Source organism: Coenobita brevimanus, chromosome 79, assembly GCF_032717465.1.
Source record: "Coenobita brevimanus isolate Jiangsu-jjx chromosome 79, ASM3271746v2, whole genome shotgun sequence".
In the NCBI taxonomy this organism is placed as follows: Eukaryota; Metazoa; Arthropoda; class Malacostraca; order Decapoda; family Coenobitidae; genus Coenobita; species Coenobita brevimanus.
In genome coordinates, this window is record NC_137032.1 from 13,176,490 (window position 1) to 13,320,668 (window position 144,179).

A 144,179-nucleotide genomic window follows, 5' to 3' on the forward strand; every position below is an offset into this window, starting at 1 on the left:
CTGGCACGACAACACTATTCCCATGGTTGTCCGACACCAACTGACTAATGTAAACAAAGCCAGGAGAGATGGGGGGGCTCAACTCAATGGTCAGAGAGCATTGCATGGGAACGACAACTACACAAAAATTTTTGCTCAGTGAAATGCACTGCCTATACAGAAAGACAGTCACTTATGAAAACAATGGCAAGGGTTATGAAAACTCATTACGATGTGAATGCAAAAGCATGGCAGTTAACGGACTGAGCGAAAGTTTACGCATTTCAATATTTTTCAGGCGTTCCCTTTATAATACTAATACAATGTCGCGAATTAATTCGTGACATCCTCCTCGAGAAGGGAGTAAGCCAATGTTTTACTCATCGTGTGTCTCTCCTTGTGTGTGTGTGTGTGTGTGTGTTTCGACAAAATCACTTAGGAGTTTTAATCCGATTTAACCCGCGGCGTCCCGTCGACGTACTTCCACGTCCTCACGTTATGTCACAGCTAATCCCGTCGACGTACTTCAACGTCCTGAAATTGCAAGGTTCATAATTTCCACAATTTTCAAAATTTGCGCGAGATTTTCGATTCGCCCACGTACCCAAGCCTCCCCTACCTGCCGCCAGGAGGGCAGCGTCCTAGTCCCCGCGTGACCCGTGCTCGCCCTTGTCTCGGTCACTCACCTGCTAGCAGTGACCCAGGTCAGACATGGCGCAGAAAGGTCTCTCAGACGAGGAAATTGCATCTGCCCTGGAAGCCTTCACTGGAGATAGTGATTCTCCACTCAACGATGATGTGGTAGATCGCGATTACGTCCAGCCAGAAGAAGAAATAAGTGGCAGTGATGAGGAGGTCCCTTCGCCCCGAAAAACGTGGTATGTGACATACCGTAAGGCAAGGGAAGGCCAGCCTGCTCCCCAAGCACGTGCACGGCTATCTCTCCATCCCGAATCTGATGAGGACGAGGATGAGGACGATGAGGATGACGGCGGCTTAGGACGTGATATCGCCGCGTGGTTGGCAAAAGAAAAAATATCACCACGAGGATCAGAATGTGGGGCGAGACGACATATACGGTATGGTGAAAGTACTTTGTCTGGGAAAGTGGCAAGTGGTGTGGTGGGATTGCTGGGGGAAAGGGAAAGTGTTGTGGCGGCAGCGCGGGGTGAAAGTGAGAGTGGTGTGGGGGTAGTGCGGGGTGAAGGGGCAAGTCAGTGGCTCAATCGGTAGAGAGTTGGCCTGCAGTCCTGACGGACCCGGGTTCAAATCCCGCTGAGGCAGGGAACAGTTTAATGGATTTGAATTTCATAAAATCAGACTTTACTGATCTACCAGAAGGCCCGCCGACATGTCGTTAAAATACCCCCGCTAATACCAATACACCAGTCCTGTATGAGACAGCCCTAGCATGTATTCAATATGGACGGTGGGTGTTAGCGCCGAAGTGGTGACATGTAGAGGTGTGCGGTACGTAGGAGGACTACTGGGCCTTGAAAGCAGGCTGTGAAGCCTATGCCCAGAGTCGGTCACATAAAAAAAAAAAAAAAAAGTGGTGTGAGGGAGGCAGCACGAGCACGTGGTGCACGTAGGCCTAGGGGAGAGGAGGTGGAGTCACTCCCCAGCACTTCTTTCATCCCAGAATATTCCCAAACTTCCTCCCCACAGCCCCAGGATGTGGGGAAAGGAAAGAAAGGGAAGGGAAAGGGTAAAGGAAAAGGGAGAGGGAAGAGAAGTGTGAGTGATGAGAGGCGCCACTCTCCACCTCCCCAACCTCCCCCACCACCCTCACCTCCCCACCCTGACGAAGGGGACGATGGGGACGTGGCTGGAGACGGTGGTGTCATGTGGAACTGGGAAGATGGGAGTAATTTTACTCCCATCATTCACCCTTTCACTGAGGAGTGGTGGTCTGGTTGCACGGCTCCAGGTGTGAATGCAGGTTCGTCTAGGGTGGATTTTTTCCACTTGTTCTTTGGTGAGGCGTTTGTGGGGCGCATAGTTGAACAAACTAATATCTTTTCACAATCACAGCGCCGTGAAAGTGAATGTTTGGGAACCATGAGCAGGCATTCCCAACAGTATGACTATCCCATTACAATTTCAGAGATGTTCCTATTTTTGGCCCTGGTTCTCTTGATGGGTGTGGTAAGGAAAAACCAAATTCCTGCCTACTGGACAACTGACCCAATCATCCTCACACCTTTCTTTGGAAAGGTGATGAGTCGTAACCGATTTCAGTATATTCTCGGCCGCCTCCACTTTTTTGATGCAGAAGATCCAGCCAGTGCAAATAACACCGATAAAATGAGGAGAATTAGGCTGGTATTTGATCATTTACGGGAAATGTTCCGCTCCTCATTTTATCCCTACAGAGACCTCGTCATAGACGAGAGTCTTGTGTTGTGGAGAGGCAATATTTCCTTTAGGCAGTACATACCCAGCAAGAGACACCGTTTCGGGTTCAAGATCTTTGTTATGTGTGACTGTAAGACTGGTTATGTGCAAGACATAGTCTTGTACACAGGAGCACAGACAGATATAACAGAAGATCGGAGTATAGGACTCTCTGGGGCCGTGGTGAAGACAATGATAGAAGAGTACCTTCATCGTGGTCATGTGTTGTACCTGGACAACTGGTACACTAGCCCTCTTCTCGCTAGGTTCCTCCACCAACACGACACTGGAGTCTGTAGTACAGTCAAGAGAAACCATCGCCATATAGTCAAGATAGGGAGGAAACTTGACAAGAACGAGGTGGTTTTCTTCCAGGCCAATAACATCCTTGCCACCCTGTGGAACCACAACAGGGAAGTTTGCCTCCTATCAACTGTTCACAACCCCCTGATGCACCGCACAGACTCCGTGGATCACCGTAGTGAGAGGAGGCGCAACGTATGGAAACCCGAGTCTGTACTGGCCTATAATCTGAACATGAGGCAAGTTGATCAGTCAGACTCGATGATTTCAAGTGTTGACTGTGCCAGGACCACGATGAAGTGGTACAAGAAACTCTTTTTCCACTTGCTCGACATCACGGTCCTGAACGCCCACTACCTGCACGCAATGACCACCGGAGTATCCGAGACCTTTGAGGGGTTTGTGAGGGAGCTGGCACGTGAAATAATCGCCAAGCTTGCCCAGGACAGACCCACACACCACACCCGCACCCCCATGGCTGCTCAGACTCCCCTACGTCTTGCAGGACGCCACTATCCCAGCGCAATCCCTTCCGACCCAAACCGTCGTAAACCCCAGCGTCGCTGCCATGTATGTAAGCACTCGACAGTCAGACCATCCACTCAGAGAAAAGACACAAGGTACGAGTGTGTCGAGTGCAATGTTGCGTTGTGCCTTCAGCCTTGTTTCAAGGAGTATCATAATTTTCTACACTACTGAAACTGTGTGGGAAGGCGAAATGACGCTCATTATAATGGTAAGGCCAGTCAGTAGGTGCTAAGTCAAATATAAAGTTGAAACGGGTGTTATTTTTTCAGAAAAGTAATGTATAAGTTGAGAATTAGTGTAAGTTGAAAGAATTGATATCAAAACTACACCCACTGTGTAAATCTGGTCAGTAAATATGTGATAGCAAGGAAATAAAGTGGAAACGGGTGTAATGTTAGCATGAATAAAAGGTATAAGTTGAACAATAGTGTAAGTTGTAATAATTGATGTCACGAGTACACCCACATTCTGGTCAGTAAGTATGTGACAGGAATTATATAAAGTGGAATTTGTTGTAATGTTAGTAGTAAGGTATTTTATAAGTTGAATACTAGTGTAAGATGAAACAAATGATATCGCGATAACACTCCCTGTGTAAGTACGCGCAAATATGACGCTCAGTTCCATCGTAAGTTCTGAAATTATGTGATATCAATTATATCAAGTGTAAACATGTGCAATGTTAGTGGAGAATTATTATATAAGTACAAAAATAGGTTGTAAGTCGAAATAGTTGTCATAGCGACTTCACCGTGTGTGTTATTATGCGCTATTATTACGCTATATATTTACGTAAGGCCTGAAATAATCTCAAAACAGTTCTATAAAGTTGAAAAGTATATAATAATATTAGAAAAGTATTATGGAAGTATAAAAAACACAATACGAGTTGAAACAACAGTCACAGCGAGTTCACTCACTACGTAAATAAGCGCTAACATTACGCTAAATGTTATCAAAAGGCCTGTGAATACGTAAAAACAGTTCAATAAAATGTAAAATGGTATAATATTATTGTAGAAGTATTATTTAAGTAAAAAAAATGATATGTAGTGTATCATGATTTTAGAATGTTAGCGATTCATCGTGACCAAGTTGCCCGATTTTGCTCGTTTCGCACGATGGTACAATGCTTATTTCTGCTCTATTTTTGTATAAAATCTAATATACTCTTTTATCACATGTTTTTATGTTTGTAATAAATACATATCTACTTACTTTCATTGGTTTCCCAGACTTATAATACCATAGAAAACGTTAGAGGCTCAGACCGCCTACAGAGAACACGGGGCCAGGTGGGACCAAGGCATACCTGGTTAGGGTAATTAGAGACCCCGGGGACCAATTTCTTTGCCACTGACCATTGTTTCTGACCAAAAGCGAAAGTTTAAGCAAAAAAAAAAAAAAAGGGTCGAAAAATGGTCGGGATTGGGGGGTACCAGTGGTCAAAAAGTGGTCAGGACGGGGCGGGTTAATAAACTTGGTGGAAGGATTACGGGCTGTCCCTGACTGACTGTTTTGGAGTACTATATGTTATAGGGCTGCGTCTCATTGCTAAGCCAAATTTTAGTTAGTAACGTCAGTTTTAAAAAGGTTTCATCGGACATACAACACACTTAATGGAACATTTGCGAGTAAGGTAAGAACGAAGGGATTCTGTTTTTTGGAAGAATCAAAAGTCAAGGTCTAAGAGGAATGTCACAGTCTAACCCGTGTGCTTGTATGAGCACTATAACTAAAGCAGTTTTGATATGCTTTGACCGAACTTGATGGAAGGGTTCAGGGTTAGACAAATGGTTGACTTACACTTTGAGAATCATAATTATAGGTCACAGGAAATTAAATTTTATTTAATTTATATTTCTTATATTTTAGACCAAGCATGGTGCGAGGGTCCGTGGTAAGACAAGGTTAAAGGGATTCGATTTTATGAAAGTATCAGTCAGAGGTCAAAGTCTCATAGAAAGATTAAACTTCAGATCATCTGCCAAGGCAATCTCAAACGGCTTGACTCTACTGAGACCAATGTTGGTGGAAACGATGAGAGGAAAGTGAATTTATTTTAGCTGACAGAGCAGTTCGTCGATGGTCAGTGTCTCAGGACTAAGTCAATTGTTCGGCCCTCCAAATGTAGGGCGCAGTGGTTTCACTCTCTGAAAGGAACTTCATTTATATTTTCAATATTGTTGCAAACTCCATGCGATTTTATTAAACTTCGACATCATTATATACCAGTGAAAGAATTAATGTGAGCTAACAAAAAAAGTATTAGGCGGGTGGTTACTATCATCCTGAGAGGTACTACCATGGGAGTGGCTTGGGGAGGCCCGTAGCTGGCCTTACACAACATTCCCAGACGGGGAACCCAACCACATTTACCATGTAGTCAATGTCGAAACTGAGACGACTACTACTCATCCATAGCTCCTACACACAGCTCATCCTCTTTGGAGCTATGCCACCCTTTTTTCCCTGCACCTCACTGTGTGGAAGGACTCTGTCCCGACCCTGGAGCGTTTATGTTTTCCACAGTAAGGTGGCTGCTTGTTATGGTCATCTCTTCCAGAACCACCACCTCCCCATCCTTGGCAAGTTTTCACACTCAGACATAAGCAAGACATAAACAAAACAGATTTTAACTTTACCTGCTTCTAAATCCTTCAGTTCATTAGATGCCCCTTAAGCTGAAGAAAACTACTTGGCGGCGGCAAGAATACATCTTGAATGTGTGTCATCCTTCTGAGGGTGAGAGGACTGATTTTCCTTTCATAGCATTCATTTTTCCAATTAATTTAATATTTTTCAATCACTTAACCTAAAGCCAAACTAGTTTACTTTGAAGTAATAAGATGTATCGTCGTATGTGGCAAATTTTCCTTAACGTTTTGCGCAAACATATATATTTCCCTTGCTATTTTTCTTGTTTTTCCTTCTCAGTCACCAATACATAGTGCTAGCTCTAGGGGCGACAGTCTTATTATGAAAAGTATACGTACACTTACCTTACAAATATGAGGCTCGGGGTTAGATTCATGGTTCGCTGGAAGGATTTCGTTTGTCTTACGGCTGTATTCTTAAACATTTCCTTCCCTTGTAGAGGCATGGGAAGGAAATCTTTAGCTGAATTTTATTCTTTAAAAATTCCTTCCCTTCCTGAGCCGCTCGAGGGGAAAGATTTTTCTTCTGGGCAGCAGAAATTATTGGAACTTGAAGGAATTCCTTGACCCGTCTCTTCAGAAATTCCCTCATAAGTTTTGTGCTTTCTGTTGTGATTCAGTGTCATACATATATTTAAAATGTTGACGGAAGATACTGTATAATTTTATTGATGCAGTTTACAACGCTGTACTAATGTTTAAGCGCTATTTGTGTCTCTTTAGAAGTGTTACCCATGTCGGCTGAGATAATTAGCCAGGCATAAACAGAGCAGACGGCGTACTGCCTTTGATATTCATCCAGTCTTATACGATCTGACACTGACAAATCTTATACATTATGGCCAGAGTCACACGAGGATTCTTTTCAAGAAACATTTTGGTTGTTAATTTGCCCGAAAAAGGAGAATCTGCCGTCAAGGTCTGGTTCGGCTCATGTCTTCCAGCTGAAAAAAAAAAAAAAAATAAAAAGTGAGCGCCGCCTTGCGAGTACACAAGACTGACGTTAACAAGTGATTCTTACGCTTACTAATAACAACATTAAGCATAATAATATTCCTCGAATATAATTTATTATCAAAATATTGTCTTGAAGGGTGAACACCGCTGCGGTGTTGGCCAGAATGGCATTTATGGTTGAATATAAACCAACAGAATGGATGTGGTGGCGACCTCCCATATCTCAAATGTGTTGTGCTTTCATTATCCAGCACGAGATATGCGTGTTTTGATGTATTAGTTTATAAATATAACGCTCCACCATACCAAATATCAGCAGGATGTGTCATTTTAGTTTAACAGGACTACCAACCTGAACATTTTTCCTTCCCTTCCAAGGAAATCTTTAATCATACCAAAGGGAAAGAAAAATCCTTCAAAGGGAATGAAAAGTTTAGGGAAGGAATTATTTTTAAGAATATGGCCGTTAGTCTCTTCGTAACTAGAAGTGAAATAGAGACCTGGATGTTAAGGGAGAGTTGCACTGACAGTCTTCCCTGGTGAGACTTTTTTTTTTTTTTTTTTCAGGAAAACTTATGTGTTTGTGATTGTCTTTTACTCACAAAATACTGACCGCATACTGCCCGCCTATTTTGGCCTGGCAGTATTATGTTCCTTCAACTAAACTTTGTTTCTCACCCGCCTCGTTCTTCTGCTGTCCCTAGTTTCCCTTCTGATTTGGTCGTAAGTTCCACAGCATTTTGGTGATTTCCTTCTTAGTGACACACACACACACACACACACACACACACACACAAACACGCACACACACACACACACACGGAGGGATTCAATCTAGGCGGACGTGTGACACCGGCGCTCCGTACCAAATCATCACGGCCAGTGGCATTACCTAAATAGTATCTTTGTATGAGTCAAGCTCATTACCAGGTTATACTAAATGATTGTTCATTATTAAAAGGAAAAAAATAAGTTTAAACAAGACTTGTACAAACAGGAAATAGAACCAAGACGAAAGAATACGCTGAGTCATCTCTGAGGTTTGTTTAGGCTACAACAACACGGAGATTGTAAGTACATGCTTTGCACTTTAAGTATTGCAAAATGGATACATACTTCAGTAAAACAAATTTGGAAAAGAAAAGGGATAAAGGTAAAAAGCAAAATGATGATTTCTACCAAGAACTGGTTGAAGTAGAGACCCACAATAGACTAGTTGAACGTGTAAACAAACTAGAAATGGCTTTCAAAAATGAAATTGATGAAATAAAGAAGCAGATGCACTTGCAAAAGGAAGAAATAGAAAAACTAGGAAGAGAGGCCAATAAGAAAGACACAACCATCAGTGAACTAACAGTGGAATTGAGTACACTTAGGAAGAAAATGAGTGAAATGGCAAGTACAGTAGTCAATCACGAGAGTGTTATGGAAGAGTTCAAAAATGACACAGAGACAATTAGGCAAGTTAGCAGTCTTATTGACCAGAGCAGAGATATTGAGGAGAAGATAACACAAGTGAATGAAGCTGTGCAAAGCTACAAAAATGATGTAGAAACCACGTATGCTGAAACGGTGAAAGTAAAGAAAGACTTAGAAACAAGGGTGGAGGAAAAAAGCATTAAAAAGGAGGTGAAAAGAATAATCCAAAACAATCCAAAGTTAGTCAGAGATTCAGTAGAGATAAACAAATCAATAGTAATCACTGGTATAGAAGAGGAAGAAGTTAAAAACAAGATCACAAGAGACAAAAAGGAGATGGCAAATGTAATGAGCTTACTGAAAGAAATATCAGAGGAAATCTGTAGTAAAGACATAGAGAAACACAAAAGGTTAGGGAAATACGAGAAAAGCAAGGCAAGACCTCTAAAGGTGACTTTCCAGAGTGTAAACACTTTGGAAGAGATACTAAAAAATGCAAAGAATCTTAAGGAAAAAGAGGAGTTCAAAAATGTATGGATAAAAAGATGCCTAACACAAGAGGAACTGGAATTACCGAAAGAGAAAAGGGAGGTAGCAATAACAAAAAATGAGGGAAGATCAGAAGAGGAGAAGAAATTTTTTTTACAAAGTAATAGGATTGTAGGTACGAAAGTGGTACACAAACAGGATGGAAGAAAAAGGAGGAAGGTAGTAGAACCATGTCATGACAAGTATATAAACAAGATGATAAAATTGATGTACTAAAATGTGGATGGAATGGTATCTAAATTACTAGAGATGAATGATTATGTCAGAGAAAATGAACCACAAATAATATGCCTAACTGAAACAAAATTAATACCAAGGATATCAAATGACATACTAAACTTAGAGGAATACAATATATGGAGAAGAGACAGATATTTAAAAAAAGGAGGAGGAATTATAATATTAACTGAGAAAAATCTAAAAGTCAAGGAAATCAAACTAGATATACCATCACAAGTAGAACTGATTGCAGTAGAGATCGACACATCTGAAGGTAAAGTAATTGTAGCCAATTTGTACATGCCACCCAGATCAAACACATGGGAAAGAGACGAATATGAGGACCTGGCAGAGAGTACAATTCAGAGTGTAAGATCATTGCTACATAAAATGGAAGAGAAATCGGAAAGAATTATACCTACTGGGGACTTCAATACAAATATAAATTGGAATACTCTAGATATAAATAGCCAAGAAAGCTGTTGGGACCAAAAGCTCCTGGATCTCGTACAAGAGTTTTTTTTTAACGCAACATGTGAGGGAAACCACCAGAAAAAGAGGACTTGATGTACCTTCAGTGCTAGATCTAATATTTACAAGGCAAAAAAATGATATTGACAGTTTAATATATCACCCTTCACTCGGCAAAAGCGATCATGCAGTACTAAATTATAACTTCAGGATAGCATATGACATAGTAAACAGCAATGATAGTTACAAAAAGAGCCTAAACTATAAAAAGGGAAATTATCAAGACCTAAAGAAGAATTTCTTAGAAGTTGATTGTGAAAATGAGCTTAGAGGACAAGATTTAAATGCTGTATATAAAAAGTTTTGTGAATTTTATGAAATAGGAGTCCAGAAGTACATCCCACAGCACAAAGCAGCAGATAAGAAAATACAGAAATGGTTCAATACAGAATGTAAAAAATCAAAAGAAAGAAGAGATTTGTTGTGGAATAGATACAGAAGACACAATAGTGAAAGGGCGTATAATAATTACAAACAGGCAAGAAACGACTATACAAGAATAAGGAGGGAAGCCCAAAAACAGTTTGAGGAGGATATAATAAATAAAAGTAGTGATCAACCAAAGCTGTTTTACAGCTATATCAGAAACAAAACTAAAGTAAAAGATATAATACAATCCATTACGGACGAGGGAATCACTTATACACAAGAGAAAGATATTTGTGAAGCACTAAATATGAATTTCGAATTAGTTTTTACAGAATAAAAAAATTTTGAGAGGGACTATGTGGAACACGCATGTCCACACATACTACCAGATATACAAATAGTAGAAAAAGTAATACAGGAGGAGTTAAGTAGATTAGACAGAGGAAAAGCAAGTGGTCCTGATGAAATTTCATGTTGGGTATTACGAGAATGTGCAAAGGAGTTAAGTAAACCATTATTTTTAATTTTCAAGAAATCCTTGAGTCAAGGTAAACCACCTGATATTTGGAAAAAAGCAAATATTGTCCCCTTATTCAAGAAAGGAAATAGACAAAATCCACTCAACTACCGACCAGTATCACTGACCAGTGTTGTAAGCAAGGTATTAGAAAAACTTATAAGAAAAGCTTGGGTAAATCATCTAGAAGAACACAGTATGATAACAGAAAGACAGTTTGGTTTCAGAAAAGGAAAATCATGTGTTACTAATCTGTTGAGCTACTATGACAGAGTAACAAACACAATACAGGAAAGGGAAGGATGGGTGGACAGTATCTATTTAGATTTCAAGAAAGCTTTTGACACAGTACCACACCAAAGACTTTTATGGAAACTGTACCATCAAGGAGGAATTCGAGGCAAACTGTTTTGTTGGATGCAAGACTTTCTCATAAAAAGAGAAATGAGGACAGTACTAAGAGGAAACTACTCATCATGGAAAGAAGTGACTAGTGGAGTACCACAGGGTTCAGTGCTGGCACCAATCATGTTTTTAGTGTATATAAATGATATAAACAGTAACACTGGAAATGAGAGCTATCTGAATATGTTTGCAGATGATGCAAAAATACAAAGGAGAATTATTAACACAGACTCTTGTAAAGAGCTACAAGAAGAATTAAATAAACTTCATGAATGGAGTAGTACATAGCAAATGGAATTCACTGTGGACAAGTGTCATGTAATCAAGTTTGGTAAAAGTGGAAAAAGACCTGATTGGGATTATAAGTTAGGAAATAAAACCCTATACACATCAGAAAGAGAGAAAGACCTAGGTGTGATTATCAATAACAGACTATCTCCGGCTGACCACATCAGCGAGAAGGTATGGAACATGTATACACTGCTTGCAAATATGAGAATAGCATTCACATACATAAATGAAGACATGCTAAGAAGGATAATAGCATCATTCATTAGACCAACCCTGGAATATGCATCAGTAGTCTGGAGTCCTCATCTCAAAAAGCATATAGACAAGATTGAAAAAGTTCAAAGGGCCGCTACAAGATGGATACCAAGCTTAAGGGACCTAAGCTACGAAGAAAGACTAAATAAACTGAATCTACCAACACTACAGGAGAGAAGGAAAAGAGGTGACATGATAATGCTATATAAATGCATATCAGGAAAGGAGAAAATAGACATAAATGATTACTTAACATATGGAGAAGCATCAGCAAGAGGACACTGCAAAAAATTGCATAAGAAGAGAGGTGATAAAGACGTAAGGAAATTCAGTTTCCCAAACAGAGCAATTGATCAATGGAATGCACTACCGAATGAAATAGTGTGTGCCAAAACAATTCACAAATTTAAGGATATGTACGATAAATATGGTTTAAGACACGGCACAGTACGAGCTTCACTCATTCCTGTAAAGATACAATTAGGTAAGAACAATTAGGTAAGAACACACACACACACACACACACACACACACACACACACACTTGTAAACTCCAGAAGATTGAACGTTAGGTTTTTGCAACTGAAGTACAGTAGTTAAATAACTTATACCTAAGGTCGCGATTCATCCACCTGACGTCACACATTCAGGTTGCATTTCTTGGACTCTATTGAGTTACTAAGTGACGAGTATCCATCTGTTGTGAGAACTGTGTTAGTATCATGAATTCGCCAAATTATGTGTTTATACAAATTCATGACACTGTATTTTTACGTGAACTCAAGATGCATTAGTGAAAAAAAAAAAAAAAAAAAAAACGGAAATATTCACTCAGCTAACCTTCCTGAAAGTGTTGCAATTGGGATTATTCTCAAAACGTTCATTATTGTATCACTAGTGACCGTTTTTACGCAAGCCCATGGCGCATTACTGAGTGATACTTTTGTGTATTTATCGTTCCTAAGCCCTGCCTTTTAAGCCGTTAAGCTAAGCCACACTTTCCGGTGATCATATACTACTTTGTGGCTGCCGTCAGTGGTGTGAGAACATCAATCAGTTTGTGAAGTGCTGCTACGGTAGGAGAATCTCAAAAACAGTGCTGAGCAGTTAAGACCCTCCCCCCCCCCATCTTGCGGCTTATCACCCAGGCTCTAGCAGCTCTACGACCTCCGCATCTCCCCACCGTATTGGTGATCGGCAATAGTGAACGTCAGCAGTGTGCAGCACGGTGGCCTAAGTAGCAGTGCCGCCCAGTCTCTTCGCAGTCACGACTCCATTTTCTCCACTGACCAGTATTTTCTTTTGTATTCTAGGCTAAAGAGTATTAGCTAGTTGTCTGATTAAGTTATTACTCGTTTGAGTTATCTTGTCACGTAAGAATTCATTTCGTCACTAATAGTTTTTTTTTTTTTCTTTGAGCTTGAGTAAATGTAAGAATCGTGTTTCATTTCTCCAGATTGTGCTTACTTTAGTCTGCTACTCCCAGTTTGCACGCATTTCTTATGTTAATCACGACCGGTAGTTAAGCCAGCTCCCTTTCATATTAATTTATAACTCTGCATCAGCCAGGAGTTAGCACCAGCAATTATCTGTTTTTATTAGTATTTATTATCGATTGTCAGGGGTGAGGACACTGTCTCAGAGACCAAGAGTATCAATAGTTCAGCATTCGTGAGTGTTTAGTGTCCGCTGTGTACTGTTGAGAAAGTTTATGAAATTCTCGTCGAGAATCGGCGAAGTAAGCCGGAATATAGTGAAAAATTACTACTTTACTTCGTAAGTCTATAGCCCTTGTGTCAGTGGTGACTTCCCTGTTTCTCTCATTAGTAGTGGAAACATAATATAATTTTTTTCTCACCTTGACAACTGACGACTTATTTGCAGTTCATTCTTATTTCACTTCCTCCCTTGACAGTGAATGCCGCAATACTGACTGTGTTGTAAGTGTTTTAGCCACTATGATCTTGTGTTACCAGATTTCTAGTGTAGTGCGGTCGTAAAGTGCTTTGAAATGAAGAAAGTATGTGCTTAGTGGTGGTTATATTATTTGTGCTGAGACCTAGTTCGTGAATTTTAACGCGTGTGAAGTTGTGTGAGAGGCCTTCCACACTTGAGCTAAATGCTTCAACTGCAAGTGCTGAGAGTAGTTATCATAATTTAAAGCAAGAGATTCTCAAATTAAAAAAGGAGATAGAGTCCATGATAAGAGAATATTTAGTTACGAGAGTCAGTAGAAAACTTGCTAGAGGTGAGGGATGAGAAGAAGGCTGAAGAAAGGAAACCTTTGTGTGCAAGAAATTCACTTATAAAATGCAAGAGAATGTGAATTGCAAAAATGCATTCATCTCGTTGTGTGACGAATGCGAGGGTAGGACGTAAATGAGGTGCAGTGTGAGGGGTCCAGTGATAGTCTGGGTGGTGCCAGAACGTCCCGACTGGCCACTGGAGCTACAGGAATGAAAAATAATAAAAATAATGGTTTACTTGGAGACTCTCAGGTCATATATTTAGACAGAGATCATTCTTCTCTTAGGAACACGGGCGTCTTCTTAAGGCCAGAGTATTTATGTGTATTGGGTAAGATTGACAACTTGAAAGATGGTGCTGGTAATCAGTGTTGGAGGCAATGATGTTGGTAGGTGTAAGAATGAGGTACAGTACTGTGGCAGCAGTATAAAGAGATGGAAGACAGTTATGAGGAAGGGCGGGAGCCCTGTTGTTCTTGGAGTTCTGTCGAGAAGGAAGTTAGTAGAAGTGGATGTCTAGAGCATTAGGACTTATTTGTCACTTGGACAAGAATTGCAAGGATCATTTCTGTCGAGAAGGAAGTTAGTAGAAGTGGATGTCCAGAGCATTAGGACTTATTTGTCACTTGGACAAGAATTGCAAGGATCATTCATATCCTTCGTTGAAATTTGGGACAGGTTATAGGGTTACAACTCCAAGTTCAACAGGGATGGGATACATCATTGTAGTAAGAGGGTTTCTACTTTAGCTTGATCAGTAGATGAGGAGTTGGATGGATTATAATTCTGATGACTTTTATCACCAGATTTACAGTAGATGGATACAACGGAACATACAGATAAAAAAAAAGAAAATGCAAACAGTAGTATAGATTCATCCACTCAAGCACCAAAGAGACAAACAGGTGATGATGGCAGAGGCGTAAGTCATTGCTTAGAAAATAGTTGTTTCTTTTTAATAAAGAAAATAGTTCTATTAGTAGAGGAAATAGACTCAAGGTTAAGGAACGTAAAATATCCCAAAGTAATGACTTAAGTACTATTAATGTTTTCTTAGTGTTATACCAATAGTAAGAGTTTTATTATGAAAATGAATGAAATGAATGCTATAAAAGTAAGGGGAAAATAGATTTTGCCATTATTAGGGAAACATATGAATACAGAGACTTGCGAATTCCTGGCGGATTATGAGATTCCTGGGTAAAATATTTTTCAGTAAAACCGTTTTGGAAAAAAGTGGGGCGCTGTAGCTATTTCAATAAAATATTCATTAAACTGTTACCGTACGATAAATATTAAAGTCAACAGGGATCCTGAAAGTGTTTCGGTTGAAATTAGTATTATCCTCCTCCTGCTCATCATCATCAGCATTATCATGTGGGGGTAAATGCAGGGCACATAGCCTCACTCATCCTTCAGCTTAATCACGAGGAGTCCCTTCATCACCTTAGAATCATCCAGGTAGTGACTCTCCCGTCTTTAAGCATCTCTCGACAGGAATGATCGACCTACTCCAATCATATAATCCGTGGTCTTCTCTTGGACTCCTCCACTCCGGGTTAACTTTGTCAGTGAGCACGAACACACACACACACACACACACACACACACACACACACACACACACACACACAGAATGGACAGAGAGAGAGAGAGAGAGAGAGATCGTTTGCTACTTTCATTATAACGTGCAGTGCTCCACTCGTGCTACTGATGTTCCTGCCGTGTTACCTGGAAGGCCCCCACGGCTGCCGGTTGTACCCAACAATTAAAGAGTAGTTGCACAAGGCGGCTGAGATACTGCCGGCCTTAAACACACCTGTACCTGCCGCCTGAGCCGGCCTTCACCTCATATAATGCTTAACATTCAGTGCAGTAGGTTCTGCAGTCGTATGAAATCTTTGCTGACCATGTGTAAATAAGGTGCAGCTCACTAACGTAAACATTGAATTTATGTCAACAAAATTGCCAGTCCCATTGCAGGAGATAACTTGATTTCGGAACTGAGCCATCTGTACAACACTTCAGAAAGTGTATATATTAACTGCACTGCTAATGTCAGCATAGGAAGATGGAAACCGGCTGACGGAGGGAATTTTGATCCCCCTCCTCTCACAGAAAACAGTGTAGCTGATCATAACCAATATCATCCGAATATCATTATAAGCACCTAGATGATTCCGTCAAACAAGTCCTCGATAAGATGGATGGCTTAGCTTGAGCGTCTAAGTGGTGACACGGAAATGTATTTTTTTTAATGCAGGGAAGAAGGAACCAAAGGCCAGAAGCCAGCAATTACCTTTCCTACCAAGAAAAGAAATAACAATATTTAAGGAGCCAAATTTAAGATTTGTTCATTTCGAAATGCCTGAACATATTGCATTTGAAAGACTGGAGATAATAGGAAGTTGGAAATACAGACAGAGGGAGACAGTTCCAGAGATGACCTGTTGCATAAATGAAGGACTGGGAGCAACGGTTAACTCTTAAATTGGAGAGCTGGACAGAAATGGGATGAGAGTTTGTTGCTAGACGGGTGCTACGTGTCCTTTGTAGTGGTGGAGGAGTGCAAGCAGATAGTTCAGAGGAGCAGTGACCATTGAAGTAGTGATAGAAAAGAGATAAAGATGCAACAGAGCGGCGAAGAGACAGAGGTTGAACAAAGCCAGTAAGAGGAGTTAATGAGACGAAAAGCCTTTGACTCTACCTTCATAAGAAAAGCTGTATGTGGGGTGCCTCCCCACACTTGAGAGTTGTGCTCTACACAGGGGCGAACAAAACCCGTGCATAAAGTCAACAACTGTGCAGGGGTAAAGAAGGTACGGAGTTGGCTTAGCACACGTAAGCTCTTGGAAGCAGACTTTACGAGGTGTAATATGATCTTCGCAAGACAACTTCCAAGAGAATGAAACCTGAAGTGTGTTTGAAGATGATGCAGGATTTAACTGAAAATTATGAAACATTAGTGGGAACTCTTGTGGAAGATTTTGACGGGTTGCTAGGTGTAAGAACTGAGTTTTTGATGCACTAACCCGCTGCATGCCAGCTATTTTTAGCCCTATGGGTCGCCTCAGTGCCGGCTATTTTATCAACCATTTTTTTATTAGCTATAATGATAGGTTTTGATGTGAAAACATAGAATTTCACCATTGAAATGCAAGCCGAAGCCCGGAAATGGGTTTTATTGAGTCCTGCATACTCGTATACAGGTATATCCATTCTCTCAATATCACCACATAGGTGAGAGAAAGCCGTTTTCTGTGCAAGGTATACTCAGGTATTTATGCTGGGAAGGTATAGCAATGTTCAGTACACTTTTCTGATTAATTACTACTTCAACATCTATCACAATTTGCGTGTGTCTTTCTCACTGTGAATGCATTATCTTTCACTGACTTGAAGCCAGGTACAACCTGACTCATTATGTACTGTCCTGGCCCTTACAAGAAAATATTTACAACTTGACTTCACTATATAGTCCTTACACTAACAAGAAAATGTTTACAACTTACACTTACGTGAAAATATTAACAAAATGCCTTCACTATGTACAGCACTGGGTGAGGCACACAGGCAGAGTGAGTCAGAGCAAGAATGAGGGGGGGAGTGAGTGAGTGTATGGCCCTGACTGCCTGGGGGATAGTAGGGGAACAGTTACCATACATGCCTGCCAATTTTTACCCGCGAATCTTGAAAAATGCAATCACGGTGATTTTTTTTATTTTAAACCATTTTAAAACGGCACTGGTACTGGCCACGGAATTATGTCAGACCGTTTTAAAACAGCACTGGCATGTGGAGGGTTAAAAACAAGATTACTTTTACCCCAGAAAGGGATAGAGCCAAGTCAGACATTAGGTGTGCATTGCTTCATCCCTTGTTTGTTAAAATAACTGCTGAGACGGACGCTGTGAGAAGCGAATGGAAAGGTGAAGGGTGGAATCATCATCGTATGAGTGGATAGGGTTAGATGTACGGCTTAGAAGGTCATTGATGAATAAAAGGAAGAGAGCTGGTGATAGGACAGAGCCCTAAGGAGCACAACTACTGACAGATGCAGGAGATGAACGATGGCCGTCTACAACAACAGCTATAGAACGACCAGAATGGAAACTAGAGATGAGGGCACAGATAGGATACAAACCGTTACAGAGCAGTTTAAAAATTAAAGATTTATGACAGGCTCAATCGAAAGCCTTTGAGATGTCAAGTGCAATGCCAAACATTTTGCCAAAGCCTGAAAAGGAGGCTTACCAGGAGTCTGAGAGATAGGTGAGAAGATCGCCATTGGAGCATCCCTTGCGGAACCCATACTGACGATCAGAAGCAAGTTTTTTTTTAATGCAAGAAAGAAGGAACCAAAGGCCGGAGACCGCAAACCGTTCCTTCCAAGAAAAAACAAAAACAATACAAAAGAGAGTCAAAATCAAGTTCCGTTCATTTCGAGATGCTTGGACACACTGCGTTTGAGAAACTGGAGATCATAGGAAGTAGGAAATACAGACAGAGGGAGACAACTCCAGAGTTGACCTGTTGCATAAATGAAGGACTGGGAGTAACGGTTAACTCTTGCATTAGAGAGCTGGACAGAAAAGGGATGAGAGTTTGTTGCCAGACGTAGAGATGGAGGGATGCAAGCAGACAGTTCAGAGGAGCAATGAGCATGGAAGTAACGATAGAAAAGAGATAAAGATGCAACAGTGCGGCAAAGAGACAGAGGTTGAAGGGAGCCAGTAAGTGGAGGAGAGTTGATGAGACAAAAAACCTTTGACTCCACCCTATTGAGAAGAGCTGTATGTGGAGAACCTCCCCATATTATGTAAACAAAAGTAAAGTTATGGTGTTTGAGAGGAATGAAGTCACAGAACGTACAGTGAGGTTGGATGGTGAGGATATGGAGAATGTGAGTGCATTCAAGTACTTGGGTAGTGTGATGAGTAATGATGGAACTTTGGGGGATGAAGTGCGTGAAATTGTACAGCAGGAAAGAAAGGTTGTTGGTTTACTGAAAGCAGTGATGAGAAATAGGGAGGTGAGTATGGAGGTTAAGAAGTCACTGCATGATAGTATTGTGATCCCTACCCTGATGTATGGAAGCGAGGCGTGGACCTTGCAAGAGGGGAACAAGTCAAGAGTGAGAGCAGTGGAAATGAGTTACTTGAGAGGAGCATGTGGAGTGACATGGAGGGACAGGTTGACGAATGAAGAAGTGAAGGAACGTTGTGGGGTGGATGTGGATGTGGTTGAGAAGATTAGGAGAAATACACTGAGGTGGTTTGGACATGTGTAGAGAATGGAGAATGAAAGACTGACTAAGAGGGTGTATGCAGGTGAGGTGGAGGGAGGGAGAGGGAGGGGTAGACCGAGGATGAGGTGGAAGGATGGAGTTGAGAGGTATATGAGGGAGGCGGGGTGAATTGGGGGGAGGGTAGTCAAATGGTGGGTGACAGAGTGACTTGGAGGCGTTTTGTCTGTGGCCACCCTTTGCGGGATTAGGGCGTTGGGCAACAGATAGATAGAGACTAAAAGGTCTGCCGGGGATGGGTTTGCTATGCCTTGGCACCGCTTCTTGTTCACCAGGTGAAAGGAGAGGAGAACCAAAGGTGTTTGTGAACACTGGAATCACCTAAAACAGAGATTTCAGAGAAAGGAGAAATTGGTAGGAAGTGATCCATCTTTGAAATAAGATAGTAAAAGAATTTGTTTGTGGCCACCCTAAACGGGATTGAGGCGTCTGGCAAAAGATAGATAGATAGTATAACATGAGAATATTGAACACATTCTTTCACCAAAGAACAGAGAGAAAATGAACTAGGGAAGTCCAAATCGAGTGGTAGAGAATGAAGTCTACTTCATTATTGCAGATAAGAATAACACGATCATAACTGCCACAGTTAATAACAAAGTAAATACAGGAAGTGACCACAGGATTGTGGGTTACACAGGCAGATTAAATTTCGGAAGTGAAAGAAACAAGCTGCTTGAAAGTAAAAAGATATGCCCAGTAAAAGTAAGAGACAACAAAGCAGCCTTTAACTTAGTAATAACGAACAGATGTCAGATTCTAAGTTAAGCAGAGTGTGACAATGATGAGTTGAACGACTGAGTAACAAAAGTGCTAAGAAAATCAGAGGAGGTAGTAGGGAAAGCTAATACAACCGAAGCCAACGGGTATTAAAAAAAAAAATAATAATAATAAAAAAAAAATAAAGCTCATGAAAGGAAGAAACTAGGTGAAAGTAAAAACAAACGAAAATGAAGTAGAAAAAACAGAATTATATAAGAAAATCAGCCAGAGACAGAGTGAGAGAAAAAAGAGAAATATGCATCAGATCAAAGAAACAATCAAAAAAGGGAAAAGACTGAAACAGATGCAAAATAAAATGACACTAAGAAAGCAGCAAAGTATATATCTGAAAGACAACAACTGGGAAGCCATTAAATGCAGAGATAGGGAGGTCAACAGAGTTGACAAATTTTTCACAGAGCTGTATGCATCAACAGCAATCGTATGAATAGCTAGTTTTTCAGTTGACACAAGTGAAATACCTGAGGTAACAAGACAAAGTAAACATTTGTCTTAAAAGTATGAAAAGAAGGAGACCCCAAGAGAAGATGGAATAGTAGCAGATTGACTGTCGGATGCAGGAGTATAAGAACAAAACAGGGTCGCCCACTAATTTACTCACTGTATAATGAAGGAGAAAATTCCCAAACATGGTGTAATACAAAAGTTATTTTGCTTTTCAAAAAAAAGGCGACTCACAAGATCTTAGTTACTCTCGGCCCATTAACTTGTTACCAGTTACTTTCAAGCTTATCATTAAAGTCCCTCCAAGCAGAATAATGAATTTGGAAGAAAACCAACCTCGTGAACATGCACGATTCTGAGGCGGATATTCGACTACTGATCATCTACACATAATGAGTCAACGAATTAAGAAAACTACAGAATATAATAAACCACCGTGATTATGTTTTGTTGATTACGAAAAGGCTTTTGACCCATTGGAGCACATAGGAATTATGCATTCATTGCAGGAGCAGTGGGGAATTGAAAACATTGTAAAACTGCCCAAAAACATATCATATAAAGGTGGAACTACTGCAGTTAAATTACATAAATATTCGGAATAAAATAATAAGGTTAAGCAAGGCGTGAATCAGAGAGATACAATTTCACCAAACTCATTTACAGCATGACTGGGAAGTACCTTCATAAAGCTAGACTGGGAGAACATAGAAGTAAACATAGTTGGAGATAAACTATATAAGATTTGCATATTTTATTGACCTAATCCGAAAAACAGCACAGAAATTGAAAAAAAAAAAAAATGTTGATTGACCTAAACAGAGAGTCTCAAGGCAGGGGTAAAGATGAATCAAAGTAAAATTAATGTTTAACCCATTAGAATATGCGACGAAATTCCTGAAGAAATCAATGAGTACAATTACTTGAGGAGCAGACTGTAGCACCAGTCGAGCAGGGCAGTACTCCCAAGGTGGATGGAAAGCTGATGACAGGGAGAGCTGAAGCTCCTGTTTCATCAACCCTCGGGACTAGTTCCTGACCATCCCCCTTTGCTGAACTTTTTTAGTGTTTCAGTAACACAGAGAGTAGGCCAGCATGCTCTCCAATACATGTTCCTCTAACTGTCAACACCAGACTACATGCACAGTACACACTACACTTCTTTTTCAAAATTAAATAAGAAACATGGCTGTAGTAAAACAGGGGACCATAAATTCCCCCACCATCCACCCCTCTCCCGGTGACTACTCAGAGAGAAGCCTGGAACCACTGTCTGACTCACTTCTTCATTTCTGCAACATTCGTGGCCTTTCATCTAATTTTCTCTCTGTCGAACACCACCTCTCCTCCTCTAAACCTCACCTTCTCTTCTTGACAAAGACTCAGCTGTCTGAGGCAACTGACAGCAAATTATTTTCTGTTTCATCCTATTTTCTCTGTGCTCATTTCAAAGTCAAAGGTGGCTGTTGTGTATCGTGTATGCAATGATTTATCTTGCTCTCGTGTTCCTGAACTCGATTCTTCTGAATTCTGTACTCTCTGGATTCGGCTTTCTTGTCATTCTCTGACTAAATATATCTGCACTGTTTATCTCCAAATTCCACCGACTATGAAAAATTCTTCGACTATCTTACTTCTATGATGGAACACATTCTATCCGTTTCTCCTTTCTCTGAAATCTCCATTCTAGGAGATTTCAATGTTCACCACCACCTCTGTCTCTCCTCTTCTTTCACTGATCCACCTGGTGAACAAGCCTACATCTTTTCTATCCTTAATGACCTAGACCAGCTTGTACAGCACCCTACCTGTATCCCTGACCGTCCTTGGACAGAGCTCCAACATACTTGACCTCTTCCTACCAATTAATCCTTCTGCTAACACTGTTAATCGTTCCTCTCCATTGGGCTCCTCTGATCACAACCTTACTACCTTAACTTGTCCTATCACTCTGGTACGGCCTGTGGACCCTCCAAAGAAACGTCGTCTGTGGCACTTTGGAGCTGCAGATTGGGAGGCCCTCAGGCAGTACTTCTTTGATTTTCCATGGAATGAATATTGCTTCTATGTCTGGGAGCCATCTGAGTGTGCCTTGCGCATTACGGAGGTTATTCTCTCGGGCATGGAAGCATACATTCCTTTCTCATATCCTTTGACAAATGCAAGAAAGCCTTGGTTTAACCACGCTTGTTCTAATGCTGGCAGCAGCAAGGAGAGGGCATATAAAAGATACAAGAGCCAACCCACCCCTGAATCACATCTTGTTTATGTTTCTGCCCAGAATCATGCTAAGTCTGTTCTTCGCTCTGCTATAAATAATTTCATCAGTACTAAATGCTCTCAACTCTCCAACTCGAATTCTTCCCGCTCCTTCTGGTACCTTGCCGAAAAAACTTTATAACAACGGTACCTCATCATCCTTCCCTCCTCTTTTCTATTCTGATGGCTCTGTAGCTGTTTTTTCTACTGATAAAGCAAATCTCTTCACTCAGACTTTCTCCTCCAATTCCGGTGCTGTTCCTCCATCATTTCCCCTCCTCTGTCTTCCTCATGGCTGACATTAAAATTTCTTCAGTTGATGTATTTTCTGTCATCACTGGCCTCAATACTAACAAGGCATATGGGCCTGATGGAGTCCCTTCTCTTGTTCTCAAGAACTGTGCTTCAGTGCTTACACCCTGCCTAGGCAAACTCTTTTGCCTTTATCTGTCAACTTGTATCTTTCCTTCTTGCTGGAAGTCTGCTCTCATTCAGCCAGTCCCAAAGAAGGGTGACCATTCCCAACCCACTAACTATCGTCCAGTTGCTTTATCATCCTGTATCTCAATAGTTTTCAAGTAAATTCTTAACAGAAAAATTTTAATGCATCTTTCCTATCACAACCTTCTTTCTGATCATCAGTATGGGTTCCGTTAGGGATGCTCCACTGGCGATCTCCTCACCTACCTTCCAGACTCCTGGTCATCCTCCTTTCGGGACTTTGGCGAAAGCTTCACCATTGCACTTGACATCTCAAAGGCTTTCGATCGAGTTTGGCATAAATCTTTGATTTCCAAACTGCCCTCCTACGGTTTCTATCCTTGTATCTGTGCCTTTATCAATAGCTTCCTTTCTGGTTGTTCTATAACCGCTGTTGTAGACGGCCATCGTTCTTCTCCTAGATCTATCAACAGTGGTGTTCCTCAGGGGTCTGTCCTATCACCAACTCTCTTCCTTTTATTCGTCAATGAGCTTCTAAGCTGTACATCTAACCCTATCCACTCATACACTGATGATCCCACACTTCACCTTTCCATTCGGTTCCCGCAACGTCCATCGCAGCAGTTACTTCAACAAACAAGGGATGAGGCTATGGCACACCTAATGTCTGACTTGGCACATATCTCTGACTGGGGTAAAAATAATCATGTTGTTTTTAATGCATCAAAAACTCAGTTTTTACACCTATCAACTTGACACAATCTTCCACAGGAATACCCATCAATGTTTAATAATATCCAGCTCAATCCTGCATCATCGTTGAACATGCTCAGGGTTTCATTCACTCGGGACTTATCTTGGAAAGATCATATTGTATCTGTTGTAAAATCTGCTTCCAAGAAATTAGGTGTGCTAAGCCGACTCCGTACCTACTTTACCCCTGCACAGTTGTTGACTTTATACGCGGGTTTTATTCGCCCCTGATTAGAGTACAACTCTCACGTTTGGGGAGGCTCCCCACATACAGCTCTTCTCTATAAGGTGGAGTCATTGGCTTTTCGTCTCATTAACTCTCCTCCTCTTACTGGCTCCCTTCAACCTCTGTCTCTTCATCGCACTGTTGCATCTTTATCTCTTTTCTATCGCTACTTCATTGGTCGCTGCTCCTCTGAACTGTCTGCATCTCTCCACCTCTTCGACGGGTGCGTAGCACACGTCTAGCAACAAAGTTTCATCCCTTTTCTGTCCAACTCTCTAATTCAAGAGTTAACCGTTACTCCCAGTCCTTCATTTATGCAACAGGTCATCTCTGGAACTGTCTCCCTCTGTCTGTATTTCCTTCTTCCTATGATCTCCAGTCTTTGAAACGCAGTGTGTTCAGGCATTTCGAAATGAACGGCTTTTGAATTTGACTCTCTTTTTTTTTTCTTTTTTTTTGTTGGAGGGGAAGGTTGCGGGCTCCTGGCCTTTGGTTCCTTCTTTCTTGTATAAAAAATATAATAAACCTAACGACAGACCATGATAGCGAAATAAAAAGACGCATTAGAATTGCATGGAAAGCTTTCAGTAAAGATAGAGACATCATGAAAAGTAGATTGCTAGTATGTAGGAAACGAAAACTATATAAGGAATGTAGAAACCCAACTACGAACTACGGTTGTGAGAACTGGAAAGGGACAAAATCGATGGAAAATCAACTCATTCATTCTCTAAGAGCAATGGAGAGGTCAGTGTTGGGAAAATCTTTAACAGACAAGAAAAGATCAACTAGGGTGAGAAAGCAGACTAAAGGCAAAGGAGTTATAGAAGTTATAAATAACAGAAGTGGAGGTGGGTAGATTATATAGCATGAAAAAGGGAAAACCGAAGGAGCAAGAGGCTGACTGACTGGGCTACAAGAGACTGTAAGCAAACAGAAAAAGGTCATGTAGGAAGTGGAGAGATGAGATACAGGAGTTTGCAGGGAAAACGTGGTAGAGATGGGCTCAGTCAAGGAATTCATGTAAATGGTTAAGGGAGGCCTTTGCCCAGTAGTGGACTTGCAATCAGAATGTTGATGACAGATACATATACTGTAGTGGTAGATAAACCGATAGGCAGGTAGACAGATGCAGACGGAGATATATATATATATATATATATATATATATATATATATATATATATATATATATATATATATATATATATATATATATACAGGGTGTAACGCGACGTATGACAAAAACTTACACCAATGATTTATCATGTAATTCTGAGTATATTTTGTTCTATAAACATATGCTCTCTGCGACCCCAGTTCAGTACCCAGCATTCGGCTGTTTTGTGAAAAAGCTCGTCTCTTGCATGTGCCATTGGGTGAGCGCTTCGCAGGGCGACGGGAGACGAGTATTATTAGCTTATACTTTACTATACATAAAAATCCCATATCCTATTAGTACACACGAGTTTTAAGAAGAAACTTTACGTAGTCTATTGATTCTTTAACATCAAGTCATGCATTCATGCAATTCTTTTGCACATATCGACTGTAATTAAGGATTATATTCAAATTTTATGGCTTGCAAGGGAGTAGGGAGGGAGGGAGGACAGGCTGGTGTGTTGTGCCAGTTATGTAATATTTGGTTTGTAGGATGTTGCTACCAGCATTATCATAACACCCACAGCTCATTCAGTGAAAGAACATTACCATACTAAGTGACTAGCCTCACTTTAAGTCAGGAGTAATATTATTATTCATAACAATTTCTCTGCTGCAAGTAAACGTGGCACCATAATTTTCATATGCTGACGTGAGAACAATGATACAGGATTGCCAATGTAACGACTATGTTGCTAGACCTATTTTCTTGCTTCTACTTGCGGCACTAACATCTGGCAACATGATATCTAGCTCCATTCTGGATATTTTTGCCATTTTTAGGTGATATTCTAGAGATTTTATCGTATTTTCTAGCGATGTTTTGCAGTGTTTATTATCTAGCGACATTCTAGCAAGTTTTCAGGACCAAACTAGCGAGACTGATGATAAGGACTTGGCAATCCTGTGTCCAGTGTCATTTGAACGGGAACATTTGCAGGGGAGGCACATACTTTAAATATTGTTCTCCGCGTTCTGTTGTTCACCGGGTTCAGCTTCACATGTTCATGAAACAGCATGCCACGTACGTACAGCAGTGAAGAATATGCAGATATCGTGTATTTTTTTACGGATTCTGCGATGATGTGCAGCAGAGAGGAACACAGGTGGAGATACCCAATGGCGCCACGTTTACTTGCAGCAGAAAAATTGTGATTAATAAAATTCTTCCTGACTTAAAGTGAGGCTAATCTCCCTTTAGAATAAGTTTTTTTTTCACTAAATGAGCTGTGGGTGTTATGATAATGCTGGCAGCAACATCCTACAAACCATTTATTACATAACTGGCAACAACACACCAGCCTGTCCTCCCTCCCTCCCTACTCCCTTGCAAGCCATAAAATTTGAATTTAATCCTTAATTACAGTCGATATGTGCAAAAGAATTGCATGAATGCATGACTTGATGTTAAAGAATCAATAGACTACGTAAAGTTTCTTCTTAAAACTCATGTGTACTGATAGGATATGGGATTTTTATGTATAGTACAGTATAAGCTAATAATACTCGTCTCCCGTCGCCCTGCGAAGCTCTCACCCAATGGCACATGCAAGAGACGAAGCTTTTACACAAAACAGCCGAATGCTGGGTACTGAACTGGGGTCGCAGAGAGCATATGTTTATAGAACAAAATATACTCAGAATTACATGATAGATCATTGGTGTAAGTTTTTGTCATACGTCGCGTTACACCCTGTATATATATATATATATATATATATATATATATATATATATATATATAATATATATATATACAGGTATATAATTAATTTCCTGTGTCACCCCACGGGATGCATAGGGCCTCGATGAACTCTCTCCACCAATATTTGTCTCTTGCCATCTCCTTCAGGTCCCACCAACATTCCTCTCCTGCTTATCTTTTCATTGTCCTCAACAAGGTTTCCCTTGGCCTACCTCTACCTCTTCTTTCTCTAGCAGTCCACTCTGGCACATCCTGTATTAAAATGCCTTCTTTTCTGTACATGTGCCCCAGCCACTCCCAGCCAGACAGTCTCACATATTCATTAACTGGTTCCTCACTCGAAATATCCCTTACTCTTTCATTTGTAACTCTGTCTTGCCACTTTACCCGAAGAATCCTTCTCAGTATTTTATTCTCAAATCCCAATACTTTCTGATCTGTTGCAAATGTACTGTACCATAACTCATGCCCATAAATTAAAACTGTTCTTACCATGGACTTGTAAATTTTCACTTTAGTATGTACCGAAAGCATATTATTATTCCAAACAGATTTCAAGATTCCAACAGCTCGCCAAGCCTCTCTAATCCTCTCCTCAATTTCACTGTTTAATGATCCATTAGATGATACAATCGTTCCCAGATATTTAAAGTTTTCTACACTCTTCACCACATTATTCCCAAAAACACAATCGATTTGGTTCTCCACGTTCATGTTAACAGTTTCAGTCTTTCCGCAAGTTATTACCAATCCCACTTTTTCTCCTTCCTCCACCAGACAATCAAGCACCCTCTGCATCTCTTAAATACTTCTGCAAATCAGTACAATATCATCAGCATAGTCCAAATCCATCAGCTTCTTATTTTCTTTCCAGTTAATTCCTGCACCTGTTCTCCTTACAACCTTTATCATAACATCCATAACCAAAACAAACAGCAATGGTGAAAGAACTCCTCCTTGAATTACGCCTGACCTAACTTCAAATGGATCACTCAAAGAACCACCCACCATTAGCTTACAAAATGTACCTTCATGCAGACTTCTAATAATGTTTACAAACTATTCTGGTATACCACAGAATATCATAATTTTCAACATAGCTCCACGTGAAACACTATCAAACGCCTTTTCAAAATCCACAAAACACATATAAGTGGCATTTTCATCTCATTAGCTTGTTGCGTTAGATGCCTTACAATAAAAATCTGATCATTACAACCTCGACCCTTGCTAAATTCCGCTTGTTATTCTCATAAAATTTTATCAATTACTGGCTCTATTCTGTTCAACAAGATTTTGGAAAAGGTTTTTGCAACTACAGATGTCAAAGTTTTCCCCCGCCAATTGCCACACACACTTAAATCTCCCTTTTTTGGTATTTTTATAATCACTCCATTTTTCCACTCTTCTGGAATTCCATCATTATCCCAAGCCACATTAAAAAGTTTCAAAAGCGCATTCATCAACTCATCATTTTCCACCTTAAGCATTTCAGGAAATATTCCATCCTCTCCTGGGGCCTTAAAATTCTTTAACTCTTTTATAGATTTTGCTACCTCTTCCAGGGTTAGGACTATATCCCTTGTTTCTATCTGCAAATCTCTCTCGGCTGGCAACATGTCCCTTCAGCTGGGATTGGTCTATTTAGAACAGATTCAAAGTGCTCTTTCCACCTTCCTTTTATATTCAAATCCTTAGTCATCAAATTACCATTTCTATAACGTACAGGTATTTCCTTCCTTCTCTTTTCAGTCCTACTAATACATTCATATATATATATATATATATATATATATATATATATATATATATATATATATATATATATATATATATATATATATATAATGCACGACATTACACAACAGTGGATTCATTAGAATCAAGGTAAATCTTGGTGATTTTATTGTGATGATAATTCTTGCCTTTAGCTCTCTTTACTAGGATAACTAGTGCAGGTGAGGGACGCCTTTGAGCTATGGTACTGATTTACCCTGGGAGTTTCGCCGAAAAGCCTCATATCTTCCTCCCTGTCCCCTGAAAGAGGGAATGCGGACTACCAGATGGGGAGGCAACGTCAGCCTGCATTCCATTGGGTTCACATTGAGATGAACCTGGAGTTGCAGAAAGAACAACAACAACAACAACATCAACTACTACTACTACTACTACTTCTACTACTACTATTACTACTACTATACTACTACTACTGCTACTACTACTACTACTACTATTACTACTACTACTACTACTACTACTACTTCTACTACTGTTGCTCCTGCTGCTGCTGCTGCTGCTACCACTACTATTGCTACCACTGCTGCAGCTGCTGCGATTATTTGTTTTCCTTTCACTTAGGTTAAGTATTAGTAATACTATTCACTTTAGAAAAACCGAAGTAGAGAGGAAACATATCTTCATCATTACCCCATTCAACGCTGCTGGGCTCTGCTTAAGTTGATTGATATGGTGTGAAAGTAAGAGGAATAAATTAAAATGAAGCGCCGTCACACTAAAGGGGTTAAAGGATTTTATGACGCACAATAAATACAGCTCCCGAGGGATTCGTTTGCGGAAGAGAGATTTTATATATATATATATATATATATATATATATATATATATATATATATATATATATATATATATTGTTACGGAACAGAGAAAGATAATGTACACTTTAAGTGAGAATACGAAGAGTCACTACTGTCCCGTAAAGTTCCAGGTTCAAAACAAAAGAGTTAGGTAAAATTACAAGTTAAAGTTTAATGCTTAAACTAACGACAAAACATTCAGGACTCATAAGGATAATGTAATGGCAAATAAACAGGTTAAATATATGGTTAACTGCAATAGCCTCTATTAACACGAAATTAGCAAGAGTAAATTTATCTAAGTCAGCCCTGATAAAATGAGATACCAGATAATACTCAGTGAATGCAAGATAAATTATTACAGATACAAAATAATAATAAAACTGATGGACATAAAGATCCCTACAGGAATTACAAAAACTTCACTAGGCCTACAAATTAAACTTATGCTATACAGTACAAGAAAAAATGCAATAACAGTAATACTCAAATTACACACAGCTGCTAGATGTTTGGAGATTTCTTGAGCACTCACAATAATAATATCTGTACAGGGGAGGACAGAGATGTGAACAAAATGAGGAGCAGATCTAAGTGGCAATGATGCAGAGACTGAGCTCATTATATAGGGGCCGGCAGAGCTTGATACAACTTGTAATAAGGACGCGCAAATGAAGCCATGGGGACAAAGAGATGACAATCCCGCACTGAATAACAGAAATGTCGACTTACTCTACTATAACGGTAGAAGGGGGGGACTGAGGCAGAACACGCTCGTGATCAAACATGCAGCAACTGTGCGTCAAAATTACACAAAGGATGATGAAATCATAGGCTATGTAACACCTCCCCACAAAGAAAAAGAAATTTACAAAGGAAATTTCTTATTACTCTAAAACAATCTGTCTAAAGTCTAGATAAGCAATCTGCAATAACATTTTCTTTCCCCTTGACATGTTGTATGTCTAATGAATACTCCTGAAGAAGTAGACTCCATCTTGTCAATCTCTGATTTTTATCTTTAAACTTACTATGGAATTTCAGTGGGTTATGATCGGTATAAATGACTATGGGGTCAAAACCAGAACACAAATAAAATGAAAAATGCTGTAAACCCAAAATCAAGGCCAAAAGCTCTTTCTCAATAGTTGAGTAGTTTTTTTGAGGTGGAGTGAACTTCTTACTGTAATAAGATACAGGATGTTCAATACCCTGATCATCCTCTTGCAGCAAAACAGCCCCAGCTCCTGTATCACTTGCATCAACAGCCATCTCAAAAGGCTTAGCAAAATTTGGAGTAGCGAGCACTGGCTGACTTAATAGAATAGCTTTAAGTTTGTTGAAAGAGGATTCACAGTTATCGGTCCAGACAAATTTAACTCCCTTTTTCAGTAGGCCTGTAAGTGGTGATACAAGAATAGAAAAGTTAAGAACAAATCTCCTGTAATAACCTACCATTCCCAAAAATCTTTGTAGCTCCTTCCTACTTTTAGGTCTGGGAAGATCACTTATAACCTGACCCTTAGCTCCTGGTGGTGCAACATGTCCATCACCAATTACATACCCAAGGTACTGAACTTTAGCTTGACCAAACTCACACTTTGATAAATTAGCTACAAGATTAGCATGAACCAAACGGTCAAGAAATTTACTGACATGGCATAGGTGATCTTTCCAGTTGTCACTGAAGATTAATACATCATCAATATAAACAACACACCCTGCCAAACCCTCTGTTACAACATTCATGAGCTTCTGAAATGTGGCTGGTGCATTTTTCATACCATATGGCATTACCGAACATGCAAAAGCCTTTCCTAGTGTTACAAAACATGAGATCTCCCTAGCACGTTCAGTCATAGGTACTTGCCAGTATCCCTTTAACAAATCAAACTTACTTATGTACCTAGCCTTTCCGATCTTGTCTATGCAATCTTCCACGCGAGGGAGAGGGTAAGTGTCTGTTTTGGTTATCTGATTAACACGTCTGTAGTCAATGCAAAGCCGCTGTGACCCACCTGGCTTAGGGACCAGAGTGACAGGAGAACTCCATTCGCTCTGACAGGGCTCAATCATCTTGTGGTCCAACAGGTAGCCAAGCTCCTTCTGGATGAGAGGAACTTTCACTGGGTTCACACGGTAAGGAGGCAATTTAATTGGCTTTGCGTCTCCAACATCGACATCATGCATCAACACAGTGGTTCTTCCTGGAGTAGCACGGAACACTTGCGGGTACTCCTGCAGTAATGCCGAAAACTCCTGCCTTTCCTTGGGAGGTAGATGAGAAAGCTTAGTCTGGAGATCATTCATGATATCAGGATTCTTCCCCAAACTATCACTCAGGCTCATACTGCATGGGAGAGCTTCACTTGCAGACTCGGGTGGAACAGCTACAGTGCAGACTGGATTATTTTCGTCCCGCCTGTGATATAACTTTAGCATGTTGATGTGACATAGTTGCTTGCTCTTTCTACAGTTGACATCACTGAGTTTCTTCTCCACGAAATAAGGGCCACTAAACTTGGCTTGAAGAGGTTGCCCATGAACTGGTAGCAGAAGCAAAACCTGATCTCCTGGCTGAAAGTGGCGTAACCTGGACTTCTTATCATACCAAGTCTTCATCTTCTCCTGAGCAGCTCCTAAATTCTCTCTCGCTAGCTGTAAAGCAGTGGACAGCCGTTCTTTGAACTTCATCACATACTCCAGCAGGTTGACGTCATCTTCCTCCGACAGCCAGCATTCCTTGAGTAGCTTAAGGGGTCCTCTTACTTCATGGCCAAACAGTAGTTCATAAGGTGAGAAGCCCAGTGATTCATTTGGAGATTCTCTTGCGGCAAATACGACGAATGGAAGACCTTTATCCCAATCTTTCTGATGTTCCAAACAGTATTTCTTGAGCATCGATTTGAATGTTTGATGATATCTCTCCAACGCTCCTTGGGTCTGGGGATGGTAAGCTGAAGACGTGATCTGGGAGATGCCCAACTCTTTCAGAGACTGCTTGAAAACATTTGACATGAAATTACTTCCTCGGTCTGACTGTACCTCTTTGGGCAGACCAAACTTTGTGAAGAACCCTAGCATTTCCTTAACCACGTTCTTTGCTGAGATGTTTCTAAGTGGAATGGCTTCAGGATAACGAGTAGCCATATCAATCAGGGTCAACACATAAGAAAATCCTGAAGAAGTCTTAGGAAGAGGGCCCACAATATCCACCAACACACGGGTGAAAGGCGCCTCAAAAGGAGGAATAGAACTAGAGGTGCAACCTTTTCGGTCTGATTACACTTCCCCACAACTTGACAGGTGTGACAAGACTTACAATACCAGGAAACATCCCTGAAGATACCTGGCCAGTAGAAGTGTTTCAAAATGCTTGCCACAGTCTTCCTCACTCCAAGGTGTCCTGCCAAACTGGAATCATGAGCCACTCTAATGATATCCTGCCTACAAACACGAGGGATGACAACTTGATGTACAACCTCCCATTCACAGTCGGCTGATGCTGTTGGGGGTCTCCACTTCCTCATAAGTACTCCTGACTTTACATAATAACAAGTAGAAGCACCGGCTGACTCTTCTTCACTGTAAGCAGAGTTAGCTAGACCTTTCAACTCAGGGTCAGCAACCTGCAACTCAACCAACTCTTGACGAGACAAATTATCAACACTACGGGGTACTGCCTCATCTGGTGAGTGGTCCAAATTAGCAAGAAAAGTGTCAGCTAGGATAACATCATCATCATCATTATCCTCTAAATCACCAGTAACTTTAGACTTAGCCCTAGTGACAGCACATGCAGGGAACACATCAGGGACATCACAATCCTGGGACACAGCCACTGGCTCACTAGACAACTGAGGAGCTGGACACACTTGACTTCCACCAATATCATTTCCAAGTAAGAAAGTTACACCTGACATTGGGAGTGTCTCAACCAACCCAACCATAACGGAACCATTAACAAAACCAGACTTTAAATTCACTCTGCACAGAGGGACAGAGAAGTAATTATTCCTACCCCTTGTAAAATTACAGTTTCATCAAAGGAATTAACATTAGAGCCTAGAACACTGGTCAGCATAAGGGATTGGCAAGCACCTGTATCACGATATATTTTAACTGATTTCCTGTCATTACTGTCCAGAGGACTGACAAAACCATCAGACAGGAAATTAGCACATGAACTTTTGAGAGTGTCGCCCACGTTACTGCTCAAAAGAGGAGCTTCATCATGAGAATTTAATTTACCCCTCAAAGCAGGTTCAGTTAACTCAGTTAAAGAATTCTGGGAACTCTCAAGAGTGGACACTAGACCAATTGACTGAATATTTAAAGACTCCTTTTTGTTCACATCACGCTGTCTCCTGAAACATCTCTCCGTAGTATGACCAAGCTTACTACAATAAGTACATTTACTTTTCTGAAATCTAGAGGTGAAGCTGGTATTTACTTCCTGAGAAACATCCTCTTTATTCTCTTTCCTGTTACCTGTACTCTGAGTAGAGGCAACGTACTTACTCTCAGCTTTCCCTTTTTCTCTAGAATATCTCTTGTGAGTGAGAACATACTCATCAGCTAAAACTGCAGCATCAGACAAATTATCTATTCTTTTCTCATCAAGATATAGGCTTACATCTTTACTAATACACCTTTTGAAGTCCTCCAGCAAAATCATCTGCTTAAATTTGTCAAAATCAGAATCCACATTCTTAGAATTTAACCACTGCTCTAACAGATCTTCTTTGATTTTTGCATACTCAACATGGGATTGCTTATCTTGCTTGTAAGTTGTCCTAAATTTTACTCTATAAGCTTCAGGAACAAGCTCATAGGCCTTAAGAATCAAGCTCTTAACTACATCATAATTATCAGACTGATTCTGAGGCAAAGATGCATAAGTTACTTGAGCTTTACCGGTGAGAACAGTTTGAAAATACTTTGTTAAATCAGATTCATTAAAAGGAGGGACAAGTTTAACATTTTTAGCCACATCAAAATCATCAGAGCTAGATGATCCAGTTCCACCTTGTTTCATGCGATACTCATGGTCTGCCTGAATCCTGGCAAGTTCAATTTGTGCCTGAGCCTGTACCTGTGCCTCTTCAATACGAGCATTTGCCTCATTAACACGAGCCTCCTGCAGGGCTAGCTGTAACTTAGCTAATTCAATCTGTGTTTGCTCATTTGGAGGAGTTACATTAAACAAGCTTTCATTAATCATGGCAACAATTTGATCTTTAGACTGATGAGAGCGAACAACAAATCCCAGTTGTTGAGCAACAATCTTAAGTTCATTCTTTGTTCTGTTTTCTATATCACACACTGTTTGCACATTTGACAAAAAGTCCTTGGCTTCATCAAGTGTAGTAATAGTAGACATAATTAATAAGAAACAGTCACAAAATATCAAGCAATATCCTTATGATAATATCCTGAATATCCTGATATGAGGTCGCCAAATTTATGTTACGGAACAGAGAAAGATAATGTACACTTTAAGTGAGAATACGAAGAGTCACTACTGTCCCGTAAAGTTCCAGGTTCAAAACAAAAGAGTTAGGTAAAATTACAAGTTAAAGTTTAATGCTTAAACTAACAACAAAACATTCAGGACTCATAAGGATAATGTAATGGCAAATAAACAGGTTAAATATATGGTTAACTGCAATAGCCTCTATTAACACGAAATTAGCAAGAGTAAATTTATCTAAGTCAGCCCTGATAAAATGAGATACCAGATAATACTCAGTGAATGCAAGATAAATTATTACAGATACAAAATAATAATAAAACTGATGGACATAAAGATCCCTACAGGAATTACAAAAACTTCACTAGGCCTACAAATTAAACTTATGCTATAAAGTTCAAGAAAAAATGCAATAACAGTAATACTCAAATTACACACAGCTGCTAGATGTTTGGAGATTTCTTGAGCACTCACAATAATAATATCTGTACAGGGGAGGACAGAGATGTGAACAAAATGAGGAGCAGATCTAAGTGGCAATGATGCAGAGACTGAGCTCATTATATAGGGGCCGGCAGAGCTTGATACAACTTGTAAGAAGGACGCGCAAATGAAGCCGTGGGGACAAAGAGATGACAATCCCGCACTGAATAACAGAAATGTCGACTTACTCTACTATAACGGTAGAAGGGGGGGACTGAGGCAGAACACGCTCGTGATCAAACATGCAGCAACTGTGCGTCAAAATTACACAAAGGATGATGAAATCATAGGCTATGTAACAATATATATATATATAAAATCGCTATGTATTTTTGTTCCTCCAATACATGCCTTTCATTCTCACAGGAAAACACGCAATCCATTCATGTGGTTATCATGGTACAGTATGTTTTCGTGGGAAAATATAAGCTTAGTAGCCATCAAGTATCGAAATTTTATTTATATTATCCATATCTAATGCAGATTCAAATTTTCCCCTGTTTGTATCTCTCTCTCTCTCTCTCTCTCTCTCTCTCTCTCTCTCTCTCTCTCCATGATATATATATATATATATATATATATATATATATATATATAGATAGATAGATATAGATAGATAGATAAACAGATAGGTAGATTGATAGACCAATAGATATAGATATTGATATAGACATATAAACATATATAGATAGATAGATAGATAGATAGATATAGATAGATAGATAAACAGATAGGTAGATTGATAGACCAATAGATATAGATATTGATATAGACATATAAACAGATGGACAGACAGCTGTCTGTCCACCGATGAGTTTATCTGCTAGTCTGTATTGGCATATTTCATTGTGTTTGTCAACTAGTACCTGTTCTCTCACATCACACTGACTCAAGAAGGCGGCCCTTTGCTGTGGTCGACGTGTTTGCTTGGCCAGACAGACGGGGAAGAGCAACAACAGCAGCAACAACTCCATTTATTCCTTTCTCATCATGAAATAATATTACCGCGACGGTCTGATAAATCCAACACATATCAGCGCATTTTCGAATGCAGATGTCTTAATGACCTATTGGACTACACTGCTTGCAGCCGATGAGCGAAAACAACGTATGATGAACGTTATTTACGAGTCAGTTAAAGCAATAATGAAGGCATGGAAAGATTTAGCCATAAAGACACGCTGTTGAAAGTTCGCCTTTTCAAATTAAATCGGGTCTGTAAAACCATGCAAAGAAGCACGCACCGTCTTGATGTCTGATTGAGTTCATTGGTGTGCTATTAAGAGTCAATAAACTGGACTCAAAAATCATAAGTTCTGTCACAGCCAAGTCACGGGAAGAGTGATCAAAAATTGAGTAATCATGGTCTTGTGTTCTTAATTTTTTTTTTTTTTTTTTTAAAGACAAAAAAACTGTTACCACATATTCAGCTGAGGTTGGGCCATATGAGGCTAGATGTGTCAGTACTGTCACCATTGACCCTTTCATGATCCAGACAACTCTAGTTTTCTACAGAGCCTATCGACTGAGAATTTGTTCAAGTCAGGAGAGAGAGAGGGACGGAAGTGCTGACAAATTTTACTGGAATATCGATATGCAGAGGGATAATTCTATAGGACATGCACACAGTTATTATCTCTCTGGAAATAGAAGTGGCCAATACATATAAATAATAATAATGATGTATAATGTTTAAAAGCAGGACGTCTTACGAATTATCCAGAGCCACCAAAAATAGGGCACTAAGTGAATGTGATGGTTTGGGGCATCAAGTTGATCACCATTTTTTGCGACGGCTTCGACGTTGCATAAATGGTTGTTAAGGCAATCCCTCAAGGGGCATAAATTTGGACTTAACACGCAACGTAAGCTAATGGACATCAACTTGCTACCTGTGCAAAGTTTCCCTGAAAACGATCCACAGACTTTACATACATACATACATACATGCAAGCTCAACATCAGTACTGTTTTAGTAATAGAGAGCTTTCTTAGCATGAGACCGGACGAAAGTGAAAGATAATTACCGCAGTAAAATAAGGCAGAAGTGTATGCGGGCAATTGACATTTTTTTGTCGTGAGTGACAGCCTGGAGATAAAAGGAAAAGGCTGAATGTAAAGAACATGGTGAGATGGGATGTGGAGAGTTACTGAAGTTGCAGAGAACAGTCCAGCAGTCAATTTGTCAGAGCGAAGAAAAGCTGATGACTCTGATAAGTGAAGATAATGGTAGTGATATATCAAGAATGATTAAGATCTATTTCATTTGCAGAATTAAATGTGCAATCCAGAAAGAAAAAAATTTGGTCACCCTCGGGCTGCAGGGGTTAAAGAGGTCATTTGGGATAAGAGGCTGAGGGCACAGCAAAGTAAGTTATTGTTCAGATTCCACACACACACACACACACACACACACACACACACACACACACACACACACACACACACACACACATCCTTTACATTGCTTAATATTCCCCTGCTGGTGTGAGTGCAACAAGGGAAAACTTAATGTGCACCTCGTAAACAACCAAGAAGCACTACTTGCCTGCAAGTTGTGCTGCACTGCTGCAGAGTTAAGAGATTCTATATCTTTCCAAATATGTATAGAAACTGGTCTAGTTGGCTATGGAGGCTTGTGTACGTATAACCATTTCATTTAAATTTAATTTAGCAGTTCTGATCAGACGTCGCAGAAACACACTTTTTTAACATTCCGGATTGCTGACTGAAGTACTATCCCAGTAAATAAGAGAAAAAAAAAATTAGATCACTAACCATACGTAGAACTGTTACCGATATACCCAAGTTTCATCATGCTGGAACTTTGTGATTTGATACAGAAGTTCATAATGATATGTTGTTCCACGTTTCTACGCACCAGATGCTGGCTTAAATATCGCTCACATTCTGATTAAACTTCCTGATTAAGGCTGCATTTAGGCGCTTGACAGAGTTGACTGTTTCATACTTAGTACCAACACATACCAGTGGCAACTACACGCCAGACCATGATCAACTGTAACCATTAAGCCATGTAAGGTTAAAATAGTCAACCTGTACTCTTGTGGTATCTGACCACAAGTACCTCTAGATACTATGGTCAGCCTTTTTCTTACTGCCCCGCAATTAACCCTTCAATCTCTTTCCTGCTGCCCAATAATTAACCCTTCTATTTTTTTTCCTGCTGCCCCTTATTTAACTTTTTAAGTTCAGCATCTGTTTGTTTTACCTGATGGAAATGTGTCACTCGGACAGGTTGAGTACTAAGTCTTGCTATTAAACTCGATAAGTCTATGAGATAAAGATGAGTCTCCAATCCTCCTCAGGTAGACCTTTGTGCACCCTTTCGCCTCAGGTAGACCTGGGTCTACCAGACCCAGGTCAGAAACAATGTCAGAAAACACACTTTTGTTTTATTTATGACAGATTCAAACATGGTATGACATTCTTCAATGTATATGCAATACAGCCATGTAAATAAACTTAATATTTTAATTCATTATATATTTCTACCAATTTAAAACAAAAAACTTAAAAAAAAAAAAAGTTCCTTTTTTAAATATTCAGGGAAAAAATGAAAACAAAATCTGATTGTAACTTTGTGTGGTGCAACTGGCAGTAGCATCATGGAGCTTCATGGTGTGATGTTGGGGTGCCTGAAGCTGCAACCTTATTTGCAATGAGGGAACAAAATAAAGCACACAAAAAAGGTAGAGGTGGGTCTCACGGACCCCCCCCCCCTACACCGGAAACGGAGAAGAGCTCGAAATTGCCCTTTCACCCCTTACGTGGGTACAAAAAGGCAGGCAGCAATTGGGGGGTACAGGGTTCCCGGGTGTTTAGAAGGTAGTTTATCTAACAAACTGGGGGGGGGGGAGTCTCAGAGACCTGGCTCTACCTGAGCAGGGTTTGTTTGCCAAATTTACCCTCAGATCTTAATATCACTTGAGCTTCAGCTGAACAGAAATGGCTTAGGAATCTTAAGGTAAGAAAAAAAAAAAAGTTGATCCATGGTTTCACCTAGTCAATCAGATCAAGTCGTTGGAGCAAAAATAAGATTTAAAGATGCTTCGTACCTGAGCGATTAATATAGTATGATATGTCTTTCATAAACATAATATACTCTAGGTATTTAGAATAATATTTAAAAAAGACAAAGCCCTTTTCATTGATATCAACTGCCTCATTATATCATTTATGTCTTCAATAAAACGATTTTTTTGTTATTATTACTAGCTGGGGTATCTGGCGTCGCGACATTTTCCTTTTGTGAGAAACCACGAACTATTAGTGGAAAACTCACTGTGTATCGTTCAGTCAACCGTTTCTCTCTCCATTTCGATGGTATACTTTTTTCAAAACATTCGTCACTGTTTCAAAAGTGACCGATCTAATGCACGTCATTAAGTGCTCTACTGAGTGATATTATTGCTTCTTTATTGTTCGCCCCTGCTTGCCTAAACTGTTGGCCACGTCTTCTCGGCTGGCCTGTACGTCCTACCACATGCATCATATTTGAATTGGGCAGTCAAGTGTCTGTCGCGACGGAGTGAGGTTCTGTGCTCCAGTAGTGAGAGGTCATCTAGCACCCAGACTCCACTAGACTACAGTTCTCCAGGCTCCCACCCTTCTTTGGTGATACGCTACATTGACCAGTATTTTCTTTTCGTTTTCCTCGACTTAAGAGTTTAGTTAAGGTGCTTTTCTTAGGTTTAAGAATTTAGCTTTTGAGTGAGTGAGTGAGTGCGCTCTCTTTGTTTTGAATTCATTTGAAATTTAACGTTAAATTTATTTCTTTGTAATTAATAAATTTAACAGTTCTTTTTCTTGAGCTTAATGTAATGTAAACTCGTGATTCATTTCTCCACAATTAAGCTTATTTCTCTTATAGCTCCTAGCTTGCATAAACGTTTTGCTATTCATAACTGGTACTTAGGCCAGTCTTGTTGTATTAAGCTTAAAATCCGTTGTGCCTTCTAGGAGTTACGCATCAGCAAGAACCTGATATTATTAATTGTATTAGTTATTTATTGTCAGGGGTGAAGTCACTTTCTCCAGAGGCTAACAGTACAAGTAAACAGCGATTGTGAGTAATTAGTCTCTGCTGTGTACTGTTGAGAAAGTTTATAAATTCTCGTTCTGAGAGATTCGGCGAAGCAGGCCGGTATAAAGTAATCATTGCTTGATTTAGCAAGACAATTCATTGTCCCTGCTCTCCAGTAATATTGAGAATTATCATTTAATAATTGCATTTATTGTAAAAACCCCATGACAGAGACAAAAAGTCGAACACTCTGATGCTATTTGTTCTAGTTCAAGTTTTCTTGCTACTTGAGAAAGACCATGTACCTCTTACGCTTTTGAAAAGTGCTTATAACAGGTCCAGGAACTTTCTGTTTCAGCTTTACAGACTAATGCACCATATTTGTGCGCACTTGTTTACTATTACTGATGACCTCAAATGACCTCCGACCGATGACCTCAAATGACCTCCGACCGATGACCTCAAATGACCTCGGAGGTCAACCTCACATAGCCTATGTCCGAACTGGAGGTCATGTGAGTCTCCATGACATAAATTGGGCTACTGGGTCCAGCCGTTCGAGCGTGTATTACCGGTGACCTCAAATGACATTGGAGGTCAACCTCACACAGCCTATGTCCGAAGTGGAAGTCATGTGAGTGTCAGTGACAAAAATTGGGCGGCAGGGGTACCCGGCGTTGCCCGGGTAAAAAAAAAAAAAGGCGAACGCTCTACTGGTGACCTCAAATGACACAGATAAAAATCTTGATCCTCCTAAAACCATCCTTGGGTCACCCTGTTTCAGAATATATATGGGTCTGGAGGTCTCTGGCCTCAGGTTTGGGCATTATTGAAGGGCAAACAAACAATCAAACAACTCAGCTCTTTTATATAAATAGATTATTGATTTTAACTCTCAAATTTGTCTATTTAGGATAGGATAAGAATGAACTACTGAAGGGGTTGATCTCCATTAACCCCTTGAATGCACCGTTTGTATAATTCTCGCACACACACACACACACACACACACACACACACACACACACACACACACACACACACACACACACACACACACACGTGTGTGTGTGTGTGTGTGTGTGTGTGTGTGTGTTAGCAGGGGTACCCGGTGTTGCCGTGCCAAAAAGGCGAACACTCAAATCCTATTTGATCTAGTTCAATCCTTCTTTCTTTCTACTCATGAAAGACCATGTACCGTTGCGGACATACCAAACAGAAACACCCCGTCCACCAGCGAGGTGGTGTAGTGCTCTCCGCATCTGGTAACACGGATTGGCATGGAACTTCACCAGGTTTCGTTCGGTCGCTAGGACGAACCGAACGCGGTGATCATTGCTGCTGTGCGCAGTTATTGGTGGTAATATATGAGCAAAGCTCCGTCAGAAAATATACTGATGACAGTAAGTTTTTTAATATCGTCACACAATACACCCTCAACATACTGGCAGTTATTATGAATGACAAGGGTTTCATGAGTGGTTTAGTTTCGAGTCATGATCCTTGCAACAGTTAATAATTCATATGTCATAATTATCAGCTTCCATACAGCTACCAATGAACAGAAAATTATCGTGACGTCCACTCTCCCTACCGTGAACCTGACATTGGTAGACTCTGAAATCAAAGCAAATTCACTACATACAGGAGGTGGCGCCACAGGGGGCAGCAGGGTGGGGGTGGGGGACCTAGGAGACAGGAGGAGAGAGATGGGTGAGGAAGGGGCCAATAGTGTTCAAATTGGGAGCTAGATGAGAGGAATGATGGGGTACGGGAAGGTGGACTTTTGTAGACAAGAGCTACAGTGGGAGGGACAGATTACAAGGTGATGACTGGGCCAAATCAGTGTTTCTTGGAGAATATGGAATTTTACAGTCAGACCATGAAACATTATGTTGACGTTGCCAAGTGTTGTTATTGACAGTCATGGTTTGTAACAGTTCACGACACACTTTCCGCTGGATGGCTCAGTACCCCTGTATTATGAGTGTGGTGACAATTTGCTAATGTGCAAATATATTACACGTCCCTACAGTTTGTCAGATGTTGCAGATATTGTCATAGTGACTGGGAATTACTCTTGTGGCCTATTATGTGGTATCATCATGGATGACGACTGATATTACAAACAGAGTAGGGATAGGCCTATGTAGATTTTCCTTTATCACCAGTAAATATGAACAGTGACGGTAATGATGGTTCCTATGGTTCTCATTAATATCTGTATGGCACCAATGTAAAATAAAGGTAGATTTACTTAACACAGGTGTATGTTACCGTTTTTTGTATGCCGTGTTTGGCTTTTGATCTAGGAGATTGCCAATGATTATTACTTATACTTAGGTTCATACTGAGCAACTTTCGTATGCCGTAAGCATTCCTTCACAAACCCTTGAGCCAACAATGGTGGAACAAGGTTGTAATGTCTGCAGTTATCCAGTCTGAGTACGTGCATATTACATCAACTGTGCCATCATTCACAGAAATAGCTTTTATTAAATGGAAAAACAATTTATCTGCAGTGTGTTTTGTTATGCTAAACAACCGAGTGGAGTTCACACTGTACGAAACAGACAGGATAAATATAAATACAAGGACCATTGCTCTGGTCACGGAGAGCAACTACAGAGGCACACATCTCAGTAGTGTCCGAACATGGAGCCATTGCCCTGGCTGAGTAACGGTGTATATTGCAATCCACTAAGGAAAACAGGTGAACCACTGTCGTTGATGTATAAACATGTAATCCGCGGTTAATGGTCGAGAAGTCATAATGGCCATCTCCCCTCCCCGTCAGTACCCGTCTGAGTGCAAGCAGTTGTCGGGGAGAGGGAAGGGGGGACAGTAAACTGGATACTGAGGTTGTGAATCAGACTGTTTAACAGTTACACGTCATTCGTACCACAATTTACTCTATCAGTGTAGGGTTAACAGTAATCTGATATAAAGATCATGTATTAAAGTTGATAAGGCATCATTCTACCCACCTGTTAGCCAGTATCGCCACCTATGTCCGGGGACCCAGTCCGTCCCCCCCCCCCCCGCCTAGTATATCACGTGTTAGTTTACACCGGTGCCATACAGATATTAACGAGAACTATAGGCATGAATCACTACTGTTAACTATTATTTATTATAGAAAGAGAAAATTCCTCCCTCCCCCTCCTTTGCTTTCGGTATCAGTTGTCATCTACGATGTTACTACGTAAACGCAACAATAAGAATTCCCAGTTGCTATGACAACAGGTGTGACATCAAACAAACATTCTAGGAACGTTTCATATATCACCATATTGTGACACAGTCGTCACCAAACACTAATACTGCAGGGTTTGTGTAATGTCCCCCCCATGGGGAGTAGATCGTCCTTTAGACGATATAACAAAACATGCTGGTAGACTGCGTAACATGCCAAAGTCTGCATAACGTTTAACAGCCAGACTATCAAATTCCATAATCAACTTTAAACTATGGCTGATTTGGCACCATGTCACCAGCGTATCATTTACCCATCCCATTCTAGTTTCCTGCTACAGTCCACTCTCCCCTACCACATCACTTGTCTCCTGTAGAGTCCCCCCTCCCACCAGCCACACCAGGTTCCTTGTTTCTCCTCCTGTCTCCCAGGGGACCCGCCCTGCCTCCTCCTGTGGCGCCACCTAAAGAGGTCTACTAGTTTCAGGTTGACGGTCAGGGAGGAGGGGGATCGTGGTAATTTTTTAAATATTATGATAGGCACGTGAATGCAGACTATGTTATAATGGATTATATCCTGGCCATCGGTAAATGTTATATGGTTCGTGATGTTCGTCAAAAGTCATGCTTACGAAACATGTGTGTTTCATGTGAATAAATTACGAATATGTATGCTGTGAAATTATTTTATTACTATATTAAAAAAAAAATTGTTATTTTCAGTATATGGTCAGGCGGGACATTGTTTATATACCACCAATCACTGCGCACAACGGTAATAATCACAGCATTCGGTTCGTCCTAGCGACCAAACGAAACGTGGTGAAGTTCCATGCTAATCAGAGTTACCAGATGCGCAGAACATCACATCATATCGCTGGTGGATGGGGTGTTTCTGTTTGATATGTCAGCAACTTTAACTCATGCTTTTCAATAGGGATTATAAGAGGTCCAGGAATTTTCTGTTTCAGTTTTCACAGACTAACGCACAGTATTTGTGTGGAACTGTTTTGCTGTTACAACTGACCTCAAATGACCTCCGACTGGTGACTTCAAATGACCTCGGAGGTCAACCTCACACAGCCTATGTCCAAACTGGAGGTCATCTTTGTCTCCATACCAAAAACTGGGCTGGTGGGTCCAGTTGTTCGAGCATGTATTACCACTGACCTCAAATGACCTTCCACTGATGACCTCAAGTGACCTTGGAGGTCAGCCTCATATAGCCTATGTCCGAACTAGAGGTCAAGTCAGTCTCTGAATTAAGAATTGGGCTATAGCAATAGCCGGCACTGTCCGGGGCGAAAAGAACACCCTACCGATGACCTCGAATGACCCAGATCTGAATTTTGACCCCCCTAAGATCATCCTTGTGTCACCCTGATTCAGAATATATATGGGTCTGGGGGTCCCTGGCCCATGGTTTGGGCGTGATTGAAGGAAAAACAAACAGACAATGCTGCTCATATACATCTTTCTATCTATTCTATATTCTCTCTCTCTCTCTCTCTCTCTCTCTCTATATATATATATATATATATATATATATATATATATATATATATATATATATATATATATATATATATATATATATATACCGGTATATATTTATATCATCATCATCATCATCCGGACCTCCTTTCCCAGGTTAGGGCAAGGTGAGGAGTAGCAGAGTCCAGACAGCCCAAATTTGCCCAGTGCAAGGGGCCACGTTTCCATTCACTCATCACTCAAGACCCCAGAATCCTGGCTCTCTCGGATACGCTCCAAAACATTCACCACGTTCTGTAACTTCACATAAACGTATCCGACAGAATCAATCAATATGCTGTCACGTTAAAAAGGGGTGCCAAATCCCTGACCATGCACTACTCACAACATTCATCCAGCCAGCTCGATCTCTTGTCAGTGCCCTAGCCACCCGGCTTCAAAACTTCTCTTCCACACACACTCATCTACCATATCTCTCCACCTTCTCCTTGGCCTACCTCACCTCCTCTCTCCTTCAAATTCACCCAGACATATCCTTTTCCCCACTCCATTATTATTCATTCTCTCCACATGACCATACCATCTCATTACTACCTATCAATCTATCTATTGCCAGACGCCTTAATGCCATATGGGATGGCCACAAACAAATCGCCTCCACGTCGCCCTGTCCCCCGCCATTACACTGCCCTGCTCCCAACTCACGCCACTCTCTCATATACCTCTCCACTCCATCCCTTGATCTCATCCTTGGCCTCCCCCTCCCTCTCTCCCCCTCCACCTCACCCAGATACACTCTCCTCGTCACTCTCCACATGGCCAAACCACCTCAGTGTGTTTCTCCTAACGCTTCCTATCACATCCACATCCACACCACAACGCTCCTTCACATCCTCATTTGTCTGTCTGTCTCTTCATGTGACTCCACAGACTCCTCTCAGTTAACTCATTTCCACTGCTCTCACTCTTGACTTGTGTCCCTCCAGCAATGTCCATACGTTAGAGTTGGTATCACAATACTGTCGTGTAGTAACTTTTTTATTTCCATGCTCACTTCTCTGCTTCTTATCACTGCTTTCAAGGAACCAGCAACCTTTCTTCCTTGTTGAACCCTTTCAAGCACTTCACCCTCCAAACTTCCATCCGCACTCATCACTCTACCCAAGTACTTAAACGTACTCACATTTTCCATTTCCTCATCATCCAACCTCTCTACATTCACTGACTTCACTTCTCTCGAAGACCATAACTTTACCCTTCCCTACATTCACCTTTAGATTCCGTTTCTTACACGCTCTCCCAAACTCATCCACTAAACCTTGCAGCTCCCCTTCGTCCTCTTTTAACAACACAGTGTCACCTGCAACAACAGTACAGGGAGTTTCCAAACACTGCCCTCTCTCATTAACCCTTAGCCTCCAGGGGGTTCCCGGCAGCTGCACACTCCTCCCTACGGGCGATTTCTGAGATTTTGGAAAAAATACCCTTACTTCAAACCCTTATATCTAACAAATTAAAATAGCTAGAGAATTCATTGAAAGTTCATAAGACTCATTAACTCTTCCTCTTTCCAATGAAGGTATCCCGAGATCTCTAGGTGGTCCCGTCGATGAGTAAGGATGAGTTGAAGACGAGTGGTTTTTCACGTTTTGGCGCGCGGCTCCCAGGGTGCGTCACTGGCAATAGCCTTGGCCTGGCCGGTTAGCGTTGGCAGCACTGACTGGGGTGGTGATTGTAACACTGCCCCTGCATCCTTGGAATGCGGAATATTCCACTCGTTTTTTCTACTCCGAGATGGGTGGGAGCTAGGAGAGTTAAGTGTGGCAGGGAGGTTTTGATTGTGAGTGAGTTGGATAAAAGAGAGAAAATGATAGAGTATCAGGAGAAACTGAAAGATGAGTTGAACAGTCAAAGATCAGGAAAATGGCAGTGTGGAGGAGGAATGGCAGTTGTTTAACAGTGCTGTGGTGGGGCATGCGGAGTGTGTGGTGTGAGACGACAGGGGTGGTGGTGTGGAAGTGAATGGTGGTGCAAGGAAGTAAGTATGGCTGTGGCTGAGAGGAGAGGTGCACATGAAGTGTGGCTGCAGAGGAAGGATGAGGTGTCATATGAGAGGTATAAGGAAAAGAGGAATAGGGCGAGAAGGGCTGTGCGTGATGCTAAAGTGGCAGCAGATGAGAGGTGGGGTAGGTGGTTGACGGAGAATTTTCAACAGAATAAGAATATGTTTTGGAAAAAGGCGAAAAGGGTGCGATAGGGAGAGTCTGGGAAGGGAGACCGAGTAAAAGCAGAGAATGGAAGGATGTTACTTGAGATGGATGCAGTAAGGAAGAGATGGGCGGAGTATTTTGAAAGATTGTTAAGTGTAGAGGAGGAAAGGGTGGCTGAGATTGTGGCGGATGGAAGGGTGCAAGGAATAAATGTGTTGGGAGAGATGAATGATTCTTTGATCACGAAGAAGGAAGTGCAGGAGGCAGTAAAGAAGATGAGAACAGGGAAAGCCGCACGTATGAACTGGTGTGCTGTGGAATGCCTGAAAGGTAGTGGAGTGACTATTGTTGACTGGTTAGTAAGACTGTTGAATGTGTGCTTTGTGAAAGGTATGGTGCCAATTTGACTGAGCAAGTGCTTGTGTAGTCCCACTGTATAAAGGTAAGGGTGGTAAGTATGAACGTACTAGCTTTAGGGGTATAAGTCTGTTGAGTGTTGTAGGTAAGGTGTATGGTAGAGTGTTAATTAAAAGAGAGAGTGTACAGAGGGAGTGACTGGTGATGAGCAGTGTGGCCTTATGGGAGGGAGGGGATGTGTGGATCAGGTCTTTGCTGTGAGACATGTGTCTGAAAAATAGTTAGCGAAAGGTAAGGATGTGTTTTGAGCATTCATGGATTTAGAGAATGCGTATGATAGAACTGATAGGGAGGCTTTGTTGACTGTTTTACGATTGTATGGACTTGATAGTAGATTACTAAAAGGAGTGAAAAGTTTTTATGTAAACAGTAGAGCATGTGTAAGGGTGGGAAACATTGTGAGTGGTTTCCCATGAGAGTGGGGCTGCGGCAGGGATGTGTGATGTCGCCTTGGTTGTTTGATATTTATATGGATGGTGTTGTATGGGAGGTGAATGCAAGAGTGCTAGGTGGAGGTCTGAGTCTGGTGAATGTTGGTAGTAGAGAGTGGAATCTTAAGCAGCTGCTGTTTGCAGATGATACTGCACTGGTGGCTGATTCAGAGGAGAGACTGAGACAGTTGGTAGAGAGGTTTGGAAAGGTGTGTGAAAGGAGGAAATTGAAAGAAAATGAGAATAAGAGTAAAGTGATGAAGTGTACGAGGTTGGTAGATGGTAGGAGGATGAATATAGTTTTGAATGGTGAGTTGCTTGAGGAGGTAGGGTGTTTTAAGTATTTAGGGTCACATGTTGCTGTGGATGGAAGAATAGATGCAGAAGTGAAGTTTAGAATGAATGAAGTAGGAAAGGTGCTGGGAGGAATGGAAAACGTGTTTAGATGTCGTTTGCTTAGAATGGATGTAACGAGAAGGTTGTATGAGGGTGTTGTGGTACCGACTGCATTATATGGGGCTGAAACATGGAATATGGGTGTAGCAGAGAGGAAAAATTTGAATGTAACGGAGACGAGGTGTCTGAGGAGTATGTGTTGAGTGACGCATATGAATTGAGTGAGAAATGATGAAGTGCGAAGGAGAACTGGAGTTGTTCAGAAGATGGCTGATCGAGCTGAGCAGAAGGTGTTGCGATGGTTTGGGCATATGGAGAGAATGGGTAAATGAGTTATTGGTGAAAACAATAACTAGATCTGATGTGAGAGGTGTGAGGCTGAGAGTCAGACCACGAATAGGATGGATGAACAGTGTGAAGAGAGTGTTGGATGCGAGAGGGATGTCTGTTGAGCAAGGAAGTGTGTCTGTTTATGATAGAAATGAATGGAGAGAAATTGTGAATAAAAAAATGGTGATGCAGCTCTGAGGGGATATGCTCCTGCATTTGTCTGATCAGCTGATCAGGTCAGGTGTGGGTAAGGGAATGGAGGTATTGTGATGTGGCAGGGGTGGATCGGCTCTGCCGTCGGGCCCTGCTGCGGGTGTCGCTGATTGCGCTGCGCAGTTGACCCTCGTGCGGTGTGGTGAAGTGGGGATCTGTCACTTCTGCCCTTTGGGGCTGAGATGCGAATGAATGTGTTTGAGTGGATTAGTAAATTGGGAGTGTGTCGTCCTGTTTCGGTTACCTCGCTTTCCTTGGGGGAAGCAGCCTAGGTATATAGAGAGATAGATGTGATGGAGTACTTGATGTGTGAGATAAACTTTCACTAGGAAATCGCCTCGCACTGGTTCAACGTTCCTTCATGCAAGAAGTCTAAGGTAAAGGAGTTAATTCCCATGGACGTACGTAAAACGTACATATGACTCCCTCTTACTCTTTAATGCAATACGTAAAGCATATAGTAGCTGAATACTGGATCATGGTCGACCTCACAGCCAGGTCTGTCTTTGAGAATTTTTGTTGAGGGACAGTTACTTCAACATTTTATGGTGCGTGTACATATTCACCAACCTAGGACCACGTCCCAGTGACAGGCCATGGAATGTATGCCCGATTTTGACCAAGATCAAGGAGCCATTTTACTGTTTTTCCGGCCATTCCACAAAGTTGTTGTCAACAAGTTGCTTGTTTTATTCCGGGGACATCTAGCATATATCAAAGACATGCCATCCAAGCGCCACTATTTTGAGATAAATTTCTATGTTGTCTGAAACTACAAGACGGGATATGGTAGTAAACTTCATCATAAAGATCAGTCTCAGGTGTGGATATTCTCAATGACAACCCTCACAGCTTCTCTGGCACAGTCTTGAAATTCCTATTGAACCGGTATTTCTGTCATGTAGTGACAGGAGAGGTAAAGAATAGTATGGGACTATTTTTATTTGTCTTGGAAATATTAACAAGTCTCTCACACGGACGAGTATAAGTCCCGGGTAGCTACCTCCCTGTCTCGTTATCTGTCTCTCTCTCAAATTGCCAAGCCCTTCTCCCGTCACCTGTCTCCTCTGAGGCCTGTCTACTGCTCTCTTGCCTGTTTGGTGGCTAATCTCCGTCTGAGCTCTCTTTCCTAAATTCTGGTGTAGCAGGGGTGTGTCACGTGTGTTCCTCGTGGATGGACTAGGTCTTTGTTCACGAGAGGACTGCTGACAGCTAATTGCATCATCTCCTTACTGGCCGCTGTCGTCAGCTTTCCTCAGTGTAAGCATGTTTAGCATTGCTCGATTCTCGCAGACACAACACCTCTCATCATCTGACTACCTGCTTCTATCTATCTATTTATCTATCTATCTATATAATATGTAGTTCTACATACTGCTCGGCCGCGCGAAAATGTTGTACCATCGACATTTAATAGTCATAACATATTAATACATATTATATATACTTTATAATGAACTTATAAGCTAATTAAGTGAAATATATAATATTGTAAAAGTAACATAATTGTATGAATATTGTATACATATATTATTCATAGTAAATAGTGATTATTCAGTAATAATACATTTAAACAAGTTGTATACATATTTGAATAAATGCAATGGTTGTTGTATAACACTTTGTAAGACGTGCATGTACAACAGACGTACGCATATAATTGTGCAATGGTAATACTGCTAGGTTATACATTACATATTTGAGTTATCACTTTAGTAATGTCTAATATTTCACCTAACTTGTATGATGATACTGGTAATACAGAATTGTGCTATAATTGTATGACTTAAAATATTGTACTAACATTGTGGTACTACACAATTGTAACATTTTATGAATTGTTACAAAATATTGTGGTAATGCATAATTGTGTTGGCCTTATAATTGTAATTACATTTTGTTAATGCAACTATTACATAAGTGTCTTGGCCTTATAATTGTAGTTAAAGTTACATAAAAGTTACATCTTGTTAATGCAACTGTTACATAATTGGCAAAGTGTAACATAATGCAATCGTTTGTCGTTACATAATTGTTACATATCGTTTGTAGGTACATAATTGTAGTTAGTTACATAAAAGTTACATCTTGTTAATGCAACTGTCACAGAAATAGTACATATTGTTTGTAGTATTGTTTGTAGTTACATAATTGTAATAAGTGTAACATAATGCAATCGTTTGTCGTTACATAATTGTTACATATCGTTTGTAGTTACATAATTGTAATAATTGCAGTCCTAACATATGCTGCGGTCGATGATAGTGATGATGTGTCATGCCACTTGTTTGTGGAGACACAATTTGCTTTTTTGTTTGTAGTTTATGTGGTATTTTGGCATATGTAGTAACACTTACACTTATTTTCATTTGTTTGTTATGTGATCTTACTCTATTTCTCTTTTTTCTTTCTTACTTTTCTTTCTTTCCTTTTTTTTTTTTCTTTTTTTTTTTTGTATGTATTGATTTTCTATAGTTTGTTTCTCTTTGCTTGTGTACGCTTTTTCTATGTTGTTAATGGTTGCATAATTACTGGCTAATTTCCTTGGGATACTTTTTTAAAGTTTAGTTTATATTGCACAGATACTATAAAATGATATTATATAGTCCCATATTTTGTTATTTTATATATATATATATATATATATATATATACACTATATATATATATATATATATATATATATATATATATATATATATATACACTATATACAGTATTAACTATACACACTGACTTGTTGTACACGATTGGGTTGAAGATGTTCACTCTTGCTAACGTCATTTGTGTTGGCCATTTTTTTTTTTTCTAGTTTACCTTGTAACTTAATTTATATGTTTCCACTAGGTAGCTTTAATTAATAAATGTTTAATACAGTTCTTTTAATCGCTCACTGAGTAACTGTGATGGTATATTTTCTTTATTACTTTGTAGATGTAATAATGTATAGCTGTATGTATGACACACGTATTTTATGTAGGTATAAATGGTAACACTCGTTGGTAGTAAATAAATGTTATAATAAATGAATGAATATATACAGTGTAGAATATTTATTGTTGGTGCAAGTATTTAATGACTGAATTATGAAGATAATTGAAGTAGGTATGTGTATTTAAGCTGTAACTATACAGCACGTTTTATATGTTTGTGCAGAAGCTTATTGTCTATCACTGTGTATTGTATGAATGAAGTAACTATGTAACTCACTAATTTTTACCGTGGTGGGAAATGGTGTGAGTGGTGTTGCGTGGTGATAACGTTGTCCTTCGCGGGTTGATTGGCGTGCTGTCGTCTCAGCACATGGTGACGTCGGCTTCCCACACTGGTAGCTGTGGTGAGTGAATGAGTAGCGATGAGTAACTTGAGTGAAGACAGCTAATTGCATCATCTCCTTACTGGCCGCTGTCGTCAGCTTTCCTCAGTGTAAGCATGTTTAGCATTGCTCGATTCTCGCAGACACACCTCTCATCATCTGACTACCTGCTTCTATCTATCTATTTATCTATCTATCTATATAATATGTAGTTCTACATTTCAGGGTCAGCCACATTTTATATACTGACAGTTTCTACACCTCCCTGGCATTGACAAAATATCTTAGGCATAGAACAGGAACCTACAGAGCTGTCTGAGCCAGGAGAAAGCACTCTCATGCCAAGACCGAGAAGGAGCTCTAATTGCAAAGAAATGTGGCAATATGTTTGTCATCCACTGACATAACAAGCCGAAGGTCAAGATGCTTAGCACTGTTTACAAGAGTGAGATGCAGGCCATCAAGAAGCAGGGCCGAAAGATCAAGCAGCCCATATTCAAGCCAGATGGTCTGTGATTACATAAATATTAGACTCATGTTTAAGTCTTAAAAACAGAATGGTGATATTGACTGTCTCCAAAATTGATGCAGATGATACAGGAAGGTGGTCCTACACCTTCTTGATATCACTGTGTTGAACTTGTTCATACTTTTAGATCAGATTGCTAACATACTTGTAGATCTCTGTGTGAGTAAGAGATGAAACTCGTGCACAAGCTTCTTGGTGATTATGACACGTACAGGCAGCCGTGGTGCCAAAGTACCTGAGAGGGTGGCCCAGTCAGACTTCCTCTCATGCCATCATCTTGTCAACCCAGGAGAGACAACTGTGAGGAAGAAGTCCTACATGCAGTGCCATGTATGTATGTATATTTATCGACAGCAACTGACATGTAAAGAGACACACTACAAGTGTGCTGAGTGTAAGGTGGCACTGTGCCCTGGGTGCTGCTTCCAGTACCATATCAGGGTCAGCTACTACATACATAGAAAAAATAGTGAATTAGGAAATAAGTGGTAAGATAAGGAGAAGAACAGTGTAGAAAATTAATATTACCGAGGTGACATAGAGAAACCTAAGGACTGAGAAAACTAAGGAGTGACACTTATTTAGTGATATAAGAATTTAGAAAAATACGTAAAATATGTGGCAAAATAAGAAATCTGTCCGTGCACGTAGTGTACACTGATTTTGAATACACGAGTACAAAGAGTTGTGTTAAACTTTGATATTCGCCCTCCCAAACCCCACAGGGCAAAGTGTCGCTTTGGAACTGACAGAAAACATTGGGTAAACAAGGAAGTCTCACGCACAGTGCGGTGATTCATTCCCGCGGCAGTGGTAGGATCTAGTGAAGTGATGGCGAAGTCTAGATGGGCAGAGGGAAGTGACAGTGGGGCTGCTCCATCCTGCCCAGCCAGCCCGCCCTAGAGATCCTACAGAAGGAGACTGGATAGCCGCCATGTTGGTGCAGAAAATGGGTATTTGCTGGGCACCACTCAAGTCACTTAACTGCTGCTCATATTTTATGGCACTTTTTGGATCATTTGTGATCCATGTCTGCACAAATGGTCCTTTCTTAAAACATAAAGCTGTGTAAAAATGATGATTTTTCTTTATGCTTCAGGCAGACTTATTTGTAGGCATCTACGATCAGTAACGAGTTACTGGACGACGGTAGGTCGATTAACACAGGCAGGGTGTACCTATTTTGTCTGCGGTTTTATAAGGTTGATAGAGTTTGGGTTGAATTGCCTGCGGTTTTTTAAGCTTCATAGAGTTCTGGGTGAATTTAATAGATTGCTCTTGATATCCATCGTTGTGGGAAAATGGTTCCCATCGGCATACTATCTAGGGGTGCCTCCCTATGTGCATATGAAGAGAACTGTTCTTCTTTTAATTATTCAGAACGTAAAAATTATCATTAATTTGGGAAATATGTCAGTTCCTCGATATTTAACCATACTATACTTACCATACACTGCATCACGATAGTGCTGCTTTACTTATTTCAACAAAACATTCAGCTACAATATCACAAAGATAAAGCTTGGGCTATACGATACTCTACAGTATCTTCACTATTCTTACACACACACACACACACACACACACACACACACACACACACACACACACACACACTATAGATTAGTAAAAGGCTACATATAAAGTATTTCAATCATAAAGATAACTTAATAATAACACTATGCATTTGATAAAATGACTTTGCCTACAGTATCATAGGCCAAGTGGTAAACATATAACTCTGCATCTGTATAAAATATTTCATATTATCGTGATGGGGTAAAATGGATTGGATGCTGGATGCCTAGATGGATATTCAGAATATCCACCAGAGTGATATATATATATATATATATATATATATATATATATATATATATATATATATATATATATATATATATATATATATATATATATATATATATATATATATATATATATATATATATATATATATATATATATATATATTTATATGTTGGTATGTATGTATATAACATAACAGAGAACAGAAATACAAAAAAGTTCATACATCAGATTACTGGTGTGCTTAACTCACAAATAATCTGTAACGGTTTGACTTGAACACCTGTGGGTTGAAGTTTTGGAGGAAACAACTCTGGGAAAGCGAGTTCCATAGAGATGCAGTTCCGGGAATAAAAGATTTCTGATAGGCAGGAGTTCAGCAATGTGGCAGTGTGACATTCCAGTCATGAGTGCAACTAGATGCCCGTGTAGCACAGGGGAAGGCATGGATAGGTGGCACAATGGATGCAACTTCGTCTGAGCATTTGCCTTAAAAGTATCTGTAAAATAATGCAAGAGAAACAACATTCCTTCTGACTGTAGGTGAGATAGTTTACTTGTAACAGCATGGTGATTGATAATTCTAACAGCTTTGTTCTGAATTTTGTCAAGTTGCTTTAATGCAACCTCCCCACATCCACTCCACAAGGGTAAGCAATATTCCAGCTGAGAGCGCACATGACTTATAAACTATAGCCAACCCGTCAGTGGAGAAACTAAGAACTCTGTACAATAATCCAAGTTTCTGTGAGGTGGTTTTAACAGGTGATCTGATATGGGAGGTTCAGCTGTCATCGTTATGTGAAACATCGAGAATTCAATACTTTTGGAGACAGGAATAATAGTAGCTTTGAAGGTAATATACGAATCTGGCAATATCTGTCAATTAGCAGATTGTATATCTTTGGTTTTACTAGCATTAAATAAGACAAGGTTATTCTGTCCCCATTCAGTGATCCTAAATGAGTGTTGATTTATAGAGACGGCTGAAATGAGCTGAGAGTTAGAGATATTTAACTTTGTAAATGGGTGTTTAAGTGTGAATGAACGGTAAAGTGTTGAGTCATCTGTGTATGAATGGATTGGATTATGGGTGACAGATAAGAGATCATAAATATGAATTAGGAAAAGGGTTGTAGCCAGAACTGATCCTCGTGGCACGCTGGAGTTAACTGAGTGGAAATTGGAATCTACATCATCTAATTTTACTCCTACCTTTCAGTCGCTGAATTTGAGGAAATCAGAGGAACAAAAGACGTTAGTCCATAACAAAGGAGTTTGGACTGCAGGGAACAGTGCCACACTCTGTCAAAAGCTTTAGAAATATCAATGGCTACTGCATAAGCTTCTCCATGTTAGTCAGTTAATTAATGGATGGTGTGAGCCAGAAGATTAAGTATATTACTGGTAGATCTTTTATGGCTAAAAACCATACTGTCTATCACCAGTTAAGTTATTGCATTCAAGATGTTTAACTATGTGCTAATTCATTACGATTTCAAATATTTTACCTAGAGGAGATATGACAGCTATTGGTCTGAAATCAGAGGGAATGGTGGATATTGGCTTCTTTCCAAAAAATAGGGAATAACGAAGTACATATGCATAGTCTGAATAATTTGGCTATAACAGAAGCAAGTTCTGGGGAGCACTTTTTCAAAACAATTGGATGAATTCCATCTGGGCCTGCAGCTTTGTTGGTTGGTAAATTGTCATGGATTGATTTTATGTATCTTGTCTGAGTTTTAAGTGGTGCAATTTCGGGAAATTCAAGTTCTAGTAGTGGGACGTTCTGGCTGACTTCCTTTAACTTAGAATTTCTGGCAAATGTAATGGCAAGGATATTCCCTTTACCATGCGGGTATTTTGTAATGTTACCGTCTGAAGATTTTGGTGGCGAAATGGGTGATGACCTGTTAAAGTTATTATTGGAAGAATTAAGAGTTGACCAGAATATTCTATTCTCATTGGGGTTGTTTAGTAGTTTGGATGCTTGGTTGTGAAAAAAGTTTGACTTAGTGAGATATATTACTGCTTTTGCATGGTTTCTAGCACTTAATTGACTAAGTGATTCAGATTTTTTGTTTTAAGTAAGAGTTATATGCTGCATTTATTAATTCATGTATGGGGGCAGTTAATAGGTGTGGTATATGATGCAGCCAAAATGTGAGCTGGGATTATCCGCCAAACCCTACTTCAGGGCACACACACACACACACACACACACACACACACACACACACACACACACGCACACGGATGAGAGGATGGATGGGAAGAATAAGAAACAGCAGAGTGATAAAAGAGTAGGAAAGGAGTCGAGACAGAGAACACAAGGCAGAACAAAAAGATTACATTCGACGTAGGAGCCAAGGAGTTGGGAGATGATAATTTCGCAATGAAACCGGTTTACTGTAGTAGGCTTCAAACAAGATAGCGATTGTGAAAGAGTATGAATAAATTCCAGAATGAGGTAAAGATGTACTACAAATTGAAGAAAAGGATTTTTTGTGATACTATGAAGGTTTCATTCTTGTTAGCATACAGCTGTGTCAGTTCAGTTTACTCCATTATTATGCAAAGCTAAGACAAAGGAAGTTTTTTTTTTTTTCTTTTACGGGAACCTCCTAGCATGGGGCCTACTGTAGACAAGCTCTTGTGTTATCCCCTTATAAATGACGAAGTGAGAATACAAGTATATGAAGGTAACTGCTGTGGACTCTTGCGAGGCAGCTCTTAAAAGAGTTTGACTGGACTACGAGACTAAGACAAGGATGCCAAACATGGACAATTTGTGGAAAGGAGAGGAGACGAGAAAAAGTCATGAATGTGAAAATTAAATCATGAATTTGTGTGTGTGTGTGTGTGTGTGTGTGTGTGTGTGTGTGTGTGTGTGTGTGTGTGTGTGTGTGTGCTTTAGAGACCTTATTGGGAATGATGTGGATGGTGTACAAAACAATTGTGGCGTATTGAAGGCCAGAATTAAGTACTGCATCTGCTTTACCCAATCCCAATTACTGTATATCGCTCTTTGTATCCCAAATTATCTGTCCATAGTATATATGAGTTGAAAAAAGGAATCAAGGATTTCGTCGTCTCATTTACGAATAAGTGCAAATGGTCTCGCAATAGAAGGACGACGGAATGGCGCAGCAGGGGTTGATTGCCGACACAGGAATCACTGTGTACTTGTAGTGAAACAAACTGAGAAACATACACTTGAACAGTATCCGATTTCACTGAACTCATGCCAGCATTTCAGTATTACATTGTTAGAAAAATTTACGGAGAGAACTGTTGTGTATGTTTCTGTCCATTCTGATTTAAATTTGCGTTCATAACTGTAGTCCGAAAAGATTTCTCTCTTTGTGATTAACAGCGTGTAATCCTAATAAGTTTCCATTATTTACTAATGTGTCCCTGTTTTTTTTTTTCGTTTTTTTATGCGAGGAAGAAGGAACCAAAGGCCATGAGCCCGCAGTAACAGTTCCCTCCAAGAGAAAAACAAAATACAACAGAGAGCCAAATTCAAGATCCGATCATTTTGAGATGCCTGGACACACTGCGTTTAAAAGACTGGAGATCATAGGCAGCAGGAAATACAGACAGAGGGAGACAGTTCCTGAGCTGACCTGTTGCATAAATGAAAGACAGGGAGTAACGGTTAACTCTTGCATTAGAGAGTTGGACAGAAAAGGGATGAGAGTTTGCTGCCAGACGGGTGCTACGCGCCCGTCGTAGAGGTGGAGGAATGCAAGCAGACAGTTCAGAGGAGCAGTGACCATTAAAGTAGCGATAGAAAAGAGATAAAGATGCAACAGTGCGGCGAAGAGACAGAGGTTGAAGGGAGTCAGTAAGAGGAGGAGAGTTAATGAGATGAAAAGCCTTTGACTCCACCCTATTGAGAAGAGCTGTATGTGGGGAGCCTCCCCACACATGAGAGTTGTACTCCACACAGGGGCGGATAAAACCCCTGTATAGAGTCAACAATTGTGCAGGGGTAAAGAAAGAGCGGAGTCGGCTTAGCACACCCAATCTCTTGGAAGCAGATTTTACAAGAGATGTAATATGATCTTTCCAAGATAAGTCCTGAGTAAATGAAACCCCAAGCATGTTCAAGGATGATGCAGGATTAAGCTGAATATTATTAAACATTAGTGGGTATACCTGTGGAAGATTTTGTTGGGTTGATAGGTGTAAGAACTGAGTCTTTGATGCATTAAAAACAACAAGATTATTTCTACCCCAGTCAGAGATACGAGCCAAGTCAGACATTAGGTGTACCATAGCCTCATCCCTTGTTTGTTGAAGTAACTGTTGAGATGGACGTTGCGGGAACCAAATGGAAAGGTGAAGGGTGGAGTCATCAACGTATGAGTGGATAGGGTTAGATGTACAGCTTAGAAGATCATTGATGAATAAAAGGAAGAGAGTTGGTGATAGGACAGAGCCCTGAGGAACACCACTGTTGATAGATCTAGGAGAAGAACGATGGCCGTCTACAACAGCGGCTATAGAACGACCAGAAAGGAAGCTAGCAATGAAGGCACAGATAGAAGGATAGAAACCGTAGGAGGGCAGTTTGGAAATTAAACATTTATGCCAGACTCGATCGAAAGCCTTTGAGATGTCAAGTGCAATGGCAAAGCTTTCGCCAAAGTCCCGAAAGGAGGATGACCAGGAGTCTGAAAGGAAGGTGAGAAGATCGCCAGTGGAGCGTCCCTGACGGAACCCGTACTGACGATCGGAAAGAAGGTTGTGATAGGAAAGATGCCTTAAAATTTTTCTATTGAGAATTGACTCAAAAACTTTTGAAATACAGGACGTTAAAGCAATTGGACGATAGTTGGAGGGTTGGGAGTGGTCACCCTTCTTTGGGAATGGCTGAATGAGAGCAAACTTCCAGCAAGAAGGAAAGGTACAAGTTGACAGACAAAGGCGAAAGAGTTTGCCTAGGCAGGGTGTAAGCTCAGAAGCACTGTTCTTGAGAACAACAGGAGGGACCCCATCAGGCTCATATGCCTTGTTAGTACTGAGGCCAGTGATGGCAGAAAATACATCAACTGAAGAAATTTTAATGTCAGCCATGAGGAAGTCAGAGGGGGGAAGTGATGGAGGAACAGCACCGGAATCGTCTAAGGTGGAATTGGAGGAGAAAGTCTACATGTCAGTATATTTTATCGTAACTCATGTTTGTGTTTTTTTAATAGCACTACTTTCTATAATGATTAAAACTACATTTGGTCCATAATGTACTATCATGTTTGTAAATATGCCATGTATTTATGTGGTTGGTATATATCAGTCCTTCTATTTATGTGTGTGTGTGTGTGTGTGTGTGTGTGTGTGTGTGTGTGTGTGTGTCTACCATTCTCCGTCATGTGGATTTGGAATCTGGAATGTAATGAGGCCTGTAAGCTTTTCCTCTGGTCTTGAGGCCGAGGCCAGAGCCAGTTTTGAAGGTCTAGACTAAGGCCGAGGCCATGAAAATCTGACCTCCAGCCAAGGCCAGACTTTAACCCCATGGCTGCTCTTCATTGAGTACACTTTTACCATAAAGTTTTGAATATTTTTTTCTGTTATTTGGATGAGTTATGTTGTTTGTTACATCTCCATCAGTATTTCCCAGAGCAAACATTTGGCTTCTCCTTCTGCTAAGCCTCCTCCTTGGATTCCTCCATTTCTTCTCTTCTGCTCATATTAAACTTTCGTGTGTAGCCTAATCGTATTATTATGTTCATAATGTTCTTTATTTCCCCTACTGCAGTGTGGTCTCCGGTACAGCTAAAGATCAACCTCGTCCCTTTTCTTAAATTTCCTTCTTGCTTATCAAACGTTTCTTGTTGCTATTTAGGTGTTTCCTGATTCTCGCTTGCCCCAAATTAATTCACCCCCGCTATCTACAAAGATTCCTCATTACACCGGGCCACTCACTTTAATTACTTGCCTGTTGGGATTTGAAAACATTCCTTCGCGTATACGCCAATGATGCTAATCAACCCATTGTCATTGGCGTTTCCAGGGGGAGCCGGTGGTACACTGGTTATACATCCAGCCTGCAACTGGAAAAATGTGACTTCAGTTCTCTGGCTAATAAGGCTGGCGGACTTTACTGTCTCCTTCTTTCTACTTGTCCAGCATTGCAAATAGGAACTTCAATGTAAAATAATAACTACTGCAGATAGTGTCCTTAAAGAAGGGTACTTAGCATATATGAGTTTTGAAAATTGTCTTCTTCAAAGGCTCTCGTGTAGTCTAGTAGTGTCTATCTCTCTATCAACCTATCTATCTATCTCTCTCTCTCTCTCTCTCTCTCTCTCTCTCTCTCTCTATATATATATATATATATATATATATATTGTTACATAGCCTATGATTTCATCATCCTTTGTGTAATTTTAACGCACAGTTGCTGCATGTTTGATCACGAGCGTGTTCTGCCTCAGTCCCCCCTTTCTACCGTTATAGTAGAGTAAGTCGTCCTTTCTGTTGTTCAGAGCGGGATTGTCAACTCTTTGTCCCCATGGCTTCATTTGCGCGTCCTTCTTACAAGTTGTATCAAGCTCTGCTGGCCCCTATATAATGAGCTCAGTCTCTGCATCATTGCCACTTAGATCTGCTCCTCATTTTGTTCACATCTCTGTCCTCCCCTGTACAGTTATTGTTGTGAGTGCTCAGGAAGTCTCCAACCATCTAGCAGCTGTGTAATTTGAGTATAACTGTTATTGCATTTTTTCCTTGTACTGTGTAGCATAGGGTGTTGATTTGTAGGCCTGGTGAGTTTTTTTTTGTGATTTGTCTGGGATTCGTTTTCTCAGCCAGTTTTAATATTAGTTTGTATCTGTAATAATTTATCTTGCATTAACTGAGCATTACCCAGTGTATTTTCATTTTATCAGGGCTGACTTAGATAAATTTACTCATGCTAATTTCGTGTTAATAGAAGCTATTGCAGTTAACCATATATTTAACCTGTTTTTTGCCATTACATTATCCTTATGAGTCCTGAATGTTTTGTTGTTAGTTTCAGTATTAAACTTTAACTTGTAATTTTACCTAACTCTTTTGTTTTGAACCTGGAACTTTATGGGACAGTAGTGACTCTTAGTATTCTCACTTAAAGTGTACATTATCTTTCGCTGTTCCGTAACATAAATTTGGCGACCTCTTATCAGGATATTCAGGATATTATCTTAAGGATATTGCTTGATATTTTGTGACTGTGATTTATTCATGATGTCTACTATTACTACACTTGATGAAGCCAAAGATTTTTTGCCAAATGTGCAAACAGTGTGTGATGTAGAAAACAGAACAAAGAATGAACTTAAGCTTGTTGCTCAACAATTGGGAATTGCTGTTCGCTCTCATCATTCTAAAGATCAAATTGTTGACATGATTAATGAAAGCTTGTTTAATGTAACTCCTCCAAATGAGCAAACGCAGATTGAATTAGCTAAGTTACAGCTAGCCCTGCAGGAGGCTCAGGCTAAGGAGGTGGAGTCTCGTGTTAAGGAGGCTGAATTTCAAGCACGTGCTAAGGAGGCTGAGTCTCAGGCTCGTATTCAGGAGGCTGAATTTCAAGCAAGTGCTAAGGAGGCTGAATTTCAGGCCCGTTCTAAGGAGGCTGAGGCACAAGTTGAAATTGCTAGGATTCAGGCAGACCATGAGTATCGCATGAAACAAGGTGGAACTGGATCATCTAGCTCTGATGATTTTGATGTGGCTAAAAATGTTAAACTTGTCCCTCCTTTTAATGAATCTGATTTAACAAAGTATTTTCAGTTGTTTGAGAGGGTAGCTACAGGTTTTAATTGGCCCAAAGAGTATTGGCCAGTACTCCTTCAAACTGTTCTCACCGGTAAAGCTCAAGTAACTTATGCATCTTTGCCTCAGGATCAATCTGATAATTATGATGTAGTTAAGAGCTTGATTCTTAAGGCCTATGAGCTTGTTCCTGAAGCCTATAGAGTAAAATTTAGGACAACTTACAAGCAAGATAAGGAATCCCATGTTGAGTATGCAAAAATCAAAGAAGATCTGTTAGAGCAGTGGTTAAATTCTAAGAATGTGGATTCTGATTTTGGTAAATTTAAGCAGATGATTTTGCTGGACGACTTCAAGAGGTGTGTTAATAAAGATGTAAGCCTATATCTTGATGAGAAAAGAATAGATAATTTGTCTGATGCTGCAGTTTTAGCTGATGAATATGTTCTCACTCACAAGAGATATTCTAAAGAAAAAGGGAAAGCTGACAGTAAGTACATTGCCTCTACTCAGAGTACAGGTAACAGGAAAGAGAATAAAGATGATGTTTCTCAGGAAGTAAATACCAGCTTCACCTCTAGATTTCAGAAAAGTAAATGTACATATTGTAGTAAGCTTGGTCATGCTACGGAGAAATGTTTCAGGAGACAGCGTGATGTGAACAAAAAGAAGTCTTTAAATATTCAGTCAATTGGTCTAGTGTCCACTCTTGAGAGTTTCCAGAATTCTTTAACTGAGTTAACTTAACCTGCTTTGAGGGGTAACTTAAATTCTCATGATGGAGCTCCTCTTTTGAGCAGTAACGTGGGTGACACTCTCAAGAGTTCATGTGCAAATTTCCTGTCTGATGGTTTTGTCAGCCCTCTGGACAGTAATGACAGGAAATCAGTTAAAATATATCGTGATACAGGTGCTTGCCAATCCCTTATGCTGACCAGTGTTCTAGGCTCTAATGTTAATTGCTCTGATGAAACTGTAATCTTACAGGGCGTAGGGAATAATTACTTCTCTGTCCCTCTGTGCAGAGTGAATTTAGAATCTGGTTTTGTTAATGGTTCCGTTATGGTTGGGTTGGTTGAGACACTCCCAATGTCAGGTGTAACTTTCTTACTTGGAAATGATATTGGTGGAAGTCAAGTGTGTCCAGCTCCTCAGTTGTCTAGTGAGCCAGTGGCTGCGTCCCAGGATTGTGATGTCCCTGATGTGTTCCCTGCATGTGCTGTCACTAGGGCTAAGTCTAAAGTTACTGGTGATTTAGAGGATAATGATGATGATGATGTTATCCTAGCTGACACTTTTCTTGCTAATTTGGACCACTCACCAGATGAGGCAGTACCCCGTAGTGTTGATAATTTGTCTCGTCAAGAGTTGGTTGAGTTGCAGGTTGCTGACCCTGAGTTGAAATGTCTTGCTAACTCTGCTTACAGTGAAGAAGAGTCAGCCGGTGCTTCTACTTGTTATTATATAAAGTCAGGAGTACTTATGAGGAAGTGGAGACCCCCAACAGCATCAGCCGACTGTGAATGGGAGGTTGTACATCAAGTTGTCATCCCTCGTGTTTGTAGGCAGGATATCATTAGAGTGGCTCATGATTCCAGTTTGGCTGGACACCTTGGAGTGAGGAAGACTGTGGCACGCATTTTGAAACACTTCTACTGGCCAGGTATCTTCAGGGATGTTTCCTGGTATTGTAAGTCTTGTCACACCTGTCAAGTTGTGGGGAAGTGTAATCAGACCGAAAAGGTTGCACCTCTAGTTCCCATTCCTCCTTTTGAGGCGCCTTTCACCCGTGTGTTGGTGGATATTGTGGGCCCTCTTCCTAAGACTTCTTCAGGATTTTCTTATGTGTTGACCCTGATTGATATGGCTACTCGTTATCCTGAAGCCATTCCACTTAGAAATATCTCAGCAAAGAACGTGGTTAAGGAAATGCTAGGGTTCTTCACAAAGTTTGGTCTGCCCAAGGAGGTACAGTCAGACCGGGGAAGTAATTTCATGTCAAACGTTTTCAAGCAGTCTCTGAAAGAGTTGGGCATCACTCAGATCACGTCTTCAGCTTACCATCCCCAGACCCAAGGAGCGTTGGAGAGATATCATCAAACACTCAAATCGATGCTCAAGAAATACTGTTTGGAACATCAGAAAGACTGGGATAAAGGTCTTCCATTCTTTGTGTTTGCCGCAAGAGAATCTCCAAATGAATCACTGGGCTTCTCACCTTTTGAACTACTGTTTGGCCATGAAGTAAGAGGACCCCTTAAGTTACTCAAGGAATGCTGGCTGTCGGAGGAAGATGACGTCAACCTGCTGGAGTATGTGATGAAGTTCAAAGAATGGCTGTCCACTGCTTTACAGCTGGCGAGAGAGAATTTAGGAGCTGCTCAGGAGAAGATGAAGACTTCGTATGATAAGAAGTCCAGGTTATGCCACTTTCAGCCAGGAGATCAGGTTTTGATTCTGCTACCAGTTCATGGGCAACCTCTTCAAGCCAAGTTTAGTGGTCCTTATTTCGTGGAGAAGAAACTCAGTGATGTCCAACAATGTCATCGCCACACCAGATCGTAGAAAAAGCAAGCAACTATGTCACATCAACATGCTAAAGTTATATCACAGGCGGGACGAAAATAATCCAGTCTGCACTGTAGCTGTTCCACCCGAGTCTGCAAGTGAAGCTCTCCCATGCAGTATGAGCCTGAGTGATAGTTTGGGGAAGAATCCTGATATCATGAATGATCTCCAGACTAAGCTTTCTCATCTACCTCCCGAGGAAAGGCAGGAGTTTTCGGCATTACTGCAGGAGTACCCGCAAGTGTTCCGTGCCACTCCAGGAAGAACCACTGTGTTGATGCATGATGTCGATGTTGGAGACGCAAAGCCAATTAAACTGCCTCCTTACCATGTGAACCCAGTGAAAGTTCCTCTCATCCAGAAGGAGCTTGGCTACCTGTTGGACCACAAGATGATTGAGCCCTGTCAGAGCGAGTGGAGTTCTCCTGTCACTCTAGTCCCTAAGCCAGGTGGGTCACAGCGGCTTTGCATCGACTACAGACATGTTAATCAGATAACCAAAACAGACACTTACCCTCTCCCTCGTGTGGAAGATTGCATAGACAAGATCGGAAAGGCTAGGTACATAAGTAAGTTTGATTTGTTAAAGGGATACTGGCAAGTACCTATGACTGAACGTGCTAGGGAGATCTCATGTTTTTTAACACTAGGAAAGACTTTTGCATGTTCCGTAATGCCATATGGTATGAAGAATGCACCAGCCACATTTCAGAAGCTCATGAATGTTGTAACAGAGGGTTTGGCAGGGTGTGTTGTTTATATTGATGATGTATTAATCTTCAGTGACAACTGGAAAGATCACCTATGCCATGTCAGTAAATTTCTTGAGCGTTTAGTTCATGCTAATGTTGTAGCTAATTTATCAAAGTGTGACTTTGGTCAAGCTAAAGTTCAGTACCTTGGGTACGTAATTGGTGATGGACATGTTGCACCACCAGGAGTTAAGGTTCAGGTTATAAGTGATCTTCCCAGACCTAAAAGTAGGAAAGAGCTACAAAAATTTTTGGGAATGGTAGGTTATTACAGGAGATTTGTTCTTAACTTTTCTATTCTTGTATCACCACTTACAGACCTACTGAAAAAGGGAGTTAAATTTGTCTGGACCGATAACTGTGAATCCTCTTTCAACAAACTTAAAGATATTCTATTAAGTCAGCCAGTGCTCGTTACTCCAAATTTTGCTAAGCCTTTTAAGATGGCTGTTGATGCAAGTGATACAGGAGCTGGGGCTGTTTTGCTGCAAGAGGATGATCAGGGTATTGAACACCCTGTATCTTATTACAGTAAGAAGTTCACTCCACCTCAAAAGAACTACTCAACTATTGAGAAAGAGCTTTTGGCCTTGCTTTTGGGTTTACAGCATTTTTCATTTTATTTGTGTTCTGGTTTTGACCCCATAGTCATTTATACCGATCATAACCCACTGAAATTCCTTAGTAAGTTTAAAGATAAAAATCAGAGATTGACAAGATGGAGTCTACTTCTTCAGGAGTATTCATTAGACATACAACATGTCAAGGGGAAAGAAAATGTTATTGCAGATTGCTTATCTAGACTTTAGACAGATTATTTTAGAGTAATAAGAAATTTCCTTTGTAAATTTCTTTTTTCTTTGTGGGGAGGTGTTACATAGCCTATGATTTCATCATCCTTTGTGTAATTTTAACACACAGTTGCTGCATGTTTGATCACGAGCGTGTTCTGCCTCAGTCCCCCCCTTCCACCGTTATAGTAGAGTAAGTCGTCCTTTCTGTTGTTCAGAGCGGGATTGTCAACTCTTTGTCCCCATGGCTTCATTGGCGCGTCCTACTTACAAGTTGTATCAAGCTCTGCTGGCCCCTATATAATGAGCTCAGTCTCTGCATCATTGCCACTTAGATCTGCTCCTCATTTTGTTCACATCTCTGTCCTCCCCTGTACAGTTATTGTTGTGAGTGCTCAGGAAGTCTCCAACCATCTAGCAGCTGTGTAATTTGAGTATAACTGTTATTGCATTTTTTCCTTGTACTGTGTAGCATAGGGTGTTGATTTATAGGCCTGGTGAGGTTTTTTTTTGTGATTTGTGTGGGATTCGTTTTGTCAGCCAGTTTTAATACTAGTTTGTATCTGTAATAATTTATATTGCATTAACTGAGCATTACCCAGTGTATTTTCATTTTATCAGGGCTGACTTAGATAAATTTACTCATGCTAATTTCGTGTTAATAGAGGCTATTGCAGTTAACCATATATTTAACCTGTTTTTTGCCATTACATTATCCTTATGAGTCCTGAATGTTTTGTTGTTAGTTTGAGCATTAAACTTTAACTTGTAATTTTACCTAACTCTTTTGTTTTGAACCTGGAACTTTACGGGACAGTAGTGACTCTTAGTATTCTCACTTAAAGTGTACATTATCTTTCGCTGTTCCGTAACAATATATATATATATATATATATATATATATATATATATATATATATATATATATATATATATATATATATATATATATATATATATATGTTTTCTACATAGGAGACAAGATCCTGATGACACCCTATCACTAAGTTGACGAACAGCACTCACTGAAGACGACTAATAGCTTCGTAGAATCAAGCAAATCGAATTACCCATACGGTATCATCCATACTGAACTGATTATTTTCTCACCCGTCTTCAATAAGCCACACTAGACTCTATGGCCGTTTACTCTTGCTACGATAAATTATTGTCTGTTTTGTATTCAGTATCGATGCAAGCCAAGTGCTGACGACAAGAACTGGAAAAAATTCACCTCATATAAAAAACCTCGATATGATCGAGAGAGAGAGAGAGAGAGAGAGAGAGAGAGAGAGAGAGAGAGAGAGAGAGAGAGAGAAACCGATGTGGAAAACAAATCGTAGTTTGAAGCTTTTTTTCCGAGAAAAGAGATCAACTGCAGTGATTAATGCAACCTGTACTTCTGTAAAGCACTGCACTGCATGTCATAAGGTAACTGCAAGATCGACGTTTTCTTTTTCTTTGAAAGGATTGTACCAGCCAGAATTAACCTATCCCACTGCTGATAAAGCCCCAGTTCCTTGTCGTCATTAAAATCGACGGAAAATATATATATAAATAAAACTACCGTTATATTCAGTTGTATATTTTATCCTGGCTATTTCTTGACTGCTTCACTGACCCTCAGCTCCTCGAAGTAGAGGAATTAGCCTACGCATAGCCTTCATTATCTCTTCTTCGAGGCTACTCTCCTGAAAAGAATAAATTAACCTGATAGCAATAAGAGGCTACAAAAAATTTGCCCCACTAAAGTCATTTCAGAGAGCAAATCCAGCTATCCTTCTCTTGTATCTGTGTACAGGAAATTGTGGTCTCACAGTTCAACAAGTTATGTACAAGCAGCCTTGAACCTCTTACAGGATAGGGGAGTTGGGAGGAGGGGATAACTAGAGTGCAGTCTACCTGCGAACAAGAATTGTAATTCTTCCGCGATTTATTATTTCACATCATTTACCCTCTAGTAGATCAGCCAAGAAGCAAAAAGACTTCAAAAAAAGCCTTTACCGGTATGGAATGTTAGTAACAGGCACCCATGCTAAATCAATCAGTCATAGGTCAGACAGAAATACTAGGGTGGATGTCACTAAAATTTTTTACCTTAAAGGTCATTTCAAGGTCATTTTGTGGCCCCCAAAAGTCAAATTTTAGTCTTCGAAATATAGTCATGTAATATATCAAAAGAAAGGTATCAAAGAGACGAACAGTTTGGTACTATTTTTAGGTCAGAATATTGATCTGAGAAGTAGGTCAGATAGGTCAAAGTCCACCCTTGTCTTTCTATACCACATAGTGGCTCTTCACCCATGTCGATACTGTTGATGTCCGGAATCGATGATTCTGGATCGGTGGATTCCAGATTTCTCAATGATGCGTGATCGACATTGATGCTGCAGGATTATCGTGTTTGATCTTGAATCAAAAAGTGGGATTTCATGACGCGCTCCCAAAAATTCGGTCCAAAACATTTGCAGATATCTACAAAGCAAATGTCTCAAGTAAACAGAATTATCCAAAAGACTACTAAAGCAGTCCGAAAATTGCTTCAACGTCTTTCGAATACGATGACTGCAGGTAAAACAGTGGAAATGACAAATATCCTGAAACACGAACTGTCACCAATCCCACTCTCCTTGGCAAACACAGGAGGAGAGATTAATTCAACAAATAAAGCAGAACTGATTAGTGTTTTGATGAACAAAATTGAAACTGCTTCAGAACTTCCAGAACCTAACATGAAGACTTGTTTTCTCACTGATGGTCACGCACTCATCCAGGCCATGCGAAAGTCTCATGGATATCAGACATTTGGAGACTATGATGCTACTTTTATTCGTTCAGTGACACGTTATTTTGGAGATAACACGACACGAGTTGACACTGTGTTTGATCGGTATCTGGGTGGGGATTCAATCAAATCTGGTACAAGAGCAAAACGAGTGAACAAGAAGCCTATTCGAAAGCTGCTAGATGGACCAGATGTTCCACTGCCTCAGGTTTGGGGCCACTTTGTTGCTATGGTTGAAAACAAAGCAGACCTGGCACATTTCCTTTCTGGAATGATCTTCCAGAAGATAATGAAATGATAACTGGAGATGGATTCAGGGAACACACTGGATGGATTAAGGGAACACACTGGGGCAAAATGAACCAGAAGATCCAAAGATAACCTCAAACTTAATGGGAATCATGAAGAAGTTGACACAAGGTTAATTTTTCATGCCTCTGAAGCAGTGGTTATGGGCTATCAACGAATTCTTGCGATGTGCAGAGATTATGATGTCATGCTTCTCCTTTTGCACTTCACCACCCATAAAGCAAGTGAAGTCTGGATGATCTCTGGGGCTGCCAAGAAGCAAAAGTGCATTCCCATTCATCATGTAGCAAAAAATGTTCCTGATGCAATGAACAATAACCTCTTGAGTTTCCACGCACTCACAGGTTGCGACACAACCTCTTCATTCAGTAGATATGGAAATAAGACCTACTGGAAAACATTTTTGAACAACCCACGACTGGTAGAAGGGATTGGCCGTGATGGTGAGCTTGGACCGGTTGAACAGTTTGTTTGCAGTCTCGGTGGAAGTCCAGGGCTGCAAACAGTTGACAGTGCAAGAATGAACATGTTCACCAAGGCCAAGACAGGCTTGGAACTGCTTTGGAGCTTCATGTGCAGTGCGCCAACTACCAGGCCAAGATTTGGCTTCAGGCAGAGATGGAAACTATTGTTGTGACATTGCCCTCAGATGCTTGGAAGAAGGAGTCAGGTTGTCTGAAACCTCAGTGGACCAGGCTACCTCCTGTACCATTGTCTTGCCTCGAGCTTGTGACCTGCTCTAGTAAAACGACGTGCAAGACTGCTAGATGCACCTGCTTCAAAAACAGTGTGAAATGTACAAATGCCTGTGGATGCGATTCTATTGACTGTTGTAATCCATAAGATTGAACACTATTTCTGTCAGATACATATTGCATACACATAAAAATTTTTTCTTCGAATATATATTCATTTGTTCTAATACTAAAGTAGACAGCCAAGAAGCAAAAAGGCTTCCAAAAAACTTTTACCTGCGTGGAATGTTAATAGCCGGCACCCATGCTAAATTAGTCATTTGTCAGACAGAAGTACTAGGGTGGACTTTGACCTACATGACCTACTTCTCAGATCATTATTCTGACCTAAAAATAGTACCAAACTATTTGTCTCTTCCATACCTTTCTTTTGATATATTACATGACTATATTTGGATGACTTTGAAATTTGACCTTTTGGGGCCACAAAATGACCTTGAACTGACTTTCAAGGTCAAAATATTTAGTGGCATCCACCCTAGTATTTCTGTCTGACCTATGACTGATTGATTTAGCATGGGTGCCTGCTATTAACATTCCATGCCGGTAAAAGTCACAATTTTGGTCTTTGGCTGGTCTACTACTCTGTAAATACAGTATTGCTCACCTTCTGACAGGCGCATACGAAGTGCTTCCAAAAGAAAAATACTAAACTATGTGCAGATTAAGCCTAATCGAACAATGATTCCAAGAGCATTAAGGGTTGACCATTTCGTTGGGAATGTTGTTGAGGTTGTTCCACTTCTGTATTTTCTCTTTACTTGTTTTCGTGTCCCACTTCATCTTTAATATAGCATGAGGCACAAGATGATTAGAATGGTGAACTAGTGTCCTCAGGGAGATCAAAGGATCATACTCTAGATCGCCAACAACATGAAGAATAGGATAACTAATTAAAATAATTAAGACATTAGGCGATGAAAGTTTACTTACCCTGCCACTAAGGCTACTTCCCTTAGTGAATGTCAGTTACTTACTGCTCAGTTGCCCATCCATCCATCCATTGCCAGACGCCATGTATTCCAAATGGGGTGGCCAAGGGCTTAGAGTTAATTGTTTTACAGGGAGGGGCACCAATCCTCCACCAACCCCACTTGACACGTAGGGATGCCAACAGCATCTGGTGTTCACTGTACTACTGCTCAGTTGCAATTTACTAAAAAAGAAACATCTATGAACCGACAAACCTACCAAGCTTCACTCAGGTTAAGAATACTAGCCAGCAAAGCAAAAGCTAGAACTGAGGGCATAAAATACTATGCTATTAGTAGCCTACTTATCTACGTATTAATTTAATAATTAAGAATATCGACCAGCAAAGTAAAAGTTTGAATTAAGGGCGTGAAATATTGTACTATTATTTTATTTACTAATTTATTCTTTGCGAAAATTTATTTTCTAACTAAACCTTACAGTCTGGTAGAAGCTGTCTATCAAAGGTCTCACCTAAACATTTTAGTGGAACTCACAGTTATATTAAAGTTATCACAGGAAACGTTGGAGGGCCTCATTCTACTCGTAAGCAGTTTACATAACTTTACAGCTCACTTAAACTTGTACGTTATGTGTACAGTTTTTTTTTTCGAATCAACATAATTAAATTTGCACCTGTTCCATACAACAAGGCTAATAAAACGCATTGAGCTAAGTACAGTATATCACTGAGGAAGAAGCTTTACGAAATATCTGAGAAAAAAGAAAGTACAGCGCTCAGTGACATGTGTTCAGTTCACGTAGTAACTACGTCTCCCCTTTTAATTCTGTCTGATCCCGTGTTATCTCTTCGTACCTCCATACTTTGTATCTCTCAAAGTTCACCATACAGATTCATATAAACACACTACAATTCTCTCTCTCTCTCTCTCTCTCTCTCTCTCTGATATTTACCCAACAGTGTGTGACATTCTAATGAGGGCACGAAGCCTGGTACAATCTCGTAAATTGCTCATGATGATTATACCTGTTAATTACGTCACACTTGGACAGGTGGCGTTCATACGTCTATCTATCTATCAATCAATCTGTCTATCTATCTACTTATACTTGTAGAGTGATTTATGACACCGTGACCGAAAAGCGGGCTGTGCAAAGGAGTGTTGGGAGTTAGGAAAGGCGCGGGGGGGGGGGGGAGTGTTTGCTTTGGTCAGGCGTGGACCGGCTTTGGGTGGAAGTAGAAGGATGGGGTGAATGTTCGAAAGAAGGAGAAGTACATGGGTGAATGTCCGATGGAAGGGTAGGTAAAAGGGTGAATGTCCAAAGGAAGGACAGGTGCAAGGGCGAATATCCGAAGGTAGGACAGGCGCAAGAGTGGATGTCCAAAGAAAGGGGAGGTAAAAGGGTGAATGTCCAAAGGAAGGACGGATGCAAAGGTGAATGTCCGAAGGAAGGGGAGGCACAAGGAATGTTCAAAAGAAGGACAGGTGCAAGAGTGAATGTTCGAAGGAAGGACAGGTGCAAGAGTGAGTGTTTGAAGGAGGACAATTGCAAGAGTGAATGTTCGAAGGAAGGACAGGTGCAAGAATGAGTGTTCGAAGGAAGGACAGGTGCAAGAGTGAATGTTCTTTAAACCGTGATGACTCACGATGAAAATACATAGTAAATACACCGCATACAAAAGATCATATACCCTGTAGCCTGTAAGAATTCTTATGTGTAGCTATTCACGGCAAAATTTCAACAAACATATGTAAAGCTCTCGACAATATCTTAGGGTTTAGAGTGTAGCTATCAAAATAACCTGAAATTAAATCCGCATAATTGATATATACATAAATCCATCGTCCTAGATATATTTTATCATCGTTAGCTACGGTATATAGGACAAGCACACAAGGTTTGATCTCATACCTAACAATATCAAGGAGATAAATATTTTTTTACACAGTGACATCCTAAAATGCGAATTTCTCTCCCTCTTTTCCCTTTAAACCTCCTTCAGTTTCTGGTGCTTTCATCTTAACTATCTATTTCCCTTTCTATCTCTCCTGTTGTATCAAAAAAGAAAATAGTAACGCTATTCTTATTTGTACCTTTAGAAAAAGTCAAGTTACTGCACAGTTTGCCGGATTTTTCCAAAGGGATACCATCATCTATATTTTCACCAATAAAACTAAAGATGCAGAGACACTGTCCCAGGGAAATTGCATCATACCTTAAAGTGTGCCTAGATTCTAAACCTAGTTCTAGAGATACAGAGTATATACTAGAATATTTGTGGGGGGATTGACTATGAAGTGTATACACTGCTGTACCATTAATATACCCATAGGTATTTCTTTAGAAGTAACCAACATTACCGATTTCCATTATATTACGTCCCTGAACTATTCTAACTAAGACCTACCTTTTAAGCCAACTTTGAGTTGGGGGAGTGAATTTTGTAAGGGTAGTCATGTAGTGACACGTTAGGCTAACGCCTAGTAGCGGATGAATGTTGCGCCATATTGACTGGTGCAGGCGTGTGTACTCGGTCTATGTCGGCTTGACTCGAGTGTACTCGGCTGGTACTTCCGTAGGTATGTGAGTTTTAAAAACGGCCAATCACGCTTTCCCGAGCAACAGGGACTTTTGAAACCAGCCAGTCACAGCAGTCGTAAGTAAAACCAGCCAATCACCTTAAAGTATTTGTGGGTGACGCAGGGACGCCCAAGATTTGAAAGTCAGTCATGTCATGGCCTCCGGTGGAGAAGAATGTGTTGTTGATTTCCAAGCTTGTATCGGTTGTAGCAAGGATTACTGGCAGATTATCAAGGACCACCACATTAATAACGAAGCATCTATTGAACTACTAAGAAAAATTGCCAAGTGAAGTACAGTATAAAGAGTGTTATTTGCCCTGCAAAGATCGGGAAGGTAGACATCAGTGGTACTGCGGCCGGTGGAGGAAAAGTCGGAAGAGTAAAGGGATGATCCAGTGCAAATTCATCGTTTCCGATTATAAAGGAACAATTCTACACCCTTAAAGGTAGGTCAGGTCAGGTTAGGTTAGGTTGTGTTGGGTTAGATTAGGTTGGGTTAGGTTAGGTTGGGTTAGGTTAGGTTGGGTTAGGCTAGGTTGGGTTAGGTTAGGTTAGGTTGGGTTAGGTTAGGTTGGGTTAGGTTAGGTTCAGTGGGTTAGGTTAGGTTAGGTTTGGTTTGGTTAGGTTAGGTTGGGTTAGGTTAGGTTAGGTTAGTTAGGTTGGATTGTTAGGTTAGGTTAGTATAATGCAAAATAGGGTGTTTTTAATTAATCTTGATCTTGAAGATCTTGATATGTGCGGATAAACCCACTTTCGGAATTCTTACTTCCAAAGGGGGGATTTTCCCCCAAAAATGAAGGTTAGTATTAATTAAAACACCCTAGTTTACATGGGAACTCAAATTTTCATTAAAAAAAAACTGGTTACTTCTAAAAATTTACCCATATATGTATATTCGACAAATTCGCAGGACCAAAATAAAGACAGTTCCTTTTATATTCTCCATTCACACTGTCCATATCAACAATAGCCATAGCCATATTTTGTGGGATAATTTGCACAAAAGGAAGCTCTGCTAAGAGACTGGTTTGATTTGCTCCCAGGATATAAGTTTTGTAAAATGTTCTGGTGTATGTATATTTCATGGGTTTAAGCGGCAGTTCGTTATTTAGTGCATCTAGGGCGGAAGAATTTGGAATAATTCTATCCACCCAATTTTCCTGAATTCAGTTTTAATTTAAAGGTGTTTCCATCTAGGTGTGTATTTATAATCCAGGACTTCTTAACGAGTTACAATGTAGACCTTACATAAGTCTTATTAAGTAAATATGCATCTACACTTGACAGATCTAAAAACACTTGAGCCGTCATGGATAATCCATGTTCTTTACAACCTCATATAAATTGTTTTTCCTGTTCATTTCACCCTGTAAAATAATTCTCAGCATACGTATCCACAGTATCATTAGCTTCCTTAAAATTGCGATAGAAAAAAGCAGTACTACTAATCATAGATACAGCCTGTGGAGTGATAGAAGTTACCATCTTACTAAAACCATGATAATCTAACAGGGCATTAGGCTCCACCATCTGCTCGTTCCGATAACAAGTATAACTCTTAAAAAGAGTGTTGCCAAGACCATTGGCAAAAACCACTTGATCTGAATCCGTTAACTTTGTTCCATCTTGCTTAAAAATACTAACATTTAACTCTAGCACCAGCGTAGAAAGAGCTAAGAAATGTCCCGCTGCTCTTGGAAATCTGTACTCAGTGAAATTATCCGTAATAGTATTATCAGCACCCAAGTTAACGAGGAGAATGTCCAATTTACGCCTCGCTGATATGCAGCTTTCTGTACTTCTTGCATGAGTAACACAGGGAAAATTTTCTGTTACAGCAGCTAAATACTCTGTTAGAGGGCGGGTACCCATCTCCTCCTGCATCATCTGGTCCATATGCTGTCAAACTTTCGCTTAAAGTAGTAATCTTTCCTTTCAGCTGTCTTGTTCTCTTTAATACTCTTTTTTTTTTTTCTTGTATTTGCATAATCTTCCTTTACCACCACCGCATGCATTTCTCTTCCCTACTCTCTTTAGCGCTCGGCAATTTCTCTGCTTAATCAACCAAATATCCAACATCTCCTAAGATTGTATGTGGTATGTATATACGTAAAATATAGGAATGGTTAGGGTTAATGTGTGAAGTAGCATGTAGATCAGTCCTGAAGCTATACTTATTTTTAGAAATACCATAGATTTGCTTAGGGTACAGACATTGCGCTAAGCCAAGTTCATATTCCTTTTCGGCATTAAGCTGAATGGGGGATTAAGTATGTCCTCAAAGTTGCTCGGTCAGTTAGTGTGATACCCATCTTTACTGCCTAAATTTGTTAAATACATATTATGTTCTTCCTTGGTTTGTGCAAAACTGAGGCTCATATCATTACTGGATTTCATTTATACCCCCAGTGTAACTTACATTTTTTTTTATTGTTGATAAGTACATAGGAGATTAAACACACAGTAGTTACAAAAATAAATAAATAAATAAATAACTACAATACTGGTGGGCTGAAGTCTGCCAGCGAACCCTTGTAGAATTAATAAATAAGTTTTCTCCCGCTCCTTATCGATTCTTCCACTACGCCCTATACATGCAGAGATAATAACTTTTTCAATGCTGTTACACTCCATGGCAAAAACGGTAAGTTTCTCAATGCAGGTCTTACAATATTCTAGTCTATTTTCACTGCTTTCCTTCGTCACACCTTGGACACAGTGTAAGTCATTGGACATATTCACTGTTTCTGCAGCCAGTTCATTTTTCTCAAAGGAGGCACCCCAGCTAAACTGCACAATGAGTGTAAGAAGTTGAGGCAAGTCTTCCTTTTCTGGTGGTTTCTGTACAATGATGGCTCCTGGCTTGTCCCTGTCCTCCCTTACAGCTCTGATGAAGTTGTACAGTCTCTTCCTTCCAGTGTAAGCATCTTCATGAGGATAGACATTATGAAGATCCTTTGCAATACCGTAAGGCTCGCATTCCACAGAATGAACAGGATACCCAAGACAGTTCTTGAAGTGTCACAATGACGTTGTGAAGATCCTTTGCAATACCTTGAGGCTAGAACCCCACATAATTAACAGAATACACAAGACGGTTCTTTGAGTGTCTGAACTGCGCGTCAACCAGTCGCCCACTCACAGACTTGAGTGGGTAATACTCCATGTTTGCCGAGTAACAAAGACTGCACATACTTTTAAACATTAAATAGCTGGTCTTACCTGCTGGCAGGTTTTACATTTCCGTCCAACAGCTGCTAGACTGTCAGCTACCTTTCCTTATTAATATGGATGCAACGCGGCTCTGCCTCCTCCCTCTCCTTCGACTGCTGCTGAGAGCTGCTGTATCGTATTAAGCCCTCCAGTCCGTTGACGTATTTTCACTTTATTCTTGCTGTTAACAGACGATTTTCTGCATTTTTTTGGAAAGACTTTTTAAACTGGAGGAGATAGATATAGCTTTCATTAATCCCTTCAGCACGAGAAATCTGTGTCAAGCTGAATAAAATCATATGATGACAGTAAGAATAAAGAAAAAATTATGATATCACAGCAAAGGGGTTAGTATCGACGTCACACACCTAGTCCATCTCCTCTTCTTGCTAGTTTTTTTATTTTTATTATACTTTGGATTCCTAATGTTTTGAGGTGTTAGAATTGTTGGACTGAATAGTTAGTTTTTTTTTTTTTTTTTTCCTGTTGAAAATTTTCTCTTTGTGTTGGTCATGATATTAATAATGCCTGTAATATTTAAACTGGAAAAAGGACAAAATAGGTTTCCACTTTCGTCCCAAGTTACATTAGGTTTTCCATCAACCAGTTTAACGAGCAAGCGCCCATACTCTCTGTAGGGAGGCGATACTAAGACATGAATTAAATCTATGAATGGGTTAGTATCGCATTGGTGCTGACTGGGGAAATGACTTGCTTAAGATTTATTTGAAGGTAAGGTAACAGATTTTTCTAATGGGTGTGGAGATGATTCGAGCATGTATATCTGAGCAACAGAATTTGGAAAGAAGCAGTAAAGTTTCAGTTTATTTTATAGGACTGGTGGTAATAGAGGCTGCGAGAGGACGCAGAGCTGCCAAGATTTCACCACCACACTTAAAAAGTAATTTATTTATTTATTTATTTATTTTTTTTTGTAAAGAGGAGCCATTTTTAAGGCAACAGTCCTAATACCACTCTCATGTTTCTTTAGTTTAGCTGTAACTTTAGGGTTGCCAGTAAGATGCTTTCTTAGGAAAATGGCAAAGATATCAGCGATACAGTTAATTTCATACCTCTTCAAACTTTCAATTATTGCATTTCTAAGTTTAGGGTATAGGCTACGTTAGATAGGAGTGCATTTTAATTTTTATGTTTAACTATAAGTGGAGTTTTACTGACATTGGAAAGAGGAAGGGGAGAGTACCTTTATGTCTGAAAGGTCAGTAGCATCTATCCAGGTATTAAACTTAGATGTGTGCCCTCTGCACTAAACGAAATAGTTCCTGTTCCTTTTTTCTAATTTAGATTTATCCACCTGAAATTTTTGTGGAAGGATGGTTCTTATTAAAACTACTTATAACATAGCGCTTGTAAATCCTCAACCGCCAAGTCTTCTAAGTAATAGACTGGTATGTCTCTGTGAGAGACATCAACCCAATGGACTGTAAACAGCTCTTCAGTATTATTTACTTTATACGCCTTGTTAAATTGAAACTGAGTGCAAGAGAGCAACTGCAGCCGTACTATATCTTTTTCTTTACAGAGGGTTTCTTACATACATTCGCCTTAACTAGGAAATAATACCTGGTATGCGCATGAACTCATGTACCTCGGAGGAGGTCTGTCCTCCACCTAACCCCACATGAGGGGTCTGATTGTAGGCATGAATAATAGTGGGAATGCATCAATATAGGTTAATGTAGTATAATTAGTAAGATATTTACATATTTCATGCTTTAAGTTTTCAGTAACCTCTCGGCTAAACTGACTTTAGTTTCGCGAAAGTGTTGGAGTACAGTGTAATATGTTAAGTCGCTAATTATTTGATCACCCCAGAATTATAAAATTCAGAGCCTAAATCTGTAAATAGTCTAAAATACCCATTAGAGTGCTCCATCGCCAAAATGCCCTTTAATATATTTGCACTACTGTGAGAAGATTTACTTTTCAAAAGTGCATCTTGATAATACACTGTCTTTACAAAATACATCTAAACGAACCACAATATATTTTACTCCCCTGTTATGCTTTTGTAAGTGGGAAACCGCCCAGATCAAATGATCAAATTACTTTTGGTTTCGGGGCAAGAATATTCCGGCCAGGGAAACGCTGTCACGTTTGTTAATGTAATGGGTAAGTTCTACTGCACTCAAGAAAAGATTTCACATCACTTCCAGTTATATTTTTGCCCAATTTCCGAGCTTCCTGGTATAAATTTTTACCACTTCTTTGCCTACCAGGACTTGAATAATCTTGATGAATACAGCTTAATAAAACATTCGTAAGAGAAACACTATCTCACAGAGTTTCCCCTATAATATTGGCATGTAGCTGAAGTACTTCCAGAGTGTCACTGCCACGTCACACAACGAATAACCATGGGGGATTTTCAGTATCACATTTTTATAAACCTGAATGAAGCTTTTAGCTCTGTCATTATCATAGACTTGTCTCCAATGACAGTATGCCTAATACAGATCACTATTTTTCATTAGTATGTGATGAGATGTAATCATACAATAGTTTTGGCCTATTTTCCAGCGACAAATCTGAGTAATAAATATTGCTGGTAGATTTTTACGTCTTCCTTTAATGAAATTCTTCTGTGGCGTCCCCCTTAACGTATGGGTACATCACAACTTTTTTTCACGCTGAGACCCAACAGCATACTGGTATGTTTTGCAATTGCGAGGTCTGTCATTTGCACATTTTTCAAGTTTCGTGCATGATTTTTGATAGGTATAAGCGGGAGACCTTCCTCTACCCGCTGCCAGGTGGCGACACTGCCTGACGCCGTGTGACCCCCCTCCTGCACGGCATTGTCTCGGCAACTAACCTGTTAGCAGTGACCTAGCCAGTAAAGACATGTAGCGCCATGATACAAAATTCAAGGCGAGAGTGATTCCCTAATCTATGACGATGTGGAGGACAAAGATTACATGGCACCAGATGAAGAAACGAGCAGAAGTGATGAGTGGGTAACGTTGCCAAGGAAGGTGCGGTATGTTGTTATGTCAAGTGAGTGAAACAATGCTTATATCCCTATATTATTGTGAGAAAACCAATATAATCTTGTACTACATAAAAATTCATACGAAATAAACAGATATCTACCTATTCTGAGTGGTTTGCAATAGTTACCACTACCATAGAAAACGGGACAGCAGCAGCGCATCTCCAGAGAAGATGGTACCAGGTGTGGGGAGGGTCACTTGTACAACGCACTTCTAAGCTCAGTTGGGCACTTTTTTGTCTGACCTACCATTGTTTCTCATAAAAAGTGGAGGTTTGAGCAAAAAAAAAAAAATCCAATATCGATCGGGATTGCGGGGGAGGGGTCATTGGTGAAAAATCGGTCGGGACGTGGTGGGTTAACTACAGTTTGTGAGTTGGCAGAAATTAGGAAAGTATCGAGTGCCTCAGAGTGAGAAAAGTAAGTATAGCCTACAGTTGGGTCAGCAGTTTCTTATTTTACATCCAGCTTGTATTTTATATCTTTTCCTCTGCAAAGGATGAAAGGTTACCCCAGACAGGAATATTTTTTAATATAAATGATATTTCTCAATTAAATTCGTAAAGAACTGAGTTTTACCAGTGTTAGTGTATCCGGCAATAATAATACAAGCCAGATAAGAGAGTAAGTTAATTTGCTCCTCAGTGTGTATCTCATCCATATTCAGACTGACAGAAGACTAAAAGGAATGAAAATAAAATATGGTGTAATTAACTGCAAACAGCACATTTTTACTGATCCTGACAAAATCTCTTACAGGGATATTTTTCAGGACTAATGTTATATGCATAGACAATCGTACATCTGCCACCGCCCCTCTCCAACATCCCAGCCACACTAGCCCATGTACCTTTAACCGTTAAGATTTAGATCCTCCCTCATCTCTCTCCGCCAGAATAGGACTAACTGCCTCATCCATCCAAACCCCCTTCTCTTTCTCCTCCTCATCTTCCACCACTTCTTCTGTAGGGTAGCTGGCTTCTCTCTCCACCGGTGGATTAGGGATACTTGGCTCACCCACCCATACCTTTCCCTTCACCTCCTCTTCTTCTTCTTCTTTTTCTTCTTTCTCCTCCTTCTCCTCATCCTCCTTCTCTTCCCTAGGATAGCTTGCCTCCCTCTCTTCGGATGGATTAGGTTACCTGTCTCCCCCACCCATACCTCCTCTCTCTCTCTCTCTCTCTCTCTCTCTCTCTCATCCTTATCTTCTTCCTTCACCTCCTCTTCTTCACTAGAATAAGGAAAGTACATTTGAAACTGAGCTTCTCTGCAGTGCCACAGATTGATTTTGACTGACTACACCTCCCCTCTTGCTCCACCCCCGCCTCTTCCTGAAGCTCTTCTTACCATGTTTCATTATCCGGGTGAAAATATGCCTTAGTTGCGTGAGAATTCACACAGAACAATTGTCATCAAAAGTTGATCATCTCATTCATGTATTTGGTATCAACCTGGCTCGTTCCATTTCTGATAGTGTAACAAGGAACACGCTGTGCAGGGGCGCCAGTTGCAGTTTCCTTGAAATTTTGGAGGGATAAGCAAGCCTGATGGTGGAAGGGGATCCCCATCGCGAACATTGATTGCCTCCATGCAACATTGATGAATACATTTTCGGCTTTAGAACAATACGTTCCTGAATGAGTTTAGCTCCCGTCACTCCTAAATGTTCCTTCCTTTCCTTGCTATACAAGGAATGGTCAGCTGGAAGATTGCTAAAATCTTTGAGATAAAAGAGTGGTCCAAGTTTCCGTTCACCATGTAAGATTTTATCTGTCTCTAAAGAAAAGATGAAACTGGCTGTGCCCTCATATAGGCTAGCCTTGCTTTGTTGCCAAAATTGCCTTAACTACTTTATACCAGAAAGAGTACATTGCTCTCTTAGCCAAATCTAGAATTTGAAAATCCAAATAATTTGGTTGGGTAATCTGAATATTCCTTTTACTGTTAACACGGATTATCCTATTGTCACTAAGAGGATACAGATTTTAAATGAAGAACATCCCATATACTTCAGAATTTTTTTCTTCTTGGTGACATACTTATGTTTCTCTCCACACAGAGTCTCTGATCAGAGGGATCTGTCAAACACTGCATTTGATATTAAATTAAATATTTTACTCTTGATGGTGCACGTCTCTTTCATGAGCTGGATTACATTCCTTTCAATGAAAGGTTTAAGGAACTGCACCTGAGTTTATTTATAGATCCTATGAATGCACTGAATTTCAAGTCCCAACTCCATGAGCAACTGTAACAAGGGAAGACATATTAGGTGATCAGTTAGTCCCTTGTGACTTGCAACAATTTTTAAATTTGTATTTTTTTTTTTTAAATGCTAGAAAGAAGGAACCAAGGGCCAGGAGCCCCCAAATCGTTCCTTCCCCCCCAAAAAAAAAAAAAAAAAAACACACACACACACACACAAAACCAATACAAAAGAGAGCCAAATTCAAAATCTGTTCATTTCGAGATGCCTGGACACACTGCATTTGAAAGGCTGGAGATCATAGGAAGTAGGAAACACAGACAGAGGGAGGCAGTTCCAAAGATGACCTGTTGCATAAATGAAGGACTGGGAGTAACGGTTAACATTTGCATTAGAGAGTTGGACAGAAAATGGATGAGAATTTGTTGCTAGAGGGTGCTACGCGCCCATCGAAGAGGTGGAGGGATGCAAGCAGAAACTTCAGAGGAGCAGTGATCACTGAAGTAGCGATAGAAAAGAGATAAAGATGCAACAGTGCGACGATGAGACAGAGGTTGAAGAGAGCCAGTAAGAGGAGAAGAGTTGATGAAACGAAAAGCCTTTGACTCCATCCTATTGAGAAGAGCTGTATGTGGGGAGCCTCCCCACACGTGAGAGTTGTACTCTAAACAGAGGTGAATAAAACCCGTATATAAGGTCAACAACTATGCAGGGGTAAAGAAGGTATGGAGTTGGCTTAGCACACCCAATCTCTTGAAAGCAGATTTTACAAGAGATGCAATATGATTTTTCCAAGATAAGTCCCGAGTGAATGAAACCCCAAGGATGCAGGATTGAGCTGGATATTATTAAACCTTAGAGAATACTCATGTGGAAGATTGTGTCAGCTTGATAGGTGTAAAAACTGAGTCTTTGATGCATTAAAAATAACAAGATTATTTTTACCCCAGTCAGAGATATGAACCAAGTCAAACATTAGGTGTGCCATAGCCTCATCCCTTGTTTGTTGAAGTAACTGCTGAGATGGACATTCTGGAAACCGAATGGAAAGGGAAAGGGTGGAATCATAAGCGTACGAGTGGATAGGGTTAGATGTACAGCTTAGAAGGTCATTGATGAATAAAAGGAAGAGAGTTGGTGATAGGACAGAGCCCTGAGGAACACCACTGTTGATAGATCAAGGAGAAGAGCGATGGCCGTCTACAACAGCAGCTATAGAACGACCAGAAAGGAAGCTATTGATGAAGGCACAGATGGATGAATAGAGACCGTAAGAGGGCAGTTTGGACATTAAAGATTTATGCCAGGCTCGATCGAAAGCCTTCGAGATGTCAAGTGCAATAGCAAAGCTTTAGCCAAAGATCCGAAAGGAGGATGACCAGGAGTGTGAAATGTAGGTGAGAAGATCGCCAGTGGAGTGTCCCTGATAAAGAGCATCTTTGATAAGGAGAGAGTACTGTAGATCTGTGATATTGTGATAACTCAGACAAAGAGGAAACTTGTCTGTAGCTGTAGCTACACAAGGAAAAACATCTTTGGTGTCTAAGTGAAGCCAGTAGCCCACGTCCCCATCTGTGGGATGATTAGCAATGCCTACCTCAATAATGGCATCAATTTCTTATTTAGAAAGTTTATGAATATTACCAGAGCTGGGCACCGCAATCTAAAATTCAACTCCGCAATCGCAATTCCACAACCTCTGACCTTTACCTTCCGCTACCACAATTCAGCAATAAACTTGGAATGTGCAGTTCTGCTAGCTCAGTACCGCAACTGCAACCCAGTTTCAATACAAAGTGCACAAACAGGGGGTAAATGGATTGGTAATATAGTGAATTATTGTATGTATAATATATTTTTGACATTAATTTCCCACAGTGACGGTTACTGTGACCCTCACAACTCACTAGTGACTCTTTTCATAACTTCATTTGGACCACATCTCTGAGTCCTCACTGACTCAGAAGTTCAAGTTCAGAAGTTCACACTTGTGACACTTGACACTTCATAACATCCACATGTCCCAGCTATGCATGATTAACTATGTGTGCCACATAATATACTGCCATGCAAGCTTATAGAATATCGAATATATCATATCAGGTCATTTTTCCTTGTTTCGGCCATCCCTACTTCGAACTCACGCAGCTGCGGCTCACCCACTACCGCTGCTGGCCGGGAATCCTGTTCAAGCTTGATATTCATGAGTCATGCTGTAGCCTGTACTAACCAACACCGACTGCCACGTGGGAGACTGCGGACAGGATTGCGATTGCGGAAGTACTTTCACAATGCAATACCGCAAGCTTCGAACGAGTTTGCCGCTATCGCAATTCCACAACTGAAATCAGGCAGTCTGCTACTGCGGAAATTGCAGATTGTGGAAGTGATTGTGGAGTTGCCCAGCTGTGAATATTATCCACAGGTAAATAATATCATATCTGAAAAGGATAAAATGAACTAAAGTCGAGATATACAATAAACTTGCTTAAAGATGTATCTGGGTTATAATCAGGATTAACGTCAGGATTGTTGGCTACCATTTGGGGTGTCACACAGGTTGCAAATGTTCTTGCTTGAGAGAATTACAGAATGCTTCACGAGGGGGTAATCTTGTTTCATTTAATCTCTCAAGAGAAGTAATGTGAGCACAGCACATGACCAGTTTCTGCATGCCAACAAACTCGCGCACTCCCTCAGGTAAGTAATTCATTATTTCATACGTATACTGGGTGAGGTAATCCACCGCCGCGTGACTCGTAGTTAGGTTGGTGAGGCTGCCAGTAAGGAAGCCAAGTGTGTCCTGAAACTGAATATCCCCAATTCTCACTCCGAACATTTTTAACTGGATATAGAAAGTATGTCCACTCCTATATCAGTACTGGATAGTTCTTTTTAAATAAGAGAAACATAAAAACTCATATTATGAACAAGAGTAGCGAGATATTTTCTCACACTTCGACATTGCTCAATATTGCAGTCACATTAAATCCTTAGGTAATCATTATATTGAAGTGAGTAATGACAATAACGACTGGGTGTATTGGTGCCTGTAAATGGGGTAATGCAAGGCCGGTAGTGACACTGACGCTGTCTCTAAAAATGTGCTTCATCCTCAAGACTCTTGCCTATGTCGTTTTCTTGCATATCACCCATAGTAAGTACTCCAGGTGCTAAACAGACTTTCATAGAAATTATCTACAACCTTAGGACCCATGTAACACCTCATTTTACCACTTTGCCTTGCCTATCCAGAGTAAGAAAAGCGTAGTCAATGGTGTTATGTTTTTCTACGATGCTATCTTGATTCTAGCACGGAGTATTATAGGTTTCTAGATTAAGGACACACAATTGAGAGGGTGGATAACTGTAAGCATAATTCTTAAACTTCAGTTTTGCACCCTTGGGTGGGAAATGGAGGCTCTGTGTAAAATTACACCGACATTCATGTTCATTCCTCTCTAAAACTATGTCGAAAGACACTGAAGCAAATCTGACAAAACTGATATCCCGGAGGTGGTGGAAGAGATCTGGTAAGCTTCCTAAAGAAATAATCCAAATTCATACTGAGAGACAAGTGTTTACCCATAACTGTCTTATACTTAGAACTTCTCTTCCTTAAAAATGAGAGATAATGTCTCCTTTTATCCGCTGACTCTTGAGTAAGCGCGTATACGTATTGGGACACGTGATTAAGACACTCCAATTAAGCAAACTCTCCTTTGAAACTTGAACATCATCTCCATCTGTGTTTACCAGCTTATTACACTGGTTTATGCTGCCAGGTTTCTCTAATTCTCACCCAGATTTTACCTATATGCTGCAGTTTGTAGGCAGCAATACAAATAGCACACAGATTTTGTCTGCCACTAGGATTTAATGTTTCATTCCCTCCATGAATAATTCTGGAGTGGGCTTCATACTTTCCTAGTCTGTTATGAATGGCAAAAGCACAATAGTTTATACTGCATGCATCAACACATCTATATATATATATATATATATATATATATATGATTAGTCCCAATCCTTCCTGTGTTTGTCTTTGAGTTGGCTGTTTTACGGGGAAGGGCACTAATCATCCGCCAACCCACTTGCAGACACGCAGGGAACATTCATAGGTTGCGTATATGATTACCCCGCAACGATGTAAAATTTAATGGTTTCCTAGCTTCCTGGAAATCACTGGGCTTGTCCTTCAATGTAAAGCCATCTGTGAAGGAAAAAAAGATTAATAAAATGCGACAGTAATGATGGGAGAAATAGGATGAGATCATGCAGACACAGGAAAAGAGTGATAATGGCGAAGGGAGAAGTAGACAGCACTAGAAGTGAGTAGATGATGGTCGTCAACACCTGCCACCTAACCTAACCTAAACCATTCATTGACAGGTAGCTTTCAAACAAACAAACAAAAATGTGTTAGGAGCATTACATATGGACAGCTGCTGGTAGATGTCGGCAAAGTATTTATGGATTCTAAATTCTCATTTACTGTTCTCAGAGGTGAGCTTGTAAAAATGGTCAGTTAGCATGGTAGCCTAATCCTGATAAAATAACAAGTAACCTGTAAAAGTCTCACTTCAATCATAATATGAAAATGCCAAGCGTGTTTGGTAACAAACTGATGAAAAACAGCAATACAGTAATACCAAACTTGATTTCACTATGGCACAAGTTAATTTGTACTACCAAATGTCCTAACTGCAAGAATATGGGCCAGTCCAGTCATGGATGACGTCGAACTTGTTGAAGAGGTGGACACGGCCAGAGCTAAGAGTCACCAACAGCTGCAATCAATGTCACGTGTGGTTCACTCATCAACAGTACTGTAGCTCTTATACAGTTTGTTGGTATTAAGCACATAAGATATTTACTGTGTAATATATTCATAATGTTCCCATAACTTATACTTTCTATCATAGCTGATAACAAGTGTTGTAGTTGGTGCTACACATATTCTAATCACTGTCATGCATGCACTAATTTTTTTTTTCTTTTCTTACTATGTATATTGTATACTGTTGATATATTGTTCTGATGAATATATGTTAATAACGACTTGGCAGCACTCTGACTTTTTGGAGGCTATTAAATTTAATATTTTATCCAGTACAACTTCACTAAATTCTTCTCTTACTGAGGAGTTACTTAGAATTTGATCAGCACAGATCTTGAAGAATGCATGTGCTTCTGAAGGAAGATCTGATACAGCAGTGGATAGATACATTAGAATTCCTTTCTTACAGGTAATGTTGCATGAAAGGGCCTACAATCAGTTATTAATCTTATATGAATTATTATTATTTTTTTATAACTAAGCCTTAACCCTATATATACACCCAATATTGGAATGCCCAACATGTATAGTATACAGTCAGGGCCGGCTTTAAGCCATTTTTTTTTTCTTTTTATGCAAGAAAGAAGGAATCAAAGGCCAACAGCCTGCAAACTGTTCTTTCCAAGAAATAATAAAAACAGTAAAAGAGAGAACCAGATTCAAGATCCAATCATTTCGAGATACCTGGACACACTTCGCTCCCTCGCTGAAGGGGTCCCCGCGCTTGGGAGCTAGGGTTGCCTAATCTACCTTAGTCTTGTACACAGAACAAAAACATTGCAACATACAGCACACCTACCACCACACTGCAGGTTTTACAAAGAACACCAACGACTATAATTTTCTGATTTCTGGAAAAGTCTGTAGTGTTTGTTTATGCTGTTTATATTTTGAAATTTTTGCTGTACATAAATTAAAAATGTTATTTATAGAACAGCATAAAAATTATCCATTTGAAAAACGTGTTTAACTAATTTGGTATTTTACTTATAGGATTATATACATGCAATTTTATATCGAAATGCAGCATATATCTTTTTGGTCCTTTAACTCGCATGCACTTTTTAAGCAGACAATTTGATTGCTTTCCATTCTACCACGGAGATATAAAGTCTATAATAGATTTTTTTTATATCTCTGTGATTTAATAGACTTTGGCTGTGAACCTTGGGGTCCCACCGAAAATGTTCCCAAGTTGGGCCCGGCAGCTCCTAAGGCCGGCCCTGTCTATAGTATCTTAATTAAACTAAATGCAGACAAAGGTCTTCTCACACCAACCAAACTCTTCATTTTATTGCCAGTAAAGAGAAAAGTGTGAAAGTTAGAGGGACTAAACACAAGGTTCAACATATAACCTACCTTATTTTCATTTCATTTATGAAAAAATCCTGTAGCCTCACATTTTATATTAGTTTATATCATTGTATAAAACACATCATAAATGGGTCATATACACGTAAAATAAATAAAACTTACCTGGCAAAGCCAATGACACTCATTGCAGACCAGTTCGCTCTCTTTGCTTTAAACTGCGGCGTCCTGTCGACGTGAAATACCGTCCACACGTTTTGTCACTGCCAATCCCGTCGACGTAGATAAACGCGAATCAATTGCAAGGTTCCTAATTTGCACAATTTTCAATTTTCGCGAGTGATTTTTGGCACATATACACGGAACACCTTCCTCTACAAGATGCCAGGCAGGGACAATGCCTTACCCAGCATGACCTCCTCCCCCCCTTGCATGCCCTTTTCTCAGCAATTCACCTGTTATCAGTGACCTGGCCAGTAAAGCCATGTCATGCCACGGTACGAAATTCAGGGCCAGAGTGATTCCCCAATCGATGACAATGTGGAGGACAAACATTAGAGGAAGAAACAGTCAGAAATGATGATCAGGTAATGTGGCAAAAAAAGGTCAGGAATGGTGATGAGTTAGTGAGTGAAACAATGCTTATAATGCCTATATTACTGTTTGAAAACCAATATACTCTCGTACTACATATAAATTCGTACCAAATAAATGAATTAAATAAATACCGTTTATGAGTGATGTGAATAGTTATCCTCCCATAGAACTCGTTTTCTTTGCAGCCAGCCTGATCGAAAACCCTGTAAGGTAAGGAGGTACTCCTACTTGGATCGAGTATTTTAAACCTCAGGTGAGCGATTTCTCTATGAATTTTCGATGTTTCTCACCAAAAGCGGAGGTTTGAGCCAAAATTTTTTTTTTTCCAAAAATGGTCGGGATCAGTGGTGGAAAAGTGGTCAGGATGGGGCGGGTTAATATCCCATAATTTCCTTCTTGCTAGATCACAAGTAGTCAAACAAGATGCACAGAAGGTCCATGAATGTTATTGTACTCAAATGTAGCAGAACCAACCATTAATAAGGGCAAAAATAAGCACCAGTAAAAGAAACACAGCAACCCCTGTTTTGCAGCTACGAACAGTCTGATTTGTCTGCATTGCCATTCCGCTAGTATCTCGGTATTTACGCGTACTTTGAAGTAAAATTCATGTACAGATTAATGTTAAAATAAGAATCTACTGTTGCTCATATTACCAAACTATACTACAATTAAAACGACCTTTCATTTATCAACTGATCATTTAGCACAATAATTGATGAGCTGTACATTTTGACGAAACTGCGTTCACCCAGCACCCCAGGCTGTGAGGTGTTTGCACAAAAATGGCCCCATGTCGGCAGACCACTCAGTGAGCAACTTAAAATATTGGCTGTCCAATCTCTTCACAGGGTCTATAGCCCACCCTAACCACAGCCTTGCGCACTCCTCTGAACATCTCACTGCCATCCTAAAAGTTACCCCCCTTCTTCATCTCCACGCTCCACAACGCCAACTAGCTATCTGGAAACTCTTGCCGTGGAAAGACGAAGAACTGATATGCATTATGGTTATTCACTGAATGTTGTATGCCGTGGAGTTGCTGAGATACGATGGTTTGAAAACCAAGGATTTCCGTAAACTACCCTGAGTAGAGCACAGGTGCTACAGATTCAACACTGAGGGTTAGGGCAAACGTGGATAAGTAAAAAAAAAAAATGACTTAAGAATAATAACAAGATGCACTAAGACCACAAGTAGACATATCAAGAAATAAAAATATTTCCAGTCAAATATCTCATAAATATGCATAGCACATAGCTCATAATTTCAGCTGAAGACACAACCCTCCCTTGTAATTTCAAGTTGCATCAATCCTTTTCACAAACTGATAACAAATGGACAACCACCCAACTCTACATAGAGTGTCACAGTAATATCTCAAGATCTTCACTCAACGTTGTTGTGCACAAACATAAACACAAACGCAGCAACCACAGACATCCAAAACCTTCAGTCAAAGAGTATCTTTCGTGAACCACCACCAGAGATCCACCCTTCAGAAACTACCCAGTCCATGAGAGACAACAGTACACCTAACCACCTTCAGTGAGACTACTACCCTTCCTCATTGATGATGCTGTCCAAACACAGATAATCCAGTAACATTATCTCTGCAAAACAGCATCCGATTGCAGTGCTGGTTTCCTGCAACCCACTGGGTTTACATCCAGATCATCCAAGAACAACAACAAGTAACCAACTCGGGGATCGCCGGGTGCCAGCGCTGGTGCTCTCAGTAAGATATATATGTTACCCTCATCAGTCTATTGAAGCCTTTTTCATTACTTTGCTGCTTCTTGGCGATTTTACTCAGAAAGCAGTTTTTTCAAGGGGATAAATAAATATATATATATATATATATATATATATATATATATATATATATATATATATACATATACATACACGTGTGTGTGTGTAATAAAATCGTCTGGCAGTAATGTAATGAGCCATCTAAATAACAAAGTCAGACTATGTATGTGTGCGTCTGTCTGTCTGTGCGTTTGTCCCTTTCTTTCACGAGAACGGTAATAGATTTCGGCCTAATTCTTTTTGCACTAGGTCGTGGTTAGTTCAGGGAGAGTCACAAAAATATTCATTAAAAACTTAGGTAATCGCGCGAGATGCGATGGAGCTAGATTGTAGGAAACAGCGACAAGTGACAATGTCTGTCTGCACGTTGGTTCGTTTCTTTCACGAGAACGCGAATAGATATCGACCTAATTCCCTTTGCATTTGGTCGGAGTAAGTCCTGGGAGTGTCAGAAAAATACCAACCAAAAAATGTGGCGTTGGCGCAATATATGCCGGCACGAAACCATCGGAAATTGTGACTCGCGAAAACATGCGAATATATATATTGTTACGGAACAGAGAAAGATAATGTACACATTAAGTGAGAATACTGAAAATCACTACTGTGCCGTAAAGTTCCAGGTTCAAAACAAAAGAGTTAGGTAAAATTACAAGTTAAAGTTTAATGCACAAACTAACAACAAAACATTCAGGACTCATAAGGATAATGTAATGGCAAATAAACAGGTTAAATGTATGGTTAACTGCAATAGCCTCTATTAACACGAAATTAGCAAGAGTAAATTTATCTAAGTCAGCCCTGATAAAATGAGATACCAGATAATACTCAGTGAATGCCAGATAAATTATTACAGATACAAACTATTATCAAAAATGACTGACATAAAACCCAGCATTAATCAAAAACCTCACTAGGCCTAAGAATTAACCTTATGCTACACAGTACAAGAAAAAATGCAATAACACTTATACTCAAATTACACACAGCTGCTAGATGTTTGGAGATTTCTTGAGCACTCACAATAATAATATCTGTACAGGGGAGGACAGAGATGTGAACAAAATGAGGAGCAGATCTAAGTGGCAATGATGCAGAGACTGAGCTCATTATATAGGGGCCGGCAGAGCTTGATACAACTTGTAAGAAGGACGCGCAAATGAAGCGATGGGGACAAACAGTTGACAATCCCGCACTGAATAACAGAAAGGACGACTTACTCTACTATAACGGTAGAAGGAGGGGACTGAGGCAGAACACGCTCGTGATCAAACATGCAGCATACTGTGCGTTAAAATTACACAAAGGATGATGAAATCATAGGCTATGTAACATCTCCCCACAAAGAAAAAAGAAATTTACAAAGGAAATTTCTTATTACTCTAAAACAATCTGTACATGGCATTACAGAACATGCAAATGTCTTTCCTAAAGTTACAAAACATGAGATCTCCCTAGCACGTTCAGTCATAGGTACTTGCCAGTATCCCTTTAACAAATCAAACTTACTTATGTACCTAGCCTTTCCGATCTTGTCTATGCAATCTTCCACACGAGGGAGAGGGTAAGTGTCTGTTTTGGTTATCTGATTAACACGTCTGTAGTCAATGCAAAGCCGCTGTGACCCACCTGGCTTAGGGACCAGAGTGACAGGAGAACTCCACTCGCTCTGACAGGGCTCAATCATCTTGTGGTCCAACAGGTAGCCAAGCTCCTTCTGGATGAGAGGAACTTTCACTGGGTTCACACTGTAAGGAGGCAATCTAATTGGCTTTGCGTCTCCAACATCGACATCATGCATCAACACAGTGGTTCTTCCTGGAGTGGCACGGAACACTTGCGGGTACTCCTGCAGTAATGCCGAAAACTCCTGCCTTTCCTTGGGAGGTAGATGAGAAAGGTTAGTCTGGAGATCATTCATGATATCAGGATTCTTCCCCAAACTATCACTCAGGCTCATACTGCATGGGAGAGCTTCACTTGCAGACTCAGGTGGAACAGCTACAGTGCAGACTGGATTATTTTCGTCCCGCCTGTGATATAACTTTAGCATGTTGATGTGACATAGTTGCTTGCTCTTTCTACGATCTGGTGTGGCGATAACATAGTTGACATCACTGAGTTTCTTCTCCACGAAATAAGGGCCACTAAACTTGGCTTGAAGAGGTTGCCCATGAACTGGTAGCAGAATCAAAACCTGATCTCCTGGCTGAAAGTGGCGTAACCTGGACTTCTTATCATACCAAGTCTTCATCTTCTCCTGAGCAGCTCCTAAATTCTCTCTCGCCAGCTGTAAAGCAGTGGACAGCCGTTCTTTGAACTTCATCACATACTCCAGCAGGTTGACGTCATCTTCCTCCGACAGCCAGCATTCCTTGAGTAACTTAAGGGGTCCTCTTACTTCATGGCCAAACAGTAGTTCAAAAGGTGAGAAGCCCAGTGATTCATTTGGAGATTCTCTTGCAGCAAACACAATGAATGGAAGACCTTTATCCCAGTCTTTCTGATGTTCCAAACAGTATTTCTTGAGCATCGATTTGAGTGTTTGATGATATCTCTCCAACGCTCCTTGGGTCTGGGGATGGTAAGCTGAAGACGTGATCTGGGTGATGCCCAACTCTTTCAGAGACTGCTTGAAAACGTTTGACATGAAATTACTTCCCCGGTCTGACTGTACCTCCTTGGGCAGACCAAACTTTGTGAAGAACCCTAGCATTTCCTTAACCACGTTCTTTGCTGAGATGTTTCTAAGTGGAATGGCTTCAGGATAACGAGTAGCCATATCAATCAAGGTCAACACATAAGAAAGTCCTGAAGAAGTCTTAGGAAGAGGGCCCACAATATCCACCAACACACGGGTGAAAGGCGCCTCAAAAGGAGGAATGGGAACTAGAGGTGCAACCTTTTCGGTCTGATTACACTTCCCCACAACTTGACAGGTGTGACAAGACTTACAATACCAGGAAACATCCCTGAAGATACCTGGCCAGTAGAAGTGTTTCAAAATGCGTGCCACAGTCTTCCTCACTCCAAGGTGTCCTGCCAAACTGGAATCATGAGCCACTCGAATGATATCCTGCCTACAAACACGAGGGATGACAACTTGATGTACAACCTCCCATTCACAGTCGGCTGATGCTGTTGGGGGTCTCCACTTCCTCATAAGTACTCCTGACTTTATATAATAACAAGTAGAAGCACCGGCTGACTCTTCCTCACTGCAAGCAGAGTTAGCTAGACCTTTCAACTCAGGGTCAGCAACCTGCAACTGAACCAACTCTTGACGAGACAAATTATCAACACTACGGGGTACTGCCTCATCTGGCGAGTGGTCCAAATTAGCAAGAAAAGTGTCAGCTAGGATAACATCATCATCATCATTATCCTCTAAATCACCAGTAACTTTAGACTTAGCCCTAGTGACAGCACATGCAGGGAACACATCAGGGACATCACAATCCTGGGACACAGCCACTGGCTCACTAGACAACTGAGGAGCTGGACACACTTGACTTCCACCAATATCATTTCCAAGTAAGAAAGTTACACCTGACATTGGAAGTGTCTCAACCAACCCAACCATAACGGAACCATTAACAAAACCAGACTCTAAATTCACTCTGCACAGAGGGACAGAGAAGTAATTATTCCCTACACCTTGTAAGATTACAGTTTCATCAGAGGAATTAACATTAGAGCCTAGAACACTGGTCAGCATAAGGGATTGGCAAGCACCTGTATCACGATATATTTGAACTGATTTCCTGTCATTACTGTCCAGAGGACTGACAAAACCATCTGACAGGAAATTAGCACATGAACTCTTGAGAGTGTCACCCACGTTACTGCTCAAAAGAGGAGCTCCATCATGAGAATTTAAGTTACCCCTCAAAGCAGGTTCAGTTAACTCAGTTAAAGAATTCTGGGAACTCTCAAGAGTGGACACTAGACCAATTGACTGAATATTTAAAGACTCCTTTTTGTTCACATCACGCTGTCTCCTGAAACATCTCTCCGTAGTATGACCAAGCTTACTACAATAAGTACATTTACTTTTCTGAAATCTAGAGGTGAAGCTGGTATTTACTTCCTGAGAAACATCTTTATTCTCTTTCCTGTTACCTGTACTCTGAGTAGAGGCAACCTACTTACTCTCAGCCTTCCCTTTTTCTCTAGAATATCTCTTGTGAGTGAGAACATATTCATCAGCTAAAACTGCAGCATCAGACAAATTATCTATCCTTTTCTCATCAAGTTATAGGCTTACATCTTTACTAATACACCTTTTGAAATCCTCCAGCAAAATCATCTGCCTAAATTTACCAAAATCAGAATCCACATTCTTAGAATTTAACCACTGCTCTAACAGATCTTCTTTGATTTTTGCATACTCAACATGGGATTGCTTATCTTGCTTGTAAGTTGTCCTAAATTTTACTCTATAGGCTTCAGGAACAAGCTCATAGGCCTTAAGAATCAAGCTCTTAACTACATCATAATTATCAGATTGATCCTGAGGCAAAGATGCATAAGTTACTTGAGCTTTACCGGTGAGAACAGTTTGAAGGAGTACTGGCCAATACTTTTTGGGCCAATTAAAACCTGTAGCTACCCTCTCAAACAACTGAAAATACTTTGTTAAATCAGATTCATTAAAAGGAGGGACAAGTTTAACATTTTTAGCCACATCAAAATCATCAGAGCTAGATGATCCAGTTCCACATTGTTTCATGCGATACTCATGGTCTGCCTGAATCCTGGCAAGTTCAACTTGTGCCTGTATCTGTGCCTCCTGAATCCGAGCCTGAGATTCCGCCTCCTTAGCCTGAGACTCAGCCTCCTTAGCACGTGCTTGAAATTCAGCCTCCTTAACACGAGACTCCGCCTCCTTAGCCTGAGCCTCCTGCAGGGCTAGCTGTAACTTAGCTAATTCAATCTGCGTTTGCTCATTTGGAGGAGTTACATTAAACAAGCTTTCATTAATCATGTCAACAATTTGATCTTTAGAATGATGAGAGCGAACAGCAATTCCCAATTGTTGAGCAACAAGCTTAAGTTCATTCTTTATTCTGTTTTCGACATCACACACTGTTTGCACATTTGACAAAAAATCTTTGGCTTCATCAAGCGTAGAAATAGTAGCAATCATGAATATATCACAGTCACAAAATATCAAACAATATCCTTATGATAATATCCTGAATATCCTGATGAGAGGTCGCCAAATTTATGTTACGGAACAGAGAAAGATAATGTACACTTTAAGTGAGAATACTGAAAATCACTACTGTCCCGTAAAGTTCCAGGTTCAAAACAAAAGAGTTAGGTAAAATTACAAGTTAAAGTTTAATGCACAAACTAACAACAAAACATTCAGGACTCATAAGGATAATGTAATGGCAAATAAACAGGTTAAATATATGGTTAACTGCAATAGCCTCTATTAACACGAAATTAGCAAGAGTAAATTTATCTAAGTCAGCCCTGATAAAATGAGATACCAAATAATACTCAGTGAATGCCAGATAAATTATTACAGATACAAACTATTATCAAAAATGACTGACATAAAACCCAACATTAATCAAAAACCTCACTAGGCCTAAGAATTAACCTTATGCTACACAGTACAAGAAAAATGCAATAACACTTATACTCAAATTACACACAGCTGCTAGATGTTTGGAGATTTCTTGAGCACTCACAATAATAATATCTGTACAGGGGAGGACAGAGATGTGAACAAAATGAGGAGCAGATCTAAGTGGCAATGATGCAGAGACTGAGCTCATTATATAGGGGCCGGCAGAGCTTGATACAACTTGTAAGAAGGACGCGCAAATGAAGCGATGGGGACAAACAGTTGACAATCCCGCACTGAATAACAGAAAGGACGACTTACTCTACTATAACGGTAGAAGGAGGGGACTGAGGCAGAACACGCTCGTGATCAAACATGCAGCATACTGTGCGTTAAAATTACACAAAGGATGATGAAATCATAGGCTATGTAACAATATATATATATATATATATATATATATATATATATATAATGTTTACTCAGAATTGGTCATTGCTGGCTCAATAATGGTACAGAACCAAAGATAATGGTGTTTGCACATTTTGTGATGGAAAGGCTATTAGTTAATCCCGCAAATTTTTTGCGGGGAAACAGTGGTGAAATATACTTGTGCCTTCTGATTCAAGGTGCTAATGACCAGACAGCCGAAATATTAACGGAACGAATATGTCTTCTTTTATTTTTTAAGGGAGACGTGCCTGTGATTTGAAAGATTCAGGGCTTCTTTACTCAGTTACAGTCGTATGGTGTTATCTGCAGTAATTAGTAAAGTCGTTCCGATCATGAGAGAGGTTTGGACACTACTGTGAACACTAATAGGCTTCTTTGACTTACTCTCAGTTGAATAAAATCTTCAAGCATTACATGAAAAAAAATAAGTATTTGAGCTGTCACGTCACAGAGTGGGTTAAATCCTACGTACGGTACATACTAGCAAGAAGGAAGTGAATGAGCCAGGCAGTTAATATTTACAATGAAAATGGAAGCATGTGGCTAGAATGGTTAACTACAGACTGTTTTGTTAGGGACAGAAACAGAACTAATCTTCCTCATTCGGAGGTCTTAATAGTCTTGTGTCTTATTATTACCGGTATCATTAACCCCTTCTGTATGCTGACGTCTTACTGTGTCATTGTTCATGTTACTTCAAGGTAATTATATTCAGATAAGTGACAGAGCTGTATTAACAGAACATGCAGGAACAACTAAAAGCAATGAATTGGGTGTTTTCCAATTTGGAGACTCTGATTAATGTACGTAAATAGTGCTTGGCTGAAAGCAGTTAGGGTTTTTAGTACAATACAAAAAAATGGTATCTTTAAAGCAGAACAGCATGGTATGATGTGAAGCCGGGACATTGAGGTTGGAATATGAAGGGGTTGTGGAGAATGCCAGTAGTTTGTGCACGAGCAATGAAAAGAAACTGAATCGTCATCCCATTACCACTGGGTGTGCTTGGATATAGTTCAACTATTCCAAACCTTGTTGTGGCTGTTCGAACGACCATCATCACGTATAATGTTTCCAGCATGATTCACTGAAACTAAACACAGCTACTCATTTTGCGTCAGCCCATATAATTCAACAGTAATAGTCATACCACTGACTTTCAACTGCTTAACCTGGTGAATGATTATATTGATGATCACAACCAAGCTAGGTCGTTCTCTTGAAATACGTAAGCCAGCTCTCTGACAGTCTCCTGTTTCACTGACTTATTTTTTCACTGGTCATACGGTATTTACTCAAGATTTCTTTATTCGAATGGAAGAAGGTGCCAAGGTGAGAAGCTGCGGAAGAGGTAATGCTCACGTAGTAAAGCGGTAAATATGTGAGGCAGCAGAGTACGTGACGAGAGAAACCAGTTTGAGAGGCTGCTTCTTTCGGCATACCAGCTTAATCTCGGAAAGCGGCACATGAGCCAGCTTAAAATTCTGCTCTCCTACATGCGTGCTTGGCTTCATTTCCGTCCACAAATTCTTACTGCTGTCGGTGCTACTCTTGTTCTTCTGTGTATTTTCTGACATCGAAAACCAAATTCTGCTCGTCGTACTTTTCTATCACGTCAGAGGGGATGGATGGCTAATAGCAAAGCCGGCACTGACATTAAACAAAGAGAAATATACTGCATTATGTTACAGAAATTTTTTTAGAAATAAAGTACATTTGAATAATGAAAGCACCTTTAGAGTGAAATAAAGATTGTGAATGGAGTAATGAAATTCACCTGTTCAGCTCAGCCTTAATTAAACCTTGCTGTCATATTAGAAAACAAGAGTACTTTTTTCTATCCATTTCTCATACACGTTCGCTAGATCTTTATTAGAAATAGTTGTTTTCCCAAAAGATAACATCGGTATGGGCCAAAAGGCCTTCCATTATCTTTGCGTCCTATGTACAACACTGGAATGCAGTTTCCGAAGACTCAGGTGATCGATATTTCTTTAGTTGTTGATTGAGAACATTTATTATTTTTTTTTTTTTTTACTAATTACAGTAATTACCTCCGCCAAGGAGGGTATGTTTTTGCCGGCGTTGGTTTGCTGCGTGCCGAGTCGAAAGATTCGGCAAGCATGTTGGTCAGTTCCGTGTGTGTGTGTGCGTATGTCTGTCTGTTTTTGTTCTCTCTACAGGTCACATTTGTGCACCAGTCATTCTGAAAAAAAAAAAAAAAAGTTAGATATCCATTAACCTGGAAGCCTATTGTTTTTCATCACAATCGGTCAAAGGCTGGGTGGGTGGTTGAAGCAACAGGTTGCCGTGGGTCCGGAAATCGTCGGAACCCAGTGGCCGGCCAGCCCAGCCAGCATTTTTCAAAAATTCGAAAACCATTTAAATTTTTTTACTAAATTGAAGAGAAACGCCTGATGCACCTGGCAAGGCAATTTTTAGCTTTCCAAAACCATACTGTGCTTGACAATGAACCGCGCGAAAATTTTCATCAAATGACTGCCTACAAGACGGTGAAAACACAACCAGATATATACATCCGGCAGGGGAGGAAGACGGGGGGAAAGGGGAGAGGGGAAGAGTGGAGGGGGAAGAGGGAAGAGAAGGGATGGGGGAAAGGAGGGGAAGTTGGAAGATGAGAAGGGGAAAAGAGGGGAGGAGGGAAGGGGGGAAGGAGAGGAGAGGGCGGAAGAAGGGAGGGGGGAAGAGGGGGGTGGGGAGGAAGAAGGGAGGGGGGAAGTGGGGAGGAAGGAAAGGAAGGGTGGGGAAAGATGGGAGGTGGGAATGGAGGGGAGGGAAAGAGGGAAGTGGGGAAAAGAGGAGGGGGAAGTGGGGAGAGGGGAAGGCGGGAAGAGGAGAGGGGCGGGGAAGAGAGCAGGGGCGAGGGAGAGGGGAGGGGCTAGGAAGATGAGAAGGGGGAAGAGGGAAAAGGGGCAACAGGAAAGAGGAGGAACAGGGGATAGGAGGGAACAGGGGAGAGGGGGTAACATGGGAGAGAGGGGTAGCAGGGGAAAGGGGGAACAGGGGAGAGGAGGAATAGGAAAGAGGGAGAAAGAGGGGGGGGACGATAAGGAATGGTGAGAATAGGGGAGAAGGGAGGAAAGAAGGGGGAGATCCATTGGGCAAGCGCTCTGCCTATGGCAGTTTCCTTTGTCTGTCTATTATCAGGATTATTCAGAAACTTATGAACGGATTATGCTTAGTTTTTTGTAGGGGTAGGGTATGGCCCAAGGAACAATCCATTAGATTCTAGTGGTGATCCGGATCATCATCCGGATCCAGCAATTTTTTGATTGTTTGTCCACACGATATCTCCAAAACTTCTCAATGAAATTTTGTGGAAGCGTGGGCCATGAGCTAAGAAAGAATTGATTTTGGGGGGCAGATACGGATCCGGATCCAGATCCTGCAATGGCATTGGTGAAGGTATGCGCTGTCTGAGTGCTTTTCAACTGTAACTATTACTTGATTCTAAAGTCTGGCTTGACCATTACATGTCCCTGCTTCAGGGGAAACCATTTATGTTCGCTTTTCAGTAGCAACTGTCAGCTTCATTAACATTCTCAGGCTCACGTGACTTACTTTTACCTACATAAAATCATCTGCCGTTAGCTGGATTAAAATACGACACGATGGTGACACACCAAGAGATGAAATATCCTTCGCCCTTATAAAGTTATGTTTTATGCATCTGAAGACAATTTTTTGTTGAGCCATCAGTACTATTATGCCAATATGTTTGCGCCCATTTTTTCTTCGTAATCGCTTTTATTCATCATACCTCGTTGCTCTTTCATTTTCTCTCTCTCTCTCTCTCTCTCTAAGTCCTGCCATGAAACTATCGGCCAGGATCTTTACATCACCCGGTTTGCACCTGAAACTGAAATGGGGACTTTGACTGTACATTCAACGGTTGAATGACCTCCTGCGGATATTAGGAATTAATCTAGTCCTTCTTCTCCTTTATATTTCTTACGTTCATCCGTTTTTCTCTTTCAGAAATTATTTACTATAACCTTTCCATTTCCCTCATCCTTCCTTGTCGTTTGCATTTCCACATTCTCACCTTCACTGCTGTTTTCGTTATCTTATTTACGCCTCCTCCTTTCTACGTCTTTCCTTTCTCAGCATCTCCCCCTTGATTCTTTTGATCATTCCACTTTCCACACTCTCTTCCTTTGTTGTTTTACTCATTCTCACCATTCTTATCTTCACCTCTTCATCCCAAAAGCTTTGTATTCTTTACCTCCTCCTCCTCCTCCTCCTCCTCTTCCTCTTCCTCCTCGACTTCTTCCTCACTGGATCGTTAATCTGCATATTTGCGGGGAGTCAAGTGGGGAGACGGGAGGAAAATTGAGACGGGGTGGCAGCATGGTTGGAAACTTAAAGTGGAGTGAAAGGGTGTACTGTAGGTGGAAGGGCCGGGGTTAAAGAGTCTAAAAATGCTGGAAGAAATTTAAAATGGATATATCAATAAATCAGAAAAGGAAGAGGACTGAGATGAAAACCAAACAAATAGATAAATTAACTGAGTGATTCACTCTGAAATAGGAAGACTCAAAAGATGGAAGTGAGTTAAAATATTGAAGAAATCCGACGTAACGGAAGTAGATAAAAAGAGAAGTTGGAAGAGAATAAAAAGTTCAGCTATTTTTTCTGCCTTGCTATCATTGTTCCGTGACTTCATCAAATGGAAGAATTGCATCGTACTTAAAATTCAAAATATATTTTACTTGGAGGACTGGAGGCGTGGCTGAGATAAAGATCTCGGTGAAGACCTGGTGTATTATAAATTCACCCTATACAGAAGTGGGAAAATATGGAAGGTATATAAGTAGTGTGCTTGGAAGATACACACGATATCGGCCATAGGGTCCAGGACGGCCGGGACCTGTTGCATCTCCCCGACAAACCTCTTAAAAATGTGAGTGTATTTCCTCCCATTCATCCATTAATCTTTTCCCCTGAGGAAATAGGAAAACCCAAGGCTAGGCTATCATGGCTCAAAAGATGAAAGCAATAAAAAACGACAGTAGCTCCCTTGCAGCGTGTAGATGATATATAAAAAAAAAAAAAAAAGACTCCTGAAATCGACATATGCCATTCAAGCGCCCCCTCATCATTTTTATTTTTATTCCAACAAAATCAAGATTACATTAAAAAAAATAATAATAATAATAATTTATAATGAAACTGGGATGGGATGATGGAATGGAAATGAGATAAAAAATACCAAGTCAACAGTTCAAATATTGAAGAGCGACTCTGCGTCCCATCCTGGGCCAAAAATCGAATAACCTTTTCCCATCTCCACACACAATGTATGTCCCAGGCTTGGTTTAAATCGGAACAGGAGCTCGTGGGATAAAGCCTAGCCCTGAACTTTGATCTATGAAATTTTTGTTTCATGCTGATGTCCTCTCATCTATTTGCGCCAAAAAACGAATCGCTTCTTCCTAGACTTCACACAATATATGGCTGTTTTGGTCCAAAATGATTCTTAAGTAATATTTTGTAAACATACTGTACAGTCAAAAATATATACAGTTTATAAGTACATAAATAGAAATGAACTTTGATGTAAAAAATCTATGTTTTCACTTTCGTTTAAAACGTAAAAGGTAAGATGATAGACCTAACAATAGTGTGTGTTAGGATGTGGGGGAAATAAAAGAAAAATAAGAAAGCCTTGGAAGTGAGTCTGAAGAATAATGGGTAATCATATATATATATATATATATATATATATATATATATATATATATACTGTATATATATATATACATCAAAATAGTTAAATTCACGGTTCCATCGTATAGAGGATGTTGCATTGTTCTGGATAAGATAACACTTGTGACTGATGATGAAGGATGTATATCTGCAGCTAATAATTCTGTATAATCAAGTGAACGAACTGAGACGACCTGGGCAGGTGCTGGAAAGAAAGACCCTTTCATGGTGCCACCGATATATTCGTGAGGTTCTGCTGACCTTTAAACCGAAGGAGGATGGTGTACTGCAGGAGAAGGGCACCTTTAACCAGCCGACCATCAGGTTCATACTTAAATGAGTCTGGATCCACAAAAACAAAACAGTTGTCAGACTTTAGCTTTATTTGGTCATTCCTTCTTACAAAGGCTCATAACTCATGCCTTTGCATCGACTCCTGTTCAGTCAACAGACTACAAGTGATAAGCAATGCGAAAATACTGATGCAAATGAAGAATATGGAAGCAAAGGAGAACACAGAGAATAAGAAAGAAAGGACAAGGAACGATATATATGTGGAGGGATGTAAGAGCAGGCCCAAGGCAATTCTAAGCAAATCAGGTTAGTCAGTTCAGCCTTTCACCACTCGCCGTCTCAAGAGCAATCTCCCCACCACTCCCATCCACCACACCTTCTTCATGGGCTGAGGGAGAAGGAGCGAGGATCAGGGGAGTCGAGTAATTGAGGAAGGGGGCGGAAGCGACTGAGGTGGGAAATGAGAAAAGAAAGCGCCTGCTGAGGTACGATGAGAGAACAAGAAGAATGTAAAACTAAATGAAAGAGGTGACGAAACGAAAGGCATAAAGACAAAAAGGTAAGAAGGTATAATCTGGGTAAGGAGAATGATGAAAAAAAAATTGTATGAGTAATGATCTAACTATACTCTGTTCATTTTTAACTCCATCTTGAAATCCTGAACTAGAACGAGAGATTCACAAGTTGAATATGACGTTAGTCACGATGAAGTGCGATTGTGGTAGCAGTGTCTGTCTGTACCACTGAGCTATGTGACGTAAGCTACGAAAGGACGAAAATCTTCGCCTGCTTGAAATAAATGAACCGTGCGAGAACATTTGAAAGAGTTATATCCATATATGAAAAATTGTACTTGTTTAGATGCAACAGGTTAGGCCCACCTTAGACCCTTTTCATGTGGAATTAAGACACAACATCTTGACTGATAGAAAGTGGGAGTAAAAAATACTGATACATTTCCAGCGACGAAAATTTAAATTTGAATCCACAGAAAACGATGATCGACTGATTCAACACCTAAGCCCTGAAGAGGGAATAACGTACGCTGAGAGGCAGATGGAAACTAATGGAGGAAAGTGTTAGGCTGAGTGATGTATACCTGTTATGGAAAAAAGGCCTCGGTAGGCCTCGTTTGTGGGCGTGTGAGAAATGGTTGGATGGTACGGGGCAAGAAGGACAGTGAGGGTGTGAGGGATTGGGCGAGGGAGGTAGTAAGGACTGTGGACGTTCGTGATGGAGTAAGTGAAAAACGGTTAGACAAAGGAAAATGTGAGGGCATTAGAGACTGTGTACAAGCATGAGGGAACTATTGAGGGTGTGACGAGGTTGTGTGGATGATGAAATGAGGAGCTTGGGTGAGGGAAAAAGTGGGGGTTTGAGGAGTTTGATGAAGGGACTAGCGAAGGTATTAAAAACTGTCTGCAGGGAAGGTGGACAAAGTGAAATTGTGGGTAACTGGATGAAAGAGAGAGTGTATGTGAGAATGGATGTGTGCGAGGCAGGGGCGTCATTTGGGGGGGGACAGCGAGGGGCGCTCGCAGCCCTTCCCCCCCAAGCTTTCGGACGGTGCCTCCAAATCAACTACAGTTAAAGAAAAAAAAATAAAAAAGGTTGACACTGTGAGCTTAAAAATAATTTGTGTGTAGCCTCAATTCGTTTTGAGTGAAATATATCCTCTGCGTGTGTGTGTGTGTGTGTGTGTGTGTGTTGTGTGTGTGTGTGTGTGTGTGTGTGTGTGTGTGTGTGTGTGTGTGTGTGTGTGTGTGTGTGTGTGTGTGTGTGTGTTTAATAATCACAATAATTACTAGATATATTAAAGGATGTCAATATAAATATGTTCCTAGCCCGCTGTTCAGTTAACTTCAATATCGAGCTGCCTTTTTTATTGTATTTTGGCTATCATTAAAAGCTTTTATTCATCTTAAGAAGTACGTACCTGTAGGTAGGACTCTTAAGAGTTTATTGAGATCAGTGGTTCCCATGTGGGCGTTGCTTTACTGGTTGAAGAACTTGAAGCTCTACAGGCATGATCATCCTATAAAACAGAAACATATATATATATATATATATATATATATATATATATATACATATATATATATATATATAGATAGATAGATATGTTTCCACTTTCTAGGATGATCATGCCTGTAGAGTTTCAGGTTCTTCAACCAGTAAAGCAACTGACAATACTGACTTAGCCACTGCATCATCCCCTTATCAGTACTCAGATTTGATTCCTGTTGATGAACTAGAAGTCACATTAGCACATACTGTTGCACTGAACCAAGATCAAAAAGATACAAAAGACAGTCCATCTAAATCACAAACTCCAGCGACTCAAGTAGTTGATATATCTAAGTCCCCCTATGATAAACCCAGTCAACCAATATTGCCAAGCTACCCAAGCAATCAGAATAATTGGAAGTTTAGAAGTCCCTATTTTGATATCTTTTCTTGGTTAGAATACTCGGTCTCGCAAGATGCGTGTTACTGGTTTCCATGTAGGCACTTTGCTGGAAGCTCTGTTCGTAAGGAGGAAGGACCAGGTAGGAGACCGTTTATTGATCAGTGCCCTTCTCAAACAGCATCAGGCAAGTGAAAGACACATTCATAGTATGATACCTTGGTATAATGTCAAGGATATTCAGTCAGGGTCCACTCAGTCTGTAGTATCTTCTCTATCTTTAGCCAGGCAACAAGAAATTGAGGACATCAGGGAACATGTAAAGTTACTTTTAAAAGTCACTGCATTACTAGGAAGGCAAGGCCTGTCTTTTCATGGACGTAATGAGGGTGGTGATACATTAAATTCAGGAAATTTTGAAGTATCTCTTCACCTAATTGCCGAATCAAATCTCTCTCTAAAACAAAAGTTGGATTGAGGATATGGCCATTACACAAGTCCTCAGTTCCAGAATGAGTTGATATCAATTGCTGGAAGGCTTATCAAGGACACATTTTGTGCTGAAGCACAAGAAGCCGAGTACTTTTCAGTTATGGTTAATGAAAAGAAAGACTTTTCAAAAAAAGAACGGATGGCTATTCTTGTGCGGTACTTTAATGAGGGTATTGTGAAGGAACTTGTCATTGGAACCTATCACATGGACAAGGTTGATGCTGCAAGTTTAGCTGATTATATATATATGGAGATAGAACAATCTGGTTTAATTTGGTCTAACTGTGTGGCTCAGTGTTATGATGGTGCTAGTGTAATGTGTGGATGCATTAGCGGGGTTCAAGCAAGACTACGGGATAAAATTCCCCAAGCAGTATACATACACTGCCATGCATACGGGCTGAATTTAGTACTGGGCGACTGCATAAAGAATACCAATGACCTCTCTTCATTTTCTTGCGGCTATTAACACACTTTACAAATTTATTACTAACAGTAACCCAGGGAACCAACTTTTCATAGAGGCACAGAAAGCAGAAGATCTTCAGGTTTTGACACTAGAAAGACCCACTATAACTAGATGGTCTCACTATTATAGGTCAATATCAAAGGTTAAGCTTCGCTATGGAAGTTTGCTATAAGTGCTTCATACAGTTTCAGAGGTTTCTGATTCATACGCTGCAGCAGAAGCAAATGGACTGTACAAAAAGTTAAAGTCTTTCAGGTTCGTAATGGATCTACATATTATTGAACAAGTCCTTAGAGTTACCAATAGTTTGTCAGATCAGCTTCAAGCAAAGGAAGCCTTATTAACTGAAGCTTGCTCTCTCATACAGTCAAATATTAAAGAATTGCAGGTCTTTGAAAGGACGAGGATATTTCTGATATTTTTGACAAAGCTAAAGATTTTGTTTCAACATATATGACTGATAACAATTTGGAAAATTCAGATCAGTTGAGCAGACCTAAGAGAATTCAGAAGGTTTCATCAGGACTAAAAAGCTTCTTAACTGATTCAGCTCTAGGGAGAAATGAGGTGAACACTTGTATTGCTCCAAAGACTGAAATCAAAAGAACCTACAGTATTTTGATATATCAGATTTCTCTCAGAGCGTGATATTCGCTTCACACAAAACATGCCTCTACTAGAAGCAATGAATGCACTTGATTGCAATTCCAGAGACTTTCTAGAATATGATAAGCTTTCTGTTATAGTACAGTCTTACAGAGATATATACATAGATGAAATTCTTCTAGTTTCCCAAATATATGTGGCAAAAAGACAATTTCTAAGTAAGAGTAACAGGCCAAAGAATCTGTTTGAATTATTTGAACTAAAGCCATTAGACTGTTCGTAGGCTACTCAGAAATAGTGAAAATTATCAAAATTCTTCTCATCCTTCCAGTAACTACTGAAGCCAATGAAAGACTCTTTTTAGTACTTAGCTTAGTCAAGACATATCTAAGAACCTCAATGAGAAATGATCACGTAAGTGACTTGCTACTTATAGCCTCAGAAAAGGAACTTATTAAAAATCTTAGCTTTAACATCCTGGTTGATAACTTTGCAAAGCACAGATCGCGGAGATATCCATTGTTGCAGTATTTTATTCATTTTTCAATGCTATAAATATACGTCGTTTGGTTTTCAATTTCCTCTAATGAATTCTGAAATTATTATACACTTCTTACCGGAGCCTCTTCCAAATTTAAAACCATCATTGTATTTCTCTCACCTCTTAGTGTTGAGCTTACCTTTTCACATTATATGGTTCATGGTATTTTTTGGGCTAGTAAGCTAGCTTTCCATTTTTTATTCATTTACAAGTTTACATCTTGTCATGCTCAATTTTATATTCATTATCTTTTCATTAGGCTATAAGAATGAAGTCAGTTTCAGCTTTCACCAATACAAATATTTTAATTACTATTTGGTGTATTATCCAAGGTCACTAGCATATAATGCAATGATATATGCCTTACCATGCACTATAAATTATATATTCAGCTTCACACACAAATACTGCCAATGCTAGAATATCCATTAGTGTGTGTCAGGAAGTAATTGGTGTAATATATATATGGATGGGGTTGTAAAGGAGGTGCAAGGTAGGGCAGTGGATGTGGGGCTGGCCGTAATGAATGAGGGTGAGATTTGGAAGCTTCCTGTGTTGCTGTTTGCTGATGATACAGTATTGTTGAGTGAAGATGAATGGGAGTTGCAAGGTTTGGTGAATGAATTTGGGACAGTGTGTAGGAGGAGGAAGCTGAAAGTTAATGTAAACAAAAGTAAAGTTATGGTGTTTGAGAGGAATGAAGTCACAGAGTGTGCAGTGAGGCTGGATGGTGAGGATATGGAGAATGTGAGTGCATTCAAGTACTTGGGTAGTGTGATGAGTAAGGATGGAACTTTGGGGGATGAAATACGTGAAAGGGTACAGCAGGGAAGGAAGGTTGTTGGTACACTGAAAGCAGTGATGAGAAATAGGGAGGTGAGTATGGAAGTTAAGAAGTCACTGCATGATGGTATTGTGATCCCTACCCTGACGTATGGAAGCGAGGCGTGGACCTTGCAAGAAGGGAACAAGTCAAGAGTGAGAGCAGTGGAAATGAGTTACTTGAGAGGAGCATGTGGAGTGACGTGGAGGGACAGGTTGACGAATGAAGAAGTGAAGGAGCGTTGTGGGGTAGATGTGGATGTGGTTGAGAAGATTAGGAGAAATACACTGAGGTGGTTTGGACATGTGGAGAGAATGGAGAATGAAAGACTGACTAAGAGGGTTTATGTAGGTGAGGTGGAGGGAGGGAGAGGGAGGGGTAGACCGAGGATGAGGTGGAGGGGAGTTGAGAGGTATATGAGGGAGGGGGGGGTGAGTTGGGGGGAGGGTAGTCAAATGGTGGGTGACAGAGTGACTTGGAGGCGTTTTGTCTGCGGCCACCCTTTGCGGGATTAGGGCGTCGGGATATATATATATATATATATATATATATATATATATATATATATATATATATGTTTACTGCTTTCATTCCCTAACTATAGCTTTGCATGTGGCTTCAAAATACTTGCTCGCCACCCCATCCATGTGGGGAGGTGGGATTAGGGGGGCCTCCTAAATAGCCTATGTACCCCACAAGGAAAATTAAAATGACGCCCCTGGTGCGAGGCTTGGAAAATTTTTGTGGGCGTGAGAGAGAACCTACGATGGTAAAGGAAGAAGTGGTGTAAGACACAAGGTGAAAGGATGAGAAAGTGAGCCATGGGGTCGTAATCTCGTCGACTTAGCCTAGCATAATACATTAACATCAATTTCATATTTTGTGCTTGCTATCTGTGACGATGAAGAAAACAGCAACAGTAATAAATGTATTAAAAAATTAGGAAAAGGAATAAGAGAATCCTTTAAGGCAATGAGAATACGGCAGTGTGATGGGTACAATGATTCGGTGACGAACGGAAGCTTAAAGTGGATGGGCTGGTGATGAGGTCAGAGTGGCTGAGTTAGGTGTGAACAGCAGAGTCGGTGGGTAGGGTAGAGAGGGTAACGGTGTGAGATGAAGTGAGTCTTGGTGAATGAAAAAGGGAATAATAGTGTAAGAGGTTGGGTGAGAGATAAGGTTTGTGGTTGAGGAGGTGCAAAGCAAGGTAGGTGCTGAAATGAGGGTGTGAGAGAGAGTTTTGGAGGCGGCGTGTGGGAGGATAACTGTCTGAAAAAAAAAAAAAAGCTGGTTGGGTCAGGGTAAGAATACTGGTTTGAGCAGTGGAGCGATGTTGTGGGAAGCAGAGATGTTGGAATGGGAGTGAGAGGCAGAGAAGTACTAGAGAGTCCGGAAGTATAGGTGGGATAGGGCGACATTATGCGAGAAATTAGACTGGTAAATAAGGGTGTAGACATAAAGAGAAGGTAAGGGTAAAGAGTACTAGGTGCGTATATGAAAGGGCGGAGTACTTGTGTAACATGTGAGGTGGGCGGCACTGGACGGCATTATAAGTTCAGGGTCACCGGGGAAACACTGAAACATTAATATCATATCAGCTCTTGCGATTTTGAGTCGTACTTTTACTTCCTCTCTCTCTCTCTCTCTTTCTCTTTGTGTGTGTGTGTGTGTGTGTGTGTGTGTGTGTGTGTGTGTGTGTGTGTGTGTGTGTGTGTGTGTGTGTGCTTATTATTTGTGTGATTCCGTTCCTTCTTGCATGAGTTCATGTTTTTTCTTCCTCATAAGCAAAACGTTACGCAGAATATTGTAATCATTTACTAAACATTCCGAACTTCTATCATCCCAGATTTACTAAGTATTGCACCACTGGGTATGCAGGGAAAGAAAAAGGAAGAAAAAAACTTATGCTGATATTCTCTATGTCTCAAACAAGGCGACCATAGTAAAGATTGAGGTATAGGTTCGGGAATCCCACAACACACAAATGATCTAGCGAAATATGGATGCCCAAGCTTCCCATGCAGGTACTGTGACAATTCAAGCAATGTAAATGTAGGCAAACTCATCTGCCTGTGTTTATTGCTAGAGTCGTGAACTAAGAATGAAATTAGTTAATGCATGTGTTCAATAAAGGAAGGTGTGATGTTGTGTGAAATGTTGGTGAAAGGATGTATGGTCGATAATGAGGTGTCGCTTTCTTGGTATATGGTCAAGTGTAAACTTGTACAGTGATTAGGCAAGATTTTATTGAAAGGGAATATTCTGTATGTCAATATTAATTGTTTCTGTAAAGTGGCTTTGGATACGGCATATGTAACCCATATATAGTTTGACAAATGTAAGGGAGAGCAAGATTTTTATATTTAATCAACAGGGCAGAGTGAGATGTTACCAATGAGGTTCAGAGCTTCTCTGGTACGTTGATCTGAATGAAAGAATTTGAACTTTCTCTGACAAAGAGTGGCCGACAACTTACAGGTCGGCTACAAGGGAATTGACTTCATGCTGAGGTGAGCCAGACAATCGGTAAGTTGGTTTGGCATGGAAGATGCTCTGTAGAATCACAGATCCCAGTGTGAAGGTTGTGACACCAGTTCACCCTCCCAGCCTCCAGAATCACTGACTATCACCCCATCTCCACAATATCCAGTCCAGTAAGAGGTAGTTGATAAGTATTAGATGAAGGGACACAACTACCTGGCGTACGCTGACTGCCTCACCGGGTGGCTGGAGTTGCCCGATTCCTTACTGACACTACTAACAGCAAGGTCATTGCTCACCTCCCAGGATACCTATCAAGATAGGGGGCACCTGAGCAAACTATCCAGAGATGAGGGAACAAATTTAGCCGGCAGTGACATGGAGCTCTTGAAGTCATGAGGAGTGTAGATGCGTGTGTCCTCCTGCCTATTACTCACAGTTCCATGGCAGCGCTGAAGCTGTGGTGAGGGCTGCCAAGTGTATCCTTCAAGGTAGCATTGCTGCTGGAGGCAGCCCTGACTGTAAAAAGATATCACAGACATTGCTGCCATATCTAGATACCTCCAGTGGGGAGCGACCAACACACTCAATCGACTTACCACAGATCGCCAGTTAGGATGTAGTGCTCTTGTATAGGCAGTAGCCAGGAGTGAACTATAACACCAGCTGCTCCTTTTTTTTTCTTTTTTTTCTTTTTTCAGTTCTGTATGCAACAGAAACAAGGAATCGATTGTTATAGAATACAGCAACTTTGTTCCCTCGGCTAAAAAAAGGCCATATACAAGATTTGTTCGTTTTGCGATGTCTAGACGCACTGCATTCAATAGACTGAAGGTCATAGGTGAGTGGAAATACAGAGGAAGACAGTTCTACAGTTGAACTGTTGCATACATAAAGGACTAGGAGTACCGGTTAACTACTGTATTAGAGAGATGGACAGAAAACTTTTGAGAGGTTGCCGATGAACGGGTGCAATGCACTCTCCGTAAATGAGGGGGGGCTGTAAGCGTAAAGTTCAGAAGAGCCTTGACTATATAAAAAGCAACAGAAAAAAGATAAAGATGCAGCAATGCAGCGAAGAGATCGAGTTTGAAAGGAGTCAGTAAGAGGAAGAGAGCTAATGAAACGGAAAGCTTTTGACTCCATCCTGCTGAGAAGAGTTGTACAGTATGTAGGGAGCTCCCCCACACTTGAGAGTTGTATTCTAGACAAGGGCAAATAAAACCCCTGCATAGAGTGAACAGCTGTGTGAGAGTAAAAAAAAGACACAGAGCTAACTTAGCACACCTCATCTCTGGGAAGCAGAGTTTGCAGGTGAAGTAATACAGTATAAACTTTCAATTACAAATCCCGAAAATGAAAGCCAAAGAATTCTTAGAGATGATCTAGGATTGAGTTGGGGGCTCTTAAATATTAGAGGATATGTCTGTGAAAGATTCTGACCAATCGAAAGATGTAAAAACTGAGTATTGGATGAATTAAAAACAAAATAATTATAATAACCCAATCACGGGTATGAGCAAGGTCAGAAACTAGGTAAACCATAGCCTGATCCCGTGTTTCTTGAAGTAACTGCTGTAATGGACACTTTGGGAAGCAAATGCAAAGCTGAAGGGAGGAGTCATCAGCATGTAAGCGGATAAGGGTATATGTAATGCTATGAAAGTCACTGATGACTAGAAGGAAGAGAGTTGGTGACAGGACAGAAGCCTGAGGAACACCACTATTGAAAAATGGTGGCCGCCTACAGCTGTACAGTTGCAGAACGACCATGAAAGTTGCTAGAGGTGAAGGCACAGATAGAAGGGCAAAAAATCCGTAAGAGGGCAGTTTGGATATTAACGATTTATGCCAGACTCAGTCGAAAGTCTTTGCGATGTCAACTGCAATTAATAAACTTTCGCCAAAGTCCCCAAGGGATGATGACCAGCACTCCGAAGGGAGCATGAGAGGATCGCCAATGGAGTATCTCTGGCAGAACCCATGTTTGCGATAGGAAAGATGATTATGATAAGAAATTTACTATTTTTTTTTACAGAAAATAATTATAATATAAAAAAAAACAGACGATTTTAAAGCAATAGGGCGATAAAGGGCTTGAAACAGTCACTCTTTTCTGGGACAAGATGAACGACAGCAAACTTCCACGAAGAAGAAAAGATTCATGTAATGTGATAGAGGAGAAAGAGTTTCCTAGGCAGGGTGTAAGCAGAGAAGCACAGCTCTTGAGAACATCAGGAGGGATTTCATCAGGCACATTGATCTTGCAAATACTAGGCCAGTGAGTTTCGTTTAGTTTCCATTTTTGAAGGCTCCAACATGCTTGCATGCCTCTGCCTTGGTCACCTAATGGCTATTCCGCATGTTTCTCGATCTCTGGGATCCTCCCTGTTCAGTCCCTTAATCCTGAGGTCACACTTGATGACCTCATCCCAGGTCTTTTTTGGTCTACCACTCGCAGTCTCACCTGTAATATTAATTCTTCTCACTTTCTGCACCCAATTATCATCTCCCATCCTCTCCATATGCCCAAACCAACTCAGTCTACCTTTCCTCATCATAACACCAATACACTCCAGTCCCATCCTACCTCTCAACTCTTCCATCGTAAACCCAGCCCCCCCAGGCCTTGCACTCAGGGACGCACTGCACATCCACCTAATCATTGTCATTTCTGTTCGCCTGAGCCTGCGAATATCCTCCTTGACTGCCCAGGTCTCACTACCATACAGCATTACACTCCTAACACATGCTGCATAGAAAGACCCCTTAGCACGTAGTGAGAGTCCTCTCAATGTCAGCAGAGGCAACAGCTCCCTGAACTTCTTCCAACCACTTCTCACCCTAGCCACAGAGCTAGCTCCAGCTCTACCTCCAGCACTTAACATGTCTCCCAAATAACAAAACTCTTCCACACACTCAAGAGACCCACCAGCAAGTTCAATCCTTTCACGCCTCACAGTCTTCACCTGCTCTCCCCGACACATCGCACACATAAAATCAGCATTGTCCCTCAGTCTACCTCTAATACCGCTACATCTCGTATACACCTACCTGTCATAAACACTGCACAAGATGGAATTACTTCCCACACCAGTGTGGCAAATTGTACATGGCCACTCTCCTTCTTCTTTGACGGTACCGCCACCAGCCCAACATATCATCACTTTTGATTTATTTGCATTTACTTTTAAGCCATTGTGCCCCATACCATCTCTCCACTTCCTAAATCTTTCCTCCGCGTCCCTTTCATTCTCTGCAATCAACATCAAATCATCATCATACAACATCTCCCACGGGAGTCCATTTCTGAAATCACGTGAGATGGCTTCAAGTACAGTACCATTATAAATGACAAGGGACTCAAAACCGACCCCTGATGCACACCAACATTCACGCAAAACTCATCACTTAAATCTCCGTTCATTCTTACCACGGTGCGAGCACCCGCATACATGGATATAACCATCCTAACCAGCCACTCCTCGATCCCAAGCATTCTCATTGCCCACTTCACCACCTCTCTAGGGACTTTGTCAAAGGCCTTCTCCAAATCAACAAAACCAAAGTACAGTTCCCTTCTCTTTCCTATATATTTTTCCTGAAGCTGTCGAACAATGAATATGGCATCAGTGTTCCCCTTGCCTGTTATAAACCCAAACTGTATCTCATCAATATTCACTCTTTCTCTAATCTTACATTCTAGAACTCTCTCCATTACCTTCATTAACTGATCTAAAAGCTTTATACCTCTATAATTTCCTCTTTCTAAAGCATCACCCTTCCCCTTGTACACAAGTACAATTACACTCTTCAGGCAATCATCTGGAACAACACACTCTTATTTAACCATATTTATCAGGTCAGTGACCAACCTCACTCCTATATCTCCTGAGGCCTTCAACATTCCAGCAGCCAACCCAGACACACCTACTGCCTTCCCCACCTGCATCCTGCCTATTGCCTCACTCACTGTAGCAGCGTTATTCAAAGGCAGAGAGCCAAACACTGGATTTGCTGGTTCTAAACCTTCCCTGTCCCAGTCACACTCCTCATTCAACAACCGGCTATAATGCTCTCTTCGTGAGTCTTTCATATCCCCATTGTTCGCCACTACATTTCCTTCATTATTCTTCACACACTACTCACCTATAATGTCCCGATCCTCCCTCTTCACCTGATTTGGCGCCTTAAATATCATATTCTTCCTTTCCACAACATTTAGCTTACCAAGTAAAAGTCTCTGTGACTCAGACTTCGCTCTAGCCCTGCTCTTGGTAGCCAAGTATTCCTTATTGTTACCACACTTCTTCCCATTCCAATCCTTCTTTTCTCCGTTACTGCAGCTTCCACATCCTCATCCCACCACCAAGTTACTTTATGTCTTGGTGGGCCTCATGTCCAACCGCATACTGCATCAGTAACTCTCAAGAAGTTGTTCTTGAGGGCTCTGTACTCTTCATTAACGCCTCTGTCAAGGGCTCCTTGTTCAGCCTCCACTCTCCTCATTTAGCTATAGAAAACATCCCTTACTGCTTGGTTTTCCAGCTTCCATATTTTCCTCCAAGGTACATAAGACCTCTTTTTCATCACTCACTCTTAAAGTACCACGTCACATATCAATGATTTGTGCTGCTGCACACACTCCTCGCTTCTTATAATTTGAACATCGCTCACTAACCTCCTATCAGCCCTCTGACCAAGAAATAATCCGTCTGACTGCTGTTTCCCCCAGGCTCGTATGTAATTAATCTACTCTCTCTTTTCCTACAATGTATGTTGCACACAATCATGTCCATTGCCTCCCCGAACTCGAGTATCCTTTTACCCTTCCTCATGAATGGTGAAATAACATAATATTAAGATATTGTAATGTAAGTACTGCGGAAGTCTGAGCGGAGAAGAAACAGAAGGACAGCATTAGGTGGAAGTGGAAGGGAAAGTCTCAGCAAAGAGTAAGTTCTGCCTTTTCAGTAGGAGAAACAGTCATAAATCTATTAGAACAGAAAAGAGGAGGGAATGAGGATGAAGTAGAGTTGATATAGATTTTTTTTTTCTTTGGGGGGCAAGGTGTCAGGAGAAGCGGGAAGAAACTGAGCTATAGAACTGAAAGCACTCAATAGAAACAAAATTATTCTTAGCTGAGGAAAGAAGAACAATTCCGAACAGAATCATAAAAGAAATGAGATTCATGGGTGGGTTGGAGCTGGTGCAATTGGATAGATAATACAGTTAACTTCTGACTACATGGGAGTATAACAATGAATGGGATAGAATGCTGTAATGCAAGCAGTTGGATCCAATAACGAAGGAAATACATTTACAATACATGGCCATGTTAAAATTCAATGAAAAATTATAACTATTATATACCGGGTGTAAAATGAGAAAGTAATTAATGTATTAATGTAATAAATAATTAATTAACAAGGCATGGAGTATGCGGTAAGTATAGTAACTGTAGGAACATCTAATATACTATAGCAGTGTGTGTGTGTGTGTGTGTGTGTGTGTGTGTGTGTGTGTGTGTTTTGGGCAGCCGAAACTACACATTCAAATCACACCAAAATTGGCACAAAAATCGCAAAAAATTCGCGGATGTGAAAAAACTGGAACCCATTACGATGGAAAAACTTTTACTATATTTAATGAGCGATCACATTTTGACCAAAAAAAACGCTGCTCCCGAAGACCGGCATAGGATCTCCGTAGAATTTTTTGCCCAGAAGTAGAACTAAAATAAACTGGGTTTCATTCCCGAACCTGCAAATAACACGATCAATTGGTTAGCTGCAAAAAATCCAAGCGACAAGGTTACACTAGAACTGCATATAAACGTGAGAGCCCTCCGCAGAAGCAAGTGCGAAGGGCCCGAAGGGCCCACGAGCACTTGTATAGTCTATAATTCTTCACAAGTTCACAGTTGAAGTTCATTATATAGGGTAAGTATTGAAAATTATAATAATACGTGGAATAATAAACATATAGCAGTTGAGTACACTGTAACTGATTTCACACAAAGACTGTCTTTGAGAGTAATGTCGTTAAATTAATAATTAACTTTCACACATTTATTATTCGTTTCTAATATATACTATTTCGTTTCTTATTATACTGATCCACAGTTCAATATTTATGTCAATATTGTTATACCTTTGTTTCCTTTGCAACTATTTTCACTTACAACTGGTTCATTTGGTATCCTTGTATCATCATATTCCTATTTTTTTTTTCATTTTTCTTTTCTGAATTTGTATAGTTATCACTTATTTAAAGTTACCTTTCCTTCAGTATCAGGTTACATGATCTTCACATCTTTCAGCAATCATAATGAGTGTCACTGAGAACTGCCAGATTCCAGGTCTCGTGGCTGCTTCACTAATTTTGTCGCAATGTGGATTTCATGCAGTCTGTTATCCATTCACTTAACACAAAAGCATACATACAGTAACAAAAACTCCAATAAGAGAAATTATCACTGGGGGAAACACAAAGACCGGATGTACCCATGAACGTTTAACCCGAGACGTCCCGTCGACGTATGAGTACATTGCAACGATTTGCATTTGCCAGTCCCGGCGACGGACCGGTACTTCGTGCAATTGCAAGGTCCCTAATTTGCACAATTTTCAATTTTCGCTCGTGATTTTTCATATTTATACACGGGACACCTTCCTCTATTCCTCTACAAGATGCCAAGTAGGGACAATGCCTTACACCGCATAACCTCCCCCCTCCCCCCCTCACGCCATTGTCTCGGCAATTCACCTGTTACCAGTGACCTGGCCAATAAAGACATTCAGGGCCAGAGTGATTCCCCAATTGATGACAATGTGGAGGACAAAGTTTACATAGCATTAGAGGAAGAAAGAGTCAGAAATGATGATCAGGTAATGTAGGGAAAAAAAAAGGTCACGAATGGTCAATAGTTAGTGAGTGAAACAATGCTTATAATGCCTATATTACTGCTTGAAAACCAATATACTCTCATACTACATATAAATTCGTACCAAGTAAATAAATAAATACCGTTTATGAGTGGATAAAATAGTTACCCTCCCATAGAACTCGTTTTCTTTGGTGCCAGCATGTTAGAAAACCCAGTCAGGTAAGGAGGAACTCCTATCTGGATTGAGTATTTTAAACCTCAGGTGAGCGATTTCTCTATGAATTTTCGATGTTTCTCACCAAAAGAGGAGGTTTTAGCCAAAAAAATTTTTTTCGAAAATACCTCGGGAGTGGGGGATGTGGAGGTGCGGAAAACCTCGGGACGTGACGGGTTAAAGGCTGAAGAAACCTGGTCCATAACAAAATCACTCTCATTATGAAAATCCAACATGCATGGGTTGTCTGACGTGATAGAAAGACTGTTAGCAGGCAGATGGAGTGCCACATTAATGGGCTGGACGATTTCATGTTTGTGGGAACGAAGTGCGAAGTGATGACGTGTAGCATGAGCAACCACAGATTCTGATTTTACCGTACAATAATCAGGGCCCTTGTACAAACCAGTTGCAGATACTGAGCGAACAGGAGTTCCAGGACAAATAACTCCAACAAGAATTGGTACACTACAGAACAAATAACCGATATGGTTCACACAAGCATAGTGCAGTGGGAGCTTCCGGGCTGGAACAAAGGAACATACATTTTGCACCGAGAAATTGCGAATTAAGGAAGATTCGCCAGGAGAAGCGCTGCTAAGAAAGATTGTCAGGAGATACGCAGTACAAACTCGAGAATTAGATGTAAAAAAAACACACCTGCTGAGATCATTGGAGCATATGAAAGCAACATAGATATGATCATGTGATAGAAGGAAGAATTCCGGGGAAAGAGAGGCCTATAATAGGGAATTACCGTACCAGAAAGGAAAAGGAATGATGTGGAAGAGATGGAATGTGATAGAAGAACGAAGAACATTTTCTTTAGTTAGAAACGTGGAGTGAAGTATTGAGTAGAAGTATTCTAAAGAGGAAAATGAAAGCATTGGAGACAAGTCGAAGGTGGGGTGAGCCCATTCCACTGTAGGGTGGTGGTCAGAGACAGGCACTAAGTCTATAGTGACACGACCACCGACAATATTAACTAGAATACGAACTAAGGTAGTAACCTGAGAGAGAAGAGAGTCCAGAGAAATTTGTAGGCTGTCCATGTGTAGTTTGACATACATACAACAGTTCTAAGACAATATTGCGTTTTGAGATCACCTTTGTTAGAATTCCTGCGAAGTTGTTTAATATGTGTGTAACATCATTTAAATGGTTTGTGATCTTCTGTAGCCTAGAGTGTTTAACATTAATCACTCTGTTTTGAGATTCTAGGGCACTTGCTAATTCAGCAAGATCAGATTAAACCCAGAAAGGTCACGAGTGGTCCTACACCAAATAACCACCTAAGAATCTCTCCCCCAGGATCAAAGAGTCCACGCTTCACACGTGACCGACCTACGGGTGTTTGGTTAAAGAAGGTGTCATGTAAATGAGAGAACTGCATCCTAACATAGTCTAGGTTCCACAGATGAGTAGGTAAAGTGGGTGCTAAAAAGCATCATTTTTATGCTGTTCCTTGGTGGCAGACAGAAGGGCCTGTAACCCCTCTAGCTGGTGTGCAGAATCAGGCAGCGCAATAGCCACGGTGGCCAGTGGCGCTAGGTCATAGAGCAAGGGGACTACATCTTTCACCGCCATTACCTAGCCACTTGCATGAACCAAGGATGTGAACCGTAAGACACCATCGTCTTCACCCAACCCAGACCCTACCAGGGTCAGAACTGCCAGCACGTGGACCCACAACATCTTTCCTATAAAAAGATGAAGTTAGAGACGATGATTATGAAGATGATTATGACGAGAGTCTGGGGTGACAATTTTATGTAAGAGACTTGTTGGCAGAACGTAACCTTGCACAATAGTTATTAACAGGAGGAGGAGGTGGCACTGTTCCAAAAGTAGAAGAGGAATCTGAAGAAGTGTCAAAAGAAGGAATGGAAGAAGAAGGATTTTCTGGTTGAGAAGATGATGAGGCATCTCCTAGTGGCTACTGAAACTCTATGCCCCTCGGTGTACGTTTGAGGTCATCGGCATGCACCCATTTGGTTTCTGCTTTTGATAGATCTTTTATTTCAAATTTGTTGCCAGGGCAAAAACTAAATCACCTACTTCGATTTTAACTTCTGAGGCAGCTGTGAGTTGATCACCTACCATTTCTGCATTTGAGAGGGCCAAATCATCCTGAATATACTCATGAATTTTCTGAAAATTTGAGAGGTGGATTTTTATATAATCATCATGATTGTTGAGCAGATCAGGCTTAGCTTGCAATAAGGAATAAAGTAGTGTCTTGTCACAGCTGTAGATGACAAAGAATGGAGTTTCACCAATCCATTTATTGAGTTATCCATTAAATGATGCAGCCACCTGCAGAATCCACTGATCTCAAGTGGAAGTATGATCTCCCACCACGTGACATAGACTCTCCAAAATCTTCCTATTCTGGCTCTCTACGAGGCCATTAGAGGCTGGATAATGGGCAACAATATTTCACTTCCTATCTCCGCAGTGGTAATGACAAATTTCTTCTAGCAGAGTATCCAGTTAGAATAACTTCTGCAGTTGTGAAAGGACGAATGACTGAATTAACAAAAGCATGGGCAATCACACTAGCATATTTGTCACACAATGGAGCCAGTATCACGAATCTGGAGAAATGATCGACTACCACTAATACAATAACTAAGCCAGATTCTGTATGTGGTAATTTCAGATCAAGGGAGAGAGTTTGCCAAGGCCTTGACAGTACAGGTGATTGCAATATAGGTGCGGGTTGGCCAGTAGTTCCTTTATTATGAGCACACAGTAAACATGCATTGTAGTCAGCTTCTACATCTTTTCGAATAGTGGGCCAATAATATGAAAGACGAACCTGTCATAAGCTTCTGTCTTTGCCTGAGTATGACGCATGAGGGGTGTTGTGGATCAAATGGAGAGACACATGAAGTACGTCTGTTGGAATGACTAGTTGAAAGACTTCGCGATGAGGCATATCGCTACCTGTGAGTCCGTGATTTTGTGGAGTAAGTCATTAAAGAGAAAAAAATCAGACACAGGAACTGGTAACTTTGGCAGGGAAGAATCACCACTGGACTCAAGAAAGTATATGACCTGAGACCATAGAGGCTCAACATGCTGGAATCCATGGAGTGAGTCATAACTGAATGCCAAATGTACGTCACAAACAGTCAAGACTGTGGCAACATAAGCATAGAGAGCATTGGCTACATCATTTGACTTCCTGGGACGTATTCTAAAGCTGGATTATAGTCATTAACAATAACTGCCCAAAGTGCAAGTCAACCAGTAAGATTACATCCTCAAAACAGGTCACACAGAGAAAGATGGTCTGTCAGGATATGAACAGGGTTACCGTAGATGATATCGCGGAAATGTTTTAGGGACCAGACCACTTCATGGGCTCCACAATGAGTTACACTGTAATTCTTTTCTGCAGACCTTAACACATGGCTGGCATGGATGCTAGAAGAGAGATTTGCCAGATAGGGAGTCGAGGAACTTCTCGATGTTTCTCGACGTCTATGGTAGGTTCTGGTACAAGCCAGAGTTGCAAGTTTGCCTGTTGTTTGGGAGCATAGTTATTTCGTAAGTTATGCATTATATTTTTTGCTCTTTTTCTTTAACAGTGTTTTAGTTGTGTGATTGGTAAATTATGCAGTTCAAATCAAGTCAGTATGCTAAATTATTTATAGCATTATGTACTGTAAGAAAACTCTGGCATGTTTTGATATCTCCTAGTTGGTAATTGTTAACTGTTGCCCGGTCAAGTTTGTGCTAGAAGTTTCTCAAATAATGCAAGCTTATGTATGGATGGGGAGGAGATTGGTTCAGTCAGTTTTCAGAGCAGTATGAATATAGTTAACTGTCAGTACGTTGGTGAAGTTTGCATATCTTTGGTGCTTGTGAAAATAGTGAAGTGTTGTTGGCAAACAGTGAAGTGTAACTGCAGTTGGTAAAGTTTGTATAGCTCCAATGCTTGGAAAACAGTGAAGTGAAGTTGGAAAGCATTAAGTGTAATTACATGGAAAACAGAAACAGTGAAATTTAGTAGCCAGTGTTTATGTTCTCCTCAGCTGATCTTCTGTGCTGTGCACCGAAAGGCTGCCTCTAGGGAAAACAACTCACTCTGCAACATGTCCTTCCTATGCTGTGCTATTGCTGTTGGAGCCCGTGGCAGTGTGGGGTGGGGGCGTAACACTGGTGTCAGGAGTGGGATTATAATTAAGGGCTGCAGTGAGTTTAACCTTTGACATGGAGGCAGAAGGTGTCCAGACAAGCGGCCAAGCTAGGGAGGAAAAGGCATCGCTAGGTGCAATTGTGAAACTACTACAAGCACAAAGTGTCCAAATACAAGCACAAAGTCTACAACTACAAGAACAATTACAGGCCCTAAGTGTACAATTACAGGCACAGCATGAAGGACAGAAAGAACTCAAAGAACAATTACAGGTACAGACTGAGGGACAGAAAAAACTCGAAGAATAATTGCAGGCACAGAATGAAGGTCAGAAAGAACCCAAAGAACAACTAGAGTCACAACGTGAGGAACTAAAAGATCGATATGAACAACTCCAAGAGGCATTACAGGAGCAACAAAGGGAAGTACAACTGAGGGTGCAAGGACAGCTAGATGTATTCATGGGGAAAATGAAGGAAGAACAGCAACAGCTTAAGGAGGAAGTAGATGCCAAGTAAGAACAGCAGAAATATGAGGTAAGCAGTAATGTGATGGAGTGTAAACAGTATGTAGATGACCACTTGAAGACAATTAGTGAGGAAATAGTGACAGAGTGCAAACAGCATGTGGACAACCAGCTGAAGATTAGTGAGGGAGTAGTGAGGGAGTGCATACAGCATGCAGATAACCAGTTGAAGCATGTAGTTAACCATGTGAAGATTATTAGTGAGAAAATTGAGGCTGTAGAGAAATATTGCACTGCTGAGCCTCAGGTTAGTGTACTGGGGGCATATGAAAGGAAAGGACAGTGAATGGTGAATCTTAAAGGATCCTAGGCATCTAAATGTAGTATTACAGGGTTGAACAATCAGAATGCAGACGTTTTAGGTCCTGGCCTCAGTTATGATGCCCCAGTTTTTAGGCCCCAAACCACTGAAGTGCATGGCTATAATTGGGTCCAATTAAAAAGAAACCTCAGGAATTTGATGGTAGAGTATCTTGGGAAGCTTACCGGACACAGTTACAGTTCGAGTTACTTGTGGATCAGAATGGTTGGGATGATAGGCAGAGGCCAGTGCAGCTTGCTACGAGCCTTAAGGGTGCCGCAATGGAAACTCTGGGCCAGATGTCAGTGTTGGAGAGGAACAGTTATGAGTTCCTAGTAGAAGTGCTGGAGTGCAGATATGGAACCATGTACCAGACTGAGGTTAACAAATCAAGATTCCGGAGCCGTGTACGGCCTCGAGAAGAATCGCTACAGCAGCTTGCTGACGACATGGAAAGTATGGCATATAAGCGTATCCTGGAGCAGCACCTAAGCTGTTGGCTATTCTCCTGAGGGACCAGTTCATCGATGCTCTTGATAGTGCAGAGTTGAAAGTGCCAGTGAAGCAGCCATAACAAATTGCAGATGTATATGAAACACCAATGACAAACAACATAATGCATTTCCGATCTATTTCATTAGGAAACGTAATCACGAACCAGGCACGTATGTTCCAATCAGAAGTCTTTTTTATTCTCATGCTTTGAGAAATCTCTGCGAGACTGCTTACATTGCAGAGGCATGCCATGTTCTCGCCTGGTGCCCGTAGACATTTTGTGTGGTTGATGTTGCATCTTTGACACAATGCTCCATATCTTGAGAATGACAAGGGTAGCATTGGTCCAAGATTATAGGTTGGCTGTTGTCCACTGTCACGTTCTTAAAAAATTGAGGGATTGTGACAGACAATTGGTCTAGCTGCACCAGCTCAGTGTAGTTCTCATACTCGAAATGTATCTTCAAAGCAGACTTGTCAAACTCTCTGACATCGTTGCTGTTGTTCTCCCGCGCTCGCTGAATGAGTGCAACAGTCATGCAACGTACATGTGGATCTTCATCAGCAACGTCCTACAGCAAGATATTTTCAGGGTGACAGGATTAACTCTTATTGCTGAGTATTGGGTGAATGATGCCCCTGATCTTCTGGTAGCAATTCTCACAATAGTTCCACCATATAGAAGAAATTTTTGGCGCCATCCTGACACGAACTGTTTGCCCCCGTTTTGAACCAAGCAAGCGCATAAAGGTCGGGGATGAATTAAACTGGTTGTTTCAATACTGGCGATGGCTGTTCTGACGACATGTAGAGCCACAGTGTACGACTGTCATTAGTTAGCCATCTGGCATGGTTCAGTGGCGCTGGCTGTGCAGATGGTTTCAACACTATGCCTTCGGCTAGTCTGACTTGCACTGCCAGACATGTGCGATGCAAGTATTACTGATCTTTGATGAGATCTTTTTCAACTTCATTTGGTAGAGTGCAAGTTTTTCCACACACCCATTCATAGTCTACAATTGCCAGATCCTTTGGATCGAACTCAGGGGATCTTCCACTTCACCTCTGGAGCCAGTTGGACCCGTTGTTGCACCGTCAATGGCCTCAAAATACCGTCTGAAAACTACTTCAATGAGATATCACAAACAGACAAGCCATTGTAATGGTCTCTCTAGCTAGGTTTCAAGCAAACTAATCACTCCCATTCTTCTTGCCAGTGTATACATTTGTGCCATTGCAAACAATAGCTTGTAATGATTCTGCTGAATCAGTTCTATGGACAACCGACATGATATCCTTAGCGATATCCACTGCTTTTCTACTTTCAGTGGAGACATGATATATGTTAGCAACATCAGGGAAGCCAATTACTAAGAAGTGGTCTTCCTTGATGATGACCCTTTCACCATGAGGGGTTTTACTCAGAGTTTTGTCAATTTTACCATGAAAACCCAGACAAAATACCTTTGTCATGGCGCCTTGATGCTATTGAATAGCAATATCCCTCCAGTATCCTCTTTGTCACCAAAGTTTGCTAAGATCAAGTTTGTTTTCTTCAGCAAGAACACCAATGTCCTTCAGTGCAGCATTCACTATGTAGCACATGTCTCTGTTGCTCATTTGGTATCAGTCTGATACACGACATAGTTCAGGATATGCCAATCTGTCCTGACCCTGCTTGCCTCTCTCTACTTCTTCAGTACCATCATCATCATATTGATCATCTGATACATACAACTAGTATCATCAATATCATCCCTACATGGTGTTCTTGCATCTTCATCATGCATGGCTTCCCGAACTGACTTTTCATGAAGTAGTCTCTTCACTGGTCTGTTTGTGGCGAGTTCATTTTTTGCTGTCTTTTGCTTGTCTACTTTGCTGATGTACTTTTTCTTATAACTGTTTCGATCCACCCAAAATGGCCACTCTTCAGGAGGTATCTTGAAAACCCTGGCACAGCGAAACTCAGACCTCTCTCGAGCATTAACATTTTTGTAGCATTTACAGCAGCAGATGTCCGATAGCACATCAATGCTGGCCAACTTCTCCAGGGAGATCCTTGGTCTTCTTGTTTGCAGAGTATTTTCTTACCTCTTGAACATTGATTATCAAGCGTTTCACACGAATGACAGTGCTCTTGTAGTCATTTATAGGAATCAATGCCTTCTCATATATTTCTATTGCTTGGTCAGCAATAGTTTCAGTGTGGGCTTACGTGCTTTGTAAGGGATCTGTCATTTTGTGTTCCAAGTATTCTCAAATGACATCTTTGCATGTAGATGGCTGATGCACCAGAAGGCTACGAGGTAAACCAAATACGGAATCTTTGACATTTTCCCTCGTGTTGCAGGTAGCCATCATTTCAACAGAGGGTATAAATGAATGCAAAAAGTTGAAACTAACAACTGACAAGCACATCTCGTTTGTGTAACCGGTAACAAAGCTGCCAAAGTCAGTATCGTCACTGTCAAAGCTGCCAAATTTCGTATTGTTGCTAAGTTATTACTGGGCTCATTTGGTGCAAGCATACAATAAAGTTGCTGGAGGAGTGTTGCCCGATTTTCAATAATACAGATATATTATGTGAATATGGTGTTTTGCTCATCAAAATATCCATGTTTCGTTATATTTAAATTTTTCAACCCACCCTAGTATACAGAAAGGACGGTAGATGGACAGCAAGTATATTGGGGGGTCCCTCTGGTAGAATACAAGCTTTGATGCAATTCATACCATAAATGCATACTCCATATTTTGGTCTAGTAGATATAAAGTCATTAGAAAAAAGCGTGTATCCCTTATACTGACAGCAGAATTATTTATAACTGGTTGAAGCCATGTCTCTGTTACACAGAAACTATCAATATCCTCTGTGAGACAGGTTTCACAAACAGAAAAACACTTTATTTGTTAATCTGTTAACATTCGTTAAGGCAAAGTTAAGCAAACTATATTGACTGAGTGTGTTTGCATGGGGCAGGGGATGTGGACTTAGTTTTTTGTTTGTCTGGCAGCTCTGGGATTTGGTTCATTACCCCTCTGTGCATGGCCAACACCATCACTGCCAGTCGTACTAGCGTCAGTCTCACTTGGACTTGATACATTTCACCATGGGGGCATCCCCCGTCATCTTCCATGCCAGCAGCAAGGTTCACCCCACCAGTCGCGCCTCTCCCGTAGTTGGTTCCCTGGTTTGTGTCTGTGTCTGATGTGACATTTGTACCAGTGATAGGTCATGGCTCTGTATTAGTCTGGGTCTGGTTTCTGATGTTTGTTTGTTGTATGTTGAGTCATCATTGTTGCACTTCTTGTCTCTGATTGTATGCGAGGTCCCTCTGGATGAATACAATGGAGTCAGGAGAGTTCTTCAGTTCCTTAGAAGCCTCAAGCAGGGCTTTCTTGAGGGTTGGATTTAATATTTTGGCTCTAATCAAGTTATGATTTATTGGAACAATTTCATGGAGCACCATGTTATCCACAGGTAAAGTAGCACCCAGTACGTCACTGAATTTGTTCTGAGCTTCTTGTGGATTGTTCCCTAGTCCCATAATCACAACAGAGTTTACTCTTTTCTCCTTCTTTCTGATCTCTTTGGTCTCCTAATGTAGACTGCCTAATCTCAGGAAGACCTTGAATGTTGATGTAGGGGTTCGGTTGAGAATGTGGTGCATCAGGGGAGTGAAAGTTAGGGGCTTCTTGCAGTGTTTTGACTTGTTGATGTAAAATGTTAGAGTTAGCCAACACCTTCACAGTCACAAAAAGTTGTGTCAAAGTCTGTGAACTGCTGTTATTGGCCTTGTCTTGAGTTCTACATGTAGTTCACAAGTATGATACACCAACATTTTGAAAGTCATGGATTGTTTTGAAAATTTGTATAGAGGCCCATTCCACTCTTTCTGTGCATGGGTCCATACCTTGCAGCAATCACATTCTAAGGAGTCAACATTACTGTAAGAGGGGGTTCAGGGAAACATTGGATGCCCAGTCTTCCCTTACTCATCTCTCAATACATTCTGGTGGAAGCGGGTAGGGCCCCGCTTTCCCGTGCTGCCGCTGAGTGGCCCAACATATCATACAGCCGTTACATCCCCCTCCCCCAAGATATACAGCTGCAATGTACACAATAATAGTATATCTGACAATGAATGAGATTTGGGTAAGTCTGTCTATCTATCTATAGCCAGACGCCTCAATCCCGTTTGGGGTGGCCACAAACAAATAGCCTCCAAGTCGCCCTGTCCCCCGCCATTTCACTGCCCTGCTTCCAACTCACACCCCCCTCTCTCATATACCTCTCCACCCCATCCCTCCATCTCATCCTCGGCCTCCCCCTCCCTCTTCCCCCCTCCACCTCACTCACATACACTCTCTTCGTCAGTCTTTCACCCTCCATCCTCTCCACATGGCCAAACCACCTCAGTGTGTTCCTCATAACGCTTCCTATCACATCCACATCCACACCACAACGCTCCTTTATATCCTCATTCGTCAGCTGTCTTTCCACGTGACTCCACAGGCTCCTCTTAAATAATTCATTTCCACTGCTCTCACTCTTGACTTGTGTCCTTCCAACAATGTCCAAGCTTCACTTCCGTAGGTTTGAGTTGGTATCACAATACTGTCATGTAGTAACTTTTTCACTTCCATGCTCACTTCCCTGTTTCTTATCACTGCTTTCAAAGAACCAGCAACCTTTCTTCCCTGCTCTACCCTTTCAAGCACTTCACCCTCCAAACCTCCATCCTTACTCAACACACTACCCAAGTACTTAAACGTACTCACATTTTCCAGTTCCTCACCATCCAACCTCGCTGTACATTCACTAACTTCACCTCTCTCAAAGAACATCACTTTACTCTTCCCTACATTCACCTTTAGATTCCGTTTCTTACACAGTCTCTCAAACTCATCCACCAAGCCTTGCAGCTCCCCTTCGTCTTCACTCAACAACACAGTATCATCTGCAAACAACAGTACAGGGAATTTCCAAACACTATCCTCTCTCACCAGGGCCACTCCAACATCCACTACCCTACCTTGTACCTCTTTTATTACCCCATCCATGTACAGATTGAACAACCATGGAGACATGACACATCCCTGTTTCAACCCAACTTTCAAAGAGAAAAATTCACTTAGTTCACCATCCACACGCACTGCAGCCTTCACACCATCGTACATACTCTTCACAGCATTCAACAACTTCCCATCTACTCCATATATTCTGAACACTTTCCACAATCCTTGTCTATCCACCCTGTCATATGCTTTCTCCAAATCCATGAAAGCCGCATACAACTTCTTTCCCTTCTCTAGAAACTTTTCCACTAAAGATCTAAGAATGAATATCTGATTTACACAACCTCTTCCCTTCCTAAAGCCTCCCTGTTCTTCTCCAACTAATTTCTCTGTTCTTTCTCTAACTCTGTCTGTAAGTATCCTACCATACATTTTTCCTATTATACTAAGAAGACAAATGCCCCTATGATTACCACACACTTCTTTTTCCCCTTTCCTTTGTACAAAGGAATAATTATACCTGACTTCCAATTCTCCGGGACTCTACCTTCCTCCCAGGCCAATCTGCACATCTTCCACATCCATTCTACTACTATCTCTCCCCCATGCTTCAGCATTTCACCACACACTCCATCAATTCCTGGGGCTTTCCCCGATTTAACTTTCTTCATTGCTTCCACAACTTCTATCCTACTGATTTCTTCCTGTCTTCTCACCTCCCTCCTTCTCCCAGCCATTCCCCAGCCACTTATACTCGCATTACTTCCATCCTCTACGTTCAACAATTCCTTAAAGTGTTCTCTCCATCTGCTCACTTTTTCTCCCTTCTCCACTAGTAATCTACCATTTTTATCTTTCACTCCCCTGTTTATTTCACTTCCACCCTGTCTTACTCTTTTCACCTCTCTCCAGAACATTTTCTTACAGTCCCTCCACTTTACACTCAAATTCCTTCCAAATTCCTCATCCACTCTCTTCTTACTCTTTCTTACTAATCTTTTCACCTCTCTCTTTCTTTCCACATATAACTCTTTCTTCTGCCTCTCAACTTCTTCCACGCCCCTATTTCTCATCCATTCATTGTATGCTTTCTTCTTTTGTGCCACAGCCTGTTTCACCTCTTCAGTCCACCACGCTGTTCCTTGCGCCCCCCCCTCCGTCTTCTCTTTCTTCCACACACCACATCACATGCTGCACATATTTCTTCTGTAAATATCTTACACACACCTTCCAGGTCTCCCATATGTTCCAATTCATATTTGCCCAATCGTTCCTCCACTTCTCTCTTATACTCTGCCTTTTTCTCATCCTCTTGTAACCTTTCCACTCTCCTTGCAACTACTCCTTCCTCTCGTCTTTCCCTTCTTCTATTCCTCCATCTTACTTGCATTCTAATTCTGGCCACCACCAAGTAGTGGTCAGAAAGTCCACTCCCCCAGCCTCTATACACTCTTGCATCCTTTACACATCTTCGCATCCTTTCATCCACACACACATAATCAATCATTGCCTTCCTTTCATTCAGTTCACCACCCACCCTTCTCATCACTCGCCATGTATACCTGTGGATCATTTTATGCCTGAAGAGGGTATTGGCTATCACCAACCCCTTCCCAGCATAAAATGTCCACTAACGCACTCCCATTCTCATCTATCTCAGCAGGCACACCCCACTCAGCAACTATTCCATCCACCTTCACATTTCCAACTTTACCATTCATATCACCAATCAAAAACACTCTCTCATTCCTTCCAAACTTTTCCATGCACACTTCTACATTTGTCCAGAACTCTTCTCTCACTCTTCTAGCACGATCTTGCATTGGTGCATACACACACACAATCGCCCACATTTGTATTCCAACTTTCAACTTTACCCACACAATCCTTTGACCCAACTGATCCATACTGTCTTATGCTCCTCTTCCATCTTTTACTCACAACGATACATACTCCTTCCTTTGCCCTCTCATTCTCACCTACTCCTGCACATATACCCCATCCATACTCCCATTCTCTCACACTTTCTCCTCCCCATTTTGTTTCAGTTATTCCACATACATCCACTTTCGCACCCTCAAGCATCTGGACAATCTCTCTCTCTTTCACCTCATCATTCGCTTCCCTTACATTCCAAGTTCCAATTACCATGTCCTTTGTCCGGTCCTTGGTCGTCATCGTTTGGTCAGTCCTTGTCCGAGGCTTCCTGTTCGTCTTTTTAGTTAGCTGTTTTCCGGAGAGGGGCACTAGCCCTCTGCCAACCCTTTTAGTCACCTTTTACGACAAGCAGGGATACTGGGGGAGTATTCTTGAAAAAAACCCCTACCCCCAGGGGGTAAGTACACATGAAATTACACAAATGGCATAAATACAGGCTATGCTGGCAATAATAATAAGAGCATTCACATCAAGAAAAAAATTTGGGACTCTCCACTGGTACATCAGCATAACTTTACAAGAAAAGTAAGAAGAGTGAATGGTAAATGTTACACATGGCCAGAGAGCCACCTAGGCTGCATACACACTCTCCTTTGACGTTGAATAGATGGTGTAGGCTGATGTGTGAGGCATGGCAATCCAGGTGTGGGGGTATGATGCGCCAGGTGTGGTGAGGCAGGTGTGGGGGCCACCTTGGGTGGTGACTGTGACGTCAGAGAGTCAGGTGCATGAGTGGGGTTTGGCGAGTGCAAGGGTGTCAAGGGGTACCAATCATGGATGACCAGTAGGTGTCTCCAATTGTGTAGCTACAGGCAGCCACTGCCACACAGCTTGACAGTAAACTGGCTGTGGGGAAGGGGCTCAGCAATGACACCATATTGATCCTAGACTCTGGTCGATTGGTTCTACACTCACACCTGACTGCCTGGTAGTAATGGGGAAAGGCTCTTGGATGTTCCCTGGTATTCTACGACGTCGCTGCGAGACTTAGCCATTGCCAACTCCCTGTTACTGAGGACCTGCCGCCAATGTATATCCACATTGAAGTTCTGCCAAGCCGTGGGTACCCCGTCATGCAGATGTCTACCTGTTGCCAATTGGCCTGGGGACTAGTTGACACTGCCAGGGGCAGGTTCAGGTACTGTACTGTAGGAGAGCCGCTGACATCTTGTCACAGTCAAGACTGCCCCCAGTGCCTGTGTTCGTCTGTAACAGCCTCTTGGCAGCCTTTAAGGCAGCCTCTGTTCTGTCGTAGGACTGTGGGGCAGTGGGCAGTGGAGATACGCATCTCCACCCTCCACTGTATGGAGAAGGCACACATATCATCACTAACAAAGCTGGTCCCACCATCCATGGACATCCCTCAGGTGGTCCCCACTGTGAGAAGTACTTTCGTTGCTGGGTCATGGGCTTGTTGAAGGTGGCACCATTTGGGAAATGGGCAATCTCCAGCCACCCCGTGAGTCTGTCAGTGTATGCCAGGTACACTGGACCATCGAGTTGCAGCAGATCCGCCACTGTGTGTTGGAAGGGGTACTCCGGTGCTGGCATGAGGATAAGTGGTCCAACTGCCTGGAATGGGTCGTGGGTGTTACAGGTGGCACACTAGTCTCTGTAGTACTGAAGGACACCCTCCATACCTGACCAATACACCATCTGCCTTGCTCTTCTTAGCATGCTGTTGAGCCCGTGGTGGCCAGCGTGGTGGTTGGCTGCCACCTGGTGATGAAGGGCTTTAGGAATAACCAGGTGACTGGACCCCTGGTCGAATGTGTGAGTCAAGTGATCCTGCAACACTGCCAGCCTGTCCCTGACACCATAAACTGATGCAGGCAGGCAGTCTTCCGTGATTTTTGTGCGTGCCAGTCACCTGCCAACACTTTGCCCAGGAGTAATTGGTAAATGGGATCGTTGGCCATGGCTTGAAGGACTGCTGCATCATCAAGGGCAATACACCTGTCTTGGCTGAGAGCAGCAATGGTGCTATAGCCATGGCCATGTCCAAGTCATTGACCAAGTCGTTGTCTGAGGTGTCTGGCTGTGCCCGGAGGGCAGGGTAGCGGGACAGGAAGTCGGTTGTACAGTTATGTTTTTCCAGAAGCTATTTCACCTGGAACCTGTACTGCAACATTTCTCTCCTTCAAGGTGAACAGCCTTTGGTTGACAAAGTCTTTCAGTGCTATGTTTCCTAAGAGCTAGATGAGGAGGCAATGAGGTGACTAGGACTAAGTTGGGGCATCTGAGTAGAAAGAGGCAGGCTTTGTGGAGGCATCAGGTGACTGCTAATGCCTCATCCTCCACAGGTGCATATCCCTCTTTGCTTTGCTTCAAGTGTTGGCTGCCACAGATCGTGAGATGCCACCTGCTTTTGCAGCAGAAGGAAGCCTCTGTTGACAGGGCGAGAGCAGTACTGCTGCAGAACTACAAATCCTAAGCCTTCCTTGCTCCAGTCCATCATGGTGATCGTGGGTCTGTCTTTGTCATAAAAGGTGAGACTGTCCTTGGCCAACTGACACTGTGCCTCCTTTGCCTGCTGAAACTTCTGAAGGCAGTCATCCCAGTACATTTGCCTGCCTTGAGGTTTGCTCAGCAGCTCCCTTAAGGGCTCCATGATGGGGACTGTGGCCAAAAAACAGTGCCAACTGGTTAACAAATCTATGCCAGGACTGGATGTCTGGTAAAAAGGGTTTGGCTGGCATACTGAAGTTCCTGACAGCAGCCACCCTCTCTTCTGTGGACTGGTATGAGTCCCACCCTATGTGGTATGCAACGAAATCTACTTCCCTTCTACCGAACTTGAACTTCTCAGGCTTGAGGGTTATGCTACTCTTGGCACACATCTCCAAGAAGTCACAGATGTGCCAAAATGCATCATCAATGCAGGCATCATACAGTAGTGTGTCATCAATGGATTTTAGTTTTTTGGACGTCCATGATGGTATAAATGTACCTCTCGGTGTATGCATCCCGGGCTGCACTGTCCCATAGGGGTCCAGTGGTACCTGAAATGACCCCAAGAGGTGATAAGTGTCGTGAGCTTCCTGCGTGACTCCTCAAGCTCCACCTGACGGAAGCCCCAGAGTGCATCAGTGGTCGTCTTGTAGGTGTGACAAGTGATGCCAGAAATCATATTGAAGGGTGTGGGGGTGTGATGTGTCTCTCTGTGGCAGGCAGCATTAAGTTTCTGGAAGCCAACAGGGAATCTTGGTTGGCATGACATTTCGGCCATTACCACCATCCTCGTGCACTGCTCAGTTGCCTCCCTTGTTGGCGCTGGCTCAGTCATACCCTTTTGTATGTCCTTCTCCAGCTGGTTCTTGGCCTCAGCCTCCCAGTGTCGTGGCACAGATGTGGGGGTTTGGAAGCCATATGTTATAGCATTAGTAAGCAAGTGTATCCTTTGTGGCTCGCCTGACATGACTGGAAGGGGACACCTGTCAGTGTTGAAGATGGATGCCGAGAAGTGCAAGAGGGGCCACACTTCCAACTGTGGGACACTTTTCTCTAGTGGTGGCAGGGGCATGGTATCAGGCCTCTGCGGCAAGTTGTCTGCTGGGTCTGGGGAGCTGCTGCCACCTGTGGAAACTGACGTAACCAGTGGAGACTGGTGCGGAAGTAAGGGTGTACCAGACCCAATTCCCTGCATGCTGGGAATGAGAGATAGCACCGTCAGGCCAACTCAGCAAAGCAGACTTTCTGGATAGTTGAACAGCCAACATAATGTATGTCATATATGGTAGATCCCATTGACTGTAGAAGCATGTTTGCCACATCCCTTAACCCGCTGATTGCGAGCCACGGCTCAGGCTGGGTAGCTTCACATTACATGCCACAGCTCATCCTGTGCTGTCCGTGCATCACAGTTAACTACACGACCCCTACATAGACTTACGCATGAAGCTAGAAGATATTTTTTTCTTTTCACCAGATGATGCCCCGGATGCTTATCTTCAAGTTTATAATAAACAAAAACAATTCTTTTTCCATTTTTTTACTACTCCCCTACCTAAACTTACGCATGGTCATATGCAAAGAGAGAGAGAGAGAGAGAGAGAGAGAGAGAGAGAGACAGACAGACAGACAGACAGACGGACAGACAGACAGACAGAGACAGAGAAGGAGATTATTTTTTTCACCAGACGATGCCCTGGATGTTTATCTTCAAGTTAACAATAAAGAGAAACCAAGAAATAACTTTCTTTTCTTCATTTTTTTGCACAACACGGGGTGGGATTGAAAAAGATAATTGCACAATCCACGGGAAAAGCCAGCCCGAATCTGTAATAGTGCAGGCTGTAGGGCCAGAGACTCCAGGAGCACTGGGCCGGCCACACACACCTGTGCCCTGGTGTCAGCCACAGCTTGGACTGGACAGGACTTCCCATCAAACCGATGGCTTATGGTTACCCAAAGCATAGGCTGGACCGATAAGCTGGTACCAGTGACCACCAGAGCCCAAGAAACCTCCTGCGTATCCCATACATTCCCCCACCTGGTGGCCTACCGTTCCTCCTAAACAACCTCTTGAAGTGGCCAGTTTTACCACACTGGTGGCATGCTAGGGACTTTACAGGGCATGATGACCTTCCTAGTGGGTGGGACTTGCCACAGCTGGGACAGGGGAGGGCCTTGTGGCTTGAGTATGGAGCAGGTGCAGGAGCCAGCTTGAGAGCTCCCACCAAGCTCGGAGTCTCGTCTCTTTGAAGCGCATCTGGCAGAGGCACTGTGCCTGCCGCCACACCATCCCGCTCAAAATGGAAGCCAACACTGGCGTCCTTGTGGGCAGCCTTAAATGTAGAGTCATATTTACACAAAGTATCCACATCACCGAAATTATTGCACAACTGAAACACCTTTCTGTTGAGCACTGGATTATGCAAACCCACAATCAACTTCTGCAAAAACATCTACTCAGATAGATGACCATTGCAATGGGGGCACTGAAACTCATAGTCAGTGGCACTCTGGGTAGATCTCACAAAATAATCACCAGTAGATTCACTGGGCAACTGATTTCCCCCCCAAAAAAAAATGCTTGGAGCACAATCCTTTTGATGGCATCGAACGTAATGACGATAAGGAGCTCACCTGCACTGGTGAGAACTTGGCATCCAGGGACCACCATAGGGCTGGTGTGCAACACAGGTGTATGTGTAGGACCGCATCTGACTGTGGCCAGCCACTGAGTTTCAGCCAGCACTCCATGGATCATCTCCACTAACGAGAAGCCACTGTAGACATCTCTGCCTCACACTTGTCCAGGGCATCAGACACAGGAATCAAAGACAGAGGCTGCTGCTGGAACATTAGCGACACCCAGCTCTACTGCAACATGAATATGGCCTCATGATATAACGACCTGAGAGGCACTACCGGGGAGTGGAAGTGGGCAGGTGTGGGAGCTGTGTAGCCATGGCAAGCATATAGATAGGACCAATCACTGTGCCACGTAAGGGAGAGTTCATGGAAACACCGGATGCCCAGCCTTCCTTTACTCGTCTCTTGATACGTTCTGGTGGAAGCTGGAAGGATCCCACTTTCTCATACCACCGCCGAGTGGCCCAGCATATCATACAGCCCTTAAATTACCAATTTTATCCTGGCAGGTGCCACATGGAAATATCCTTTTAGTTTTGCTGTGGGGTGATACATCTGACCTGACCTTCGTGCCTCACCTGTGTTCTGGCTGCCCCAGCTATCTTGGCTTACTGTACTCAGTTCAAGCCAACCAGGTGTTGGTGTTGATGGATTTTGCAAGAGATTTAAGTTGGCATAAATCCAGGTGATCCAGATGAGGCCATACCACACCACAAACAGCCACAAAGAATCCAATAGGGTAGAGGAAACAACTTGTGTCTTCATGCAGTCTCCTCTTTCCTACGTAGGGGTTCGGGAACCAGCCGGGTTGTGCTGGAACTGAACCGGAACCCACAACTAATTAGCTGCCATTTTGCATCATTGGTGAAGGCCAGAGCTACGTGCTCAGAAATACACAGAGTTGTGCTACCTCACCCTGCCACCTGGTAGTCACAAAGTTCGCCATCACTACTAGTCTCTCTAAAACCAAAAAAAAATCTTCACAAAAGCAAACACAGCATACTTCATCCTTAACCCGCCCCGTCCCGACCACTTTTTCACTACTGGTACGTCCCAATCCCGACCATTTTTGGACCAAAATTTTTTTTGCTCAAACTTCCGCTTTTGATCGGAAACAATGGTCAATCACCAAGAAAGTGTACACCGGGGTCCATAAGTGGCCTAAACAGGAATACCTTCGTTACACTTGGTACTATGCTCTGTGGTGGTGGTCTGTGGCTCTCACGTTTTCTATGGTATTATAAGTTTGGGAAACCAATAAAAGTAGGTAGATCTGTATTTATTACAAACAAAAAAACATGTGATACAAGAGTAAATTGGATTTTATACAAAAATAGAGTTAAAATAAGCATTGTTCAATCGGGCGAACCGAGCGAAATCGGCCAAACTGTTCACTGATGAATCGCTAACATTGCTGATTCATCATACATATCATTTTTTCTACTTACATAATACATCTCCAATAACATTATACCATTTTCCATTTTATAGAACTGTTTTTACGTATTCACAGGCCTTTCAATAACATTTAGCGTAATGTTAGCGCATATTTACATAGTGAGTGAACTCGCTGTGACTGTTGTTTCAACTCACATTGTGTTTTTTCAACCTACATAATACTTTCCTAACATTATACACTTTTTCACTTTAGAGAACTGTTTTGAGGTAGTTTCAGGCCTTAAGATAATATTTAGCGTAATAATAACGCATAATAACACAGCGAGTGAAGTCGCTATGACTATTATTTCAACTTACAACCTATTTTTTTACTTATATAATACTTCTTCACTAACATTACACATGTTTCCACTTTATATCATTGCTATCACATAATTGGAGACCTTACTATTCTACTGAGCGTCATATTATCGCATATTTACACAGTGAGTGTTATCGCGATATCATTTGTTTCATCTTACACTATTATTCAACTTATAAATTACTTTCCCACTAACATTACACCCTTTTCCACTTTATATCATTGCTATCACATATTTACAGACCCGACTGTTCTACTGAGCATAATATTTTCGCAGATTTACTCGGTGGGTGTACTCGTGATATCAATTCTTACAACTTACACTACTTTTCAACTTATACATTACTTTCCTGCTAACATTACACTCGTTTCCACTTTATATCATTGCTATCACATATTTACAGACCAGACTGTTATACTGACCGTCATATTTTCGCAGATTTACACAGTGGGTGTAGCCTAGTTGTGATATCACTTCGTTCAACTCACACTATTTCTCAACTTGTATAATATTTTACCACAAACATTACCCACGTTTCAACTTTATATAAATCTTATCACATACTGACTGGCCTTACCATTATACTGAGCGTCATATCGCCATCCCACACAGTTTCAGTAGTGTAGGAAGTTATGATACTCTTTGAAACAGGGCTGAAGGCACAACGCAACATTGCACTCTGCACACTCGTACCTTGTGTCTTTTCTCTGAGTGGCTGGTCTTACTGTCGAGTGCTTGCATACATGGCAGCGGCGCTGGGGTTTACGACGGTTTGGTTGGGAAGGGATTGTGCTTGGGTAGTGGCGTCCTGCGAGGCGTAGGGGAGTCTGGGCAGCCATGGGGGTGCGTGTGCAGTGTGTGGGCCTGTCCTGTTCGTACCTGTCGATAATTTCACGTGACAGCTCCCTCACAAACCCCTCAAAGATCTCAGAGATTCCCGTTGTCATGGCGTGGAGGTAGTGTGCGTTGAGGAACGTGATCTCGAGCAAGTGGAAAAAGAGCTTTTTGTACCATTTCATCGTGGTCCTGGCACAGTCCACACTGGAAATCATGGAGTCTGACTGATCCACTTGCCTCATGTTGAGATTATAGTCAAGTACCGACTCAGGTTTCCAGATGTGGCGCCTCCTCTCACTACGGTGATCAACGGAGTCTGTGCGGTGCATCAGGGGGCTGTGTACAGTTGACAGGAGGCAAACTTCCCTGTTGTGGTTCCACAGGGTGGCAAGGATGTTATTTGCCTGGAAGAAAACCACTTCGTTCTTGTCCAGTTTCCTCTCTATCTTGACCATATGGCGACGGTTTCTCTTTACTGTACCACAGACTCCAGTGTCGTGTTGGTGGAGGAACCGAGCGAGAAGAGGGCTAGTGTACCAGTTGTCCAGGTACAACACATGACCACGATGAAGGTACTCCTCTATCATTGTCTTTACCACGGCCCCTGAGAGTCCAATACTACGATCTGTTATGTCTGTCTGTGCGCCCGTATACAAGACTATGTCTTGCACATATCCAGAGTTACAGTCACACATAACAAAGATCTTGAACCCGAAATGGTGTCTCTTGCTGGGTATGTACTGGCGAAAGGAAATATTGCCTCTCCACAACACGAGACTCTCGTCTATGACGAGGTCTCTGTAAGGATAAAATGAGGAGAGGAACATTTCCCGTAGGTGATCAAAAACAAGCCTAATTCTCCTCATTTTATCAGTGTTATTTGCATTAGCTGGATCTTCTGCATCAAAAAAGTGGAGGCGGCCGAGAATCTGCTGAAATCTATTACGACTCATTACCTTTCCAAAGAAAGGTGTGATGGTCATTGGGTCAGTGGTCCAGTATGGCAGTATTAGATTTTTCCTGACAACACCCATCAAGAGAACCAGGGCAAAAAATAAGAACATCTCAGAAATGGTTAGAGGATAGTCATAGTGCTGGGAGTGCCTGCTGGTTGTACCCAGACATTCACTTTCACGGCGCTGGCTTCTTGAAAAGAGGTTTGTCTGCTCCACTATGCAGCCCACAAACGCCTCCCCAAAGAACAGGTGGAAGAAATCCACCCTAGTGGAGCCCGCATGCACACCTCGAGCCGTGCAACCAGACCGCCACTCCTCAGTGAAAGGGTGAATGATGGGAGTAAAATTACTCCCATCTCAGTTCCACGACACACTACCGTCTCCAGCCTCGTCCCCATCGTCGCCTTCGTCAGGGTCGGGAGGGGAGGGTGGTGGGGGAGGTTGGGGAGGTGGAGAGCGGTGCCCTTCGTCACTCGCGCTCCTCTTCCCTCTCCCTTTTCCTTTACCCTTTCCCTTCCCTTTCCTTCCTTTCCCCACATCCTGGGGCTGTGGGGAGGAAGTGAGGGAATATTGTGGGGTGAAAGACGTGCTGGGGAGCGGCTCCATCTCGTCTCCCCTATGCCCACATACACCACGTGCTCGTGCTGCCTCCCTCACACCACTTTCCCTTTCACCGCTCACTCCTGCCACACCACTTTCCCTTTCACCCCGCACTCCCGCCACACCATTTTCGCCTTCCCCAGACAGTACACGAGGACCATACCTGATTTGCCTTCTCGCCGCACCTTCTGATCCTCGAGATGAAATTTTCTCCTTCCCCAACCATGAGGCAACATCACGTCCTAAGCTGCCGTCCTCGTCCTCGTCCTCATCCTCATCAGAATCTCTCTCTAGGGGATGGAGAGAGGTCTGTGCATGTGTTTGGGGTCCAGGCTGGCCTTCCCTTGCCTTACGATACGTAACATACCGCTTTTTCCGCGGTGAAGGGACCTCATCATCACTGCTGGTTATTTCCTCCTCAGGCTGCACATAATCACGATCCTCCACATCATCATCAAGTGGAGAATCACTATCTCCAGTGAAGGCATCCAGGGCGGATTGTATCTCGTCCTCAGAGAGACCTTTACGTGCCATGTCTGACGTGGGTCACTGCTAACAGGTGAGTGACCGAGACAAGGGCGCGCGTGGGTCACGCGGGGTCTGGGAGGCTGCCTGCCTGGTGGCAGGTAAGGGAGGCTTGGGTAGGTGGGCTAATTGAAAATCTTCTACGAATTTTGAAAATTGTGCAAGTTATGGACCTTGCAATTGTGGCACGTTAAAGTACATCGACGGGATTGGCAGTGACAAAACGTGAGGACATTAAAGAACGTCGACGGGACGCCGCGGGTTAAGAGAGCTGTCACACAAAGTCTTACAGTCCTAGCATGATAATTACAGCTGAATATTTTACTTGTGCTGAAATTCCAGACATTGTTGTTGTGAGTGGCGGTCAGCTGTAGGCTGTGGCCTTTGTATGGTCTGTGTCATCACAGCAAGGGTGCATCAGGTTTGTGCGAGGTACGACATTCTCCAACTTTGATTGACTATTATATTGGAGAGAAAAAATAATATTCTGATGATCACAAGTGACCATTTTATTACTTTATGTATCTTGTACACGACTGTCAACCAGTCCATTGTGTGCAGCTAATATCAAGGCAGTCCCTGACAGAAAGGACTTTTGTTTCAGAATGCAAGTGACCTGTAAGAGTGATTTTTGGTGCACCAGTGGTGATGCGTAAGACATTGTTTTATATGGCTTACAAGGCGTGGTGGTAAGTATTAGACAGGAAGGGAGCCCATGCCAGGTAGGCATAGGGCATTATTAATGTAATGAATTGTTTGTAGTGTAAGGAGAATGCTCATTTTTTTTGAGGGCCAAAAGTTTGGCCGTGAAGTTACTCTGAGTGCATCGAGTCTGCGGGTGCATTGTCTCTTAATGTTTCATACAAGAACGCTATGGAGTGATGTCACAAATTCCATTATTATTAAGTTAACTTTGTTGACTATCATTAAATTGCATGACTTACATGATCACTGAAGATAAGTCTGGTGCAGTATGTCATGCCATAGATCTTAGTGGAGGGTGTATGTGTGGCCCAAGGTGCTGGAAAAGAGCCTTCGTGCGAGATCGCCATTGCCCTGGGTGGAGAGAAGCAGATGCTCCTCCTATCTAGGAATAAAACCTACTCATCCTACCCTGCGTCCTGCAAGAAAAAACTAAGTCCATCATGTCATGGGCCCGTCTAAGACGTGGGGATAGTCGCTTCTCATCTTAATTTTTATATGTAAAGGGTAGAAAGCAATAATCTGAAAACATTCCTCTGACTACTCGTACATTCTTCTATGTACGTAAGTCAGAAAGCAATAACTGGTGAAATGTCAATCATATGAATGTACACGTCAACAGATCACATTAGAGGAGGAAGTGAGGTAAACATCGTGATACAAGTTTTCCATGGTCGCACTTAGGAAATGTACGTGGCTGTCAGGTTTATATACTTCATATTTGCCCATCAGTTTGTCATAAAATTCTCAGCAAAGAATATTGTAATAAATAATAATAATAATAATAATACGATTTTCATCTCTTCTAATGAGGGACTTCTGGAAATCGTCTGCCACCAGATGCCTCTCAATGTTAACAGCTTCTCTGTCCCGAGCACGTGTTCAGTTACAGTGATTTTTCTCTGTTGGGGTGAGAACCTGTGTGGCAAAATACCCTCATTCGCTGTTAAAGTTTTGAAAAAGCTTCGTAATAAATTTTAACAGAGGAGAATACGTTGCTCTTGTTTTATTTCCCCCAAAACAAAGCCCAAATTTTGAAAACCTGGTTCTAATATATTTATTTTCGTCGTTTTTAATGAAGCTGCTACAAAGCTTAGTTAATTCTTGTCTCCTGAAATATTTGATATGTTCTTTAGTTTTAGCCATGCACTTGTTTTATTTGTGTCAGTCTCTCTTTTGGTGGAAAAATAATGACAGAGTATTAAAGTATTATACATCAGCCATCCGAGCTCAGAGAGTCCCCATTCCATGATTTGATCATGACTTATCCCCCTAAGCTAACGTGCTACCACCACTTTCAAATAAGTCATACAATAATGGAAGGGGGACAAACAAAACAAAATACGTGCTTCACTAAAACTACAGTATATATGGAACATTTCCGGAGGCAAAAATTAACTCAGCTTTTAGCAGTTTCATTAAAAACGACGGAAACTTATAAGTGCCAAGTTTTCAAAAATCGGGGTTCGTTTTGGGGGAAATAAAACGAGAGCAATATAATCTCTCTTGTTACATTTTTGTTATGAAGTTTTTTAAATACTTCAGTGGTGTATGATGGCATTCTGCCACAATGGTTGTCACATCAACAGAAAAAAATCACGGTAATTTAAAACGAACTCGAGGCTGACAAGCTGTTAACGGTGGTGGCATCTAGCGGTAGGCAGCTGCACAAGTCCCCCATTATAACTTTCTTTCACTGGATAATATTCGTAAGCTATGAGAGGTCCATTATGTTTCTCTTTCCATAGATCATTCTCTTCAATGTGACGTGTCAGGAAGAGGAGGGATATGTCCCAGTTGTACTGCAGATGTCCTTGAATAGTAGGCGTCCTTTGTTCCCGACAGGGAGTCTGAGTGCGCGTCCACACGTGTACTTGAACATATGTTGGCAACACAGCTGGCAACATGTTCGGGAACCTGTTTGCAGCAGTATTTGGACTGATGTATACAAACATGTTTCAGTGCAGCTTTCAACACTCGCAGCAGAGGTGATGGGATAAATGTGTCCATACCAGGCAAATAAGACTTCATCATGATGTTGCCAACATGATCTGGACGCTGCTGTTCCCAACATGTTTGCAGCGTGTTTGTCACTGTGTTGCTTACATGTTGCCAACACTTTTTTTAGCACACGTGTGGATGCGCCCTGAGATGGAAAATGTTCGGCTTAAATTTACCATGATGTCTCTTCGATAAAGCAATCGGTGACCGATTTCGAACTGAGTGGTGGTCGCGTGACATAAAAAAGTCTCCTTAAAGTTTTTTATAAAAAAGGAAGACCCAATGGCAGAAAGCCCGCATAATTTGTCCCGTCCATACGAAGTCATACAAGTTAAATCCGAATACTCTCAATAAAGATGTTTTTTCCAACTATGAATGAGGCTAAGTAGGGTTCAAAGAGCAAAATATAATCTGACAAAATGCAAAGTTAATAAAAACCTTGCTTAACTGTAGGATCACACTCTTGCTCACCAGTAAAGCCTCACAGACATAAAGATTATGCTCACGCTGTTAATACCATGTATCAGGGAGAGCCAGTCCGACAATGACCACTTCAGTGGGGAAGAACAGGGATACTAAATCCTTGTCATACACTCTTGAGTACAAATTCTTCCTACCAGCTCGACCCACTTTCAGTTCCCAATCCTCTTTAACCTCCAAACACTGCTTTCTTACACAGTTGTTTATGTCTCTTTGGCCACTTCCTTCTTGCTTTAAATTTTTTTTTTTTTTTTTATGCGAGGAAGAAGGAACCAAAGGCCATGAGCCCGCAGTAACAGTTCCCTCCAAGAGAAAAACAAAATACAATATAGAGCCAAATTCAAGATCCGATCATTTTGAGATGCCTGGACACACTGCGTTTGAAAGACTGGAGATCATAGGCAGCAGGAAATACAGACAGAGGGAGACAGTTCCAGAGCTGACCTGTTGCATAAATGAAAGACTGGGAGTAACGGTTAACTCTTGCATTAGAGAGTTGGACAGAAAAAGGATGAGAGTTTGCTGCCAGACGGGTGCTTTGCGCCCGTCGTAGAGGTGGAGGAATGCAAGCAGACAGTTCAGAGGAGCAGTGACCATTAAAGTAGCGATAGAAAAGAGATAAAGATGCAACAGTGCGGCAAAGAGACAGAGGTTGAAGGGAGTCAGTAAGAGAAGGAGAGTTAATGAGACGAAAAGCCTTTGACTCCACCCTGTTGAGAAGAGCTGTATGTGGGGAGCCTCCCCACACATGAGAGTTGTACTCCACACAGGGGCGGATAAAACCCCTGTATAGAGTCGACAGTTGTGCAGGGGTAAAGAAAGAGCGGAGTCGGCTTAGCACACCCAATCTCTTGGAAGCAGATTTTACAAGAGATGTAATATGATCTTTCCAAGATAAGTCCCGAGTAAATGAAACCCCAAGCATGTTCAACGATG